This window comes from Centruroides vittatus, unplaced genomic scaffold (assembly GCF_030686945.1).
Source record: "Centruroides vittatus isolate TY-2023 unplaced genomic scaffold, ASM3068694v2 contig_487, whole genome shotgun sequence".
NCBI lineage: Eukaryota > Metazoa > Arthropoda > Arachnida > Scorpiones > Buthidae > Centruroides > Centruroides vittatus.
In genome coordinates, this window is record NW_027122275.1 from 679470 (window position 1) to 817628 (window position 138159).

General features: G+C 29.1%; 2 protein-coding genes and 2 long non-coding RNA genes across 5 annotated transcripts; 2 read left to right on the forward strand and 2 right to left on the reverse strand.

Annotated features, from left to right (window-relative positions):
- Positions 1–17527: 17527 nt before the first annotated feature.
- On the reverse strand, positions 17528–80230 carry LOC136978060 (serine/threonine-protein phosphatase 6 regulatory ankyrin repeat subunit B-like). The gene is given in 28 exon segments (XM_067273704.1): positions 17528–17622; positions 17625–18891; positions 18977–19084; positions 36213–36311; positions 44284–44481; positions 44565–44672; positions 44746–44868; positions 44972–45070; positions 52726–52824; positions 52943–53047; positions 53458–53559; positions 53653–53751; positions 54268–54468; positions 54535–54633; positions 54716–54832; positions 57212–57340; positions 58034–58162; positions 58237–58338; positions 58416–58520; positions 58606–58707; positions 58792–58890; positions 58964–59062; positions 66951–67154; positions 67229–67432; positions 67657–67773; positions 67848–67946; positions 76841–76942; positions 79927–80230. Coding segments are annotated over 28 exon segments (4680 nt in total). The 5' UTR covers positions 80197–80230.
- Positions 80231–87217: 6987 nt separating this feature from the next.
- On the reverse strand, positions 87218–87865 carry LOC136978048 (uncharacterized). The gene is made up of 3 exons (XR_010881159.1): positions 87691–87865; positions 87404–87511; positions 87218–87322 (listed from the first exon to the last, which is right to left on the reverse strand). It is a non-coding gene; the product is annotated as an uncharacterized lncRNA (long non-coding RNA).
- Positions 87866–92774: 4909 nt separating this feature from the next.
- LOC136978049 (uncharacterized) lies at positions 92775–93422 on the forward strand. 2 transcript variants are annotated; one of them, XR_010881160.1, is made up of 3 exons: positions 92775–92949; positions 93129–93236; positions 93318–93422. It is a non-coding gene; the product is annotated as an uncharacterized lncRNA (long non-coding RNA). The 2 variants fall into 2 exon arrangements; XR_010881161.1 differs by having other exon boundaries at positions 92775–92939; positions 93134–93236.
- Positions 93423–114084: 20662 nt separating this feature from the next.
- On the forward strand, positions 114085–117850 carry LOC136978050 (inhibitory POU protein-like). Its single transcript, XM_067273693.1, has 2 exons — positions 114085–114376; positions 115967–117850. Exons 1-2 carry the CDS (start codon positions 114245–114247, stop codon positions 116852–116854), a joined length of 1020 nt encoding a protein of 339 aa, XP_067129794.1. The 5' UTR covers positions 114085–114244; the 3' UTR covers positions 116855–117850.
- Positions 117851–138159: the final 20309 nt, after the last annotated feature.

Genomic DNA, 138159 nt, shown 5'->3' on the forward strand with positions numbered 1-138159 from the left:
TAAATTATACTAGGCTAAATTAATATTAAGGTTAGTAATATTATAAAAGTGCTCCCCTTTTACTTCTCTCGTCGTTTGTTAGTTCAGGATCCTTTGTTCTCGTATCTTGTGGTAGCAACACAAGGGGGAGGGGGGTCAGTCCGTAGAGTAGGAAAATATTCACCTCACCGATAGAAAGGTTCTTTGTAGAGAGATAAGTGCGATCCTAATTCGTAGCCTTCCCTCTGCTTCTCATAATCACCAAAGACGACAATATCCTCCAACGTCTGCACTCCGTAGCACCTTTCTCGCGCCTCTTCTTACCCACTTCCACGTGCTTCCTTCTTCGCCGTCGTGACTCAGAATGACGAAAATTGACCCCTTCACCTGGGTAGGTAACCCCATACTCGCCCAAAACACGCCATCAAGTCAGTGTTTTTCGGTTGAAAGAATTAGACATTTAGGGTTAGTAGACTTAACATTAATTCTAAAATTATGACAATAATAAAAATAATAATAATGATGATGATAAAAATATACATAATTACATGGGGGGGCTTCACCCACCACAAGTCATCTCGGACAGTTTGCCCACATTGAACAATTTGTCATCTGACTCGAAGTCAGATGTGTTGGCACAAATGGTTCAGTTGCAAAAGTTGTATGTGAACCAACAAGCCGAGATGTTGAAGATCATGAACTCTTTTTGGGAAACCATTGAAAAATTTCACTAAACTCATTTTTCGGTATGATCAACATAGAAAAATATGATGGAAAATCGGAGGAAGCATGTATTTGGATAATTTCATACGAACACGCATGTGAATCTCACAATTGGTTTACAAATGAACAAAAGATCTGTAAGCTTTGGAATTATTTGGAAGGAATTGCCGTGAAATGGTACAATTCTCAAGTATTAGATAGGGTCAGTGATAATTGGTAGAAATGGGAAAAACTCCTTTCTCAGTGGGTTTGGACAGAATAAGATCCAACTTTCCATATTAGCAGATATGTGGGAATATCGTAGTGGTTCACTATTAGAATATATTTTGAAAAACAACAAATGTATCCGACTTGCATATCCTGATAATGGGGAACAAAGCTTTATAACCATGATAATGCATAGACTACTGGCAGATATGCAAGCTATTCTTCTACAGCAAAATTTAAATGACAAAGAAGCTTTACATGTCGGATTGAGCAAATTGGTACTTACCAAAAAATCAGCACTAAAGAAAATCAAAAGAAGGGATAATAATATTCATGGTAACCAAAGTTTTATCTCTGTGAATGAAATTGATAATGGTGCCCCTTTCGGTAGTAACTATTTGGATGAGAATCTGGGAAACAGGGAAGATGCAAAAAAAGAGTAAGGGAGGGTTTACTGATCTCTCTGACAAAATTGGATCATTGTTTAGTCATGAATTTTAACGATCCCGAATTTTCTCAATGGAAGTGAATGACGTACATTGCTTGGTTTTTCTAGATCCGGGATTCACGGTCAACCTAATTAGTTCTAGACTGATAGATAAATGCAAACTAAAATCCCATCAGATACATACAGTCTTAAAATCATTTAATGGAGCACACTTACTGTATATAAAGAAGGTGTTTTGGCCACTATAAAGTTCAGAGATCAAACCCAACACAGAGAAATGATTATCGTTAAGGAAATGGACTATGATCTTTTTCTAGGGATTCACACATTGGGAATATTTAATATCTGCTGGAATTTTGATAAGCAGGAAGTTTTATTAGTTAAAACAGACAGAGTTATATTACAAAAAGAAGACGTTTTGTGGCATTTTCCAGGCATCGATCCATGTCAATTTCAATATAACAGACATAAAGGTGCTTAAATGTAAACCCTATTGGTTGTCTTGTGACAAATGTCAGTGGTTAAGAACCAAAATAAAAGACCTGTTAGCACAAGGCATAATAGAAGAAACAACATCTCCTTATGCTTCTCCTCGTGTTGTTCTTCCCAAAGGGAATGGCGATTATAGATTAGCTCACAACAATATGAAAATCAACAAAGTGACTGAATTGGATCCCTATCCCTTTCCTTTAATAGATGATATCATCAATGGATTTGGAGGATGTAAATATTTTATGAAATTAGAGTTAAAAGATGGATTTTGGCAAATTGAAATTAGTGAGAAGACTATAAAGTATATGGCTTTTGTCACTTCATTGGACATTATCAGTATACTCGTTTGCCTCAACGTTGGAAAAATTCTCCTGCATTATTCCAAAAGATTATGAATAAGGTACTGAGGGATATCTTAGAAAGTGAAAAAGTCCAGAATTGTATCGACGATATAAGCACAGGGGCTGACAATGAAATAAGTAATGGAGAGCTCACTTATCAAGTATTGGAGAGGTTATACAATGCAAACTTTGTTATAAACCTAAATAAATCAGAATTTAATGTAAATAAAATCAAATTCTTGAGTAGAGTTATAGGCGGTTTTAGCAAAACTATGGCAACAGAGTCAATTGAAAAAGTTTGTAATGCCAGTCCATCAAATTGACAAGCACAGGTGGCAGAAGACCAAGAATGGATGGTTGATTGTCCCAAAAGATATTCTAAACACCATTATGAAGTGGTATCACGATGATCCAGATGGGGTCATGATGAGTTTTGGAGGACCTATTACAAGTTAAGGGCATAGTTCTGGTGGCCTAACATGAGACAAAGTATCCAACATTATGTGCAGACCTGTCCGATATGTCAATCCATCAAGTTTAATACTGGCCCCGTCAAGACCAACTCTATTTGCCCCCACAATCAAAAATACCCTTCAATACAGTACACATTGATTTTGCAGAGCTTCAGAAATGCAGTGAAGGGGTAAGAATGACTAAATCATTTCTATTGGTCATAGACAAAGCTACACAGATAATGTATGCTAAAGCTATGAAGGAGGATGTTCATAGTGTCATCTGTAATTTGAATAATTTATCATTATTCAATAAGGTAACTACTATCATCAGTGATTGTGGATCTACCTTTAAATCGGACAGTTTCAAGCAATGGGCCAGAGACAGGAATATCACATTAAAAACCACATCACCTTATCATGCTGCTGGGAATGGAGTGTGTGAGAGAAAGATAAGGGATCTCAAGAAATTCCTTAATTGCTATTTGGATTTCAAAGGTGGGTGGAAAAGTTGCTTGGATGCTGCAGTTCACCACGGAAATCATAGCTACAACTCTTATTTAGGTTGCTCTCCATTATTCAAATGCAACATACAGTTGTTAAGCTGGCAGCTGACAGCAAATTTGGTGTTATAGATTTACACTTGTATGAAAATGAGAGTATGAAAGAACAACAATGGAAATATCAAAACTCCATCAAAAAATATTATGATAGGAAGCATGCAGGGTCTCTGGTAAACATTAAAGTTGGATCCTGGATTTTAGTTCAAAATGGTATGAGGGGAAACATCCAAACATTAAAGGACCTTATTGGGTCAATAAGGTAATATACTATGACAACATGCCTAAAAATGGGATGTATAGAATGGAAAGTGGAACAGCTCACCTCACCAATATAAAGTTGTATCATCACAGGGGTGATGACAAGGCTAAGGGGGGTGTAAGCAGAGTTTAAAATTTGCTACTCAGCACTCCTCCCCATTAACTCCACATCTGCGATTGTCAAGAATTCGGAGAACTTAGGGGTCATGAAGGGGAAGGAGTAGCTTGGTCTGGGGATAGAGGAAAGAAAGGTTCCCACCTTTTACCCTGGACATGTGTGGAACAGACGAAAAATTCATCTGCTTGTGTGGTCACTGTCTTTTTAGTTTAATCATTGTATTCATAACTTTTGGTGATATTACATAATATATACCCTGTTTCCCCAAAAATCAGACACTCTCTTATATTAATTTTTGCTCCCAAAGATGTGCTAGGTCTAATTTTCAGGGGATGTCTTATTTTTCATGTGGTATGGTGGCTTCCAGCCACCAGGGGAGCTCACCACAGCACACTCATACAGCACAGCAGGGACAGTGTACAGTATGGAGACAGGCGACAGGCCTTTTGATGCCTTGCCTGCACATTTACAAGTGACGGCCGCAAAAGGAAACATCAGGGTTGGTTGGTAGGTGATGGTCTTTATGTCCTGCGTGCAGCTGCTCTGCAACAGATGGTGAAGGTAGGGGATAACGGCTCTGGTGTTCTGTTTGGCGGGTATGCTTCCAAACGAAAACTTTGCTAGGTCTTACTTTCTGGGGAGGCCTCATATTTAGCAATTCAGCAAAACCTCTACTAGGTCTTATTTTCAGGAGATGTCTTATTTTCGGGGAAACACAGTAGCAATAAATATAATAATTAGTTTGCACATTTCTATGAAACTAAAACAAACATCAGTGCTTGGTGATAGATTTTAAAAAGTATGATAAAATTTTAAAATGTATTGAAATCATTTTTAATAATTTCTTTTTGAGATTACCTTTAAAAGAATTACCTGGAGAGAAAGAGGAGTCCATCTGAATGTGAGCATGATGCAAGTAACTTGGATCTTTCTTGTGGAAGCATACTTGATTCTATAACATTGACTGAATACAAACTAATATCACAAAAAATATAGGAAATAAAGATTTTCTACAGGAAAATGCAATAGTAATTTTCTTTTTTTTAATAAAAGTGTATTTATAAATATGGTAAAACTTGCATATTTTAACTCACAGACACGTTCCATAGTTATTCCAGCAGGTATGTTTATTGGAAAAACAAATGTTTTTGGTCACTTTCAGGGACCTTTCTTAGTTTATCATGCATTCTATAAATTGAATGCAATATTCAAAATTCCAAACAACAAAATAAAAATAAATATAAAATCTGTACAAAACTTTCAATATTACCACAGGAAATGGGCTATACAAATTATATGTTATAACATTCTCATATAAATTGTTTCCACAATCTCTATTTATTAATTGAGATTGTGGAAACAATTTACACAAATCTGTCTACAGTAGTAGTGTGTTACAGATCATTGATTGCCATGCTTGGGATAGGTTAATGCATTATTTGTTTTTTTTTTGATATTAATACAATCTCTCAAGTGTTGCTTTATAAATTTCACGGTTTCTATTATTTTAAGGTTATGTATATCAAAGAAGCTTAACATTATAGAAGCTTAGCATTCTCCCAACCAGTGGCATGCAATCTGTGGAAGCTGTGAAAGTGCTGCTTCTCTTGTATTTTTTAAAATATAAATACATGGTGTGTGATTATTTTCATAAACAAGTTCTTATATTGTTGTTTCATGTCAATGTATCTAATTTAAAATTAAAATAAATAAACTATTTATTTTTGTCATTTCAAGTATTTGTTTATAACTTTTATGGAAACACAGCTTCCCTATCATCAAATGTCACCACACGCCACTGCTCCCAACATGGGGACATCCCAGGCTCATTTGCAAATTGTGTCATAACAGTGTTATAATTTTTTTTTGAGATGTCATAAACATACTCTCATTCTGGTTATTAAGGATCTGTTAGTTGAGCCGATGTAATCAAGGTGTTAGTCGAACCTGGAATCCAATTGTGGCTATATGCAGTGGTAATATTCGAAATAGTTAACAAAGGGTTCGCTAGCAGAAAATTTTTCCCTGACAATCACCGACAAACGAAATGGAAGTTTTGGCTACAAATAAATACAATACCTTTTCTTGCGATATATCTAATAATCAGTGGTGTATTTGGAACATAAGGGGCTCTGGGTGAAGACCAGGTAACAATAGTATATTAGTGCTGTCGACCTTTTTTTTTTTAGGCAGAGAAATTTTTCACCCCAAATGGCACTGCTGATAATAGACAGATGTCATCATCTCTCAAAATACGATATCCTTTTTATTTCGCTGTCCATAGCCTGACGCGTCTTTTACAGCCATCTTGTATTATCTCGCACGTGTGGGATCTCTCTTATGACTGGATCTAGTTTCAAGAACTCTCTTGAATCAATCGCGATTAAACCTCGTTTCGGTCAAGATTGAAACGGTCGAGAGAGATCGCACCAAGACATAGTCCCCGACCTTGTTCACAATCTAGATTGAAACGCTCGGTGCGAACGGGGTATAAGGCTCTAGTTTAGTAGTATTAATATTTTAATATTAATACTACTAAACTAGAGCTGTATAATACGTATATTTTAATATATTTAAAAAAAAAAAAACAAAACCACTGAGAAATGTTCCGTGTGTTTAACAAGGTTTGGAAAACTGAAAATTTTAACAACAGGTTCGGCTGAACCTGTGCGAACCCGCTGAATATCACCGCTGGCTATATGTCCTATTTTATTTTAACATTTAGAATATAGTGTGCTTTTTTCAATCTTTTCTGTCCTTTTACCCTTTACTCCTGCTTTTGGACTACCTCTACTCCTGTTTGTTTCTGGGGTTGGGCTCCCTTTTCAGGAAGACCTGGTTTGACTAGTAGTAGAGTAGGGTCTGAGGAAAAAAATGGCTACTGTGGAAAGTTCATCACCAACTTAACTAGAAATATACAACACAATATAATGAACAGTACATGCACAGACACACAATATAACCCAAGACCAGAAATTCCTAATAACTAGAATACGAGTATGCTTATGACATCTCAAAAAAGAATTATAACACTGCTGTGGCCCAATTTGCAAATGAGCCTGAGATGTCCCTATGTTGGGAGAATGCTAAGCTTCTACACATTACCTTTGATATACGTAAGCTTAAAATAATAGAAACCATTAAAGTTTATAAAGCAACACTTGAGAGATTGCATTAATAACAAAGAACATGTTAACCTATCACAAGCATGGCAATCAATGATCTGTAACCTTCTACTGTAGACAGATTTGTGTAAATTGTTTCCACCGTCTTTATTTATTAATCGGTATGTTATAACATGTAATTCTTCTAGCCTATTTCCCATTGTAATATTGATAGTTCTGTACAGATTTTACATTTATTTTTATTTTGTTATGCTTGTCTCTACATTTAAATTTCTAACATCATCACATTATATATAGAACGTTCTATTTTGGAACTTTGATTAACGCATTCAATTCATAGAATGCATGATAAACTAATAAAGATGTCTGTGAGTTATATTATTTTTCAGCTTTTGGTGGTGTTTTGTTTGTCAGTAATCCTGTACTGAATATGAAAATATTAATTTTCATGTTCAGTACAGGATTACTGACTATTTTCTCACACTTCTTTTAATCTGGACAGAATTACAAGACAGCATTTAAAATTCCTGTGATCATCATATTTGTTTACTAAATGGCCACAGAAGGTATTCAGTGTAGTATGCACTGACTTTGATTATCTATAAGGCAGTTGCAGGCAATTCCTTTATTCTGTGCAGTCTTTAGCACATTTTACTTGCATTTAACCCTAGCCAAAATATCAGTGATATTGACCATAAATACCAATTCCACATTTAATATACTTAATTTGAGTTTCTAGCTGTTTGTAATACTTTAAAGACACAAGGAGAATTTAATTAGTGATACAGCATGTACTGTACTATAGAGTTATTTGTGATTTTGATTGGTCTGACAAAACTGTTTATGTCACAAAGATTTGGAATAAAGCAAGTTGGAAAATTGATGATTATCTGTAGCATTATTTATGAACAACATGAATTCCAGTGTTGAGAATATAATGTAGTTTCTGAAAGCATATAAAATTTAGTAAGAAAAATTTGACAGAATATAACTCACAAAATAAGACTACAATTATCTATTGGGTTGTTTGAAAAGTAATTTCGTTTTTTTGTGAAAAAAAAAACAATTTCCTTATAATATATAAATATTTTATTAAATTATATATTGACTGTTTTAGTCCAATACTTGTTTCCATCTTTCTGGTAGGAGAATGATTCCATATTCATAAAAGTTTTGATCTTTGCTTACAAAAAACTGATCCAAGTGACAGTGGCGTAGCGTGGGTGTCAGCTGCCCAGGGCAGAGGAAAACTTCGCCACCCTCTTAAAATTACACCCCCCTGCTTAAATAAAATACAGGAAATCCCTACAAGTCAGTACAGATGATGTTGTCAGTCGCTACTATGAGCAAGATGTCATTATTATACATTCATTTAAAGAAAGGGGATTCCCCCAGTTTCATCACAGAATAAGTAATGAAAACTTCTGTGCTCATTTCAATCGGTCCAAATTTAGGTGCGATAAAAATATGAAATGAAATGGTTCAAATTTTTACAAGATATTATTATTATTTATTGTGAAAAAATGCCGCCCCCTAAAAGTGCCGCCCCCACTACGCTACACCACTGCCAAGTGATTTTTGACATCCTTATTTGAAGTAAATGTTTTACTGTTGTGAGGTCTGGCATTATCATGTTGAAACACTACACCTTTTCTGTTGATCAATTCTGGTCTTTTCTGTTTGATGGTATCACTCAATTTGTCCAGTTGATGGCAGTACACTTTCAAATCAGTTGTGGAATTGTTTGGTAAAAGCTCAAAAAAAAAAAAAAAAAAAAAAAACAATTTCCTTAAAATCCCACCAAACAGAGAGCACCATTCTTTTTTTTTTTTATGAATATTGACTTTCGAAGTGCTTTGAGCCAGCTCGTCTCTTCTACTCCATGATTGCTTGCATTTGACATTGTTACAAACAATCCATTTTTTGTCGCCAGTTATGATTCACTTCAAAAATGGATCATTTTCTTGACACTAGAGAAGCAAATCACAGATGTCAATGCAACAGAGCAAATCTCTTTCTTTAAGAACATGTGGAAACTAAACATCAAGCTTTGAAATGAAACGAAGTCATTTCATGTGATCATAGACGGTTGAATTTGACAAATTTAATCTCTTAGCAATTTCTCGTGTTGTTATTTGGTGGTTTGCTTCAATCAATACCTTTATTTTGTCTTCATCAGCTTCAACTGGCCTTCCAGAACGTGGTGCATCTTCAATATCAAAATTGCTGGAATGAAATTCTATGAACCAGTTTTGGTACTGTCACTCTGTCAACACATCTTCTCCATATATATAACACAATTTTTTTCTTGCTTGAACAGCATTTTTACCTTTTTGGTAATAAAAAAACAAAATATGCCGAAAATTCTGTTTTCGATTTTCCATATTTGATGGAACACCAAAAAAAAAAACAATGGCACAGAATCAAACAAAATTTTTTACAAATAAGCCTTGAAATGTCAACTGTCAAAATATATAATGACAATATGGTTTAAAATGAAGTTGGCAGGTAAAAATACAATTAATCCCTTTGGTGGTAAAAAAACAAAATTACTTTCTAAATAACCCAATAATAAATTTCTTTGATAGATTTCTTTTAATAGATCAAAATAGCCACTCAGAATCGGTTTGATGCATGGCATAATGATGGTTGTTATAAGTGGCAGAATGAACAGTCAAAAATATTTAAAAGGAGAAAAAATAAAAATAATAATAATAAGCTGTAAAGTTACTTTAAAGTTGTTTATAAATAGTTCATAGTAAAGTACCAGTACTAAAAGTGGTCTCTATTAGCAAGTAATCTGAAAATAAACAGCAAAAATCAGTTCTCTCTCAGATGCAAGTTATCATTGAGGCAGTACTGTCTAGTTTCAAACTACCATTTTACAATTCTGATAAAATGATAGTTTTAAAATATCATCAATAGAATATTTTCTCAATATACAAAGATTAAGATGCTAACATATATGTGTGTTATGAAAAAGGACAGAATTAAATATAACAGGAGTAATAAGGATTTTGAACTTAACCTTTTGTCAGATGTGACCCCATCCTCAGGACAGTATTTTTTTTCTTATGTACACCACTGATTCCAATTGCATTTAATCATCCTGAAGGGTAGGTGTATTTCCAAATTGATGAGTACACTAAACAATACAGGAGTAAGGAAGACAGTTGCTTCTTTCAGAAGAAATACATATGGCACTTCCTCATTACGTATTGCACCTGCTTGTGTTACAATGGATGTGTGAAAAAGATGTAATTCTTTCATTTTTTCATGCTATTTTTACCTTTCTTATCTTACTTTTGTTAGTAAACATTAAGAATTTTAAAAATATTTATTTCTGAATAAAAGCAAACATTTATTTACTATTATAAATAATTGATAAATTATAAGTTACAACTGTTATGTTATGTTTGTGTTTTTATATTTTTTACTATAGAACTTAATCGGTTCATTTTTTTACTGGTTTGTACAACATTTACTTTTAGTTGCAAGTATGATATTTTTATAGGTTTATCCGACTACAAGATATCCCTCACATTCTTTAATACCATTTGGAAGAAGAGAAGCAGAATGTGAAAACTACTAAACAAAATGAAAGTGAATCTCAATGTGTGGTTCATATAGTGCACAAAGTAGTGATATATTATATTATATTTTTCCCCATTTTTCTTATTGCTTTGTATTGTTTTTTTATGTATGTGTTATGGACAAAGTGATTAATACGGGCATTATGAATAATGACCAACAAAACTGTGCATTGTAATAAATTTCAATAATTTATCAAATTGACTGGTCATTATGAATACTGCTATCACCTAGTCGGGCAAAGTGATAATAATAAGTTTAGGAGTGATCATACGACATACGCTAGCCAATCGGCACTCAGTTGCACGTGCGTATTGCGTTTAGTACCAAATTTGGCAGCAGTCGCAACTGTCTGTGCTCTCGACAGATCCCTCCTGGAGGGGAGCCGCTGGTAGGCCGCCGATTGTTTAACGTCACTAGTTATTTATTCACGGTAGTTCTTGAACACACGTATCAATATCTAGTAACGTTAAACAATTGACGGCCTGCTGGCGGCTCCCCTCTGGGAGAAATCCGTCGAGAGCACAAACAGTCACGACCACCGCCAAGATGGGGCACATACATAAAATTTTGCCGTTTAATTAATATAGTTAATTAAATGTAAAAGTAAATGTAAATGTAAATGTAAAATGTCCTGTAAAAGATTACGTGTTCTTTTTAAAATACTTTGAAATAATTCACAAAAATTAAATATTTCTAAATGAAATAAGTGGAGGTTTTTGAATCAAATTTTAAATTCGGTACTAAACTCGATACGCACACGCAACTGAGTGCCGATTAGCTAGCGTATGTTGGATGATCATTCCTCAACTTATTATCATCACTTTGCCCGACTGGGTGATAGCAGTATTCATAATGACCAGTCAATTTGATAAATTAATCAATATTTATTACACTGCCCGCCCTTTTTGGTCATTATTCATAATGACCAGGCATTATGAATAATGCCCAATTAATCACTTTGTCCATAACATATATATTATTTTTTCAAATAAACAATTATAACGTACGATAATATAGAAAAACTATGGTAAATATTATTTAATCTGAAAGAAAAAACTGCCTGTCCCCAGGACAAGTTGCACCTGCTCGTTTTAAAATTCAGATTGCACCTGACAAAAGATTAAAAGGAAAGATACATGGCTAGACTATGATCTTTAGATATGTTATTAGAAATGAAAAAATAGGTTGTAGGGAGTTTTCTATAGCTTAGGGAGTTCCCTGTACAGGTACAAAGGAAAACATTTCCAATAAAGTAAACAGGCTCTATAACCCCAATGAAAGAACCAAAAGTTTATTTCAATGTCCTTAAGTTCATTTCAAGTCTCACAACTATCACAATATATACCTTAATTCCCCTCCTCTTTCCTACACCTGCTGTTTGTGACATGCACAACCTGAGAACAAAGAGGGAAAAAATCACATTGCCACTCTTTGGGATCTACTTACCATGTCTTTTCTTCTCATTTGCCAAGCAAAATGTGCCTTTTCTGTCCTATAGGTCTGCACAAGGTTTCTAGATCCAGATTCCTTTAATGTCATCAAGCCCTAGGGGTTTAGATTCTAGAGCACAATTTTCCCAACTGCAACAAGCCTATTTGGATAGATAAAAGGTCAACAATGAACTAAACTACCTGGTCTTAAGAGCGCAAGGTATTGATAGGTGGGTTATGATGTTAGAAGTTTTCAGAAGACAGAGAAGAGGAAGACCAAAAAGAAGATAAAAGTGGACATTGGAGAAAAGTTAAAAGAGAAGTGGATGAATGATAGGACAACTGGGAGGAGGCTTATTAAAAAAAATGACTGCATGGACATGGAATAAGATGATGGAAAAAAAAAATATTTATTTTTGGTATTTTGTTTATTAATAAATATTATTGTGAATGAACTATAATAATTTTAAATTTGGTAAGAAAAATCAAACCATACATCACTATAAAATATTTTCAATTTATTTATCTATTAAATTGACTTCACATCATCATCAACACAAAATTTCATTTTGATACATTTCATATTTACAATCATTTAAAATTTTTTTCTTTCTTTCATAAGAGAATTGTATCTTATCAAAATAAAAGTAATTTTTCATTTTTCTCTGCATTTTTTTCAAAAAATGCTAAAATCTCTTGTCAATATTACATTGGAATTATTTACAAATATTTTCTTTTTAATTTTAAATATCAAATTATATAATTGAATTATGTACATTTATTGCTTTTTAAACACCCACATTATTATATTATTATAGAATTTTGTCACATGAAATATTGATGATGATATATATGAAATCAGTCCATGGTTGAAGTCACAAAAGATAGGAAAGATTTCATAACTTTCTGCTAGTCTATATATTGTATCTTGTTTCACAAGCTAAGTCTGTAGAAAGTAGACTACATTTACACAAATTCTAATATGTCGAATCCTAAATGATGTTCTAAGGAAGCCTCAGATAATGGCACAAAATATTTCCTTTCACATTTTATCTGCCATCAAAATTACTTTGGCTCTACGGAAGGATCTCTTCTTTAAAATAGTATTCACTTCTATTATCTTCAAGAATATCACATGATGCTATATTGAGATTTATCATGGCTATGCAGCTACTTGGTAAGATATTTTTATATTCTCTTTTAGCATTTTACTATCCAAGAATAAACTATTATTCTGAATATTATATAATGCTGAATTATATTTATTGTATTTCTAAATGTAATTATTTTTTTCATTTCAAACTTCATAGTCTCTCTACTTTCGGAATCTTTTCATTTCAGAATTTCTTTAGCTAAGAGTAATTTTTGTTTTGTTCTATGGTGGAAGTTCAGTTGAAAGTCTTATTCATTACCCCTTTCTTCTGGAATATCACAAGCTGCTACAGTTATTCCTTGCACTTCTAAATATTTATGTACTATAGCCTTCCAATCCACTACTTTGGAAATATGCTTAGCTGAATTGATCATTTCAGGTATGTTTACAGGAACTTCTGGCAAAAATTGCATTTGTCATTCAATGTTTAAAAAATTAATTAAATCAATATCTATTAAGAATTTATTATAAAAAGTAATTAAATTCACTCAATTTTGCTAAAATTACTAATTAGAAATAACAATTTTAATTAAAAGATAATTTTTTTTATCTAATTTGAAAATTTTGTTTATAACAGCATATTAAACCTCCAAAAATATAATTAAATTAATGTATAACCACTTTATTGGAGTTTAAAAAATTTTAAGATCTTAACAACTTTGAGCAAGTGATGGTTATATCCTCATGAACATGCGATCTTATTATGCAACATTCCTGAAGATAAGTAACACATGCTTAAAAGCACTGGAACACCAATATTAAAAACTCCAAGAAGCAATTTAATTTAATTTATTTTAATAATAATTATTTTAATAATTAATTTTAATTTGTTTAGAAATTAATTTGAAATTAGTTCAGTAAAATCTAAATTTTTGATCTAATTTGATTTTAATCTAAATTTTATTTTTTAAAAAACAATTACAAATTAAGTAAAAGTTTAAATAATATATTGACTTTCCAGTGAGCCCATTACAGTTGGTACTTGGAATGTTAAAACACTGTTTGAAGCAGGAAAGTTGAGGAATGTGACTGAAGAGATTAAGAGAATTGATATAGACATTCTTGTTATTAGCAAAACAAGATGGCCAGGATCAGGAGAATGCCAAACTGAATAGGAGAATGGTATTTATATTACTCAGGACCAGATGATGGTATCCACTAGAAGGGAGTAGATATAGTACTTCATAAAAGGATTGCTAAAGCATTTTGAACATTATACATTATTCAGAGAGACTGATTATGCTTCAGCTTAAAGGTCAGCTGATTAACATCAACATTGTGCAAGTTTACATATCTACAGCTGATAAGAATGACGATGAGATTAATCAGTTCTATGAACAACTAGAGGGTCTCCTTCATCTTATCAAGATGCATGAAATAAACATCATTATGGGAGATTTTAATACTAAGGTGGGAGAAGGTAGGGTTAAGGATGTGGTTGGAGACTATGGACTAGGCTTATGGAATGAGAGAAGTGATCGCTTGGTACAATTCTACCAGGAAAATGAATTAAAGGTTACTAATACTTGGTCTAAACTCCTCAAGAGAAGACTGTATATGTAGACATCACCACAGGATGAAGGCAGAATCGTAAAAAATCAAATAGACTATATCTTAATTAATCAACATGTCCAAAGTAGTGTGAAGAGCGTGAAAACCTAGCCCGGAGCTGATGCAGCTAGTGACCACAACCCTCTCTTTCTGCATGCCATATCAGAAATCCTGACATCAGTGAGCACCTGGCGCAGGTTAATAAGTCGTTAGTTAAGGCGCCAAGGTGTATCCTGGGGAAGTTACAACTAGAGTGGTTCCCCGTTGCCTTTACCCAGTGATCTCAAAAATGAAACTGAGGTTGAAAAGGATTAATAAGAAGCTGATATAAAAGTAACTAAATCTGGAAGGCTTAAAAGATCTGAAGATAGAAAAAGAGCTTAGGCTTAACATTAGAATGGCTGAAGAACTAGGAGAGCTGGAAGAAGTTGAGGAAATCTGCAGAAGACAGAGAACTCTAATGTCTATTAGAGCCAAGCTCTGAAATCTTGGAATATGAGAAAGATAAAAAATGGAAGGAATGGATGAGTGACAAAATCCCTCAATTTAATGAATCAATGTTGAATATATAAAAAACACAATAATTATTTTTTGAGTTTCGGCTCTACGGCTCTTGCGGTTTACATGGCTGATCCTGACATCAAGGCAGCCTTCAACCAAATGAGGCTCATCATCTCTTCATCTCACCTTGAGCGCCTGAGGTGGTCGGAGGCTATCTCCATTTACAAATCTAGCCACGCCACCACATGCATAAATTATAAAGAAGAACTCAATTTGTCTGTCACCTGGCAGGCCCTCATCGACACGGACCTTTAATTACCATCTACCCACATCGAACGCGCATGTCCAATCCAACAATTTTAAACGAGATGTGGGTGCGATTTCTGTTTAAATATTGATATTCTATTTTTGTTCTGCATTCCATTGCTTCTTGTCTGAAGAACTATTAAGGTTTGAAAACGTTTATGATATTTATTCATCTTTTCTCCAACACTGGTAACTGGTTCAGGTACGTGTTTATTTGAAGTAAGTAGTATTTGTAATTAATATTAACATCTTGCCAATATATGTCATGCAAGAACCACCATGGCCCTCTCTACATATGCAACAGATCCAGACATTGTAGTGGACTTTAACCGGGCCAAGCTCATTGCTTTGCCTCCCATGGAACATCTCAGATGGTTGGAGGCTATGCACATTTTTAAATCCAAGTTTACATCAACATGCATAAATTATAAAGAGGAAATGGTTTTGTCAATGGCCTGGCAAGAGTTGATTGACAACATGATTTAGCCATTTGTTGAGTCCTGGTAGGGAGACTCTTTGCGTAGGTGCAATATAGTTTTAATAATTTTTTCAAACTTATGTTCGAATGCTTGTTTGAATTTTATTCCAAAAGCTGTTACAAAGAACCATTGGGTAATCATTACAAAACCTGATAAAGAACTCAGAAGGAGTTTGAAAACATTTGTTTTCGTTGTCTTCTTTATCTGCACACTGTAATCAGTTTGGAGTACGTGATTAATTAATTTAAATGTTAGAAATGCAGGAAAATCGTTCGAAATTGTTTAACTGTTGATACTGGAATCAAATTTAACAAATTTCATTTGTAATCTAAATTTTCAAAATTTTAATTTCAAAATCCATTAGCATTGGGCTGTTAAACTAATTAACTTCATAAATTTCAGTATTAATTCCCTATTTCAGTAAAATGAAAAGTTACACTACCCTTCTTTTGAAATGACAGTTCATGCAGCTTCTGAGAATACTATTGGTCACCAATGTGAACATCTTAAGAGATAAAAATTGCTTCACAGAACTGAATTTTGTAACATGTCGTGTGTGTCTTATGGGCAAAATAACAGAACCACAGAATTTGAACAACTTATATGGGAATGTCTTAACTGGCTTTTACTGTATATCATTTTGAGGCCCCGATGAATGTCAGGAATGCCTATGCATTAAATTTAAAATATCCCTGCACGCTGTTCTCTGAACACACCTTTAGTTTTAAGTTCCTCATCCACAGGGTACTCACCCAGCATGAAAACAAACAATACTGGAAATCTGCCAATAGAAGCCCTTGTGACATGGCCATATATTAATACTTCAGCACGTACTTCCACTACAACACATAGCCTGCTGTAAATGTAAGTGTACATTATAGATGGACATTTCAATGATGATGAGGTCTACTTGTTGAGCTCATCATCATTTCCCACTCAGAGAATAAAAATACAAGGCTTTTGCCTTATATTTTTATTCTCTTAGTGGAAAGTGGGACATTTAGGCATCTTGGCAAGATGAACATGACAATGTGGGACATCAGGTCACTTTATCCTAATAACTTAAATTGGAGACAATACAGCTGCACTTTCTTACTGTTTCTTTTACATTATTATAATCATTTGCCTCTTTTTTTGAACAAATGAAAAATGTAGAATGTTTCTTCATTAATAAAATACAATCTTTATTCTTGTTAGTAAAAATAACATTAATTTATAGGGGTAGGTAACCGTTATGGGCTCCTAAGTTTTTTCTGAGCATGGAAAAAATTCCCAGTTTCCTTTTCTCAACAGTCCTGAGGACAACCATTATCACAGTTTGTACAATTTTGAAAATTCACTCAATTAACATTAGTATTTAACTTTTTGTTGAATATTGAAAACTAGATAACTGCTATATTTCCTATTAAATTGTATAATTATACACTAAAATCTGATTAATTTGAACCTTTTACTATTCCTCTTTAAATTCATATTCATATTTAAATTAATGTTAAAAAAACTGATAGATGCTCATGACTAAAATTGTTTAAATTATAATGATAATTTATTAAAAAATTATATATTTTATTATAAACTTAGAAGAAAATTATTAGATTTAGTTGAGGATGATAAAATTGAATATACAAACATACCCACAGGTACTACTTGCTGTCTTGATGCCTTTTTCCGAAACCAGAGTCGTGGTCCCTTTCCTCCAGGTAAATCTATACCTTTACTATACAATGATTGTTTTTTTCCTGAATAAAATAGAAAAATATAAATTTTAAATGTAGACTTATACATATATATTGATTTCAAAGACAGATTAATTACCTTTGCATTTTTCAACTAATTTTTTAAACATATAAGGGAACACTGCAATAATGTTCATTGGTGATGGTGATGGAAGCATTTTATTATATCTCTTATTAGTTTTGCTCTTCCAAATTTCCACTCCGTATCTGACTGAGCTTCAATTCTTTGATATGTGTTAGACATCATAGCTATAAGTAAGTTGATTAATACGACTACAGTGACCATCATGTATACTCCAAATACTATTTTTAAAATAACTTTAGCAAATCCTGGACTTAAATGCTGAGGTGGCATGTAGTCAGGTTCTACTAAACCAAATAATGCAAAAAACAACATTTCAAATGTGTTAATGGGTGATTGAAATTCTTGACCATATGTGGGCAATGTTATTCCTTCTTCGGGTGGAAAAACTGGTTGATAGACAGCACATAAATGAAGTGAAAAACCTGTTAAAAATATTGTCAAAATGGCCAAAAACCGAAGTAAATCTTTCATTAAATCTTGAATGATGACCGCCCATGGTCCAAACAAATGATGAAATGTGAGGAAATTTAGAAATTCTAAAAATCCAAGTAACAGCAAAAATGCCAAGAATTGATTTCTAATGTATATAATAATTTGTCTAGTTTTCTCGTCAGAAAATAAAAATCCAAATAAGTGTACAGCAATAGCACACATTCCTAATATTAACATGGCTGCTTTGATCCAACCAAGACCTTCACGATCTCTTGGATTTGTAAAATTTGCTACCAGGAGTCCAGCGAGCCATATTACTAATGCACATTCATGTGGATGGGGATAAAGAGTGGTGGATGTCCATATGGGAAACCAAGGATTAATTACTGTAAAGCAAACAATAAGTATGAAAAATATATGAGATACTAGATAGGACATAAATTTCATGATTGGAGTATCAGCATATTTATGATTAAGTGGAAAGGTAAATGCAAGCCATGTGAGTGGGCACACAAGAAAAAGTAAAAACAATAATAAAATCTTCCATGTGGCCCAAGTTAAATTACCCATCCACTGTTCGGACAGATAGCTTTGTACAGCAGGGTGTGCTACTACTTCTTTTAATTGAAGTTCGATCAGAACATCCAAAAATGGCATACTTCGAGAATCCAATGCACGCAAAACAGTTCCAACATTTTCGCTACTTGAAATAACAGAAAGCAAATCAAAAGCCATATTTTGACAAAACAATGCTGCCCTTTCTAAATCACGTGATCGTTCTTTTTCTCTAAAAGCAAGCAATTGGTAGCTTCGAGCCATTTTTACAGCTGTATCTACTGGTGCAGGTGATGCTATTATAAATTCCAAAATTGGCATATTTTCATACTGTTTTCCACAGGCCATTATATCTACTAGAAACTACATAAAAAGAAAAAAAAAGAATTTTAAAATATTTTAAAAATTATTAAGAAAAATACTACTAAATAAATGATTCTTTGATTACCTTTCTAGTTTCTATTAAAGCCATTGAGTCATGTTCTTTAGTTAATAAATATTTTAAAATATTATAATGACCTGTACTTGCGGCACATGCTAATGGTATTGCTCCATCCTTTAAAGATAAATAGAAATAAATATCACAAAACAAAAAATATTAAAAATAATAATTTCTTGCTGCAGCAAAGTTTCATTAAGAGAGAGATGTGAAGAAAGTGAATAGAAGAAATGATTGTGGTATTCAGAGAAGTAAAGCGCAATCTCAAAAGTAAGAAAGGAGACATTATTTATTGTAGATCATCTACATAGAAAGGTATTTTTCGAAAACAATCCTCATACCGGTACATATAAAATCCAAAATATCTTCCTAAGCCTTTTTCGAAAACGTTAGTTGGTTATTAATTTTCGTCTTGGGTACCGAAAACGTAAAGGCTTAGGAAGATATTTTGGATGAAGGTATTTTTCACTGCTTTAGACTAGCCCACCATCTTAATATTCTCTTATTCTTATTTATTTACCATCACTTGTACAATCATACAATTTTAGTTGTAAGTACATTTATCATGCTTAAATAAAAGGAAATTGTTGTATAATAATTTACTGTTACATCTGTATCTGGTAATGTAAAATAAATTCTTACTTAATCTGAAGTTTCTGTGTATCTACCACCCATAGAAACAAACAATTAAAACAATTTTAAAATCATTATTTTTCATCATTATTATTAATAAATTAGCAGATGAGCCTGGTGTCATTTGAGCAAAAAGTAACGATAGAGAAGATTAAGATTATTAGATTGTAGCCGATCTTACCCATTTTTAATGGGTGCAAGAATTAGGTCCCCCCTCTTCCAAGACTAATTACAGAATTTTTAGATGGGTCTAAAAATATGTTCAATTTCCCACATCTAAAATAGTACAGTAGAAGCTGAATTTTTCAGGTTAATCCTTAAAGGAGCCAGGAAAATCAACTGCTGCACTTCCTGTTTGTGTGGTTACCTGCTGGGGGACACAGCTCCAGGCAGCATCATACCACGCTGAAAACATAAATAAAGAGAAAACTGGATTACATCAGAGGAAGAAAATTGTGCTTGTACAGTAGAGTTAAGGGAGTTAATTAATTCTGAAAATTTACTTATTCAACTCAGAAGAGTTTTTCCAGCTGCAGAAACTCTTCCAAATTACATAAAAGAGTTACAGAGCATTACTATGTCAACAATTTGTGTTTAGATGCTGATGAAAACTGTGCAAGTTCTTCTTGAGAATTGTAACATTCCATATAAAAAACTGACAACATATCTTGATGGAAAAAGCATCCTTGCATTTTGTTCTAGAAGCAGGTGAAGAATTTAAACCCTAACACTGTAGATGTTAGAAGGTAGCTGGAATTCTGTAAAAGCACTGAGTTGCAACAGTTTTCAATGTAACCTGTTTCTGTTTGGGAGATTGCAAAATATAAAGCTGCTGTACAAGAACACAGTAGTTCTGAGGATGACTTCAGCTTTTGGCAGAAATGGTCTAAAGAAATGCCAATTTTGAGCACATTGGTTCGTACTGCTCTGACTGTTCCTGCAACTAGTGCTGACGTTTAAAGAAGCTTTTCATCAATAAAAAATATTGACCCTTCAAGAATGTCAATGACAGAGCATTACTATGGATGTGCACCTGAGAATGGCATTTAATCAGCTTGTGTGTACTAAGGAATGAAGAAAATGATGCTACAGATCATTTGTAACCTGGTGTGATGTATATAACAAAAATGAAAAAGTTAAACAATAAAATTTTGTTGATTTTCAGTTTACTAGTTTCCTAGTTTATAGGAGAAAAAAAGCAGATTTTCTTTTGATAAAAGTATAAAAAACCAACCTTAATTATGATATATACAAATGTCACTTTATTGTACAGAAATTTCAATTTATATTAGAGTTTAAAAAATGAAGCAAATAAATCAAACTTTAAATGACAATATCTTTCATTTTGATATAATATTAAAAATTGCAGAAAGTAATGCTATTATATGTAAACAAAATAAAACATTGCATATTCAGGTTACACTATTGTTAAAAGTATATAATTATTTTTGGTTGTCAGAATTCACTTTATAGCAATGTGTTTGTAACTTATTAGGATTATAATTATCACATCTTGTGTTTTAATAAAGTTCTCTGAAATGATATCATTATGTAGATGGGAAATAGAATAATTACCAGAAAGTTATTAGCTTTCAAGAAACAAATCAAGTAGGAGTGTCTAACAATATCAATTATGATGTAATAATGTAGTGTAATCAATAAAATAGTAGATTAAGCATACAGAGCATGAACAGGAGAGAACTTAAAGCAAAATGCTGTATACTTGGTAGTTTTGAAAAAATGCAATGAATATGTCTAGAGTACACACAGAATTTCTCACAGTTTCTAAAGATACTCACGGTAAGGTTGAGCATTGTTTGATGAGTTCATAATTTTAATTCAAAATCACGATGTAACCTGCTATCATATAACCTGCACCTGCTTTTAAATCAATTTTCAAATGCAGATAATTTACAAGTTATCTGCACAAAATTACAGTAAAATTTTACAGTACACATTCCAGTCCAGGCCCTCATAGAGGTCTGGATTCCAAGACTATATGGTTCTAGCTTCCCTTCCCTCTCATTGGCCCAGGTCATTCTTCATTATCTTGCCACTTCCATTATAATCCTGACTGAATAGGTATGGAAAAGGTACATCTTTACGTCCATATGGTGAAAAGAATTAAAATGCTTACTGTAATCACAGATACTGGCTGAATGAGGTAGTAAAAGAGTTAGCCTGTCATTATAGCAGACCTGAGTTCATATCAAGATCAAATTTTTATTTATAGTTTGATCTGGATAGGTTGTGGCCCATCCTTAACCATTCAGCCATCTCCATTGTAGGCATGACCCAAACCCATGAAGAGGAAGGGGAAAAAGACTCAGTATCCACACGGTAAAGTGTTTAATCAAAGATATAACAATTAAGAGCAATATTTTAAGACTTTTTAGAAAAGCATAAACATTCACGAAAAAGTGTTTATTTTTACATACACTAATATTCTAAATGACAAAAAATAAAATATATATGTATTCATATCAATGATGAACAATGGGTTAATTTTTAATAAAAATATGCTGCAGCAAAAATTATTTTGCTAATTTTGTTTTGTGCTATTAATATCTTAACAAATTTCTTCCATATAAATTAAAATATTTTTCTGAATTTCAATCTTTAAAGGATAAACAAGATACTGTTTTTAATGATAATTCTAATATTCTAAATAATTACTAATAAATTATTTTACAGGGAATAATATGAAGAAATATATTTATAAAAGACTTAGTTTATGTTAGTTATAAAGATTGTAAAAAATGTTGAGTGCATTCGTGTACACACACAGAGACAGAATAGGTTTGCTTTTAACAGTTCAATTAGTCATTAATGCTTATAGATTGTATTTTCATACTGAATCAAAATTAATGAAACTAGACTATCACTTAGTACCTACCTTATATGTATCATTCAATAAAGCAATTTTGGAAAATTTGTGGGTCAGATGGCATGTTGAATATGCCATTGACTTAATATTGATTTAATTAAAACATTCATTAAGAAAATCTCAGAAGAAAGTTAGAAAATATTCAGAGTAAAATACAGTTAAACCTTTTTAATTCAAATACTAGGGGAAATCAAAAAAGTAATGATAATTTGAATCTTGGAGATCTGTATAAACCACAAGGATTGTGACTCATCATTGGCCATGTGGAGGTTGCATTACAACCCCAAAGGAATACAGAAAATTGAAACTGAAACCAAACATAACAACACTCATAAATTTTTATGAGTGTACAAAAATGTGTGTACTGTAATAAAAATTGCAAGTGAATTGTATAAATGAAAGTGTGTGATATGGTTGTCTAAATTGTGAAAAATGCATAAAAAATATATATGTTACAGTTAAAACCCGTTTTTAGTGAAAACGCGTTTTAACTAGTTGAAACTAGTTTTTACTGGATGTCATTGTTATAACCCGTTTTGTCTAGTTAAAACTAGAATTTACTGCTGTACATGTTTTGATTTTAGATAAAACTAAAATCAAACATTAACTTTTTAACTTTTAACATTAGTTAAAACTAATTTTAGCTACATAAATATGTTTGGGGGAAATAAATAAAGTGATGATTGGGATTAAAACATTTGTATTATTTAATACGATATTTATTGAAAATATTGGTCACACATCTGTGTTATTAACATTAATTAACCCTTTGTCCCTGAAGGCACCGATCGATCGGTACCCTGGCTTTTTAAGCAAAACTTCGAGGGTACCGATTCATCGTTACTTTGGTAAATATCGATTTTTGTAAAATTTATTAACAACAGATATAATCTCGTTCGATATGAAGTGAATAAAGTATAATAATTCATTATATTAGTTGATAGCAGTATAAAATTTTGATTTCAAACAAATGTTTGATATAATGTGCGATAATTTCACAACGAATAAACATACATGCATAAGTGTTATATCGAATTGTACAAAACAATATTCTACGTCTTTCTGGCTCAGTGCCAGCAAACAACTATGTAACTAGACAATGTTAATTTTCACAAAATGTTACAAATTATCAAGTTTATGTGTCAGTTCTGATATATATTATTTTTTTCTTATAAATTTTTCTAATAAAATGCATTGAAAAATATCGTATTTAAAACTAAAGATATTAATAAATGTAAGTGATTTTTTTCATATAGATATAATGATAATTTGATTTTTGGTGAACTTTTAAAATAATATCGCCTGACTGATCTATATTGCCTTAGGAGGGATTGCAAAATAAACGTAAACAAGATGTCGGGGGAAAAGGGTTAAAGTGATATGAAATTCATCATACACTATAGGAACGTGTTAGCTGAATGACCTTGGTCAAAACAGTTTTTACTAAGCCATTTTGTTAAAACCCGTTTTGTCTAGTTAAAACTAGTTTTAACTCAAATTCATTTTTTACTAGCAGTAAATTCTAGTTTTAACAATGACATCCAGTAAAAACTAGTTTTCAACTAGTTAAAACGCGTTTTCACTAAAAACGGGTTTTTACTGTAACATATATATATCATTCATGAACTGTTTTTCAGGATTTTTATAGATGATACAGACAATCTCTGAATTACATCTGACTCTAATCAAAAAATTGGGTATAAATTGCTTATATAGTAATTCATACATATATTACATAGGCTACAGGTAGTAGCATTTAAATTATAGCAACCTCAGGCAGTACTAAAATAAAAGAATGAAAGTATCAATTATGGCTTCAAGATGAAAATATGTCACATTAGTATTGACACAGAAATTGGAAATCTCAGAGAAGTTAAAGTTCTTCCCAAAAAGCCATTGTTGCATTGAATATAACATTGGATGTAAACAACCACATTGGATTTGTTACTGTTCATGACAAAGATGAAAAAGAATGAACTTTGACAGAATATAAGTCAAATGAGAAAATTTTCAAAATTTTTCCATTTGGCTTGTATACTGTCAAAGAATTGGAAAAATGAAAGTTATGCAAAAAATGAGAATGATCAACTTAATGCAGCCATTTACACATGGTTCATATAGAAATGCAGTAAAACAACTACTTGTCAGTGGCTCAATAATCAAAGGAAAAACAGTGGCATTTAACAAAAGAGTGGGAGGCAGTAAACAATTTACAATTTGCTAGACGAATACAGTGTAAGACAGTGACAATGTGAGATGTAAAAGATTTTTTATTAATGGGTTGTGTCACAATAAAATCTGTACAAAAAAAATTTTACTAACACTGACAACAAAATCTTTACAAGGAACTAACACACAACCCGTGATGTCAACCCTTCAACTGACTATTGACAAGCATTCAAGCTTGCAATATAATAAAATTAAACAAGAAACATAGTTCTAATCTTAATTCTAATAAGTAACAATAGTTCTAATCTTAATTCTAATAAGTAAGAGGGTTTTTACCAATAGAGTGCAAAAGTTAGGGATAGAATGACAAGTGAAAGAGAACAAAGGGGTACCCAAGTTCTTTTCAAACAAAAAATGGGAGCATGTGTTCTGAAATTGTTTCTTCTATCAAAAAAACTGAATGGACATCTCTTAAAAAAACCTCCAAATATCCACAAATGTCCTACTTAGGGTTCAGTTTTCTCAGCTTCTCCAGTTGCAAAGTTCTCTCTCCTTACAATCATCACCTTCCTGCTACACTGAGTCAAACATCCTCACTCTTTAGCTCCCATCCAAATCTCCTTCAAGGTTCCTTCTCTCCTTTTTAAAGGCAACCACAAAACCAGTTAGACCAGTTCTTATTTGGACAAAAAGGGGCAGAATTGGAGCAGACCCCCCATCAGCAAAGAAGGAAGACAACTTCAAGATAGTAGAAGAAAATGAAAAAATAAATAAGGGGAAAGAAAAATTAATAACAACATCTATAAATTATGGCATAAAGCCACAACAATAACTGATAAAAGTCACTTAGCAAAATAAAAAAGTTGTGAAAGAGTTTGAAAAGAAGTTGGAAAAGGTGATAAAGGAAGAAGAAATAACTCCTGATCAAATATAAAACCAGTCTCTTTGTCAAAATGCTTGCTGCCAAGAATGAAAACAACAAAAAGAATGTCTACAGGAGTAATAAACTTCTTTTGGTAATTAAGACAGCCCATTTGACACAGTGAGATGAGTACACTACCAGAAGATCATGCTGAAAAGAAAACAAATAGACTAAAAAATTTTCCATGGTTCCATGATAAATTTGTACTAGCTGTGAAGGAAGAACTTAGATGAATAAATTTTCATTAAAAGCCATCATCCTAATTAATAAATGTTCTCAATCATCTCTCCACCTTGTCTCTAAAGTCAGGTGATATATGAGCTTCCTTTATTTCACCCAATGTGACAGTCGGATTCAACCTGTAGATCAGGGAATTTTGGAACTGATTAAGTGCCACTATCAACATGTGATTCCTACCTCCCTGTTCAATGAATGTGAAAATAATTCCATCAAGACTATTTTGAAGGCATGGAGAATGATCAATATGCATGATAATGTTTTTCAAACAATAGAAGCATGATATATTGTGGAGAGCACTACCATACTGAAGTGTTAGAATAAAGGTGTAATCTTTGATTGACAATGAGTTTGAGTCATCAATGAATGATAGTGATGAGCCAATTAATTCCAGATGACATAGTCATTGACATGTTCCACAAGCTTCCAGGAGAAGTTGATGAAGAGAACTTTACTAAATAGTTGAATGATGAAAATTATGGAGTAGATTATGCTTTAACAGATGAAGAAATCATCAAAAGTGTGCAGGAAGGAAAAGATGCAAGTGATGAGGAAGAAGATACCTCGGAAGAAGAGAGAATGAAGATTTCTCAAACTTCTGGTGCTGCCAATATCTTCCTCTAGTACATAATCAAATAACCAGACTGTACAGTATTGGCATAATGCTAGTAAAGCAATTATATAACAAAGAGTGACATTGATGAGCATCTTCATTAAAGCAGACAAAGATCCATATGTTTTTAAAGTCACTATACCGAGTAGAAAATTCAAGATTTCATCTGTGCTGTATTATATTTATATATTTATTTTACTATGTACTGTACTGATATGAAAAGATAATTTTATTGGTGTAAATGAAATAGTACAGTAAGCATTGATCAAGTTTTTTATCATTGTAATATGTTTGCCTCTAATTCATGTTTTTTAAATGTACAAAGTAAATTTGTAAATTTCTAGAAAGCTTAGAAATGAACAGAAAAGTATATCTCACATTCATAGATCTAGATAAGGAATTTGATACAGTGAATTGGGATCTGCTGTTTAAAACTATGAGGAAGGTAAACTTAGATTGGAGGGATAAAAGGATAATTTACCAGTTATACAAGAGTCAGCATACATATCAATGGGGTGAAGAAAGGAGCAAAGATAAAGAAGGGTGTAAGATAGGGTTGCCCACTTTCTCCTTACCTGTTTAATATGTACAGTACATACATTGAAGAGATTATACAAAAACTGAAGAGTAAGACAAAAGGTATAATGATAAATGGGAAAAAGATACACTGCATCAGATTTGCTGATGATATAGCAACAATGAGTAATTCAGAAAGAGAAGTGAATCATATGCTTAGTTTACTATACAAGAACGTACATTAATGGTGTTTAAAGATAAACATTAAGAAAACAAAAGTGATGGTAGTAGAAAAGAACACTGGGAAGACAAAAGCTAACATCAGGACTGACAAAAAAGGAAGTGAAACAAATAAGAAATTACCTATTTAGGGAGTGAAATCACAAAAAATAACAGATGTGTAAAGGAGATAAAAAAAAAAAAAATAGAAATCATGAAACAAGCTTTCCAAAGCAAAAGAAATCTGCTAACATCAAAACATTTAAGTATTGAAGCAAAGAAAACATTTACTAAGACATTTCTCTGGAACATTTTACTGTATGGAAGTGAGTGTTGGACACTAGGTAAACAGGAGACAACCTGTCTGAAGGTAGCAAAAATGTGGATATGGAGGAGATTAAACAAAACAAAGTGGACTGAATGGAAAACAAATGAAACAATTCTGAAGGAAGTGGCAGAACAAAGGAAATTAATACAGGAAATAGGGAAAAGGAAAATTAAATTTATAGATCATATTATTATGCACAATAATTTCCTAAAACTATCCTTGGAGGGTAAATTCTCAGAAAGAAAGGAAGAGGAAAACCAAGGAAAAAGTATCTGAAAGAGGTCAATACTTCTATGGGATTTCAAAATTATTATGAATTAAAAAGGACTGCAGTGGACAGAGAGCATTGTTTACAGCAACAAGGCAAAGCAAAAGCTTTGCCTTGTTGCTGCTTAATTTCTTCTAATAAAGAATTAAATTTATAATTGTTGTATCACTCATAATTTCATAATAACAAACACAGTACAGCTCCAAAACGTGACAAGAAACGTTACAAGCGTGACAAGGTCACAAAATTCATTGCCTTTAGATCTATAAACCCTCAACAATTCAGCACTTTCACTAATCTGGCACCTCTCTGTGCAAAGAATGGCTAGATCAGCAAGGATTTAGTGTACTTCTAAAATTAGCAATAAAAGAATGTGTAAATGTGTATTAAATATTAGATTTTAATATCAAATTAACTAGTTTGCTCATTTCAGCATTAAGTTAAACAATTAAAATAATTTAAATCAACTGAAATATTATATTCTGAACATTTGCAAACTTTCTTTTGAGTCTTCTGTAATGCATTTATTAATTAAATCAAATTCAATGCATGATCTGATCAACAAATTTTTTTGGAATTGCTTCATGAAATTAGGAAGAACTTGCCTCATAAGATGTGATCTACAAAATTTTTCATTAATCAATAATATATACGAAGATAATCCCAAAAGTAAAGTTTCCTAATTTTTTTAAATACAAAGAAACGTTTGTACAAAAATAAAGTTCATATCATTTTAAAGCTTGAACATTTATCTATTTTTCTACATAATCATCATTTCGGTCAATGTATTTTTGTATCAATACCAACTCGTACCACCTTATATAAGCAGCCTTGTTTAAAAGAATCTAACTAACGTTTTCGATCGTGTTTAACGACCTTCTTGGTATTGATAAGTCACGCAGTCAAAGATGAGCATTTTTGTATGCGCTGTGGCAATTTTTCTATGCCCATGTCATACAAGCTCACTGCTATGTCATGTTAAACTGATTGAAATTCATTGCCAATTGACGGAAGTGTGTGGCAAGTCGTGAATAGACGTCAAAAACATTTTCATGTGGTATAGAGAGTTTGCAGCCGATCGTACTGAAATTCACGACGAAGAAAGAAGCGGGAGACCGTCAATTTCCGACGAGACGGTTGCAAAGGTTGAGCAAACCATGCGTGAAGATTGGCGAATCACTCTAGATGATCTCTGCATTTTGGTTATTGGGCTTTTCCTAAGCACAATTCATAGGATTTTAATGGAAAAGTTGCAATATTGGAAGGTGTGCACAAGATGGGACCTGCGAAGTGGCTGCAAGCAGGTATGACATGGGCATACAAAAACTGCTACAGCGCCTACAAAAATGCATCGATCAAAATAGTGATTATGTAGAAAAATAGATAAATGTTCAAGCTTTAAAATGATATGAACTTTATTTTTATATAAACGTTTCTGTGTATTTAAAAAAATAGGAGACCTTACTTTTGGGATTACCCTCATGTATTAAAGAAAAAGTTTGTTAATATTTTGATTAAATTTTATTAGATTTATTTAATAATTTTGTTTTGACAAATTAAAAATTTTATACGTTTATCAATTGCTTTATATTTTTTCAATGATAAACATTTTCTTTTGGGCAGACAATGGTAAAAATTCTAATGCTTAGATAGGGTGACCGATGTCTCTGATTTCTAAGGACCATCTTCATTTTTGCCAGTTTTTAATATTTGATTGTAGAATTAATCTTTGAATAGAACAATTTTATTAACACATCAATATAATATCACCAATTTGTAGATCAATAAATAAAATATTTTAAAAAATAATCAGAGTTCAGTTTTAGATCCCATTTTCACTAATTCTGAAATGTGTCCCCTGTTGGATTGTAAATTATTTGGTTCACCTAGCTTAAAGTTTTTAACTGTAAATTTAAACAAATAATATTATTTAGTTTTATTATTAAGTTTCATTATTAAGAATTAGTTTTTAATTCTTAACACAAAATCAATCAAGTAATTGGTTTTGAAATTAGGGAAGTGTTACTTATATAATAAAGTAAAGGTGAGCTAAAGGTCTTTGTATAAAATACAGACCATCTGACAACAAATTTGTGATACCTGTTCCTGGATAATGCTAGATGTGCTATGAATGCAAAGAATGTATTTGTTTACACATTTAGTTAAATAGGTAGTATTTAACTAAATGTATTCACACTTTGTAATTTGAAGGGATCAGTGCCAAAATGTGACTTGTGCAATTTAAAATTGTTTCAAGAAAAATCAATATTTTTATATAAATTTATTCTTCTCTAACCATTAACTAATTTTTGGTTAGGCTAGTTGACTTGGAATAAAATAAAAGAATTAGACAATTCAATATGGTATCTGTGTTATAAATTTTGCCAATAAAATACTTTGTTTTTATTCAGATATATCTCATTTTGGAAATTTCCAATATGCACTATTTGATGGTTTTTCTTACTAACTTGATGATAATAGGAGAGAAACTAAGCAAAAAACTACCAGTAAAATAATTACTATTTTACAATTTTTCATTGTGCTTATGTTTGATACATTTTTACTATCTGCCACTTCTTTTCACTATTAATTTTTGACTATAGAGAAGTGAACACATAAGCACGACTATGTATGCAAGAAATACAAAGATTGTGTGAATCAGCAGTAAGACAGTAGTAAATAATGGAGTCTCCTAGGAAACACAAAGTTTCAATGATGATAACTTGCTGTCATTTTTCTGTGAATAAAGCATGATAGATATAATAGTAACATCATAAAAAGTAGCAGTATTATTGGTAGTATTGTATGAAGACAGTCATGATATCAATAATATCTTTCTGAATAAAAATAGGCTTTTCTTGTTTTTATTGTTCTGTAAGTTTATTTACAATAAACTGCAGTAGTATTAGTCTTATATATTAATTTCCTTTTCCCTCCTCTTTTTCGATGTCTTTTGGTGCATCTCTATAGAAGTCTGGTTCTGCATGATACCCAGGAAAAATCAGAAGTTTCCTAATGTCACTGGCTTTCAGTTTTGTGATAGGATTGTTCTGTGGCATGTGGCATGTGTGGCATGTGATAGGATTGTTCTGTGGCTGTGATCTGTAGTCTGGATCTTTATCTGTTTGTTGAATATTGAATGCATGCACAACTTTCACATATATGTTGCCTTACAGTCAATGTCTTAGTCTATGATCTTATTCACCCACATCTTAGAGATTTTGAAGCAGTGCCGATCGTAATTTCAAAAGACACAATCCCAAATACAGTAGACCCCCTATAACGCGGGTTCATATAACACGGATTCATATAACACGGCGAAAAAATTGCGATTTTGTTCGTATAACACGCTAAAAGAGACTCATATAACATGGTAAAATGTCATTGCCGACTCGTGTCAAGACAGGATTGGTCGAATCTGGACCAATAGTGGACGAGCAGCCGAACTACTTGCCGCCGTCCAGCACCAGGTGTATATATAGAGAGTTTAGGAGGGAAAGTATTGATAAATTTTTATACAGTTCTTGTGAAAAAAACATTTACAGTATTATTCAACGGCTATAAAAATTATTGGGTTGTTCAGAAAGTAATTTCGTTTTTTTATTACTAGAAGAATTAGATGTATTTTTACCAGCCAAGTTTATTTTAAACCACATTTTCATTATATAATTTGACAGCCGACATTTTAAGGTTTATTTCTAAAAAATTTTGTTTGATTCTGTACAATTGTTTTTTTGGTGACCTATCAAATTTGGAAAATCGAAAGCATCATTTTCAGCATATTTTGCTTTTTATAACTAAAAATCAAAATGCTGTTCAAACAAGAAAAAAATTGTGGTACATGTTTGGAGAAGATGTGTTGAGAGAAAGACAGTGCCAAAACTGGTTTATAAAATTGCGTTTTGGCAATTTTAATATCGAAGATACACCACATTCTGGATGGCCATTTGAAGCCAATGAAAACAAAATAAAGGTACCGATTGAAGCAATCTGCCGTATGACAACACGTGAAATCACCAAGAGATTAAATCTGTTAAATTGAACCGTTTATTATTATCTAAAACGAATTGGTTTCGTTTCAAAGCTCGATATATGGGTCTCACATGTTATTAAAGAGATGCTCTCTATGATTGAATTTTAAAGAAATTTGTTTTTGAGCTTTTACCAGACAATTTAACAATTGATTCGAAAGTGTACTGCCATCAAGTAAACAAATTGAGTAATATCATCAAACAGAAAAGGCCAGAATTGATCAACAAACAAAGTGTAGTGTTTTACCATGATACATGATAATACCAAATTTCACACAAGGTTGGTAACTCGTCAGAAACTGTTATAGCTTAGATGGGATGTGTTATCACACCAACCATATTTGCCGGATTGGGCACACTCAGATTATTACTTGTTCCGGTCTATACAAATTTTTTTTTAACTGTAAGACATTTACTTGAAATGACAATGTCAAAAATCACTTGGATCAGTTTTTTGTAAACAACGATCAAAATTTTTATGAATGTGAAATCATGCTACTACCAGAAACAATGACAACAGGTATTAGACCAAAATGGTCAATATATAATTCAATAAAATATTTATTTATTATAAGAATATTGCGTTTATTTTTCTATGGAAAAAACGAAATTACTTTCCGAACAACCCAATATATTTCTATTAATGATGTCTCCAAAGTTCAGCGAATTCTTCACAGAAAGAATAACTTATCAGGAAACACGTGCCCGCTGTTCCACAATGAAAACAATCTTAGGCAATGGCGTCTTCGAACGGTGCATACTCGGTAAGTAATCCTACAGTTTTTTGTTAATAGCATAGTTTATATGGATTATTCCCAAAAAATTATACGTGCTTTGGAAATGTTCGAGTCAAATTAGTCTAGAATCGATTAATTTTATGGAAGAAAACCTTTCAAACAGCCATAGCCCCTAAACTGCACATGTGCCGGGCTGTGATTGGCTCATGTATTTAAGTGACTCGTACAACACAGATTCATATAACATGGAATATATCTACCATGTTATAAGGTGGTCTACTGTACTGTAATCCCAAATGTAGAAATCCTGAAAATCACAATCTGAAAATATTAAAATCTTCAAAATATAATCCTAGGAAAAAAAAATAATAATAATAAATCTTTAAAAGATATTTATTTACACATTTTTAAATGAAATTTATTTGAGAAGCATATAAACACATAACAGAACACTTCACAGCCCCTTTTATGCAGTAAAATATTTAATAACAGTAATAGTCGATATGTATGAACTGTTCGTACACATATATTGACTATTATTACATTAATACGTAGTAGTTAAAATCAAATATATAGAATTACAAATTATAAAAATCAATGCTGAAAATTTTAAATAATGTGGAAGAAAATAAAAACATCAACATGTGAAAAAGCATATTACATGGAAGATTATAAACAATTGCATGGAAGTAATCCATAAGAGCTGGCCAACTTTCACAATCATTATCTAAAGATATATTTTGAAATCTTGCTTTGCAACAAATATCTGCTTTTTTTTTCTTTTAGGGCATGGCTCTTTTCAGAAAATATGCTCATATTCATTTTCTACATGGCATTGCACTTTTTAAAATTCTTCAATGATTCAATATACATGAACTGAGCATTCCTTACTAAACTTTCTCAACTTCTGTGCCATGCTTCTAGGTTATTTTGAGTAGGCAGAAATCCATTCTACATACACTCATATACAGACCACAAATTTCTCATTGGGAATTAGGGTTTTAGGCATTTCGGGATTTTGATTTTCGAAATTTTAGCCTTTCAAGGTTTTGATCTTTTGGGATTTCGACACTTGGGATTACAGCATTCGGGATTGTGTCTTTCAGGATTATGACCCAAACCCATTTTGAAGTCCTGTTTGTTTTTCAGTGCTTTATTGGTTGCTTTCTTGAAATCTTTCATTGCAAAAAATTTGTCATTTGAGGTGGAGCTGCTTGGAAGCATAACTGGGAAAGATAACACAAGCTTATGAACCATGTTTCAAAAGAACTGTGATGTACTCTTCAGGACTGATGATAGTCTTGATATTGCAAAGGTCCTTTTCAACCAGGGGTGGTGACATTTGATGATAGGGAAGCTGTGCTGCCCTGGATAGAATCATTGGAAGTGTTATATGATATTTTAGTGTGTAGCATCCACGAGCTAAACTGTGTGAGGTTGGTGCTCTGTAAAGTGCATGTGCAAATGCATATAATCTGGCTGCTTTACATGATTCAAATATTTTTGCCGGGAAAGCTATCCCATATTCAATAATACAGTGCTTCCAATGGGAATATGCATATACAAATTTATATTCGAATATACAATAGCAATGTTTTTTTTCACATGTAATATAGAAATTTGTTATAAGATACATAATGCGGTTATAATAAAATATTAATTTTAAGTAATTCAAAGTACATTAAAATATAAAAATGTACACAGTATTGTATTTATATTTTAGAAAATGCAAGGGAAGCAGTGAATAAAAGAATAACCACTGTTGAATAGTAGTGGATCAGCACTATTCTGAAATGCTTAGCTATCATCTTCAATGAGAAGATAAGAAGATAAAATGAATGGAACAACAAATTACTATAAACTTAATCTTCATAAGATGTACAGTGTTTTTGTTTTTGTCACTGGAGTACTTGCAATTAAATGCAATATTATTTTACATTTGCTGTACTATGTTGTAAAAATTATGCTTTTCCCTGCACTGAAACAATCATTGCAACTGTTTTTACACAGATGTATCATTCGATTTAGCTGAAACATAGAATATATTTGAAAGAGAGACTACACCTGCTCAGCATCATATTTTCTGCTTACAGAAAATTCTAGACTTTTAGGATTTGATTGATACAAAAGAAAACTGGGAAAGCACTCAATGTATTTGTTGAACTTATTAAGTGGTTTGTTTTATTTTTGTTTCATTACTCAAATTAAGATTTCAGTTGTTGATTAACTAGAACATGCCTAGTAGACACTAATAATTTCATAAACTTAAGCATGTGTCATTGTTACAAAGGTACAGAACATTCCGTATCCAATCTTGAAAACTGCATAATCAGATAAATCCAGTATCGCTTATGTCCATTGATATGTCACCTATTGGTAAGATGAAAGGTAGAGAAACCACATTTTTCTGTGAATGTCATAACTGTCAATATTATTTGCCAAAGTAAGTCAAATTTTGGAAGCATTTTTGGGTCTTCATACATGCACTAAGTGTCACCTACCTCATATCCATTTTGACAAAAAAATTTTTTGTCACGTTTTGACAATGACCCCTTTATTTACAAGTGACTACATAATAAAGGGAGTCCTTCATCTTTGTTTGGAGATTTTTGATTCATCCTGTACATTACCAATGGAAAAATTATTTAGGATAACATTTTAAATTTTAATTTAAAATTAAAACATTTTATTAAGTTTTAAGTCTGATTAGCACTTTATAAAACAACTTCAAAGATTTTAGTCAATTCAAGAACAGAACCTAATCATAATACAGGAAATCTTCATTATTTCGAAATTTAAGGGATGAAATAATTGCAATTCAAATTATCTGAGATTTACATATTTCTGTACAGTATGCCAAATGCCTTGTAACTGATGGAATTTATTAAGCAAACAGAATATGGTTACATATACAGAATGCTGTTTTTGTTAATTAATAATTATCACCTGCAGTTTATTCATATATTAATTATTAATATATAAATAAACTGTGTTTAGATCTGGTGAGAACCTCACAGGTTGTCAGATAGCTTTCATAAAAAGTAAAACAGAATTCCTTAAAATGTAGCTCAAATTATTTTTAAAGTGGTCCAGAAAGCAGTAAGTCAACCAAATCTAGTAATCTAGAGCCCTACAAATATATCAATCTGATATTTGTAGCCTAATCTTGAAATCCCAAAATCCAGTCATATTTTATGAGATATGAGAAAAAAGGGTATCTCATGGGTAAGGTGAAACCCAAAAATGTGTTACTGTAAAAGCAAAGCCATGTTGACCACATTAGAGTTGTTCTTGGTCTATTGTTCTCTTACAGTATGGAGGTACATTGATCTAAACGAACTAGTTAACACACACATATCACTGTTCGGACAGAATTTTCACTTTGAATTTCGAAGTAGCCATATTTTGAACTAACTAAATTCCTTATCATGTAAATCTCTATAACCCTGGCTGGGACAAATAGTATAGTTATGAACTAATGAGATTTCAAACTATCTGAGTTAAAATTAATGAGAATTTCCAGTAATTATTCAATATATTAAATATAAAATATAACAAAAATTAATTAAATATTTATAAAAAACACTGAATATTGTTGATATATGCAATGTTTATTTACATACACCCAGTGTGAGTAGTTGAACAAATATTTACATTATAAAACTATTTAACTTATTTATCTTACTTTTGTTTGACATGTTGGTTGTGCTCCGCTTTCTATTAAAAGATAAACTACATCCATAAATCCTTCGCGAGATGCGAAATGGACAGGGCAGTTTCCATTCTGGAAAAGAAATATAGAATTTTGTTCATGCAATACTTTGTAATTTGTTCAGTATACTGTTAAAATTAAAATATACATTTATTTTAAAATATATTCAATAGTTATTTCATTAAATTTTCTACTATATGTAGGATAACTCTTAATTATCTTAACTCTATATATAAAGTAAATGTCTATATATTATTAAGTATTATTTAGAAAGTTTTAAATATAACCATTTTATTAATTACTGGTAATTTTTGAAGATGGGCTCTTACAGATATGTTTAAGGATGTCTAAGCTCTTGAGAAGAGCCTGCTCGGGGAGAGTGTATCATGTATAAATCATACAGGTATTAGACATTTATGTCATCTAAAGATTAGCAAACTTCATATCAAAATATAACCATTCTTCATAGTAACACAAATAAAACTTATTGTAACATTATCACAATGATGAGCTGCAATTTTTAATCATATTGTTACTTTATTTAATTTAAAATATATGATCTGGATCTCAAATGATTAGTATCTTGCCCCTGTACATCATACTTTTCCTGACAATAATAGTGTCTTGCCAATCATCTATATAAATGTTCTAGAGAAAACTTTTGAATTAAAATCATGGGACTTCTGCTCTATACCAGAAGTTCATATATAGTTACTCAGGGCCTCTTGCCTTTAAGTTTTCCATGTCTGGTTTTGAGTTTCATTCATATTTATATAGCTATAGGCATAGACCATCTTACAATACCATATTTATATAGTATAGCACAAAGTTGACTATATAGTATACATCTTCAACAGGTTTAACATTGTTATAAAAATCACTCAAAGATTGTTTAAATTAAGAATTCAAAAACTGAATTGTTTTCTTTCAACTTCTTGTTAATTTACAAATCCAAATAATCTCTTGGTTATAGAAATCTTAAATATATCCCAAATTAGATTGAAAATGAGTAATTAGGACTTCTTTAACCAGGGAATTGGTTCAGAATTTTAAATTAGGAAGTCAGATTTAATACAGAGGATAGCCATAAAAGATCTTTATTATTATATAAATTCATAGCACAAAAATGAAACTGTCTATTGAAATGCAATTTATAGAAAAGAAATAACTCAAAAAGATTTGGAACAGATGTTTATAATGGTGCTCAATATATGGTACAAATAACTAGCAGAATTAAACAAGGTGACAAATACAAGAAAAAATGCAATGTGTATTGTGGTTAGTTGAAACAAAATTACTATAACTGTGCAAAGAAAGTGCCATAGGAAGTATGGAAAGATGTCACCAAGTGTTCTTTCAATTAATGTTTGAATGGAGAAATTTAATGACACTAGGAGAATTAGAAGGGTTGAGAAGTGTCAGCACTTGAAATAATCAAATGTTCTTACTATACCCATTACATTATAAAACTATTTAACTTATTTATCTTACTTTTGTTTGGCATGTTGGTTGTGCTCCGCTTTCTATTAAAAGATAAACTACATCCATAAACATTAACTTAAACATTAATACGTTAAAAGCTATACAATTATTAATTTTTCACAACTTTTTAATAACTCACAAATTTAATAATTATAAGCTATACAAAAGCTTATAAGTATTAAATTTATCATGAGATGGCACCTAACACCTACCTCTAATGCCAAATTGTCTATTAAATTATTAGTATTTTCTAGCCCGATAATATTCAGCTTTGTATAGCACTTGAAAGATTATGGTCTCCCATTGACAACAGATGAATCTGTGGAACAGGTTCAGGTTTGAGAAGCATTCTATGTAGGAATCCAAGGAATTCAGAAGTTTATCAAACTGATAAAATGCATTGAGTTATTCTTTCTTTTATCACAAACCACATTTTAATAGACCACTTTGTTTTGTGTTATAAATTTATAATAATAATAAAGGTCTTTCTTGGACATTCTATATTTGAAAGAATTTTTGAAACGTTGAAAATTCATCATTTAGTACAATATTGTCATTCAAATATGATGTTAAAAAAGACTTAAAATTTATAGTTTATATTTTTTTAAATTATAAGCAATATCATTTTCATTTGTCTTCATAAATAAACACTTTTATAATTTTAGCTTTTAAAAATAATTTAATTTTAAAATAACTTGCTAAACATTTCTTGGTTACTTCACAACCTTCAATTATATTTTACGTTATGTCAGTTTAATATATTTATGCTCACATGAATAGATTATCTTACAGCAGTCACAAAGTGCTTACACATGATATGATGTGCTTAGTTAATAATTTGTTTTATGTTTTGGTAGGGCTTCTGTATGGTGAACACCAATAGGTATACAATAGAAGAAAGACTGATTATTTGTATTCAGCTTTTACAATTGCTTAAATTTAAGAAATCATAAAAGAAAAAAAATTCTCAACTTTATCTGACAATGATTAAAAAGCTAAAACCTATCAGGGACTGTTTTAATACGGAAGAGGATATTCAGAACAACACAGGGAAATTAAAATTTGTGTAGAGAATGAAGGAGAATATATGGATAACTTCTAATATGTGTAAGGATGGCACCAATCCATAGTAATCATTATAAAGTAAATAAATGATTCATAATTATCGTTATGTTTTTAGCTTTCTTATCACAATATTTTTTTTTTTATAAATTAAAAAAAACAGTTCTAAACTAAAGTAATAGTTTTTACTTTTAAAATAGTTACCTGTTAATGTAGTTAATTTAATATGTTTTTTCGTTGTCAAAAATTTTTTCATGTTTTTTAGCATAGCAACCATTTTCAATAATGTAAGTATTATACAATACATATGCAGTGGTTTTTTAACCTAGGTTGTCATAGTAACAAATTTCTCTAGCATAAGGTAAATGTAGTAGAATTGGTATAATATTACTTATCACTTATAAATATTTATGATACATTTTATATGCATTAAATCTTATATTTCAAATCTAAAAATATTTTAATTAAACTTTGATGAAGCTTTTCATATACATAACAACAATTTATAGGAATAAATTTCCTTTAAAAAAGGAAAATCACTTTTACAGAGAAAAACTTTTAGAGGAAAAGCTTATTTTAATTTAAAATTTAAACCTTAAAATATTAAAATCTAATTATAAACTATATAAATTTGAATTTCATAATTTAAATAATTAAAAAAAAAAAACAAGTCAATAAGAAAAGTTTTATTCCTTTATAAATAAAAATTTTATCAAAACAGTTTCTCCTTTTAGACAAATTTCATTAAAAGAATGAAAAAAAAAGAAAAGAATTTTATAAATGTAAAAACCATATTAGTTTTGGTAGTTAAGTGATTATGTACTGCTAAAAAACATACAAGAAGCATTATGGTGATCTTGATCATTCTTTGACCCTTCTCTAAAGACTTCTTAACCATCATTAAGATGGTTAAGAAGCCTTTAGAGAAGGGTCGAATAGTTATAGGTGTGTATGAAAAGTATAAAAATTTAATTAGTGAATCTTAAATTACAGTAATTTAACTAATAAAAATACATTAAGGTGATCTTGAGCTTTCTTCAGGGACTTCTTAACCACCTGTAGCTATTTTAAACATAATTAAGAAGGCCTCTAAATAAAAGTCAATTTCCCTTTAGGTTTTTTTTAAAGTGTTCTTAGTATTGTGGTAATTATATGGTTGTGTAATGCAACTTTTATAATTATAAGGTTTTCTTTTTGTAAATTTTTTAAAAGATAAAGTTTATTATAATGGAATCTTCTTATGTACTTTTAAAAGAAAAAAGCTTAATAGTTTAATATATAATTGTAAAGATATTATTATTCAAGAAAAAATTAGATTTAAAAACTATTATTACAGATTATGCTTTAGTAATATAGTAATTTATTTAATTATTTTAATTATTTGAAAACGCCATACATAAAATTAATTTTTAGGAGGAGGGATTACATTAATTACTTTAGTTAATAAATTATATTTACACTAAATGGACTCGACTGAGTCGTTGATGGAGAATAGTCCATGAATTCTATCTGCTAGATCTTTACAAATAACATTATCAGTACAAAGAACATTATTAGAAAGTGTTGATAAATGCAAATATTCAAGATCCTCACTATTAAACATGTAGTGATTTAAGGTCGCATTTCCTTTCTTACAATATGGACACATATCTGGTGAACGTCAATACACAAGTGTTTCCATGTTAAACAAAACTTATTTAGGAGAATCTGCATGATTGTTTTTTTTAATAATAAACGGTAACTGCTTATAATAAATGTAAAAACACTGATTGTTGTCTAATATTTCTGGTACCATGGATGGTACTTAGCCTTAAGGACCCTGTCACTTTCTGTCAAGAAAAGATTGTCAAACTCTTATAAAATTGTATTTGTATAATATTTCAAAACACCTGGGGAAGAATCTATTAAAGAGAGTGAAATACCTATTCTATTAAATAGATCCTCCAGTTTAGTATACCAACAATATTTCAGTGATCTGGTCGATGAAAATTTCTTCAAGGTAAAATAAGCCTCACATTCTAAAGATGATGGGTCAGAGATTATGTTTCTCAGATAATTTAAGGTTAATTTAACAAAACGTTTCCGGGGAAAGTCAAGGCCCAATTCAGATTAATTGCATACGATGGGATCGACCTCTCAAGGCCAAAAAGATGACAAAAGAACATCAGTTCTATAGAGTCGATGTCTTCAAAACAAAAAGGCCCCCAAAAGGGCAGACCGTAAGACTAACTCAAAGTAAATAGAGAAGCAGCAAGTTTCTTACACAAAACCATGTGACTGTTCTTAACCCGTCTCAAAATATCTATTACAACATTTATTTTAGAAAATACTTTGCTTTTCACATAAGAAATGTAATTTTGGAATGAGCCAGTAGCTGAGAAATGAATCCCCAAATATATAACTTCATTAACAATACTGATTCCTCTTCCATTTAAGAAAAATTTATCAGCTTACTTCAACCTTCCACCATGTCTAAAAATTATTATTTTTGACTTGAATAAATTAATATGCAAACCCAAAGAAGAAGAAGAATTATATAACCTGTCCAATTTCCTTTGTAGATAGATCGGGGTATAATATAGTAATTTATATTGCTGCATAAAATGTAAAACAGTTAAAAATTAATAATATTCTTGCAACAAAAATTAAAAATTTATTATTCAAAAGAATCAATGAAAACATCCATTGTTTGATAAATAAATATTTAAAATATTTAATACAATTAAATGAGAAATTTTTAAAGAAATTTTATTATTATTTTATTATAAATAATAATATATAGTCAATAGTATTACATATTATCATATTAAAGCATATATTTTAAGACTTTTGCAGATCTTATTTAATTATTTTTTTAAAGAATCTGTCAGATTTATTCTAATTAAAATTCAAGTATAGTTAAATTTTATTTAGTAAAAAGTTTGTTTTAAATTAAAATAATTGCACTGATATCAATAATATCATTGATAATAATTAGAATACTTAATAAAGAATCATCCCACACTGGAGTAAGATGCAATTAATCTCTCATAAACCTTTAACCGGCGTGAAGTACAAATAACTGTCTGAGCAAACGTTTTCAAATCCCTCCTGGGTTTTCGAATTTTGCAATTTGAAATATCATTCCAAATGGCCGGTCTGCGTTCCGATTAATCATTACAAACGATTCGTAGCTTGAAGAAGGACCCAGGAGGGATCCAAAAACATTTACTCAGACAGTTATTTGTACTTCACACCGGTTAAAGGTTTATGAGAGATTAATTGCAATTAGAATACTTATTTGAGGATGTTAATATATGATTTTTTTTTTTTTAAATTTCTTCATTGGTTTATCCATTAAAGATGTACCAATGTTTCCTACAATTATTAATCATTCAATTTCATTTTACTGCTGTTCTTTAAATATTTCATTTCAATAAAATGCATTTTTAACTATATTTACTATACTTTTCTATTATATTTTTTTACTTTAAACTTACAATTTCTTCTTAATTCTTTTTTGTTAAAAAATAAAAATATGATTATGATTTAATGTCAAATTAGTCAGATTGAAATTGGGGATAATGTGGCCTTGAAAACAAGGAATGTTTCTTATTTTCAAGGCCAAGTTTTGGTCAACATATGACAAAATTGCATAGGAAAATGGACAAATATCGTTCATTAGTTTCTTTTATATTTGCAGAATAAACTAGAGGTTGAATTTTCTGTTGTTTGTTAATAATGGAATTTGGGGCCCCTTTGGTGATTAGGAAAGGGTGTCTTGTACCCCAATATACAGGCACCCCTGATATATATACACATTCATACACAGATTATTTGTTTACCAAATTAAACAAGAAATGTTCAAAATGCATTTTATAATTTCATTAAAAAGAACTTTTTAATGTTCTCTCTTACTAGAAATTAATAAATCTGGTAAAAAAAAAAAAAAAAAAAAAAAAAAAAAAAGAATTTGTGCTATAATGTACAGCAGTGTTTCCCAACCTGTAAGCTGTGACACACTTGTAAGAATGCCTCAGATGTGTTGCAGAATTATTAAATATTTTTTAGAATTTTGAATAAGCTCTTTTTTAAAATTTTATTTATCTTTCATCTTTTTACTGCCAGCCGATGGAAGAAGATATTCACTAAAATGCTAACTGTCTCTAAATTTGTGGCATCACCATACCCCTTCATAAAAGTTACATTCATCCATGCATATGTTGGCATACCAATTCTTTGGAGCTTCTATGAATGCAATGTTCATAGAAAGCAGCTAACCAGCTTAAAGACCAATACTGGCTCTACATGCATTGATTCAAATAGTATATTTGTAAAATTGTGAGGTTCTGTCTTGGTAAATTTAACTGCCATATTATCAAAAATTGTTTAAATCAATAGTAATTTATTTTAAATTTTAAACAGATAATAAAATGAACAAGTTTTTAAGTAGAAAAGAATTTTGGTCAATTTTATTTTAAAAATTATGGTGTGTCACAGGAATTTAATTAAATTCAAAGTGTGTTGCTAATCCAAAAAGGCTGGGAAACACTGATACAGTATGTAAATATAATCAAGTAGTTTTTTCATATTATCTAACTATAGGAGGATTCATTTTAAAAAATTAGAGATTAAATGGAATACTGCAATTATAAGCAATTAAAATGTATACATAATAAAATAAGTTTTTAAAATATATTAAATCTACCCTTTCTTAGTATGGAGTCATTTCTAAGCATGATTAGTGAAGTTCTATAATATCCATAAGCAATAATTGCTTAAAATTAAATTTTTTTGAAGTTGATTTTATACAGGTTATCTTGATTGATGCATTTGATCAGCAGTATTGTAATTATAATGAATTTTACTTGATCGTATTTATGCTCTTGTCATCTCTTAAGTTTGCATTTATGATTTTAAAGGTAAACGTTGATTGTTTTTAATGTAAGCAACAGGCTTACTGCCTGTGAAATCCTTAATTCTTTGCAGTATGCCAACCTACTTTCTAATTTCAGATTACTAAAGAAAATAACTTGGTAAAAGAACAACAAAATCCAATTTGAATCAGAATATTTCCATATCACATTTGATGATGATGTAAAGTGTGCATTCTTTTTGTACACAGAAATACTGTGGATTTTGATACAAAACAATAATAAGTTTCATAATGGAGTTCAAATATATGCAGCATAAACTATAGAAACATTAATGATAACAGAAAATAAATGTAGATAAAAACTATTTCTTATTTTAAAATACTGATAGTAACTTCTTTATTGACATGCAATTAAATTACAACAAATTTTTAAAAACTTCACATAAAATTGTAAATTTCTACTTGAAAGAGTTGGGTTTGATTATTAAACAAAATTAATTCTTCCTTTTTATAGTTCCTTTTACTCTAACCAGTATTATTCAGAAGGTGTGAGAAAAAATATAATTTGATCCTTATTTTTTTAAAATGTAATATATTAAGTTCAACATTAAAAGCATTATATAATTTTTAAAAAAACATTCTTACATTATCACTAGCATTGATATCTGCTCCTTGACCTAAAAGGAGCCCTACTAAATTTTTATGCCCATGTGCGGCTGCCAGATGGAGAGCGGTTCTACCTTCTTTATCTTTCGCTTGAATTTGTTCCGTGGCACGGCTGATAATTATTCCTACGACAGCCATGTGCCCTCCACGTGCTGCTAGATGAATGGGGTACAAACCCTATTGGAAAAACATATAGTTTTATATTATAGATTTTCAATTATGATCAACGAACTATTTTTTATATAATGTTTTTTACTTACCTCTATTTGTGTTTTAGCATCAATTTGTACTCCGGCACTATTGAGGAGTAATCTAACTACATCTTCGTGTCCGTGTTCAGCTGCGATATGAAGAGGAGTAAATCCGTACTAAACACAAAATCATTTCTGTAACGTTACTCTTTCAAATTTTTATTTTAAATCATATTTAAAATATTCTTACATCTTCTGTTTTATTTTCTGATCTTTGTTCTGTAAGAAGTGTGGCTGGAACTTGGGTTAACATCTCACGAACAAAATCAGACCTCCCTTTACCGGCGGCTATATGTAATGCCGTAATACCTAACTATAAATTAAATTGTAAGCCATATATCTTAAAATATACATCCTAAACTATAAGTATAAAACAATAATTGTTTATTGTTTAAAATATAAATTTTCGGCTATACCTTTTTGCTCACTATCCTCCACGAAACAGCATTATTTAGAGCTTGTAAGACAGTAACGTGACCATGAATAGCTGCAAGATGAATTGGAGTGTAGCCATCCTATAAAATTTAATTAAAATAATTTTTACTCAATTAAATGCTTTAAATCATAAATGTAACAAAGAGTAAATTATGAGTAATATATTTTGATTGTAACAGAAAAAAATACTCTATTTATATGATTGGGGGAATACTAAATACAGTAATTAGCAATAATGTTAAAATGCAGACTTATTTAATAATTTTTTTGAATTAACCATAACAGCATATTATATATTATTTATAGAACCTTCTAACTCCTATATTAAGGTGTTAAAAGGAGTTATAAATAGGATGATTATGACCCATGATCATCAGCATGATTATGAATAGTTGCAAGATAAATTGGAGTGTAGCAATCCTATAAATTAAATTATTTATATACATGATAATATTTGTGATTATTAATGTTATACTTTATAACTCCTTAATATAATTCATTTAAAAATTTTAAATATTAAAATATGTTAAAACTACAAAACTAAAAAAACTTTAAAATGTATGTGATATAATGTTATCAGTTTATAGTTCTAATAAACCAAAAGTCATGATAAAAATTTATAACTTTAGATATCAGCAATTACAAACATGTAATAATTTAAAATATATGCATATATATTTCATTGTGAAAAATAATTTCTAATTTCATATAAAACAAAAATTAATTAAATTTAAAAATTCATAAATTCAATTTATTGCAATAAACTAATCATGAAAAAACTGCATAATTTTTTTAAAATCAATAACCAAATAAAATATATTCAAAATGGTAAAAATTAGAATATTTTTATTTTGTATATATTTTTAGCTTTTCTTTAAAAAATTAATACAGTTTATTTTAATGTCTACACTTTGTAAGTCCACACTTGTGTACAATCTAGCACAACTTAAATACTGTTACTGCACTAGTTTATTATCTAAAATGCATAGTACTTGCCTACCGTATAGGTTAATGTTACCCTAGGTATACAAAATGGCGGCTCGTCTCTGACTCCAGCATACAGAAGCGAGGAAATAGTGGGGAGGCACGTTTTCTAAACCTTGCTAATAATTATGTATTTTGCAATTATTGCAATTTTTGAAACGATAAAGAACTGAAAATTTTTTTTTTTTTTTGGTAAACGTATGACACGAGCATAGATCTTGAGATGAATGGACAAATCTTCCTTACAGACTGAGGCATGTGCTATGAGAAATATTGCTTTTACTCGTAATTACATTTTTGTTATATTGCATGCCTTTATAAGATATTTATTATCATAATAATCGAGGTTTATAAATCTGTTCAAACTACTTCAGCGTAAACAGAGAGCAAACGACTTCACCTCACATTCGGGAAACTAATTTGAAAAAAATAAATGTTCTTCATCTATTTATTACAAAAATAGATATAAGTCGTAAAAATCACTTGATTCATTAGTAAAACAGTGAACAAAAATAATATACCAGCCATACATTAATTACGTACACAGTTTTTAAGTCATTTTCGATCCCCTTCTTCTCTGTTGTGTACAGTACAGTAGTGTACTGTTGGCAAACTCCCTTTAATTACGTTTACAATACTTCATGCATTCAAGAAATGGCTTAAAATTCTGAAATATTTTCTAACTAGTTATTTATTCACACGAAAAGTAAGTAGGCTCGTAAGGTCAAATTTATATGCTCCTAATACCATTTAAAAAAGTTCACATAGGCAATGCCTGGACCCACTCTCTTCCCCATCGTGTACAGTTACGTACTTTTTGCGACCATCTTTCTCCCTCAACTGTTCAGTACTGTACTATACATGTAATTAATGGGCGTCTCCTATGCCAAAATATAAAAGTAAACTGTTATTAAATGATTATTAATCTATTATTATACATAAATGTCTGTACTAGCAGGTAAGCCTGGCGTTGCCCAGGCAAAAAATAAGATCAGACATTAAGATTATTAGGTTACTTCGTACGTCTAACCTTTCTATTATATCGTATTATAGTATTTGATTTATATAACTACAAAGGTTGTTTTACGTAAGGGTTTATCATACCAAGTGACCAATCTAACAGATTTTAAAAATTCTTTAAATTGTGTACAGTAGAGGAATAATGAATTTTTAAAATGTGTTAGATTGGTAAACCCTTACGTAAGATAACGTTTGTAATTATATAAATCAAATAATATGATATAACAAATATTAAAACGAAAACTATATAAAAAGTTTGGTTATTTCAGCCTACCATCATCACGTTTATCGCGATACTCGGGTGGTACAAAATGGCACAATTTTATTGGTCAAGTAGACAGTTGTTAGCTCTAACGAACTGTTCCATTCACAACGAATATCAATTAGTAATCTGCTAACCAATCAAATTTGGCGAAAAACGGACCAAATATTTAAACTCGGCACCATCGAAAACCACTTAAAACATATTTTGTGCTCTCCGGTAACTCTGCATTATGTAATTTTCCTATTCGAATGCCACCGTACCTCTGGGAATGGAAAGGGATTGTTGCGGAAGGGGGTTAAAGTAATTCGACTAAAAGTAGTCGTTGACCATCCGCTGTCCTTCCGGAAGAGCGGATGGTCAACGACTACTAATTATTATTAGTCTACTATTAATATTTGAAAAGTGCTCCGTGTTGGATGGGTTGTGATGCCTCGCATGTGATCGAAGTTGCTCATAAAAGACTTTTTTAAATCGAAAATCTTGTAAAAATACGAGAATAATTGCTTTTGTGTGATCTCAAAGAAAACTGGTGTAACTAGGTTGAAAAAGTAAAGCTCAGCAAAAACATCTAACCTGTAAGTAAACAAAACTTTTGAACGTTGTGGGATAAGAATAGCAGAAGCAGATTTGAGAGTAAGACTCAACATGTGAATAAAGTGCACATTACACAGACTACAAATACAGGAGGTTTCGGATGAAGCAATGTCGCCATGATAATAAATAGGAAAAATAAATATCGGCACAGAAAAAGACTTCGAGATCAACTTTGTGCCTTAAAATCGTTGCAGGTACTGTACATTAATTTGGCTGAACGTTAGAACATCTTTAAGCAGTATCAGTGAAGAAGTTTTGGGCAATGGGTTTATGAGTTAAAAAGAGGAAATAAAATCAGGGGAGGGAGTGGTGTGTCTAAGTTTTGTGGTAGTTAAGTATGTCCTCGTAAATATCGCGTTTATAGAAAAATTATTAGAATTAGTTTGGTTTATTCGGTCAAGGCAACGTGAGCCATCTGTCAAGGAGGATGCATCCCGGGAAGACTTATGTAAAGCTGGCCCCGATTTAAGTGTTACTAACGCGAAGAAACCCAGAAAACTCCACGTGGCCAGTCTGTTGGCCATGCGCAAACCCACGTTGTTCGTTAATTCATCGAAACATACCGTTGTTCGATGATTTTATCCACTCGGTTACTGGAGGATACTTATTGGGCTGCAATTTGAAAAATTGTAGACCTATAAGTTCCCACTGTCATCCATCCATCTCTGTCCTTCTTTAATCTCGAGAATGGAGTTAGATAGATGAAAGTGGAGACCAGATATGGAAAGGGTAAGAGAAAGATGATACGAACTTCCGATTTGTACCACAAGTCACGTTATTTCAATTCAAAAGTTTTCCCCCCGAACGGAGTTGGATACATAATGGGCACGACTGTGTTGCTAATGGGGAAAAGTATGATGTATAGGGGCAAAACACTACTAATACACTTGAGAAACATTGTGACGAAAACTTGCAGCCCAGCATTGTGACGAAATCACAATAAATAATTGCTCGTTAGAATTAAGAAAGTTCCGTTCAGAAACGAAAACACCAGAGTCGTTAGATGTAGAAAATTAAACGCTTATAGATTTTTCAAAGGGAAAAACTTTCTATTCCACGCAGACAAGTGTTATATGCTACCTGTCGCAGTAATGATATAGCGCGTCTATTTTGAGCTATATTATTGTCGCAGTAATTAAGTGAATACAATATATATTTTTTAAAAAATTATATCTTTTTTGTAAGAATTATGTTTAGTTTATTATTTTCTTAAATTTTTGCCAATAGATAGCGCTACGTATAAAGCCAACAAATCGAATGTAGGCAGAATTTAATTGATAAATAAAAACCCAATCAATATTTTGGGGTGGAATGTACGACCGGCATTATGTAAGTTAGAAGTATGTGAACGTAACTGCCGAGTTTCGTAGCAATTGGTCGAACGACCTTGTTATGCACAGCAAGCAAACAAACAAACATTCTCATTTATATATAGAGATTAGCTTCAAATTAAGCATATCGTATCAAATAAGCAGCTTTTTTACACTGTGACATTCTTTTAACTTATATTCTCGCTATTTAAATTAATTACAAAATAAGCTGAAGTCATTCTAAATTTTTCCATTAGAAAAGTTTCCCAATAGAAACAGTATCACTTATTACATATTTTTTTGTTAAAATATTAATAATTTCCTATCGAAACGCGATTAATTCAATTTTACAAAGTCTTAGTTTTGCAGCTTCTCTGTGCAGAACATAATGTCAGCGGAGAAGCGAATATAATGGGTAAGTAACGTACTGCAGTGGTTCTCAATCTTTTTGAAGTCGGGAAACACTAAACTTTCGCATTGTTTTCCGCGGAACACTTACAATACATCAACTTTAAAGCAGAGGTGACAAACCTTTTTGAAATCAAGCGCACTCGGTCTAGTAGATGACGACATTGGTGTTTTCTAATTACATTCCCATACAAAAATTATTTTACATCGTTCTTTTGCAATAATTTTTAATTGTATATTTGTTTTTTCGCGGACCACGGATTGAGAACTACTGACGTATTGTATCCCGCAGTATCTATAAAATATAGTGAAAGTTTGTCGCATTTATCCTTTAATATTTTTATTTTTTAATTTAATATGAAAATTAAAACTGTTGGAATATTTTTGCATCGTTAAACTAGTTTTTTATGTAAATTAACATAAAGAATTTAAACTAAATATGCACATATATTTCTCTTTTGTATTGTTTGCACTGTGCCTCATTATATACATATTTACATCAATGATAAATTAAATTAAGTAATTTATTAACGAAATAAAATCTGCTGAAAATATTTTACGATTTTAGAAATTTATGAATTTTGTAAGCTTAATTGATGTTAAACAATATAGAAGATGCTTAATAATTTATAACTACGTGTGTTGATACCGTCAGAAAGTCTCTATTTTAATGGACAAAGTGCGATGACTCTTGTGTTAGTAGCTTATATCCTCACTAGATGGCAATGTTGTTCGTTTACATAGATCGCGTCAAGTCTTGGAGAAGTGATGAAATGAATTTTTTAGACTATACATAATACACAGAATCCTTTTGGTACATTTCACTCCTTGCGGAGCAACATCCAATGCAGCTAGTTACCATTATGATGGAACTTAAAGAGAGTGTTCGTCGCAAGAGGATGGATGTATCAGACAGTGTTTCTGGTGGATAGCAGGCTATCACATTATCAATTTTTGGGGATGGGTTAATCCCCATAAAAATTTGAACCTCGCATATCCAACATGGATTTGGCCAAGTTTATTTGCTGTGAACTTGATCAAATTCATGATGAATATGCAAAAATGGCCCTCTTAATGCTCGCACAGAGTTTAAGAAAATTCATCAAAGCTTCGATTTCATGATCCACTGCTACGATAAATACTCAACAATAGACTAAATATGTGCCTGTATCTGTTTCGTGTTTCAGCATTGTAACTCCTTTAGGCTTAGAAGAGGGAAAAAACATAAGAAATCTTACTTTTGACTTCATAAAAATTAAATAATTTAAAAGAAATGCTTTAATTAAATATAAGAATTTATTTTATATTCGATTATTATTGTTTTGTAATAAAATTTTATTTTTGATATTGATTTCAGTTATAAATTCCACTTATCAAAAGCTGCACTTAATCACGAAAGAAACTATTTAATGCCTCTGTTAATAAACCTATTTTTGATATAATAAGATTAAAATCACTTTGAGCAAAATATATTTACAGTAACAATAATATAGATTTGTTAACTATGTATGCCACTCGTAATTTACAACTAAACAATAGAGAAAGGCCTACTTTATATTATGTTTTATTGTATGTGATATGTTTAATAAACATTTAAACATAGATTATGTGAGCCTGGTCCTCTCTCACTACTCTATCAGAAATATGATGCCCTGCCTTTCTCCGAAAGTCATTAAAAAGTAGGAATTACAGTGAGACAAATAAAAACAAAGTTTTTACGGCTTATTAAGAGAAACGTTATTCTATATCATTTTCGTATCACGTTTTTATGTCAGAGACTAAATTTTGTGGCCCTTCTAAGTCTGGGACACGGCCACTATCTGGGCCTGATAATAGAGATATATTTACATTTTTAATGGCAGCTTGTAACAATGATTGTATAATAATAAACAGGGATTATATTTGCATAAAATATTTTCCTTAATTAATTATTCTTTCCTTATTTGCTCAACTTTAATAAAATGTCTTCTAGTTTATTTATTTTTATTACAATAAAATATATAATTAATTATTAAATATACTTAGTTAATACACTTAATTTTAAAAAAAAATCCTTATTTCTGTTATAAAGTTAAATTTAAAAATTAATATTCAAAAAATTCTAATTTATTTGGCATTATTTCTAATACTAAAACTTTCTCCCTCTAGAATTTAATATAGAAATTTCCAATGGGTTATCTTTTTAGAAGACAAAATGGAGTGCGACTTTTGGTTATAGGCTGACTTTAAATTGCAATTACTAAACTCGCACCAATAGAGTAACGATTGTTATACAAGCGCGATGTATGCGATGAGTTTATAGCAAGGTTTAATTTAATTTTCATTCTAGCAATTTTCTGCAGGTTATAAAATATGGTTTACCAATTACGTAAAATTAAGTTTAAACAAGTACTGCTCGGAGCAGTTAATTAAGGGATATGACAACATGAAATTAGAACTATAACATGATTGACAATTTTGTTTTATATAAAACTAATGTTTAGACAAATAATGATAAAGGAAAGCTTTTTATTAAACGTACTGTAAACTTTTTAACGTAAAAAATACATTCACTACATTAGGGCATTTGGTATAATTACCGAAACAATACAGGGCGATTCAAAAGTCTCCTACATAAACAAAGGGTTCACGTATCAGTCATAGAATATGACCTAAATTGGTAGCATAACTGAAAGTATGCTTTTAGGCCTAAATGCGTGTAGTTAACATGCATTTAGGCCTAACAATTCCTTACAATGCCTACTTCCGATATTATGGCGCGTACTGTACAATCAGTAGTAGCCTACATAGCTTCAGATAGTCTGTTTTGTACCGTAGTTTATCTATCAATAGCATGAAAAAAGCATTAGATTTTTTGCAGTTTAGTACTTCATGTATGTTCTAAAGTATTCAAATCATTCTCCTTAGTGTTTATATAAAGAAAGAGTGAGGGGAAAATCAAATTAATATTATCGATTTTTTTTTTATTATAAAATGGATCTGATGTTGCACTATTTCCCTGTTTTGATTAGCCTATATAAATCTTTCAACATTTCTAAATTTTATTATTATATTCCTGATTCAAAATCTTCTACTTCTCTATGATACTTTTGTTTATAAATAATCAAAATATTATCATAAATAAATAAAACATATGAAATAAGTAAAATCATACAGCATTTTCCTCCGATGCTGAAGCTCCTGCTTGTAGCAATACTAGGACAACATCACCATGACCACCTTCTGCAGCAAGATGTAAAGGAGTGCATCCACTCTGGAAAGATAATTCATAAATAAATAATAAAATAGATATATAAAGGTTTAATTCTTATTATATATAAAACATCTTCTTATTTTATATATTATGTATTAAAGAAATTGAAATATCTAACCTTGGTTTTCGCTGAAGTAATCAGAGTTTTATTAAACTTCATCAATTCTTTTATTACACCAACACTTCCTTTCATTGCAGCAATATGGGCACAATTGTAACCCTCCTAAAATATTTCAAATATAATTAAATATAAACAAATGTTTTTATTAAAAAATAAATTTATAGCACATATAATATTATGTACTTTATACCTAGAAAATGCATTAAAGATCCTTAAGAAAACATTTATTTTTCTTTGTTTATAATAATAATTATAATTATAAAGAATTTAAATATGATAAAATTACATTTTAAGAATCTTCTGAAGTTAATTTTATATTTATATAACTGAAAACTTTTAAGAAATTAATTTTTTAATATACATTAATATACTGATGTAAATCGATACGGAAAGGTAATTTATTATAATTTTTTCTGCTGCTACACGCAAATAAAAATTTTGGAAAATGCCCAAGAGTTAAATCTATAAAATATTTTATAATTTAATAAATATACATAAAAAAAAGTTTTTACCTTGTTAGCGAGTGAAACAAGTTCTGGTTTGTGCCGTAGAAAAAGTTTTACAATTTCAGAATGGTCGTTTTGTGCTGCTAGCAGTAATGGAGTTTGTCCATGCTAAAAACATATTTTTAAAAAAAAATTAATTAAAATTGAAGATTTTTATATATTAAACGTGAATTAAATTAAAAGAAAGAATGCGTTACTTACATTATCAAGAGCATTAGCATCTGATTTTAATTCTAATAAAATATTGCACACTTGTAGCTGTCCTTGTTCGGCAGCCAGGTGTAGAGGCGTTTCTTTATTCTGTTATTTCGAAATAAAACTTTTTATTATTTACTTCAATTATTATTATTTGAACTATATTCTATATTCAAATATTTTGAGTTTCTTGAAGCGAGCAATTTGTATAAAAAGAAGAAGAAGAAGAAGAAGAAAAGCGCACTTCTCCATGGAGGAAGGATTAGATGAGGAGGAAAAATTGGTGTAGATATGAATTTTCTAAGATATCAATTCAGCTCTTTCTATGAATACCTGAAACAATTTTAGTTACGAAATGTTAAGTAATCACAAAAAGAACTTTCTAACGCTATTGGACTACTTGAGATTCCCAGTCGTTTGTTTCATCAGCTTATCACATATGGGCCTTATATTTTTTATACTTATGGTACCTATAGACTGCGGCTTCATACTAATCTTTCGTGCCACTGTTTTTCATAATCTTCCTCTACGTTGTCCTAGTTCTTATTGCTAAAATTCCCACTACTTGTATCCCATTCATAAATTTAAACATTTGATTTACTAAAATATTGAGATACTTACTAAAGTCAAGGCGTCTAACATTGCTCCATGCTGAGTTACCATCTGACGAACAATATTTCCATACCCGTTCTTCGCAGCCATATGAAGAGGTGTCATTCCTTTTTTGGATCTGACATTTATAAAAGCTTTATACTTAAGTAATAATTCGATAACGTCGTTATGTCCCTTTTCGGCAGCTAAATGTAATGCAGCTTTACCATTCTATAACGTAAAAAAATTGATTTACGAATTAATTTTTAAAGAAATTTTAAAAGAAATAATGCTTGCCTCGTCAAAAACATCCACTCTTGCTCCATGCTTCAAAAGAAAGTCCACAATTGCTAAGGTACCAGCTTGGCAAGCAAATAATAATGGGGACCAACCATCCTATATAGATATAGTTAACGTATTACAGTTAATAATTTATATAAATTTATATTTTAAAAATTAGTTTATATGAGACATTTACTTTTGCTTGTTTGTTGCAAAGCGTTTGCATTTCGTTTGGACTCATTCCTGATACCAATTCTTCCATTATATTTACATTCCCTGATCGACTGCAATAATGAAGAGGCGTTTCGCTAGTCTGTAATTATATTAAAATTAATTTAAATTACGATCTAAAACTGCACTTATATTTAATTATCATTAATTTGGTTCTATTAACTATGCAATATATCTAAAATTTTATTATTTTTGTTAGAGAAATCGACTCGTGTTATTATTATTATTTTCGAAGCACGTTTCTTGTTAATTTATAAATTTATTGTTAACAATTACTGTTACTATTAGGGCCTGAGAGAGTTGAGATACCTCTACGAAAACCATAAAGATTAATGAATAAAAAATCAATAAAACAAATAAAAGTAGTGAAAAAGCTGGTTTTATGTTTTATAAATAATAATTTAAGTTTATAATATATATATATATTATATATATATATTTATTATATATATATATAATACAGAATTTTGGGGCCCCTTTGTGGCAAGGTCTAATCTAAAGGGATCTACTGGATCTAGCTCATGTTCTGCATGTTATCTTATTAATTCTGTAATTCTGTTATTTTTGAATATTTTATTACATGTGTTATTTATAATGTGTAACACACTATTTTAAATAATGTTCTACGGTATATTATATTAGCATTTTCCAACTTCTTGGTACAATGAGCCCTTAAGGAAGGAAAATATTTTTTGCTTGCTTAGGGGCACCTTTTGCATAAATTTATACAACTGACAGAGAAAGAACGAGACCACCAGATTCTAATGTTTTATTTTGTATTATTATTTTATTGAAAATTATATATATATATAATTGTTTACAACTGTTTACTAATAAATTTATAATATATAAATATTTTATTTTTATCATTGAATGAAATGTCAGTTTTACGAACGATGCGTGATAAGGTAAATGGCAACTACCGTGCTAAGGTGTATTGCCGACTCAAATAAATAACTGTTCGTTTAAACATAGTTATAAAATAAATAAATAACGCATTTGATTCGTTAACTTTTTAAAAATGGTAAACCTAATATCTTTGTTTGAATACTATTTAAAGGAAAAATTGTTACTTTACATGTTTTCAAACCGATAAAAATGCAAAGTAATAATAATAATAATAATAATAATAATCCCAGATAAAACAATTTACCACAACAGACCAGACAACACACTCATTGACAAACATAATAAAATCACATACATTATAGACATATTCATTCCAAACCCTCACAATGTACAAAACACGTGCACTGAAAAAGTCAGCAAGTACACAGAACTCGCCCAGGAAATAAGGCATCTGTGGAGGATGGATAGGGCGCTTATTGAACCTGTCGTTCTCTCCTCTACAGGTGTCATACCACGCACACTACAATTGAATAGAAACACATACATCACACTACAGAAGGCTACTATATTGAATACATGTCATATTGTGAGGAAATTCCTGAATACAGACACACACACTGGTACACTTTAATTTTTGTTTTAGTTACTATGCCTCGACTTTGGTCCGGCATAGTACACAGCCACCGGTGTTAACCGAGTATATCTCACTTAACCCAACATAATAATAATAATAATATATAAATTATAATTACATTGTTTTAATCTAATTAGTATTTATTTATTTAATATTTTCTTTATTATAATTATTATTTTATTTCATTTTCTCTGCTATTTATTGATTACATATTAATAAAAAAAAATATAATAAATTGTGGCAGATAGAAAAAATAAAATATTCATAAAATTCTCTTTGAGTGTCTAGCACCGTCTATAGAGAAGTCCACCCGGGAGGCACTCCTCCTTGACAGGTCGCTCTCGTGTTGCATTACTTTATCTCACAATAACAACAATTAGGCTACATAAAATTTCCCTTATTTAAAGAAAATATTTTGACTTTAAATCTGGGAAATTTATAAATTTCATTTTCTTCTAAATAAAAAAAATCCTTATAATAGGGAAATTTTAATTGTTAACAACAGAAATTCATAAATTTCGTTTCTGTTAGGAAAACAAAATTTATAATTACTACGTATTAAAAGTTAAAATTTCCCCTTATTAAAAAGTTTAAAATTACAAACTTTGTTTCTGTTTTAAGTGCTGTAAGTGTAAGATTAAATACATTTAAAATCGAAATAAAAATCAAATAACTCTTAGAAATCGGTCAAGAATCATTAAAATAAAAAAAGCAAATATAATTTTATTAATATATCTAATTTGCACATTTTAATAACAAGATTATAGACGTGGCAGGAAGCATTTTAGAAAGCTTTCACTCCCTTTTCATACACACAGAATTAGAACAGTTGCGTGCAGAATGCGAAAGACCTTTAATGAAAGTGTTCCAATGAAACAGTAGGAAAAAATCATATTTAGTTCTCATAAAAATTCAAACGGATAAAAGTCACGTAAACAAAATTTTATGCTACAAAAATATTTTAAAAAGTTTTCTCACATTATTAGTGACAAGTGTTACATTAGCGCCATATTCCAATAAAACTCTAGCAATATCGCGATCTTCTGATGGTGTATGATTCATTTCTTTAGTCAACGAAGCTGCATAATGAAGAGGTGTTTCTCCTGCCTTTAAATAAAATTAGAATATAAATATCGTGGTTAATTCATATGTGTATTTAAAGAGTGGCCCAAATATATCTACTAAGTTTAATTCTTTATCACAACTGAATGATGAAGTATACGAATCTTAGTTAAATCATCATTTAAAGCCCATTATAATGCGTTCAATATAACTAAAACGATCGTGGAAAGCATCATGGAAATGAATGATTAGCCTAAACAAAGGCGTACGTACGAGTAATGCCAGTGATACCATGGACTACTGACACTACTCGTGCGCACCCCTTTGGCCTGCATACTCTCCGGTTATGAATCGATGAGACTTCTTTTCATGAAGATAACTCGAGAGTAAGTGCATTAAATCAATACAATGACTTTGGAGGTACTGAATCATCTGCATATTCTCCAGAACTGTCCTCGAAGCTTCTTTTCATAAAGGGTACCGCATCCAACGCTCTGAACTCTTTATCTATTCTCGAGTGTAAATATTCTCTGTTTTGAGAAATGTTTTTAAAGTGTGACATCAAATTTTGGGAGAAGATTGGGGAAGATCGAGACTGAGGTTGAGGACAAACATATTGAACACAATACAATAAAAATGGCTCCATATGCTGATTTGAGTAAGATTTATATACCTCGTCGTTCAGTTTTAATTAAACTTGTCAGGTCACCCTGTATTTGATATTTATAGAGAATTTACCTCATTTTGTTGATTTACTAAGAGACATACTGTATCTTCGGGATTTTTCTTTTTCCAATATTCTAAAATTAATTTTACGATGCCGTAATGGCATCGACTGACAGCAATGTGTAAGGCACTTTCGCCATCCTGTAAGTTAAAAATTTATGCAAATATATATAATATTTGATATTTAAATATAATCAGCAACAAGTAACATTTACCTCAGATGTGATTCCGAGTTCGATTTCTTCTTCTTCGAGTAACAATTTTGCAGTTGGAATGAAACCGTAATGGGCAACTATGTGCAGAGGTGTCTTCAACCCCTAAAAATATCACCATATTTACTATCTTTCGAGCTTTTTTATATAATTTTAAAGTGTTTAAAAAGGATCTGTCTTACTACTTCTGTGAGAGCATTCACGTCAGATCCACATTTTATGAGTAATTCTGCACACTTCTGACCGTTTTCTGTTCTACAAGAGATATGCAATGGTGTTTCTCCATCCTACATATAAAAATTCATCAATATTTAAGTTATAAATTAACATTTTTATATTCACTAACGTTAATAAATTCGTGTGAAAACATACCTTTCCGCCCTTAAGATGCACTTGAGCACCAAAACCTAGCAGAATTTCTAACACCTCTGCCTGGTTATTCATAGCAGCTGCATGTAGAGCTGTCAAATTGTCCTTTAAAAAAAACACAAAAGTTGAATAAAATTAAGAAATATTTTTGTTTTTAAATTAAAGAAAAACATTATTAAGAATTCTCACATTTGTTTTTGAATCGACTTGCTCTCCTCTATGTATTAAATTCTTAATTACTTCTACATACCCGTGTGCTGCGGCCATATGAATGCCTTTGGCTCCAGTCTAAATTATACGAAAAATTAAATATACTTGATAGAATAATTTAAAAAATGTAGAAATCTTTTAACGTGTTTACTTTGTTTGGCATCTGTAAAGGTACTCCTTTCTTCAGGAAGACCATAGCTGTATCAGGATGCCCTGATTCTGAAGCCAGATGCATTAAAGTACTGCCATCCTATACAATTTCAAAATTATTATAATTTAAAAAAAAAAAAAAAAACATAAGATAACATTAAATTTATTAAAGATAATTACATTCTATCGCTTAATTATACTTAATTATAGCACAAACATCATATCTTACCGGCTTATCAAGCCTCAAATAATCCTTCTTTTTCATGTTTCTATCACTAAATAATGTTAAACATATAAACTTAAACACAATTAATTATACATAAATTAAATTTTATGCAAGTTATTTGAATATTAATTACATTTATGAACGTTTTTAAGGAGCGAAATTGTTCTAAACTTGAGCTTACAAGTAGAAGAACTTGAAGTTCTATGAGTGAAGAACTTGAGCAACGAGTAAAGAGTCGAGTGAATTTTAAAATACCACTAAATGGTTTATTATAATATATTCATAATGTTTTCCGGCAGGTGATAATTTTATAAATTTATAGATTTTTAACCGTTTCCTCCGGATGTTGCAGTGGTGGAGGGGGTTGGAACGTGGAATATTCATATGATATTGTTTATAGTTGTATAATGAATAAATACCGTCACGTATTTTAACGTTTTTATATCGTGACTGTAACCTAGTTAATACATTATATATATATTTAATGAAACAGGAAGAAAATATGCTTAAAATTCAAGTAATATTTATCAAAAACCACGGCTTTCATTTTATAAAAAAATAGAAAATATTTTACATGCAAATAAATAAATTATAAGTGAAAATTACACGTAAAAATTACTTTTATACTGAATAATTTATATATTTTGTGATATTTTAAAGTTATAATCTTGACGTAAAGAAGCTATAACTAAGCGCGCGTATAAAGGGTGGCCCAAAATAGTTAACCATCGTAACTACTAATTTGATGTCTTATTTTGTAGCTAAATACTGGTTCAATTGAATCTGTAATTACAACTTTATAAAGAAACGCACGGATAAATGACTTTTGTGCCACCCTGTAAGTTTAAATGAATTTGATTTGAAAATTTTATTATAAATCCTCCTTTTTATGAATTCAAATAGTTTTAGATGTAAAGATAACATTAAATTTTCTTTGTTCCTATCAAATACTACGAATGTTAAATTAAAAAGAAGGAACCGCCCTTCACTAAAATCAATTCATTGTAGGAATCCGTTTCTATGCAAAAATTTTAATATTAATCCAATTAATTTTTGTACAAATTCTTTTTTAAACTTTATTTTAAAAAATGATTTATTAAGATTTAAATTAATAGATACATTTAGATTAAAATTATGTTAAATCTTTCATTGATCTATGCAAATTTATTTCATCGAAGAATTAAGTATAAAATATTAATAAAATTCATTTTAAAACGATTATTTCAGACGTGATTTTTTTAAATTTTAAAACCGGCAATTATTTATTGTGGCATGGTCACAATGCCGGGCTGCAATTTTTAATCATATTTTCAATTAATTTCATTTAAAATATATTCTATCTACCTAAAGTTAGTAGTGTTTTGCCCCTGTACGTCATACTTTTCCTGTTAGCAACTGAGTCGTGCCGGTCATTTATTAACTGCTTTCAGGGGAAATTTTGAATTGAAATAACCCGACTTCCGGTTTATATCGGAAGTTCCTGTATAGTTAATCGGGGCTTCCTGCCCCTAATGTTTCCTTATCTGGTTTCATCTTTTATCTAACTCTGTACTTGAGATTAAGAAAAGACGGACAGACGGACGACAGTGGGATTTTACAGGTCTACAATTTTTTTCAAATTGCAGCACAATAAGAAAATTTGGTTGTTTTTACTTAATGTTAACAGATTTAAGAGGTTGATGTTTCTCTATCAGAAATAATAATTGAGCTAGGAAAATTATATTTATTCTACATTCATTCTGAGAACAAGAATGTTCTCAGAATAATGAAATATAGCGGAAATATAATAGCAATATCAATAAGAAAAACGTCTTTGACTGTAAGAGTAACAAAAATATTCTAGTCTACAACAGTAACAAAGCAATAGGAACCAAATAGAAACCTTTGAAAGTACTGTACAAATGCAACAGCATCTTTGGCAAAAACAGCGAGATTAGAGGTTGCCGTTGCTTTATTATACTATTTACTCAACTTCGAATTATCTACTAACCAATATAAAGACTGGTTAAGACTAATTATAATCTGAATTTTTAATGATATAACAAGTTTCTATAAGACTATAATTAATTAAGACAATGTAAACAAAAACTCCAGATCAAAATGTTAACGTAGAATCTACATTGTAATTGAAACTGCACGACTTTCGACTGTAGTTAAAATCTGGCTTTAATGGCTCAAAAATTTTTATTACAATTGATTTCTTTTTAGTTTACATTCCATTCGACGCGCTTGAAGAAATAAGATTTTTATGTAAAAATAATGTTAATTTATCGTTTGCTAAATATACAATATCAATATTTATTTAAATACAGAAAAAAAATTATTATTTATGTAAATCATAAAAATCAAGTTTAAATTTAAAGATTTATAACAAAAATCAAAGAATATAATGTATAAAAAAAATAAGAGCGGATTTCAATGGACTAAAATATTTATGTTCATTTTTATATTAAAAAAATGTAAAATGGAATTTAAGATAAAAAATTTATTAATATAAATATACTCTATACATTAATTCACTTCCATATGTAACTGAGAAATAATTTCTGATGCTATTAAACTGTTAACTCATCGTTATCCTCTTCAATTTATCCTTCTTATCTTTCTAAGAAAAATCTAATTCCAGAACAGAATAATTTATTTGTCTTCATTAATTGGATTGCAATTTTCTAATTGTAGACTTATAGATTCCCAGTATCGTCCGTCTGTCCGTCCGTTATTCGTCAATCTCGAGAACGGAGTTACACGGATGAAAATCGAGAACAGGAACGGAAAGTTTAGGGATCGGAGGTCTCCATTAAGTATATACGAATTTCCGGTCTAGACCGGAAAGCACGTGATTTCAATTCAAAAGTTTCACTAGAATGGACTTAGATACATAAAAATATACGCGAATAAAATCAATTTAAAAAAAATTTCATCACCTGATGAGGTTCTTATCATGCTTTTTTGACATCAAATACTAAATTTTAGTGCCTCTTTGTGTTTGGGACCCTGTCAAACGATTTCTTTGGCCTCACTTTATCTATGTCTAGTCCAGTACTTATAATTATTTTAATAAAAATATATATTTAATTTGTAAGCTAGCACAGTTTAAAATATATAAAATTAATTAATATAAATTAGATTTTATTTCGATATTAAGGCGAATATCTGATTTAATTCTTTCTTTATTAATTTTAATAATTATTTATATATTTCCCGTCTTAATAAATTAATACCTAAGTTAATATATTAATAATTAACAAGAAAATTACTGGCGAATAAAGTATTTAGAAGTATTTTCTTTGTCAAATTTTAAAGCGAAATTTCTATCGATTCGATAATTGCGTGAATGTCTGCAATTTTTGATCGATTTATATATTTATATATTAAATTTAACAACCTTTTCGCATTCATTATTTATATTAATAAAATTAATTTAATAAAGAAACTATTTATTATTATTTTTTTAATTTTATAATTATTAAATTCGTTAAAAACATGAAAAATTAGAGAAAAGTTAATGCGATTTTTAAACGAATTTAGAAAATTAATGTGTTTTTTTTTTTTAGGAAAACTTAGGGAAAGGCTATTAATTTTTAAAGAAATTTAAAGTGAAATCAATGTTATTTCTAAAAATAAATTTAGGGAAATTCAAGAAAAATCACCGTTTTATTTAATATAACATTAATTTTTCTATAATTAACATCAATTTTTTCTCAATTAAAAATTTAAAAAAATTAATTTTTCTCCTCTCAAAACTTAACGCGCATTATATACAAAAAAAAAAACGCAAATTAAACAAAAATTTTAAGTTAATATAGGAACCATATAAATAAATTATTTAAAATTGCTATATTTTTCTAAATTTATAAATAAAACTACACTAAAAACTTAATAATTTCTCTCTAAATTTGGTGCGCATTATACACGGATAACACCCAATTAAACGGATTAAATCTGAAAAACTAGTTTAAGATAGTTATTATATATATATGAATATTTTTCTAAATTTATAAGTAATTTTTCACATAAAAAAAATGTATTAAATAATCAAAATTAATTTCGAACTTACATTCGAATTTGTATTTCTCAATGGGTATCGTTGACTTGCTCTAGACAAAGGTTGAAGTTGACGAGGTTTAGGTATGTTAGACATGTTAAAAAATCACTATATATTAAATCAGTAAAGTAAAATATTGCAGTGAACATTGCAAAAATTAACGCTTATAACCAAATGTATCCATAGCATATCCTTTAGTAACTACCTAGCAATTTTATTATACAGGGGAGGAGGAGGCATTTACTTCTTTATTATTTATAATGCCCAATCGGTGTTGGGGCTTTTAGAATCGTGTTTATGTACGTGTACAACTAAAGTACTTTTCGATGTGTAGAAATTTAATGCACGCAATTTAACGAAACAATATAACTTTTTAAAAGTGTTCGTAAGAATGGGTTTATGATATTGCTCACTTAAGGAAAAAAATAATAATAAAATAAATAATTCCGTTTCTACAACACGATGAATGTTTATATTCAATTCTTTTTTTTCTTTTTATAAATTAATTTTTAAATTTATTGTAAAAATTTAAGGAAATTTTTCCGAAAGATAAAAGTAAAACTGCTTATTACGAATTTAGAAAATTGCTTTTAAAGATTTAAAATAAGGCTTTTATAAATTCATTTTGTAAGATTTTAAATGTTATATAATTGCAAAAAATACAATAAAAATTCATTTTTTCTAAGAAAAAGCTTAATTTTCTTAGATATAAATTTCAAAATTCTTTAAAATATTCACAAACAAGACTCGTAAACGTTAGCTTTTAAGGTTTATAACATCAGATAATTGCAAAAAAAAATAAAACTAAAAATAAAAATTTTACACTTAATTTTCTTAAAAGTTAAGATAAATTTGTTTATTAAATATTTAAAAAAAATGCTTTAAAAATTTAAAATAAGGCTTTCATATATTAATTTTTAATATATTTAATGTTATAGATGCGCTTTTAAACTCGGTGATGCCGGATAAACTTTCCTTTTTTACGAGAAGTATCGCCGATATAAGTCATTGTTATACATATTTATTGATAGTTTAACAGTTCTAATAATGATTGCCCAAATATTAATGATTTGTTCTGGTATAGAAACTCATTCCGGTCCATTACAAGATCATCTCAACCTGTTTAAGATAGTGTGGGATGAGAATAGAGGGACGTACAAAGTGGTAATTATACTATATTTCTTTATAATTTAATGGAATATGATTTTCAAAGGCTAAATGAGCAATTTATTTCTATTCAAACCAATATAAACGAGTTAAAAATAATAATAATTTTATTAAAGAGGAGCTTTAAAATGATTTAATAATGATTAAATTTAAGTAAGATCGCACGCAAATTTGAATTAGAGTTAATATTAACTTATATTTATTACGTAACGCAGAGAGATTCGATTTTCTGTTTGTTTATACGGATCTTTTGTCCTAGTTGAAAGCATATTTCTCTCAGGAATTAACTACAGAAGACGAGAAAATTGAAATCGTAATACAGTAGCTTCCAAGAAATGAGAAACTTTATTTGGTAAAAGAAAAAAAATGGCTAACTCTAAATATTTTCGATTAATCCTGCTGTCATAAAAATTTTTAAATTTACCATTTATTTAGTTTTTTAAATCTAAACGTAAATAGGCCCTACTACCAGTACGTTGAATACATATATTAAAGAGAGCGGTGGCTTTCTGTTATCTGTTTATTCAATAAATACATAAGGTATAAATGTGAAAAATATTAAGTCGAATAAATTCCTGACACTATTGATTATTGGTGGATAATGGAAAATAAAAAACTAGAGGCCCTAATTTTAATAAATATTAGAGCTATTCGCAGAGCGCGGAAGAAATCGAGAAATTGTTGTAGATCATCACAAGATAATAGAATAAATGCTAGGGGCAACAATTTATAATACAATGTGTAGCTGTATGCCAGATAATAAATCGGGAAGACAGTTCGATAGAAATGACTTTATTCGTCTTTATTTGGAAAATAATTATTATTTATTAAATAAACATTTTAATATAAAAGAATTAGACTTAGTATTATGTCAATTAAAACCTAAAATAGCGCCTGAAATTGATGGAATGCTTCTAGAATTTGTTAAATATTTATTCCAGAGAGCTGAGTTTATTCTGTTAGAATGGTTAAATATAGTTTTTCTGGCTTAATTTATACCCGAGTATTGGAATACAGTAATCTATAATATAATATATAAAAGTAAATAAGAAACATCCAGCTAACTATCGCACAATTAGTGAAAACGCGAAAAGTATTTTTCCTATTGCTAAAAAAAGTAGACTAAGTGGGACTTTCATTTTCCTTTAAATTAACTAACCCAAACAATTTGTTTTATGTAAAGGTAAAGACACACAACGGATGTTATTGATATTGTTTCAAGAACGGGTCGAAAAAACGCCGGGAATTTTTGAAGGTGGATCCGTCTCGAATATTTCGGACCTCGTCCCGCTCCATTGTGGGCCTGGCCAAACCCACGACGAGCCTTGAAAAATGGCCCTTTTAGTGCCCGTAGCACAGAAAGAGTAAAATATATAGGCTATAATTATATATTAATTTTTTCTAATCTTAATGTTACATTTAAATAAATAGAAATTTAATTTGAAAAAATATGAGTTCATATATTCTATATTTAATTAAATATAATAATTAATTCATTAATATTTAATTAACTATCGATTAAAGCTAAATCGTTGCATAAATATAAATACTTATTAATTTTACTCTTAATAATAGTGGTGTATCAGTGGATGAAGATCATTTGAAAAATTATTTGCAAATGGTTTAAATTTAAAACTTAAATTTTAAAAAATAAAAATACAGTTATTTTATTTTATTTTTTTAAATTTTTAATCAAAAAATCGTGCGTAAATTTAAAATGAATGTTTTTGGGTCATCTGAAATTTATGTCGCAGTAATCTCACGATTTCCTTCTTAGAATAAATATTTATATAGGCCCTATATATATTTTTAAAATTAATTTTATTAAAAAATTTTAAAAATTTCTATGTTAATAGACTTTTAAAAAATTATTGCACTTTTATAAATATTCAAATTCTTAGAAAATAATTATTACTAAATTATAGTTTTGAGATGCGATTTATTGCTGTATTGATTGATTAGTTAAGCGTGTTGGAGTTTCGGGTAGCCGATTACAATTATGCTCTGATGGTACTGACAAATTTGATGAGAGACGCCCCGACCTGTAGCCTAACCAGTAGGCTGATACCAGTATATAAATGCAATATGGATGTACTGTACAATTTCCCCATTTACCAGCGAGTTTAACTTTCAATAGAGTCGATCATCATGGACGTCGTATGGGGAACAATCGTGATATATTAAGGGGATTGAACTAGGTTCCAACCTAGTTCGTACGAACCTGCGAAGAATCCTTCACAGGTTTACATGAAGACTACACGGTCAAGCACAATTATCTGGTTAAAGGCGATAATATAGAAGAGGAGGAGAAATTACATCCCGACTTGAACTGCTCATGATAGGTTTAAGATATGGATCGAATTCAAACTTGGATCCTTCGTGGCAGTAGATTGGTGACTGTTTTGAATTTTGAATAGTAAGTGATGTACAGTACGTGTATATTTTGAATAAAAATGATGTAATAATTCCTATGTATGGTCGACATAAATTAAAATAACGTTTTAATATTAGCGATAGTAGCCTTTAAACTATATGCAAATATAGATTTACCTTCGTTCTTTGAAAAATGGAAGCTTTGAATTTATCAGTTAAAATTTCCACAAGATGGCTATGTCCTTTTTCGGCTGCGATATGTAGAGGGGTTCTTTCGTGATTGTCTATTATATCTGGTTTAGCGTTGTTGCTATGAAAAAATCTTAATAAAAGTTCATCTCCTTCGATCACTGCCAAGTGAAGAGGAGTGAGACCTTCATTCTAAAATTAATAAATAAAATTGATTTAATGTGTAATTAATAACACGATTATACTTTTTACGAATATAAATTTACATTTTGTGCATTAACATTACCACCGTGCTGCACGGCCCATTTCAAAATTTCCAAATCCTTCCTCCTTGTGGCCATGTGTATCACGGTATCACCCGTTCCGGGTCTTTTGGCAGTTACTTGTTCCTTTCCGTGAGAGACTAATAATTCTCTACAAACTCCGTGGCTTCCTGTCTCCACCGCCATAAAAAGTGGAATATTTCCATCCTAAAATTAAAAAATAAATTAATAAAATACGATTCTATTGAAATCTGGCAACAATTAATTGCCAAACTTTTTAAATTTAAATTCTTATTTTGACGTAATTCTCAAGTGAATCGTATAACCAATGAAATTATAAATCTGTATATTTCAAACCGTATTCGGATTTAATTGGTGCAATTTGAATTAAGTCGTATTATTCGTTAAAAATACTCTTTTTTAAAGCTTACCCTGTCGGTTGCTAATCGTATATCTTTATTAGTAGCCCTCAAAAGGTGATGAAGCGCTTGTGGGGCGGATCCCGTCGCTCGACTACACAAGATGTGAATTGGCAACTGACCTTTGGGCTAAAGAAAAACATTTTTTTATATTAATTATAGATTTAAAAAATCATTACTTTTGTCCTTTATAATTCTCTCACCCCTCCTGCCACAGTGGGGTCTGCCTTCTGACTCATCAGCATCTTTATCATGTCTTCTCTAGCGTGAGCCGCTGCGAGATGTAATGCTGTGATGCCGTCCTGTACAAAGTAGAATATGAAATTTTTATGAATTATCTAAACATAATTATCATTAGAGAAAAATAATATTTATAAGCTATTGAAATAAAATTTGTATAATTCAATATTGTAAAGTTATGTACAATATTTATATATAAAGAGTTAATTTTAATACGATACATAATGAGTAATGCCTATATTAATGACGTGCAGTAATAATAAAGAACGTGTGCCTTCTGTACAACATGTAATCAACTAGTCTAAGAAAATCCGCTTAATACATCCAAATGACGTAACAATACTCATATCTTCATACGATTGTATTGAAACACACTCGATACAATAATTCTAGTGTGTTGATACAATAACACAACAGTTGATATGTCAATAATATTGAATTTACGATTCAGCATTACTAGAATAAGCATAGTAATATATATATTAAAATAATTATGAATTCAAAGTACACAATTACAAATAATTTAACAATATTAAAATAGATTAAATTACTCTTTTACTTATGAATTGTTTGTTTACATACGGTAACGCGAGTCGCGGAGGGGGATGCTTCTCGAGAGGACTTTCTATGGGAAACTGGTCCCTATTTATGTGTTACAAACGTTAAGAATACCCAGAAAACTCCGCGTAACTCGAACCCACGACCAACTAGCAGTGTTCAGACACTAATAGTTGGTCGTGGGTTCGGGCCACGTGGAGTTTTATCCACTCGGCCATTCACTTATGAATAAACTCGTATTATAAGTCTAAAGGCATAAGTAGTTACCTATCACATTACAGAGCTCTGTAACTACTTAGGTTTGCATTGTACAATACATCGAACCTTCAACAACGGCCATTCTTCAGAAGTTTGATTGCATAAGGTGCATCCACATCGCATACTAATACTAGGCATATTAATCAATCTGTGTAAGATAAGTTATATAGGCTATTTTGTATATTATGTAAATCTGTATTAATAATTAAAATTTTTATGAGAAAGCAATCTCAACAGTGTTGGAAACTTTTCCGAGTTCATTGAGATTATTGCACACATTTCTAACTTCCTGTTTTGTTGATATTACTCTGTCATCTACGAGCAAGTTTTGAATTTAAAACAGCTTTATTTCTCGAATAGAAATATGAGGTTATGTAAACAATAAATCGAGTTAATTGTGGCTTGCTGTTACAGTTTTCTATTATGGTCAGTTAGGTGGGACTATATTTTTATGCAACCAGAATTTAATTTTAAATAACTGATGAAATGTGAGTAGAAACCGGTCTACTAAAAAATGTGAGGAACAAGAAAGAGCTGACCGATTAGAAAAGTCGACGCTAGTAATTTATTTGAAAATAATTTTAGTAATACTGTAATATGATAACGACAATACTAATTTTATTCCTACGGAACATGCTTCCAAAAGTAGAGTTGGAAACGATAAACGAGATATTAGAAGATATTGAGTCCGAAATTGTGACAGAAAACTAATATTTTTTGTTAAATCTAATATAATCTAATATATTTGTTGTTTAGCGTTGATGATATACTGTAGTCGATGCATGCATGGACTACAAAATTTCGTCAATGTTAAACTTGGACTAACCTAGGCTTGGATTAACATGTGCAGGTGGCTACAACAATGGAAGAATTTTTAGGAAATTAAATTATGTTAAGTGATAGACCTGCTTCATAAAACTTTTTTGCTTTTTTTTATTTTGTTAATGAATAGAGAAACTGATTTGGAAGTATTTTCCAAATTTTAATATAGGCCTAATGTGATGTCGATAGGCCTATTATGTAATATATGTGGATATTGTTAGACCAAAAATGAAAAATGGGAAGTATATTTTTGTGTGTATCCGAGGCCTTTAGAAGCTCAAGGTCCTAACTTCTCTACGCTAGCGATTCTCAACCTTCTTAGCTTCGCGACCCCCAAATAGTAAATATAAATAAAAGTAATATTTCGCGACCCCCCTCCAAAAGGAATAATGACCAATTAAGAAAACAATTTAGTTTTGCGTGTTTCTAACGTAGATCCACGTATGGAGAAAATTTTAAATGAAAAACAGATGCAACCATCACATTAATTTCTTTTCTTTGCATGTGTACTTATTGTAAGTAAAATGTTTATAAGTTTATAATAAATAATTTTTCTCATAAAATTATTTCATTATTGTTTCGCGATCCCCCTTTAATATCACCGCGACCCCCAGGTTGAGAAACGCTGGTCTACGCTTAAAACTGTCAATGGCTGGCGATGCAAAAAGGATAAAAAGTTGTCCTTTATTTTTGTCCTATTTATAAAGATTTTCCATTATTTAAAGAGTTTTATTTATTTATATAAGTTTCATTAGGCTCTTTATCAATATAAATTGAGGTTCTTCTCAATATAAATTATTTTAGGTGTGAAATCGAAAGAAGGAATTTAGAAATGTTATTTCATAAGTAAGACACATTCAAACTTCGACTTAACGTCACTAACTTATTTGTTCGCCTCTGAAACTGGCATTAGATCGAGCATGACGCTAAACTGAATTACAGTATTTCAAACAATGAATAAACCTATTGTACTGTATACAATAATTAGTAAAATCAGTAAAACAAATAAAAATAGAGTTTTCACTACTAATCCTTGTCCTTCAGGTCAAGTCAAATGACTCTATTCGCTTCCTCCTCTATCTGGCCACAGTTGCGAGCCAAGAGATAATAATATTTAGAACCATAAAAAAGAAAATTCGAGTAAATAGTTTTGATTTCTAATCCTACAGTTTGAGGTTTCTCCATATCTCAGAACCAAGTTCTGTTTACTCTTCTCTTTCTGGACTTACAAGTTATTAGGCTACAGATAGGGTCTCTCAAGAGACCCGGACCGAATGATAGGGCATAACTGTAGAAGACGAGAACTGGGAAAAATTTAAACCTTTCTCAACAAAATATATAAATCAACGTGCCTTTTGTAAATCGAATTAAAGCAGAACAGAAATTTTGTTTCTGTTTTACACTGACTCAGAATAGTGAATCTGTAGACTTAGCATTAACAGTTTGTTCGTTAAGTTATGGCAACGCAACACTTGGCGATCTGCCTAGGGAAGAACGCTTTCCGGGAGGTCTTTTTAAGGGAAACTGGTCCCTATTTAGGCGTTACAGACGTGAAGAAAATCCAGAAAACTCCACGTGGCCAACCCGTCCGAACTCCTAGTGTTTAGGGTATGAAAACCGCTCGGCCACTAATGGGCCCCTTAGCATTAACAGACACAATAAAATATCTGATTATCCCATTACAGGTTGTGCCAGCAGTGTTAAGATGAGGTAGATCGAGGAAATACAATTATCGGCATATAATGAAAATTCAAATGATTTTTAGCTAAAACTAGAGTCGGATTTAATTTGTTATGACCCTAAGCTGTAACATACAAGCCCTTCCCTTCCGCTAAATAATAAGATATTTAAAAGCACGAGGATCTAAAAAGATGTAGGCTACCTCATAATGTGAGGCTCTAAGATATAGCTTGTCAGATGATTTTATAATTAACAACTTTTAATGGTACTTAATTTCCAAAATAACTTTCTACGTCACTATTAAATAAAACATTTTTAAAAAGTGTAATTGTTTCTCGTATAGAAACATATTTTTTTATTACAACAAAAGTAGGAAATGTCGGCTGTCTGTAAATCTCTGCCTCCTGTTTAACAAAAACCTGTCAACTGTAAAAAAAACACATAAAACCCAGACACCTATAAAAACAGCATATAAAAGCGCGTAAAAACCAGACAACTATAAAGAAGACACAACAAATAAGCCCCAAAAACCAGATAATTACATTAAAAAAAAAAGACACGTAAAAAGGAAAATCATTTTGGCAGCTAAAAGTAACAATATAATAATTTGTGTAAAAGACGTTTATACGATAGTTTATATCGAGGGAATGTTACACGAAGCAGATTTTCCGCCTAGTTAATATTATTTTTCATATATACAATTTAAAAAATGCATCTATAAGATATTGATAAAGGTTAACATAAAAAATAATTTTTTTTTTAAATTCGATTAGTTCCATTTGCTGCCAAGCGGGGCAGCACGCTAGCATTTATGACGTAAACGCGAATGTGCTACCCCCGCTCGGTAGTAAATGAAATTAATCAAAAACTTTTAATATTTATTATTATTTATTATAATTACTTTTATTTAATCGAAATTAACTGGAACATATTTCACTATAAACTTTAATTTGCAAAAAATTTCAATAAATCCTGAAAACTTAAGAAGCATTTCATGATAAAAATGATTAAAGACATAGGAATTTAATTTCAGTTAAATCAACTTTTATAATCAAAAACATTTGTTAAATAAAATTAATCGTGAGTCTAACAGATTTAATCGTACAATTTGCGTGATTTTTTTCAATATTTTAATGAGTCGTGAGATATCAAAGCAAGGATAATTATAAAATATCGTCAATTATAAGTCGTATATGAGAAATAGAATTATTTTATTTAATTTATTTTTTAATAACGAAAATTATTTTTAAAGACTTTAAGACTATATAAATAATTTATTACAAACAATAATAAAAATTAGTAGTTAAAACATTCGACAGATGGCGCCACTAAAATATATTGAAAAGGAAAAAATTTAAGAATTAAATATTTTAATTATGAAATTTATTTGAATTATATAACACTTAAATAAATATTTAAAATATAAACTTGGAAAATGTAGATAATTCTTATTTATTTGCTAGTAATTTTTTACGTTTATAATGTCTAATTCGATCAGCAAAATACGTTTTATTATATAATTTTGTGTGTATTTAAAGGTGCATTCATTTTCTTCAGAATAGTTATATTTTTTTGATAATGGGAAGTATAAAATGATGTAAAATTGACGTAATAATATACACTACGGCAAATATGTATAGAAGAGTAGGCTCATTCACCATTTTGCATTACAGCGTTCGTTACCTGCTTAAATCCAACGTATAAGAACCAATAAGCATGCAATTATGAGGGTTCTTACGACATTAAAAACATTAACTATAGATATTTGAAGCTTTTATTTATTTATTTTTATAATTTCTGTGTTTCTACATACACTTTATTATGTCTATTTTTATTGAGAAATGTCATTATATTTTGCTTATTTTTCCAAAAAGAGATAAAAAGCTACGTAAGAACACAAGCTTAGAATGTTATTTGTAATATCTTTGTATTATAGCTAACAGGTAACTGTATAAGGAATAAAATAATTGAAAACAGATCGGTTTTAATATTTTTATATAACTACAAGTTTTACATCTGTCATATTTATAAAACAAACTGATGTTAATTGGAATCTGTACAACATATTGCTTAAAATGTAATAAATGTTATCCCATTAAAAAATAGAGCTATCATAAGAAAAAAAGTTGTAAATATAATATCACATTTTGTAAAAGCTAACAAGTGATGATATAGCCAGGACGGTTAGCACAGTTTAGTTTAAAGTCTTGTTTTTCTTAAAAGCAAATGCAACAACTTTTCTTTTTATACACAAACTGCTGACACTAAAACAAGAGTTCTTAACTGTATAAATACTTTCCCCGACAAATAACAAATGTGCAGGAATCGGGTTTAAACATATTAAGCATTACTTTATATGGTTTATTTCTTACGTCAATTATATAATATACAGTCGAGTACGTTCTAGTAACCATCCATTAGATTACTGCATCGTGCTTCCTTATCTGAAATAATAGGGATTGTTCATGGTATTCGAATCTCTCTATCCCTTCTTGCCTTAGGCACTCTAGATGACTTATAACATATTTGGAAACAATACTTTTACTGTTTTATTCTATTCTTATAATATCAATTTTATCATTTTATCGAATAATCAGTAAATACAGTTCATTTACCAATCACATTATATTTTTACTCCTTCTCAGAAATACAAGAGGAGGCCTAGTTGAAAAGATGCGAACACCCTGGCTCCAAAATTTCTAATGCTCTCTAATAGGACACACAGGATAAAAACAGATAAGTGCACTACTGCCTTAAAGTAAGGTCGTGTGATCTCTAAAATCTGGCTGCTAATCACTTCTTGCCGTGTTTCCTCATGATGAGGAATAATATGTGATCTGTGCTGTTTGTTCATGATATAGTTTTAATGTGTCTGTCCAATAAAACCTATTTATTGTGATTACGGCTTAAACTATTCACGGCGTGGATCGTAGCAATTACTCGTACAATACACAGCAACAGTATCGTATGACAATCGTCGTCACAATTTAGTACAAAATAGCTGATGCCCTTACCTGTGTAGATAGAACTGCCCTAATATACACTATTCTGGCACCTTATGAAGCACTATTATCGCGTGTCTTATGCCTTTAAATATTCAAAATGTATTGAAGAAAATTGAAATTTATCATATTTGATATTTTTGTTGTATCGAAACGAGATATTTGTTTAATTTCAATAAATTTCGAAAACGTTTGATTAGTTTTATTAACTACCAAGTGAAGCAGCACTCTCGCGTTTACGTGTTTGGCAGTAAAGACGAATGTGTTCCGCACAAGAACACGTGCTTGTTTTTAATATAAATCACGTGTATGAAGTCTTATCATCGTATAATGTTAAAAATTGGTTTTAAAAACTTAAAATCTTACATCTTAAATGTGTAATTGAAAGAGCAATCTATAAGAAATTAGAATATTTAAATACAATCAAACCTCGGTATAGAGTCCTCGCAAAGCACGAACGAATCTTCCTGATAAATACAGAGAACCTTTCAACATCTGTGAATTATGAAGTAAGTAATTTTGTAGTGTTATTGTCAAATAACGCAACTTTCAAACTCTCAAACTTAAACTCGTGTGTGTACATGTAATTCTCGTTGTTTGTGTTACTTCGCTTTAGCGTCATACTCGATATAGTGCCGATTTCAGAGACCGCTAAATCTTGGTTTGTCTGTATGTTTATCCTTTATAGGAATCGAAAAATACAATTTATATTACACATGTTCCTTTCGTCAATATAATATATTATTTTTACGTCAATATGATGTCATTCCCCGACTTTTCTCATAACAGATATGTAGAAATGACGTAAAATTGACGTAAAAGTACATATTATCATAGCAAAATAAAACAGCTCTCGTTTGAATTGAACAACTAATTCGTTAGATCATGGGCATATTGTCTCATTTCTCAAATTAATTTTTTAATTAATTTATTTATTTTCTAATTAAATAATTTTCTATTTGATATAACACAAAAAATTACTGTACAGGGTTGTTTACAGTTACGTATACAATCTTATGTACTGTACAAACAAGTATATAAACTGCTGTACATCCTTATGCATTCAAAGCTGGATATTATATAGTTTTGGATGCTTAATTGTGTACTTAATGAAGTACAGCGGTATATATAATCCTGTATGCGCAAGTGTACATATAATGTTGTGTTTATAATTAAGTACACACTCATGTACTATACTTATGTATACAGTTATAAACTAAATATACCATCTAAAACTATATCTAACTGTCTCATGCGTGTACTTATATATGTGTGTATGTGTGTTACACAGCTAAATATTATTAAGTATCCGGTTATACATCTAGGGTGCAGTCTCAAGTGTTCAGCGTGTCACGTGTCACAAACTCGTTTAATGACTGAACGAATTTGAACCACGTGACACTCAATACATTCGTGTTGTAACTGTTATTTCTGGCATAACTTGAGAGTTAGTCATTATCGAGAATTACTTATTAATGCTCCTGTACGGTACTGAGTTTGAATTTGTTCTTTATTGTTGTCACGAATAGTTTAAATTTTTATTTATGAATATTTTAATTATAAGTTGAAAGTATGTTGTTTGTAGTTAACGATGTAACAGTTGTTTTTACAGTACAACAGTGTTATTTTTTTTATTTTACGTTATTAAAAAGCTGTTGCACGCATCCCAGAGATACGAAAATAAAGCATAAATTATTATAAAATTTAATTGATGTTAACAATAAACATAATTTTTTGTTTTTTCAGTTTAAACAGTATTAAACACGAGTAACTTGTACGTAGTGGATGACTTTTGGGGTTATATTTTGTGCCTATATGATAATATCTTGTTAAATTTTGGTTATAATAATGTAAATTATTAACTTAACCATCAAATTTTCTTAAATTCTGATAAATAATTTATAATTCTTCACACGAAAGATACACAATTAAGTCCTCATATTGATCAATTGGGTGCAGAAAACAATTTTCTCTGTAAAATTCCAGATCAAAGAAAAAACCAGAAAAAGACTTAATTAATAACGAGTTACGAAACGGTTAATTTAACAAAATAATAATAATAAATTTACGAAACGCCCCAATGGGATTATATTCCAGCTGTCACGTTTTTCTTAGAAACTGGGTAACGTTTGTCACGAAACAAAGCATAGAGGAGAAAAAAATAATAATAATAAAATTGCGGCACGTATATTTATAACTAAAATGCTTCCTGGACACACCCAGTCTACTAAAGTATCATTAATCAGTGGTATTTTACAGAATATAATGCTAATTTCTGTATAGAAAGAGAGAAAAATGGATACGGTGGAACACGTGACTCGATCACGACAAAAGATCGATTTCAACGTTTTTCAAACAAATAAATCGTGACAGCTTTAGTGTACTAATGAAAACATTTTGATTGCGTGTTACTTAAAGGGATAAAGTCATCTTTGATAACGAAAAATATATCTTTGTCACGTGATTCCTCCACGTTCTCGTTCCTTAACTCGGTTTAAACTAGTTTATACAAAGTGTATTTTTTATCCTTTTTTTTAAAGTTAATAAGAAATTGCTTAATTTATTCGTAGAATACACATGTTTATCGATTTTATATACGTTTTATTTGTTTATATATGTTAAATTTTTGTACTTACTTTTGCTTTAATGTTGACTTTGATTCCTAATTTGATAAATTTATCCGCTTTGGCCACCTTTCCGTCTTTTATTGCGTACATAAGAGGAGTGTAGCCGTTCGTCTGCAAGATAATTTAAGAAATTTACGTTAAAATGATATATTTTAATACTAAAATTTATTTATTTTATCAATAATGTAGTTAAAGTAACGTGCCTTACTGTCCAGTGTATTGATGCCACGAGATGGATGCATCAGTAGTTCAGTTACATATAAAATTTATGCCAGATAAATGAGTTTATAATACAGTAATAGCTAAACTCTGTTTACATCTAGTTTATTGAAATTATAGCTTTATTTGTCAATATAAATTATATATATCTAGGTTATTGATGTGAAGTTTGCAGCCTTTTCTTCGCATCCACAGCCTAGTCACATATATAATTTTCACCAGATATCACAGAACAATAGAGCTCTAGTTTAAAAGTTTCACTCTGAATATACATAATATTAACTTTAATATCAATAATTTACGTATAAAAATGATAAATTTTTATAAGAATTATATATTTTTTAACTTTAAAGATGAAGGATAATATATTAGAAGCTCTTTTGAGTCTAAACCATGCAATTGTTTATATTAAAGAGGAGAGGAGTTAATCACGAATTAATTCATTTATGTTTAAAAGCGTAAGCTTAGCTATATAAATTACATCTTTAAAATTTAAAAACGTTTCTAACATTATGTTTTTCAGAGAAACACGTTTTATAAAGCTGTTTAAAGCTTTAACGATGTTTAAAGCTGCTTTATGCTTAAGATAAAGCAGCCTTAAATATTAAATGGGGCTGTCCATAAATTACGTCTACATTTTTCTTGAAACTTTTACTCCTCCTCCTCTTATTGTCCCAGTTTGTCCAAGTTTCCGTAACTCCAACAAAACTCGATCCCCCTTAAACCTTTATCACTTTCTGAATGATGGATGCCATAAGTAGAAACGAAACAGAATCAATTTTTAAATAAATATAATACAATGTATAAAATTTAGTGAAATAAAACGAACGTTTACTGAAGCTCAACCCCTTCCTTCCCCTTGTTCGACTCGTCCTAAACCCCTTCCACCCTTCCAGTGTGGGTCATCATTTATAAACAGCCCTTTCTATATAAAAAATAATCAAAATTATAAAAAATGTAATCATTAAGAGAAGAAAAATACGCATTTTTGTAGTTCTATCGCGTTTACAACTCGCAAAAATATAAAAATTATCGTTAATCTACGCACAGTAACTAGAATTAGCATTATTTTCTCTCTAATTATAGTAATTGTCTCATTATCTGAGATTTTATCTTATCGGGATCATTAAATCTGGCATAATTTCTGAGAATAAATTCAATTTTCGAAACTCGATAATGTTTTCTATAAAGGGAGGTCGGAGTTCTCTTCATAAGCTAATTTCTCAACGGAAATATTCGATCATAGAATCAATCTTATAACTACAAATTTTGACTTATGTTCTTCGATCATTTTCAGTTTTTATGTAAAATACCTACGTTAAATGGATATTTTTTCGCATTACTAATTGAAGTCTGACCTAAATATTCTTGATTTTCTAAATAGAGAATAAAATTTATGAAGAATTTCGTAATTTTTTAGAAGGATCTTTGGAAAATTTAATGTATAAAACGATTTGTATAGGATTTTCTATATAATATTTTAGATTAAAAAATTTGCCTTTGGAAAAAGAAGAAAAGACCCTTCAAATTATAATTTAGATAGGATTAAATGTAAAATATTTTTCCTAAAAAGTATTTCTAGTGATTAAATTTCATGAAATGTAATTAAAAAAGTATAAACTAATAAAAATTGTTTATAAGTAAGCTATTTTCTTTATTAATTGCTTCCTTTCCGCTGTTCGTTTCTGGATAATCGCAATAAATATATTTAAAATCATTATAATTCTGTAAATTCTACTAATTAAAAAGAAAAATGTTAAAATATTTTTTTTTTAAAATGATTTATAATTACTTAAACATCCTCTAACAATCTAGATCTTCTCAAAAAAGATGCGGATTGTTAGAGGCAGGTTACTTTTGGATATTAATAACTGATAGTTATCATAGGTTTTTTGTTATTTATTGTTAAAATTTTATTTATTTTACACTATTATAAATGCTAAATTAAAAATTTATTCCCTTCAAATTAAATTAAATAATATTTAAACAAAAAATATGTATATAAAACGCTAGAGAAGGATCAAAAATGAACTTAATTTTTAATTAACATTATTACGAGATTTATGAATTTAAAACGTATTAATTAATTAATTTAAGTATTTAATTTTCAGAATTAATATATTTAAACAAGAATTTACACTAAATTTTTATAGAAACTACGATGTATTTCTAATTTTTTATATAGAAAGAACTATGCCAATTGATAATCAATGTTAAAATATCCATTTCCTGCTCATCTATCAATTGTTAACTATTAAAATAAGAGTTTCGTAACCATATATTCATAATTTTGCTTTTTTTTTACTCAGATTTCTTCACTTTTCGGAGAGAAATATCCGAAGAGTACCGAATGTATTTATCTACGTTGTTAATTCTGTTTGTAAAGGTTAGAAAAATTATCGTGACATTTCTAAAAAAAAAAAAATACATTCTAAATATCGATTTTTCTATTCTTTTCTACGATATGTATTTACATAATCATTTTTTCTGACGATAAAATAACAATATTTAGTTTAACTAGTGCAATATATTAAGAATTTGCTATGCAGAGAAGCCACTTTTACAGGGTCACGAGTTTAAAAATAGTCGTGAAAATGACTAAAAAATTTAAAAATTACTTGCTACAACTATTTACGATTAGAAATTTTTGTGAGTTATGAAAATAATCACTAGTAATGTAAAAGTTTTTCAATCATTAACCCTTCTAATCCTATAACAAGCACATGGTGAAAATCTATCGTTATCAATAGTTGTAACACGAATTTTCATACGCTAAATAGCGCCTCTAGAAGCTGGAAATTCAAGTTTATCACGTTTAAAAAGCGATATATATTTCTCGTTCGAAGTTTTAGACAATGAAAGGATTGACAACTCACCTCATCAACCAATTCCGGATTGATGCCGTTCATATGTTTTAGGATAGAATCAACAGCTGGCCATTCACCTTTCCTGCAGCAGATGATCAGTTTTTGTTCTAACTCTTCTTGAGATTTAACTTCCTTCTTAGGAGAACCATCATAACTTCTTTTTGTGGGTGAACCAGTAGAAGTTTTGGTAGGAGAGCTCATCTGAGAAGGGAAGGGATCCTTAGCTGCATCTTCAACAGCATATCTGGTCAGAGGGCGTCTAGGAGACCTGGAAGCCATGACGGATCTTCGAACACTGTTCGATTAACCGAACTTCTTTGCGAAACCGAACAGATGTTCGGACACACCCGACATCGGTTCGAAACACGTGACTTATCTAAGGAGCGGCCATTTTGTAAGAGAGTAATACCTTTACGAAGTCTCACGCCGGTAGCGACCAATCCAGCTAGAGTATTTTACTTTGACATCTATTCTGTGAAAAACATTTATCGATTTTTATACAGATCTTAACTGCTGTTCAATGTTTGGGTGGAGATTAAATGTTATATACTGCACGCTATCGTTACTCGATCTCAAATTCGGTCGTGTTTGCCTTATATAACTACTAATTCTAATAAAAATGCTTATTATGCATTAACAAATAAAATATATAAAGATGTTTATATTAACTTAAATAAGTAGATTTGTATGCTACTGATAAAATCGTAATTATTGTAGACTAGCTAATACACCCATTTGAATCACCTACTTGGCTAACTCTGGCAATTACGTGTTAGAAAATTGCATTTTTTTATCTAGTTAAATACGTAAAAATATGTTCGTTTTGTGAATTTTTATGTGCACATTCTGTTCCATTCGCGCCTGAAAGAAAAAATGTTCAATTTACTGAAAACGAACGTATATTTATATATAACTACGAAAAGAACCAATTAAAATTGATAATGTTATGACGTAACAATGTTTGTAATTAATTATTTTATTTTAAATTGCGAAATAAGCAAGTTTTTAAAAGCATTATTGAAATGGACATTTTTACTGCTGGAAATATTTTTACGAGTATTGCTGGAAAGCATTATTTTCTGCAATAATTACAACAATTTTTAAATGCAAAAAAACAAGTATAAAGCTCGTCTCAGGGGTACTTTCTAGCAATGTTCTATAGTATTGCTGAAAAGCACTACTGGAAAGAGTTGTTCATTATTATACTTACAATAAATCGTATAAATAACGAGAGTAGCTATGTGTTAGCTAGAAAGCTTTACTATAACTATTATTTAATTTTTTTAAAATAATTAATTTATCGTTTGATAAGGTCATGTTTAAAAAGAGTGTTTTATGTAATCTTGTACCAAATTATCCTAAAACAATCGTGATAAGTGATACTAAAATATAAATAAATATTTACAAATATAATATAAATTTATAATAAAATAAAAATAGAGTTTTTATTTTAAAAAATAATGTTTTTTTAGTAAAATATATATGTATAATAAATTTTTACAAGGAAATTTCACTTCGAAATGAATCTAAACTTAGGGAAAGATATGGAACGATCTTCATTCAACTGCTTCACCTTTCTAGCAGCATGGACGATTCTGAATATTTTGATGATTCACACTTTATTTTGAGTATTATGAGTCAAAAATTATTATGTAAAATATCTACGTACTTAACACCTTACACTTGCCGAGAAAAAATATATTTATTTGCAACAAACACGCAAACGTTTTCAGCCTGATTCACAGGCCATCTTCAGGCTTGGAATACATTTGAAATTAAAATTCCATCCATGGAATACAAAAATTCAAATTCAAAATTAAATAAGGTACAATCAAAATAAAATATTGAATAACTAACATAAAGCAAAAAATAACAAAAAATATATAAAAATGTAACAAATGAATACGTAAGCATTAATAAATGCAAATTTCTAAGACATACAATAAAACCACTATATTGATTGGTTAGAGCCCTTATTAAACTTCTTAACCATAAACTTCCATGCAGAGGGAAGACTATCTGCGTCCCTCGCATTAAGACAGCCTTCTTGTAATCTACTTCTAAAAATCTGCAACTTTTCCGCTGTCAAGGCTAATGATAGAGAAAGGGGTCTAATGCAACAGTTTTGTCCCAAATGGCGCAAGCGCCAGGAGCTACGGTCAAATGGAATGAGGCGGCCATCATAAATCCTTTATCGTCTCCATCATTAGCCTTGACAGCGGAAAAGTTGCAGATTTTTAGAAGTAGATTACAAGAAGGCTGTCTTAATGCGAGGGACGCAGATAGTCTTCCCTCTGCATGGAAGTTTATGGTTAAGAAGTTTAATAAGGGCTCTAACCAATCAATATAGTGGTTTTATTGTATGTCTTAGAAATTTGCATTTATTAATGCTTACGTATTCATTTGTTACATTTTTATATATTTTTTGTTATTTTTGCTTTATGTTAGTTATTCAATATTTTATTTTGATTGTACCTTATTTAATTTTGAATTTGAATTTTTGTATTCCATGGATGGAATTTTAATTTCAAATGTATTCCAAGCCTGAAGATGGCCTGTGAATCAGGCTGAAAACGTTTGCGTGTTTGTTGCAAATAAATATATTTTTCTCGGCAAGTGTAAGGTGTTAAGTACGTATATCTATGATTCACACTTTATTTTGAGTATTATGAGTCAAAAATTATTATGTAAAATATCTTCTAGCAAGAACGATTCAGCAAATGTAGACTAAATATGACCTTAATGGCTCAATAGGACCATTAGGATCATTAGGATTCGAAATTTATTAACTCGACGTGAACTACTTTCATAAAAAGAAGATTCAGATAGTTATTTTCTTTCGATATTTACTAATTTTAAAACTCTGACTATGTTATCTGGTATATAATGTCGTTAATTGAGTGGCGACACCCCTTTGGTACTGGAACAATACACCGAAGTGTCGCGACACCCAATTTCGAAATCGTGGATCTTAAAGCCAATAAGACGAGATTCGTAAAAAGTATTCGTGACAAACATTTTAAAAAAGCAAAAATACCCTTGATCTTATCTGAATAATAATTCACACACACACACAAACTAATTTGCATATTAAAAAAATATAATTATAAGAGAACCGTTTTTTTAAGTAAGCAAAATGGGTTTAAAACTTAATGATAATTGATTATTTAATCATGATTAAGTTCACTGAACTATCAATTTTTTAAAAATCTTAATAAAATTGTTAACATTCGACACGAAAATCAATGACGATCGCTCTAGTAACACACGGGGCACGCAAGTTGTAAATAAATGGCCATTTTGTTTAGTTAGAGGAGGCGTGACTTTCTTTAAACAGTAAATCAAACATGAAGATGACGTAAGTGTTGAATTATGACAATAAATCGTCATTTAAATGCACGTCTAGCTTCAGAAAAATATATATCTGTATTCTCTTGGGTATGGTTACATATTAATACGAGATTTTATCAATAATGGATCGTTGCACGAATACTTTTTTTAAAGCGTGTTCGTTATCGCTATAACCGTCTGTCTGGTAATACGTAGAACGTACTTAGAAGCTTTAGACGTAATTTGTCTCCCATAATTTTCGATTCGATTTTAAAGATTTTTATAATGAAAATTTTAAAGTAGAACTATTCAATTTTACTCGGTTAACTTACTTAATTAGCATTTCGTGACTCGATATATCACGAAACGTTAAAAATTTTTGCGAAATGCTCGAAATTCGATAGAAATAGTTAATACATCATGTCCATTTTTGTTCGGAAAAAACATTTTGGACGAATTTAATGCGCTATTGGCATATATACAAAACCACCCACTTACGTCATAAAGTAGCCTTCATTGATCTGTAATTTAGAAAGTTTTATTTTTTGCTGGATATTTCGAAGTTCGTAACAATAGAACGATCATATATCTTTTCGTTGCTTAATTATCTGAGATATTAAACAAAATTATTAACCGAATCAATCGTTTATAGCGTATTGCAACGTGCGGATACTTCAGCAATAATTTTTCGAAATTTATGAAACATCTTTAATGATTAAAAAACCAGTTAATGCGTTCTTGAAAAAACAAAATCGTTGGCTTAATTTTCATATTAACGAATTATGTTATTGATTTTTTCAGAATTTTTTGACGTTTTTGTTTTTTTTTAGGAATGCGGATTAAGCTGATTACGATAACAAAAGCAGAGATCAATTATAGAATAAATGAATATTATTAGCGTATGTTTTTAATAAGATTTTAAAAAATAATTTATTAAAAATCATCGCCATGATACTGGTACTGTACAGTACATAGGAATATAGTAGCGATATAGAAAATTAATTAGGTATATGAAATGACTATGGCTAAAATAGATACTTTTTTAAAATTCTTGACGTTGTTTCCATACCAAATTCCAAAAAACTTGATAATGTCCTCCTCCAATGCAAAAACGGCAAACAGTTTCTGGCCTCAATGTTCTGACCTTTCTAAACATAAAAATGCTGGATGCTCCTGCTAATCTAATATCTATTGGAATAGTGTGTTTTCTCTTACTCATAGAGTTTATATACAGAATTGGTGCTCTTTAATTAAATCAAAAATTACTATTTTTGATAACCAGTAAATATTTAATAAGTGTAAAAACTACATTATCATTGACGGGAATAACCGTTAGATTTCACGTGAATATTTATCCTCTTCAATGACTGAATAAATTTCGTCCGGCATCTTGAAATGGTGAATAACGACACTTCTGATGTCGTAAAATAACGACGCAGATAAACGACGTGTTTCGTGAATGTATTCGAACGTCGTTATACCGGGGTCTTTTTTATCTAATACCTCACTAACTCCACATTTTGCTTTTAACTTGTTCTCAAACTACGACAGGTGGGGCTGAGAACAGCAGCTCAGTACACAAATCATGTACAATGCGGGTTAACTCACCCGAATTTTACCTTTAATTAGAATTAATTTATATAAGATTCAAAATTACTTAACTAACCAGTAATGAAAATACACAATACATTCTTTCTATTCAACAAAGGCATAATCATGCTTATCAAGCTGCCTTTGTTCATTCGTTCTGATTGTCCAAAAGTAAAACAGTCATTACTTCAGTTCCTGGTATTGATTGTTTGAACATAACTTTGAAAATTTCTATTTCAAAAGCATACCAGTTTTTCGGAACTCAACTGAGGCTGGCTTTAGTGGATTAATCAACGAATATACAGACATTATCTGTAAAGGTATAAAAGTTGAAAAGTTACGGGACGTGTGTCCCCTCCACTGCTTTGTCGAATTATTCCAGAAAAAAAACTCTACAAAATAAGATATGATCATGCATCTGTGGTAACCAAATAAAACATTTAATGCCATTAGTTATGTTGGTTAATTATATCATTACACAGACTTATAGATCTACTATTAAGCAGACAGGGAACATTTTCCCTATATGTTGTATGTGTGATATCTATTGTACGATAGATATGTATTGTATAATAGTGCAGAACGGTAGACTATAGCGAAGACTAATCGGAAACATAAATATTAAAGTGGCTTCAAGCTACGAAGAAATTTACAACGCAAATTTGTGAGTTTATAATACTTGCCAATATTAACGGCAAAATATTAAGGCAGTTTTGTCACTTTTATAATGCTTAAGTGTACATTACTTTTAGAGTGGTTATTGGGCTGCAATTTGAAAAAATTTTAGACCTATAAATTGTCACTGTTGCTGTCTGTACGTTTGTAGTCCGTCTGGCTGTCTTTCCTTAATCTCGAGATCGTAGTTAGATAGATAAATTCCGAGAGAGAGATGCAAACCGTAGGAGCAGGCGGTTCCCGATTAACTTTATAAGAACTTTACGTTTAGAACGGAAGTCAGGTTATTTCAATCCAAAACTTTCCTCTGAAAGTAGTTAATAGATGACCGACACGACTCTATTGCTAACGAAAAAGTATGATGTATAGAGGCAAGACACTACTTTGAGGTGGAGAGAATATATTTTAAATTAAATAAATTAAAAACATAATTAAAAATTGCAGCCCGGCATTAAGACGATGTCACAATAAATAATTGCTCAATAATTATGTGTTATGTATTGTATAATTTTAATTGTAAAATTGTCATGTGCAGTCACTAGTATTGTATAAATGATGCATTTATATTAAAAAACCAATTAAAAAGGACATTCTTTGTCTAAATGCATATTGAAGATAATTTAAATGTATGTTTAGTAACCGGACTGTTTTAAGTATGATCGTTTTTCGAAGGAACTGCCGCCTTATACAGATGACTATTCTCGGAAGATAGCAATTATCAAAGGTTCTGCTGTACAAATATATATTAAAACATTTGTTTATGTAATACTTTTCTCACTGTATTATAGAATTTTTATTTATTCGCTTATTCCAATCTTAAATGACTTGAAAAAAATTCATTAATTTACGAAGCTAATGTTTCATGTAATTACATATTTTCAATTTCTCATAATGCGTGTCATCATGACTTTGATTATTAATTCAGTAAACCTATATAAAACAAGTAAACCACGCAAAAATAGAAATATTGATTCTTTTCTTATTTATAAATAACGTAAAATTTTTATTAAAATTAAATAACTTTTGTCTAAATACATTCACTTTTAAAATCTTCCTATAGCTTCAGAAAAAGTAATTGAGAATGCAAATATATTTTTACCTAACAATTAATTGTTTGTACGATTTAATTTATAAATCAATTCACCTATTTACATTATGAACTTTGTATAAATTAATTGAATAATATTGTCAAATAAAATAGCTTCTAAACAATGTAAATATTACAAAAATTCTACCTTTATTTATCTTTTTACTTTGTTTATTATACAGTCAATTATTTTCATAACCAAAACAATAAAAAGTAAATTTATTAATGCAGTTTATAGTTAATCAGTGATTTTGACATTGCTTACAGTGAGTTTGTCATACATCGGTATGTCGTCGTCTATTACTCGAGCGTGTCCACAATCGGTGCGTCTTTATCCTTTAGTCACAATTGGTATGTCCATAATCGTTGTGTCATTATACGTTAGTCAATTCATAGGCATCACTCAAATTGGTGAAAATACATTTGGTGCGTCCAGTATCATAATGGCAGTCCAGTATATATAAGTGACAATCGGTGTCAGAAGCGTCATAAGTTGGATTTTTTAAAATGATGATTGCCGAAATACAGAATTTTATAAATTTTGAAATAATCACGAATACATTTTTAAAAAACGAATGAAAACGATAAACAACAAACACAAACAGAAAACAACAACGATGACGATGAATATGTACAGATGAAAACGATGATGATGATATTTACAATGAACTATGTACAGCAGATCGAGTCTGCAAATTCGAACTTCTCCACGGGGACGGAGTTCTGTCATGGAATTGCAACAATTAATTAATTTCGGAATAATTGGTAAAGATACATTACAATAAATAAGCTAAAGATACATACCAAAAGAAGAATCTGAACAGTTTCTTCAATCTAGGGAATTTTCCCCTCTTTGGTGCATGTTCCTTCGATTGACTGGCATGCACATCGGATGTCATATCCTCGGCTACTCTGTTGTATCAAAATGAAAAATTCAAATTAATCGAAAACTATTAAAATATTAATTTTGATAATAAGTAATAATCTTTGTTTTTCTGTAATATACTATTAAAAGTATTTCATTTCTATAATATAGAAACAACACAGAAAATGATATAAAAATACGTATTAAATAAACATAAAAATCTTACCTGTCGAGACAATGGCTAACCGCTTCCAGCTCGACTTTCTGACGATGATTCTCGCATTCGCTTTCATCCACTCGTTGCCAATGAGAATCGCCATAGCCGAAACAATCCTCGGAAAGATCGAGAACAATATCCGAATAGTTTGTTTCTTGGTAGCTTTCCAAGTCATCCGGATCATCATTATCAGGATCAAACTGCTCCTCACTCGACAGCTCTGGCTTTCTATAAACAATACAGAAAATGAGATAAAAATATTACCTCTTACCTATTAAATACGTATTAAATGAATATAAGAGTCTTACCTGTCGAGACAATCGCCATAGCCGAAACAATCCTCGGAAAGATCGAGAACAATTTCCCAATAATTAGTTTCTTGGTAATTTTCCAAGTCAAAACTGAAGAAATCATCCTCATAATCCAGCTTTCCATCCACAAATCTCTCCATATCGAAATCTGAAAAACACAACTCGTCAATTATTTGTGTCCTGTGTATCCGATCATCGCCATCTCTCATCGTCGATGATCGGTTTCATCGAAGGTTCCATCTTCGCCTCGCTGATGATCACGCGATATAAAATCAAATTAATCGAGCGTATATTTTCATAGATTTATATATTATTATTTATTATTAATTAATTAATCAACCTCGTCCATGTTGGCACCGAGATAAAATATATTCTATTCCAAATCAGTTTAAGATATGGAAATTTATCTCGAAATTAATTTCTTATTCTAGTTCTTTGCTCTTAATTAAGATTAAGTACCTTACGATTACCTAATGACAAATTTCGGGATCGGTAATTCTATTTTTATAAAGATGTAGTCTGTCAAAATATTACTCACTTTTATATTCAACGCAATTAAGCTCCATAAATAACCCCGAAAATGCCCAAAACGTCTTTCGCATTGGAAAATCGCCCACTTTCGCAACAAAGAAAGTGAAAAGTATTGTTGCCCACATTCTTGCGTTTCGGCGTGACGTCAAAGCCGATGTATAAAAATACAAGAGATTTTTAATATCCGATGCATATTTATTTATTTCTCTTTTAACGATCCTTATTACGAATGAGTCTTCTTCTTCCTCTTCTCTCTGGCCCTCATAGTCCTTGAAGGACCTTTGCCTCATCCAGGATTTTCACCCATTCTTAATACCCAGTACTCATTACGAATGAGTACTGTACATTAACTGCTGTGCTTTTTAAACATTTTTAAAAAATCTTTGAAAATCTTCAAATTCGATCGTGGTGTTCCTCAAAGCCTTTTGTACCCAAAGGACATAATTCGTCAAGTCTTGCACAATGCCGGCCAATCGAGAATTTCTTTGGATATTTAGCACAAACAGTATGAAGGAAAGGTTGGAGAGCGAGAAATATCACACAACTGAACAACAATGTAAATCACCCTCAGCAGAACAATTCAAAATACATCAGACCTTTTTGTCTGTTGAGATTCGTTGAATTTCGGCGAACGTTTTCAACCTATTAAATAGGCCACCTTCAAAGGCCATTTTGCTTGAAACATCTTTACCGTTAAATATCGTTCCAAAATAGAATACGAGAATAACAACGTTTAAATATTTGAATATAAAGCAAAAATGAAGAAAAATAATGAATAACAGTAAAATACAAAATAAATAACTAAAAAAATATACAAAATTATATATATATATATTAGAAAATGAGGTAATTAGGAGTTTCTAACAAACTTATTTTGTACAATGTATTTTCTTGCTGCTGCTGAACAAAACAAAAAGATAAATAAAGGTAGAATTTTTATAATATTTACATTGTCTCTTCATTGTTTAGAACCTACAGTGATACCTAGGTTATCGTCGATAATAGGTCCGAAAACAATCGGAGAAATCCGAAACCGACGAAAACCGAGGCAATTATTTTCATATGAATCAATGTAAATCCAATTAATTCGTTCTAGACGCTCCAAAATACATACCAAAAAACACATTTTATAGAGAATTAATATAGCGTTAAATACTAAAAGCAATAAGAAATTAACATAAAAGACTAATTAGCATAAAAATAAAAGCATTAAGATTAAAGATAAAATAATTAGCATTAAGATGAAAGCAACGGAATTGTTCAGCTAGTCACGCGGAGTAATGTCTTGTCTTGTAGAAGCTAGTTGGACACGAGCTTCTAGCCTATATCGCCCCGTGGTAAAGTGTGACGTAATTGTCATGTAATAGTAGTTGTATGTGTTTATGATGGCCATATCGAGGGGAATAATGCCCTCCGAGAAATCCGTTTAAGGGTAACTGGCCCCTATTCGGACGTGGAGAAAATTCAGAAAACTTCACGTGGCCAGCCCGCCCTGGCGAAGTGCGAACCCACGACCGAACTCCCAGTGTTCGGGGAACGGAACCTTTGATCAATGGTGGGCCGTCGCGGGGTGATGTTTATACAATGAGAAATAACGCCACACTGAGTCAGAAAACGCGTGGGTCGCCTTTGTTTTCGTAAAATTAGCAGCGAGGTCACTTGAGCACGCCGACGAAATCTGTGAGAAATTTTTCGCAAAGAAAATCGACGAAAACCGAAATCGACAATAACCGAAGTCAACGAAAACCAAGGTACTACTGTATTTTGTTTGACAATATTATTCAATTAATTTACACAACGCTTACAATGTAAACAGAAGAATTGCCTATTCGGTTTCTCTCTTCTATCGATATGTTTAATAATTTTTATATTAATCTGTTCTCATTCTGTTCGTTCAATATAATCCACCAAACTTTGTTGCAAGTTTCTTTTTTCATAAAAAAAACAATTGTTTGCTTTTGTCTGCTCTTGTTAAGACCAAGTCATTCTCTCTCAACCATTCTCGCGTTTATTTTATGTCTTTGTTGCTAATGCTTTGCTTTTCTTTGTCTTCTTTGTTTGGTCTTATATAACTGCTTTCTAAATTCCTCTCTCAAGTTATAGAATTAAGGTTTGCTACAACACTGCATTAGTTAAACAAAGTTCGGGCCTTTTTTGAGGAACTCCCTCACTTTATTCGGAACTTCCACTTGGTCCATTTCATTTTCTTGGCGTATCTTTTCTTAAAACTTGCACGTATTGTATCCGTTAGCGTGACTACTTTTCTATTTATTTCCTTTAACAGCTTAGGGTCTTCTCTATACGTCACATTCTCTAAGTTTTGAATATCTTGTAAAATTCCAAACTTCTTGTTTTTGTTTCTAACCGATTTATGTAGGTACGTCATGCGTATCCTTCACATCATTGAAGCGCATTATTTTGAAACGCTATTCTATATATCGACATGGGAAATACCTTGATATTCATGCGATCCTGTAAAAACTCCAATTTGCATGTTTTCTTTACGAACTTCACTGTTAACTTTCTACACTTCTTATAATGTTCCGCCATATTAATCAATAATATAAATCAGTCTTAGCAGAACAATTTAAAATATATCACTAAACACCTTTTTGATTGCTGAGATTGGTTTAATTTTCGCAAACGTTTTATCTTATAAAATAGACCATTTTCAGAGATGCGGACAGCTTCAGCAGCAGCAAGAAAATACATTGTACAAAATAAGTTTGTTAGAAACTCCTAATTACCTCATTTTCTAATATATATATATATAATTTTGTATATTTTTTTAGTTATTTATTTTGTATTTTACTGTTATTCATTATTTTTCTTCATTTTTGCTTTATATTCAAATATTTAAACGTTGTTATTCTCGTATTCTATTTTGGAACGATATTTAACGGTAAAGATGTTTCAAGCAAAATGGCCTTTGAAGGTGGCCTATTTAATAGGTTGAAAACGTTCGCCGAAATTCAACGAATCTCAACAGACAAAAAGGTCTGATGTATTTTGAATTGTTCTGCTGAGGGTGATTTACATTGTTGTTCAGTTGTGTGATATTTCTCGCTCTCCAACCTTTCCTTCATACTGTTTGTGCTAAATATCCAAAGAAATTCTCGATTGGCCGGCATTGTGCAAGACTTGACGAATTATGTCCTTTGGGTACAAAAGGCTTTGAGGAACACCACGATCGAATTTGAAGATTTTCAAAGATTTTTTAAAAATGTTTAAAAAGCACAGCAGTTAATGTACAGTACTCATTCGTAATGAGTACTGGGTATTAAGAATGGGTGAAAATCCTGGATGAGGCAAAGGTCCTTCAAGGACTATGAGGGCCAGAGAGAAGAGGAAGAAGAAGACTCATTCGTAATAAGGATCGTTAAAAGAGAAATAAATAAATATGCATCGGATATTAAAAATCTCTTGTATTTTTATACATCGGCTTTGACGTCACGCCGAAACGCAAGAATGTGGGCAACAATACTTTTCACTTTCTTTGTTGCGAAAGTGGGCGATTTTCCAATGCGAAAGACGTTTTGGGCATTTTCGGGGTTATTTATGGAGCTTAATTGCGTTGAATATAAAAGTGAGTAATATTTTGACAGACTACATCTTTATAAAAATAGAATTACCGATCCCGAAATTTGTCATTAGGTAATCGTAAGGTACTTAATCTTAATTAAGAGCAAAGAACTAGAATAAGAAATTAATTTCGAGATAAATTTCCATATCTTAAACTGATTTGGAATAGAATATATTTTATCTCGGTGCCAACATGGACGAGGTTGATTAATTAATTAATAATAAATAATAATATATAAATCTATGAAAATATACGCTCGATTAATTTGATTTTATATCGCGTGATCATCAGCGAGGCGAAGATGGAACCTTCGATGAAACCGATCATCGACGATGAGAGATGGCGATGATCGGATACACAGGACACAAATAATTGACGAGTTGTGTTTTTCAGATTTCGATATGGAGAGATTTGTGGATGGAAAGCTGGATTATGAGGATGATTTCTTCAGTTTTGACTTGGAAAATTACCAAGAAACTAATTATTGGGAAATTGTTCTCGATCTTTCCGAGGATTGTTTCGGCTATGGCGATTGTCTCGACAGGTAAGACTCTTATATTCATTTAATACGTATTTAATAGGTAAGAGGTAATATTTTTATCTCATTTTCTGTATTGTTTATAGAAAGCCAGAGCTGTCGAGTGAGGAGCAGTTTGATCCTGATAATGATGATCCGGATGACTTGGAAAGCTACCAAGAAACAAACTATTCGGATATTGTTCTCGATCTTTCCGAGGATTGTTTCGGCTATGGCGATTCTCATTGGCAACGAGTGGATGAAAGCGAATGCGAGAATCATCGTCAGAAAGTCGAGCTGGAAGCGGTTAGCCATTGTCTCGACAGGTAAGATTTTTATGTTTATTTAATACGTATTTTTATATCATTTTCTGTGTTGTTTCTATATTATAGAAATGAAATACTTTTAATAGTATATTACAGAAAAACAAAGATTATTACTTATTATCAAAATTAATATTTTAATAGTTTTCGATTAATTTGAATTTTTCATTTTGATACAACAGAGTAGCCGAGGATATGACATCCGATGTGCATGCCAGTCAATCGAAGGAACATGCACCAAAGAGGGGAAAATTCCCTAGATTGAAGAAACTGTTCAGATTCTTCTTTTGGTATGTATCTTTAGCTTATTTATTGTAATGTATCTTTACCAATTATTCCGAAATTAATTAATTGTTGCAATTCCATGACAGAACTCCGTCCCCGTGGAGAAGTTCGAATTTGCAGACTCGATCTGCTGTACATAGTTCATTGTAAATATCATCATCATCGTTTTCATCTGTACATATTCATCGTCATCGTTGTTGTTTTCTGTTTGTGTTTGTTGTTTATCGTTTTCATTCGTTTTTTAAAAATGTATTCGTGATTATTTCAAAATTTATAAAATTCTGTATTTCGGCAATCATCATTTTAAAAAATCCAACTTATGACGCTTCTGACACCGATTGTCACTTATATATACTGGACTGCCATTATGATACTGGACGCACCAAATGTATTTTCACCAATTTGAGTGATGCCTATGAATTGACTAACGTATAATGACACAACGATTATGGACATACCAATTGTGACTAAAGGATAAAGACGCACCGATTGTGGACACGCTCGAGTAATAGACGACGACATACCGATGTATGACAAACTCACTGTAAGCAATGTCAAAATCACTGATTAACTATAAACTGCATTAATAAATTTACTTTTTATTGTTTTGGTTATGAAAATAATTGACTGTATAATAAACAAAGTAAAAAGATAAATAAAGGTAGAATTTTTGTAATATTTACATTGTTTAGAAGCTATTTTATTTGACAATATTATTCAATTAATTTGCACAACGCTTAGAATGTAAACTGATGAATTGCCTTTTCGGTTTATTGGTCATTTTTAAAACTAAAACATTAATTTGAAACAACAAAATATTAATTATTTGTATTTATTATATATGTACTAGCTGACCCGGCCACGCGTTGTTGTGGCTCAAAATGTATCTATTATAAATGTATCACACTTCCCCCGTGGGGAGAATTTCAAAAAATCCCTTCTTAGTGTACATTCTCTTGACGTACCCTATTAAAACGCAATCAAAAACGCATCTAAAATAGTATAATAAAAGCCGAGTTCTTCACAGTAAGTCTTAATCCCGTCATTTTTCCCGCTGGGGAATATCGAAAAATCTCTTTTTAGTGTATATTCTGTTGACGTAACCTATTAAAACGCAATTAAAAACGCAAAAAACCGCATGTAAAATAGTATAATAGAAGCCGAGTTCTTCACGGTAAGCCTTAATCCCGTCCATCTCCCCCCACTGGGGGGGATTTCGACATGTATATTATATAAAAACACGTGCGTATTCGAATGCAACGTTGTGTCAAAATTTCAAAGGAATCGGTAGGAACAAACGAACGTTATATTTTATTTATATAGATAGATAGAAAATGATCTGCTTCAGTCCATTCTCACAGAAAGCAGAATGCCTCACAGAAAAGCAAACTTAGGTCGTCGGAAGTTAGCGCCATCTGTTGGACATAAAAGCCTTAATCCATATATAAATATATTTTTGAAAGGGGGAAATGGTGTAGGGGTATGAAAAATAGATAGTAGCCGATTCTCAGACCTACTGAATATGCATATAAAATTTGGTAAAAATCGGTAAAGCCGTTTCGGAGGAGTACGGTAACTAACATTGTGACACGAGAATTTTATATATAAGATTATCAAATAAGTTTATGTATAACAATTTCAGATATTTTATGAACCGGAAAGTGATTAAATTTAATTATCGATACATCAAAAACAATTATTTCGCTAAGAGTTATCGGCAAAAACTTATTTTGCTATCCCGACTGTTATACATAACATCGAGCCATCGAAGATTTTTACATTTTTTGGTGTTGTGGATCGAGAAATGCAAAAAATTTGGATTTTTTCTATATATATGGATGTTAGTCTGTTTGAAGGGTGGCACGATTTTGTTCACCCTGTTTGAAGTTTAATAACTCCTGCGCCTTTAGTCGAAAATTTTTGAAATTTTTCAGAGAGTTTTATGTATTAGGAGATTAGAGCTATTAAATTTTGGAGGTTAAAGGTCAGAGGTGGAGCGATAGATAGGATCGTGTGTCATATCTCGAATGAGGTCAAATTTCATGAAGATTTTACTCGTTATTACCAGTTGCAATTTTTATGCAACTCATCTCTACCCTCAAAATTAAGCCTTTTTTTTATTATTTAGAAAAGCAGTTATAAATTGTATCGCAGAATTTTTTGCTATACAGGCTTTATTTATTCATTAATAGTCAATATAATTATTTATTCAAACAATTTATTGTTTATGGAATGTGTTGCATAGAATGGATAGGCGTATGTCTGCTAATCCAATTCTTTCTTCTAACATGTTCTTATTAAAAGTTTTCCATATCCTCCTTCCGGAACAATGGTTTTCCTTCCACTTATACCTGCAGTGTTGTTTCCTGCGGTGGCGTATATAAACAATATTCAGGACCAGTTTTTTGAGTTTCAAAATCAACCAGCGAAATTACGAGATGATGTTCTCACCATAAATTTTAGCATATAATAAAGTATACAGTTTATTTTGTCACTTACAAGTAAAAAGACAAGTATAAATTATTTATCATTATGCCTATAACGTTACGCAGTCGTTTATATTTATATATAGTTTATCTATAAATATATTCGGCTGTGATAAGTTTCCTCTATTATTTTACTTAGAGAAACGTTAATTTTACTCTGCAAATCGTTTCTAAAAGCAGTAAAGAATACATTAGATCCCAGAAATTTAATATACAGTTTTGTGTGATAAAATGCATTCATGAAAACTGGGGAAGAAGCTTTGTTGAAAGCACAAAGAAAAAGTGTAAGGAATTTATGTAAAATTTATTAAATAATTTTTGAGCAAAGAAATGTTTGAAAATTACATTCAATCGTCAGGAATGTGTTAAATTTGTGCCTTGTAAAAATATTCGCTTACAAATCGAATAGAAAGATATGTAAATCTATAGTTAAAAGGTAACTTGTTTGTAACTAAGAAAAAGGTTGCAGATTTGTTTTGTGTAAGAACTACGTTAAATAAGTTCTAGTTTGAATATTCGATACTCTTTAACTCTGTCAGATAAAAATATAAATTTTAATCGTAATCACTAAAAACACGCACCGATTCCCTGTCTTGAACATTACAAGGAGTTTTGGGCATGGCATAAGTTATCCTAAGGGCAAAAAAAGGCAATTGCCTAGAGCCCCACTAACAAACTTTTATAGACTCATTACTGTACTAAGAATATCTAAATTTAAATTTGGCGGGGCTCTATGAATCTATAACACGCCACTGTCAAAAGTTTTCTCGTCTAATCGCAGGTAAGTAGTGGTTAAAAGTTCAAAAGTTCAGCTAGGCATAGCCAACTTTTTACATCAAAAAATGTTTCGCAATAGATCACAGAATTTCACACATTCTTCTTAATTAAACATTTTCAATATTTCATTTTTTAGTTCATAAACACGAACCAATACTCAATCTCTCCATAGCTATCACACTTACGTAATGAGTCGACTTTGGAATTTAGTTCCCAAATTTTTGGAAATACCAGTGACTTCTTAATAAAACTAACCATTTTTACATCATCATCATCCATGTATTTTGAGTATTTTTTTCCTAAAACAAGTACTGATCAATAATTTTATCTTCTAGACATAACCGAAACCTCTTAGATACTTTGATCCAGTGCCATAACTAGGGCGGTGCCAGCGGTGCCCAGGTACAGGGCTCAGACCCGGGGGGGGGCGTAGAAATGGCCTGGACCGAGTTTTGGGGCATAGTTACAGAAGCTCTCACCGGGCGCATTAAAGGCTAGTTACGGAGCTGCTTTGATCTTCTAAATAAAGTGAAAGTTTTGTGTGATTGAGAGAAAATTTTCTAATTAATTAATTAGAGAAAACTGATATTTTAAGTACTTGATATAAGGAGAGAAATCGAGAGAACAGCGCCAAACTATCTACGAAAAATAAGAAATTAATTGAAAATTTTATAGTATATCAAGGATCTTCATGTATAGTATCACATGTTGAAATTCTTTTATAGATTTTTCTGTTCTTGCGGTTTTAATACAATAAATGATTAAATTTTTTCATACTTTTTGAGAATAACTACAGTAAATCACGTGATAATATCATTCTACATAATTAAATACCGATCTGTCTGTCACGCGCTTCGAAAACTGAACTGAAGATTCTCGCTAAAGTTTCGTAGAAAAGTAAATGATAAATGAAAATTAATCGAAGGTAAAAAGAAAAAAAAATTATTAATTAATACGAATCGCTTCTGTTTAGAACGTAAAATAAATAAATAAATAAATAAATAAATAATGATGCACGAAAAACGGAAAATAATGAAGCGTGACGTATTTAGAACGAATAACGTAATTTCCGGTTCTCGAGAAAGATTCAAAAATCGCGTGACTGAGAAAATAAATCGCATTTCGTAATACTTAATTAATTTTATAATTTTATATCGATTTTCCTAATTCGCTGTCTTTTAGTCTTCTAGCATTTTTTGGTATAGAAATTTTATGAATTTTGTTTTAAATTTTAACAAATCAGACGATAGTTATTTAGTGCACTCGCTGTTATTTTAAAATGATTGAATTTTTTTTTTAATATATTAAAAATATTAAATATTTCAAGAAATAAATATCGAATTTATTAATTTTTACATTTTTATATAAATAATCTATGAAAATTCTTAAGTTTAATAAAAAAAAAAATTTCTTTCCGTGAGTGTGTTATTCTAGCTCCATCTGTTATCATATTTTAAATAAAAATATTATTTAAATATTTAATTAAATTTTGCTACTTTTATTTTCTAAACTTATTAAATACGTTTAATTTTAAAATTAGTTTTTGAAATGGATTATATTATTAAAATATAAATTAAATTAATTTGTCAAAAAAAAAAAAAAAAAGCTGTAATGAGAACCTAATCAGACTTGTAGTGCCATCTCTCTTTCTAAAACAGTACAGTTTAATAAATATTATAAATAATTTTTAGTAAAAAAATTTTAAAAAGTTTATTTTGTTTTACGTTATATTTAAAATTATAAATTTTAAAATAAATAATTATAGTAAGTAAAAACGGTTCAAGTATAATTCAAATTTTAGCCATCAGATGGTAGCACATTGATTCGCATCTTTTATAGATAGTTATCATCAGAAAAAGAAGCTTAAAATATAAAATTATTACATAAAAGTTAAAAATTATACACATTTTAGATATTTTCCTGTTAAAAATGTTAAGTTATACTTTTATTTGTATGAAAAAAAAATACAATGTAAGGATAAACATTAATTACTTTACTTATCACAAGATGGTAGCACAATAGAAAGAGACGATATTTCTTTTTAAAAAAGTAATTTTTAAATACCTTTAAAATTTATTTAATAAGATTAATAGATTCTATTTTTACATTAAATTTATTTATATTATAATAAAATTATTCTACTTATATAAATCAGTACTGTTCATGTATATAGTGATTTTAGATATGATAGCATTGGAAATGATGGAGGGTCACGCACGTGTAAATTTATTCGTGACTCTTGTTCAGATCCCGTGACAGTTCAGTAGTAAGGTGGACTTTGCGTGACAAAACGTGACGAACCCCGTGACAATTGCAGGCCGGTGTCGTGGCAACTGATCAGTTATAATAACTAAACTAAGTCAAAAAGAGTCAACCTAAAAAAAGAAATTAAAAAACTAGAAAATTATAACTAAAAATCTTTAAACAAAGTACATTTGCCAAAAGCGTTTTTTTCCCCTCTCCCAGTTCGTGTTTTGTTTACAGATTGCTAACGTTTGTATAAATATTTTAGTTACTTTTCATACAAATACTTATTAGTATTAAGTAAATATGTTATTGATAAATATTTTAATATTTGTTTAAAATTTATATTCGACTTCACTCTTATCGAGTTTTATACACCGTAAAATGCACGAAATGAACTAAACATAATCAAGTTGTTACTTTATAAAATAACTTTCCGATTGTTATTGTTGAAAATAAATGGTGTAGGTGCCATCTTGTCGATTGAGATAAACTCGATACATTTTATTAAATAATAAAATTAAAATGTATATAAATGCGATTAACGTGTTGCTTTACCATTTTTCTGTACTTATACACCGAATTTTTTAAGAAAATAGTTAGAAAGATTGAAAATTTCTGAACGCCTCTAACGTTTATTCAGCTTGAAATCCTCCATCATCAACTTATAATGAAGTTAACGATGTAAACCGCGATTTTGAAAATTCTTGAAGTATGAAAATTCTTTTGAATTATGATGATACTAAAGAATTATGAAAATTCTTTAGTATCATCATAATTCAAATATAAATTTACATGTGCAGAATTGTTTTCATCTCTAAGATAAGATTATTCGATTTTAGAAAAAAAAGCACATACTTTTATTATTTTTGGTAGCGTTTAATTATTTAACATAACTTTCTTATGCTGGTTTATTTTATGTTACGTAAAGATATCAAGGAGAAGAGGAATTAAATCGTAACCGTTTGTCAGTTACGTGATATAGATGCTAGAATTGGACCATTGCGTAAATGCATTTTTACATCTGCGGTATAAGCGTATTCCGAAGGTGAACTGCTTATATAGGATTATATATGATGAAATTTGTCGATAGGAAGACGAAAGTTGTTTATTGGCAGATGAGATAAACAGGAGGAAAAGAGAATTCGTTAATGGCATGAGAAACGACTCGAACAGTTTTATAAATTGTTGTACGAAAGAAAGCTTTTAAGCGTGAAATTTAGGAAAATAATTATGCTTAGAGGATTAATTAAGGTGATAGAGTATTTTCGTAGACTACACGCTAATCATTAAAACAATTTCTGTAATTAAAATAATAGTATTAATTCGGTAAATTGCATATGATGAGGTGTGATTATTTACATTTTTCATAAGGATAAACGAGAGATTTGTATTAAAAATAATTTATTTTGTTTAATTTCACCGTTTTAAAAAGTCAAATTTTAATTTAAAAATGCTCTAAATACCAGTAAAATTTTTATAAATTAAAAAAACTGTAGTCTATTTATACGCTGCGTAAGACCATTAATTAAGGATTATTTTTTGTAAATGATAATAAATCTGAAGCATTTAAAATTAAAGAAAAATTATAGAACGTTTCTTTAACATATACAGAATATAAATTTACTTCGCAGAAGAACACATAATATTTTCTAATATTATGAAAAATCATAAAAGTGTATGAGAGAACGTGACGAATCTCGGTTAATGCATAGACTTTGATTATTTTCCACTTAGTATTTCATTATTGGAATCATCCAGCGTATAACGAGAGTTAAGTGGCTTTAAGAGATTCATTTGCATTCAAACAATGTGATATTCAATCAATACTAATCACTTAGATCTTTATATTTATTATACTCTTCCATCAAATTAGGAAAGAATCGGGTTTAATTCTATCGATAAATATGAATATCTCCTGTAGACGAATAGCACCTGGACTTTTGTGAAAGGTCCAGGTGTGTTTTTGGAACCAATTAACCTCCCGATTTCCCTCCATCGACCTTTCTGACAATGTGTCACATGCATGCACTTTTAGAATAATGAAACAGTTCTTTACCCTCGTAGGCCAATTCATTAACTCTTCTGCTCCAGATTATCATCATCGCTTCTCTGTATGAAAGCTAAATTTCCTTATTAAAATCACTTTTCTCCTCGATAAACTTATAATATTTAGTTAATACGAAGATTATAAAATGCCATTTTAATAATTATTTACATCCAAACAAAGCCAAATTACGTTAAATACATTTAACCAATTTAATTACTTTTTATTCAATAAAAATTAATTCTAATGCTTACTTTTAAGAAAATCGTATGCTTGTAGGTTTATTTATTTATCATTATTATGAAAATTTATTTATATATTATATTAAATAAGAGAAGTCAAACAGAAAAAATTTTCAACAAGTTAACGATATATCCATTTAAGTAAGTATAAAAGAAAATTGCAACTTAATTAACTTATCAAACATTTATTTCATTCAATTAATCGAAAACAAAAGTAGAAAGAAATTTAAAAAATAAAATAAAAATAAATTAGAAAATTAAACTTCATTTACATTAAACAAGAGAAAAGAGAAAGAAAAGGAACGAGAGAATATAAAGAATTAACATTTAAAAAAAGAAAAAATTAAAATAAATTTTTTAAAAATGCATAAACACAAGATTAACTTTTAATGATTCCTCGTTAACACGTTAATTCGTTATTATTTATTTTATTATTTAATATAGTTTAAATAATAATTAATGAAACTTGTTAAGAAAAATATATTTTTATGTCGAAGGGGAGAAAAAATATATATAAAAAAATAATAATAAAAAATAAGTAAGTAAAATAAAATAAAAATTAAAAAAAAGTAAGAGGGGGAGAAAGTAAGTCACAGCACGTGCTTTACTGCTATTGGATAGTTGTACGTAGCGTGCAGTAGAAATTTCATCCAATGAGATGAGGAAGGCCCGGCTCATGCATTGTTAAAGATGGTTTGAGAAATGAACAGATGCTTAGGAGTAAGTTGCGGGTTTCAAACTCTCGACCTACACAGCGATCTTTGACACAAACAATGAAAAAGGAAAAATCCCTATGGATTGACACATAAATATATATAGATAGATAGATATATAGATATAAATTTTTAAAAAAAATCACCATTAAAAAATGAATTAATTGATGTTTAAATATAATTAATAGTACTTACCTTTCTTTAGAATTTTTTCCTTTTATTTATTTATTTATTTTTTTTTTCTTGTTTCCTTCTTTCTGCCATTTTGAATTATTTATGTCGGGAGATTTTATTAAAAATCTTCCTTATAAATTTAATTTTTTGCGTCGAGTTTTCTTAATTTAATTTTAGTATTCGATCAGTAATAACGTGGTTGAAAGTCTGGTGTGGTATCTATTTTTCTGTTTTTTATTTCTGTTTTTTGGTGGTGATTGATGATGTCGTGTGGTTCTTCAGTTCGTTCTACTGATTTGGTAGGAGATTGTAGGAGTTTTAAGTTAAAATATATAAAATTTTTTGGAATTAATCAGTTTCTATATTCGTTTTAAGGTACTTTTATACAGGAAATATGAGTCTATAAGCATAATTTTAGGTCCAAACTCGTGTGATTGAGATTTGTTACTAGTATAGGCCTATTAATAGAGTCCTTTTTATAAAAAAAAAAAAGGTCACGTCAGTTCATCTTACTGCTTTAGTATGATGTTTTAATGGTTTTAATAGTAAAATATATAAGATTCTTGTAATTTTGTGGGTTTTTATAACAGTTTTCCACAAAAAAGTTAGTCTTTAAGTTTAATTTTGGATCAAAACTCGTGTTATAGAGTTATCTAATTAGTATATTAATAGATTTTTTTCTGAGAAAGCAATTGTTTCTTACAAAAAAGGGTCAAATATTAAACTTTACGTGAAGAAAGAATATTATATTGAAGGCTTAATAGCAATAACCTATATTGAGTAGAACTATTAACTTTGATGCATTTTTCTTTTTTACTATATTCATATAAAGAATTCATTTAATGTATTTTTTAATCACTTGAGACATTACCATAAACTGAAATTATTGACTTATGAGGCTCGTAATGACGTATATTTACGTATTAAGTTCAGATTAAAAGACGTAATTTTTACGAATTAAAAACTTCTTATATAATTTAGTAAAAATTTATATGTTGAAAATTGACATTGGAAAGAGATACGCAAATTTCATAACTTTTGAAGAAGTTATCTTCATTCAGCATCGAGATATTTCTTCAAGCGGAATAAACGCTTTTATAGTAGAGAAACTCTCTGAGAAGTATCATAACCTTATAGAGAATGCCAAAGAGATCACCGAAATAGAAGAAATCTTGATCTATTTGCCATAAGTTATACTTCAAAAGATTCTGAATAGCTAAAGTAATCCTTAAATCGGATAAACAGATTTAGATGATGAAGTAATCATCCATACGCATGGGAACATATCGAGTTTTTCTTTATAAAAACGGGCTTTCTATTCGGAATTATATTCAAAAGAGATATATAGAGAAAGAAAAGATTTATGTCAAAAGTTTCTTTACTTTTTTTTTAACAATTACCTTTCTAATTTTCTTCTAAGATGGGTAAGACTCGATTGCTTCGAGATAGACGATTCCATACTATAAAGTCTTTCTATATTCAGAAAAATTGTCAAAAAATAAAACATAATGTAGAATATCAAGAAGAACATTCAAATTTTCTTATGTAAATATTATATCTATGTAATTATTTTACATAAATTCTTTTACAATTATCCTTCCTAATTTTCTTTTGTAATTTAAAAAATAGCTGAGATTCATCGATTTAAGATAAGTTATTTTATATTAAGAGCTTATTTTGTAGATTTAAAAAATTGCTTTAAAAAAATAAAATATATATCAAGAAGATTTCAATTTTCTCATATAAACACAAACTGATATAATTATCATATATATAAACTTAGATTTTTATTATTAACTCCCAAATCGCATTACGCTAATCATTATTCTATCGTATAAACTCACGGATAAGAAAATTATGTTAAGTTTTTAGTTTGAAAGACATCCTACAGATAAAGAATAAAAGAATTTTCTCAATTTTTCTCTCCATCTTTCTTTAAACTAACTTTTTTGCCATTTAAATTAAAGAACTTGATTATATCTTGGAACCTTTTCAACTTCGTCTTAACAAGAAAAATAGTAAAAAAAAAGAAGAAATAAAAATTAAAAAAGGGTAGGAACGGCAATAAAAAATCAGAATTGATTGATCCTTTTTTAAATAAGTAAAGAAGATCTAATAAACAAATTAAACTTTAAAAAAAACTAAATTTAGAACTACTTTTTTTATTCATTTTATTAATTTCTAGAGATTAAAGTGGATTTTTAAAGGTTTTTTTTAATATTAAAGTATAAAAAAAGTGCATAATTCGTGTCTTTTATAGTGTAGAATAATACGTTTCGTTATTGTATAGGGTGTGTGATAAATTATAATTTATGTAATTATGAGAAATATGTAGACGTAACGATAATTAAGGTTGTTTTACTACGATATACTTTTCTATTAATATTTTAAATAGTATTATAACCAATAAACAATGCTATTCGTGTAAACGTATACGATATACGACGTATGACGTGCATAGTAAATACAAATCTACCACGTGACTGGTTTTCAACCAAAATATTACTCAATAATACAGAGAATGAATATTTAATTATTCCTCTAATGACGTGTCGTTATATTATTGGACGGGATTCTTGTTGTGCGATTTACTATTGTTCTCTGCTTTTTGTATATTTTGATTTATTGGACAAATAAATTTAAGTGCTTTTAAGAAAAAAAATCATAGAAATATGTTTTCATTTGTATTAAAAGACGGGTTGCAAAATATCTATTTAATTGCTTTATTTAATGTTAAATTTTACGTTTAAATCTGTGATTTCTGTGAATGAAACTCTACATTCTGAAGATTTTTAAAGAAATTTTAAAGCTTTACACGTATGCTTTTAAATGGAGAAAAGTGCTTTTAAATATATTTATGTATTAAAATAAGTGTATACGAGTAGCAATTAGTAGCAAGTAGATATTTATTGAAAAGATAATAATAGTTTCAGTTGCAATAATTTAAATGAATTCGCTCAGAGTAAAAAGTAATCAGTTGCAACAATTAAAGTGTGATTCGCTCACAGAGTTTGAAAGGAATTATTTGTCAGTCAAAGATAGATCTACATTATCAATGTTAGATGTATTTATGATTATTGTTTCAAATCGATAACATTTTAATGTTATCAATTTAAAACAATGAAAAAATAACATTTTGATTCTATTCTAATTACAAGAATTAATTATAAATATAAACAGAAAACCAAGTACAAAAGTTAGTTTAAAGTAAATAAGAAAAACTCATCATCCAAGAAAATAGTTGAAGGAAGCACATCGAGTACATTAAATGCTGAAAAAACGGAATACATTTAGCTAGAATTATAAAAATTTGAATAAAGAACAAGAAAAATAATAGAATCATTTGCACAAATATTGTGTTAAATGAGAAGTTTTTATGATATTTGCACAGATTTACTTACAAAGATTCGGTTGTAAGATTCCCTCAAAGCTTTGCTTTACTGAAAACATAAAAATAAATAAATAAATATAAATTTCTAACACCCCAATCGCTGTATAAATTTCAAAACTCGTGGACAAGTTGGAAAACTTTGCACTCTTACAATATAGTTTTTACAAATTAACAATTCATACTAATCGTTTTAACACCATATTAAATCCAATCAGTAAATAAACGAAGAAAATTGATTAAAATATAAGAAAAACGAAGCGATTTAGTTAAGAGCGAGAAAGTATGAAAATATGTATATTAAAAGGTAATATAAGCGAGAATTGACAAACTTAGCAATCAGCCAGAGGGCAAATTTTCCTAACTTGACGATTACCGTTTTGCATTTAGATGACCCATTAACCCAATCTAAAGGGAAGAGGTGTGGCCACTAATGAAATGGACTTGGTTGTAATCGGTCCCAGAGATGGCCATTAGTACGTCGAAATGAACGCGCAGTATTAATAAAATGACGGCTACCTGGATTGGCTGCCATTCCCTAGGGTCTAGTCTCCACGCTCGCTCTCTTACGTCACGCGTCCGTGCGTGACACAGGGCGTCACAGTTATTTACCTAGTGTGTTTTCGAGAAGTCACCACCCGTTTGAACCCCCCTCAGACTCGTGTTATCCCTACTGTTAAAGGGCGTCGAAAATGCAGGAGACCTTACGTCTATTAATTGTATTAAGTTGTCCGACTGAGTACATTTAATCAAGCTAAATTGGATTGCGGTTCGTCTCTAACGACTGGTGCCAGGATGACTCTCTGTGTGACTCTCTCTCTCTCGCTCTCTCCCTCTTTCACTCTCTTACTATCAACCCCCCGGCACACCTGGCAGGTGGTCGAGACGATATGAGCGATGAGAGAACGATGGTGAAAAGTTGGATGCGTGATGACGACCGGGTCACACCCACTAGGATGAGATGCGATCTCGTGTAATGTCGGATATATACATATACTATTCTCTTCTCGGGGTTCGAATTTATTACGTAAATTATAAGTTTTCTTTAATTATTATATAGGAGTGACCGTCCATTCTGTAATTGGAAAGTTTTACGAAAAACTTTCTAACTTGCACACATGTTAAACTCGTAAAGTGAGAGTTTAATGCGTTTCGAAGTAATTCTACAGCTCTGTACAGCATGTAATTTCTCTACTTTACGAAAATAACTTTTCCAGTTTATGATTTACAATATGCTTTCAATTTATCTTTCTATTCTCATAAGAAAATCCTCATCTTATAAGTACAGTTCTATTATTTTTTCTACATATTCTGTATGTCAAACATACAATGTTAAGTTATGGGGTCTTGTTAAATTTATAACTTATACAAGGCTCTATAACATAAAAAAATCCCACGATAATCCAATATTAAGAAGGAAATCAGACATATTTAATAATAAGTAACTGTGAAGTGTATACTGTATTATAGATGCGCTGTATTAATATATAATAATTTAAGCGCGTAGATTTACGCACTTAAACTTTAGTTAATTCAGTAAGGATTTTTTTGAATTTGTAAGAATTTTGTTTGATTTTTGCAAGGATGTATCTTAAATATGTAATAAATCTCCATCCTCATCCTCCGACCTAATTAAAGTTAATTTTTCTGTTTAATTCTTATCTTGTATTATTCAGGATCAATCTCCAACGTTAAGGTTAAGATATCAAGCAGAAATCAGGCGATAATCCTTAGAAAATTTAGAGATCTCATCTCAACTATCCCCAAATTAGCACTTCGGCACGGTTGTCATTAATTCACCCCACTCTATACATCAGTCGTAGACATCATCCCACATTATCGAGTCAGTAAATTCCAATATTTTTGGTCGTGTGTCACCCCAGGTCGGACACGTGACCGTCGACCGCACACCACGCGCCACCTTATCAAACACCATCTGAGTACACGTGTTGTGGGCTCAATGTCGAAGAGATGAAGATGTTATTGTATAAAGGCCAGATGGGTATCGCTGGGATTCTCTTGACAACCAGCTGCGTTAGATTCGCAAAGTCAAGTGAATTAAGACAAGTCGTCCGTCAAGTTAATCGCATCACGTCCAATTATTGTGACAGCTAGACATTGGTTGATGGTGCAGCATTTCTGTTATTATATTCCCAAATGACTGGATGGTCACCGACTGTACTGTACTAACCAAAGAAGAAGAAAGAAAGAAAAAAAATTTTATATTCAACACTTTTATTGAATTTCAGTCGAAGATTGGATGGACTGCTGAGTAAGTTTTAATGCTGCACATTAGATGGATTGAAAATCAAATCAAATTTGTTATGCGAATTTTGGCTTTACAGATTACTTTTCCATCTACCTTCTACCTTAATTCATTCCGGTTTAAAGCTGGAAGATAATCAAAGCCATCCTATACAATGATAATTACTGTATAGGAGCATCATTTACTAATAAATCCTATCTTTTCTTTATTAAAATTAATTGAATAATAATAATAATAATAACAATATTTTCACCAATTTAATTCATTTACTGTTTAGAATCGTTTGCAGACAACTCTAATTAATTCACGGGGTGGCCCGAAACTGTTTTAGTTTGATGTTCAATAAATAATTTACAGTATTCTAATAGAGTTATGGGCCACCCTCTATAGCGTTAGTCTTTTTCAGGTGAGATATAATTTTCTACACTTTAAGATCTTATTAACAGTACAAAATGACTATTAATTTAGTATTAAATTATGCATTAAATAAAGATTTGTAATAATATTGATCATGTAATATTATCGAGGATTTCAAATAATCTTTATTAATCTATGTAAATTTTTATTTTAATAAAATTATAAATTTATTTACTAAATATACATTTATATAAATTTCTACATTTAAATTGCATAATAATTTAATTTCATGAACATCTTTTCTTTTATTTCAGTTTTTTTTTCATTAATTTAATATAAATTTGTAAATTTTAACATTTTTGTCACGTTTTCTTAATTTTAGACATCTCTAGTTTAATTTAAACCTATTTAAGTTCTTATATATTTTAAATCTATTTATATAAGATGCTATTTTATCCATTTGTTAAGTTCATTATGTTATATTAATAACTTAATAATTATTTCAATAATTATTGATAAATTTATCCAAAATTTTTTAAAATAATTAGTTAAAATATATATTTTATAACAATGTAAGAATATGTAAAAAATTATATAAATTAATTTTTTGTATAAAAATTTGCATCATTTCCTTTTCTGCTCTTCAGCATCTTCATCATCAATTCTTGCAGCTTCTCGCATCATCTGCTTCTTCCGAATAATTTTCCCCATTATATAGACTTCTATACTATCTCTCCGCGCTCTTTTTATACAGATTTTTATCCATCGTTCGTATAATTAACATCTCATTAATAGCTTTATACGAATTATCTACGAAAGGTCAACTCCTTCATTCTTACTTAAGATGAGATTCACCATTACTCATAAAATTGTAACAGGTTAAAAAAAAGAGCAAGAAAGAGAAAGAGCGAACAAATTTAATCTAAAAAATAAAATTAAAAAATAATAAAATTTAAATAATTCATAAAGCTTTCATATTTGAAATGAAGTTTTGTCAGTGACAAACTTTACACAATTTTGACCTTTCTTCTCTTAAAAAAACAGAAGAAGAAGAGGGGAAAAAATAGTAGAAGTATATATAACAGCGCAGCCGTAATACATTCAGTCATCGAATTGGTCCATTTTTTTTCCCTCCACCTTATCTTCCACTCCATTAGCTGCATTTCTGCTTTCGTTGCTAGAACTCTAGGGACAACCAGGTGAGCTGTGGGTACAGGTGATGGAATACCTGGCAGGTGAAATCAGTCGGATAGTCTCTTCCCGTTGCCAATTGCAATCTCATTCTAACTTTCTGGGGTGTCCAGGGGGAAAGCATTAAGTATTCATAAGATTGGGATTGTTTCTTGGGTAGTAGTGGTCTCTTTGGTGGAAGATTACACTGGTATGGAAAACCTTTATTTGTTCCTTTTCAAAACTAAACAGGAAACAAAAAAGATAAATATAAAAAAGTCTAGTATATATAATATAATAGAAACAGAAAAAATTTTTTTCAAAAGATGAATAAAACTTATGTTCTGGTTTGGCAAATATGTCAATTTTGTGAGTCAGTCTGTGAGTCAGTCATTGAAAGGTTAGAATCACTTTTATTAACCGTCTGATGAGGAGGCAAGTCGTAAGAGTAGATGAATGATTAAAGAAGCCAAAGATTTGTGTTTATAGGGAATTTATGAGTCAGTCAATAAGTCACTCACTAAACATAGAAGAGAGAAATTATTAGTTTTATTCAGATCCATTTATCTGAGTAACATTTAAGTAGAAACATAAAAGTATTAAAGAAAAGCGTAAATACATATTAAATTAACCGTATAATTATTATGGAAGCTTTAATATCTACATAAAACTAAAAATAATAGTTATTTAACCTCATAGAAAAACCACAATTCGAGTTAATTATGTGTTTGTGTAAGTTTTCATAGAATAAACGAAGACAAAATAATAAAAATAGTCTTAATTTTAAATAGATTTTCTTCGTTTTTGACTGAGTTAAAATACGAAAAAATATATATAACAAAATATATTTTATTGAGATTTTAACTGTCTATCTGGAGATAATGTCAAGCGTAGTTGCAAGAGTTAAGAAATGATGTGAAAGAATACGTGATATGGTACCATTCTTCAGTCCAAAGATGCAAGTCGCAGTCTCAAGAGGCTTTCTATTACGTTTATAAATGACTGGAAAAAAGGACAGGCGTATCATTTACCAATCGCAAATGACGTTGGATGTGCATCAAAAATTGTAAATCGGAAGCCATGATGGATGCTGAATAAGGAATGGTTTAACATTGCTTCGTCCTTGAAAGACAATAAGTCTTTTTCTATGTCATTTTCGCAAAAATTTTCCAAAAGTATATTTTTCAAATATGATACTGTTATATTTAATTTTTAATCTTCTCTATTTTGAGAAAGGAAAGAATGGAAGACAGTAAAATAAAAAAGAAAAAAATAAAAGAGAGAATCGCTTCTCCGTCCGAGTTTAGAATTATTTAAATGCGTTTTTTTTTAAATACAATAGTTTATAATGCGATTTAAATATATTTATGAACTATTTTAAATTTGGTTATATTGGATTATAAATATAAAAACTTATTTAAATTTAATAATTTATTAACGGTTATAATTTTAAAACATTACCATATCGTTGTATTGAATATAGTTAAGCTCCACATAAAATCGTGTAAGAATATTGTAAAATAATTGCAATGTAAATCTTAATCATCTTACTCGTTAAATTTTATTTTATTTTATTTTTTTCGGAAAACTTAAAACTTCTCCATCATTTATTATTTTCGCTTTCATCCTCGCATCAGCATCATTCCACCTATCAGTGATTTATAAACTGTTTCTAGTCCCCTCTTTCAATTAATTTTAACTGTAAGTCTATGTAAAATAATGTAAAAGGAAGTAAAATTTCGAATATCATTATTATATCAGGATAAAGATTGGTTAAAGTATTAAATTCTACCTCAGTTCATCAAAAATATTCTCTGTTCTTTAATCACATCCAAGGGCACAATCGGATCTGCTTCCTCCCTCCACGCGGTACTTCTTAATCCGTTTTCACCTCATAAAACTAATTCTGATGTCAAAACAGATCATAACTGATCGGACGAATAAGAAGAAGAAAAAATCACTCATAGATATAGCCCTATATATATAATATAAATTAAACCATTTACTACTTACAACATACAATTTAATCTGTCAGATATAAGTAAAAAATCATTGTTGGAACAAATTAAATTGATGTAGTTAGATATTAAAACCCCCAAACGATAATTATTTACAGCTAAATAACGCATGAGCGATTTTAGCAGCGGACTAAAATACTAGATCTAAAGTCTCTTATTATATACATTTATTATTAAGTACAAAGATCCATTATGGGTTTGTTGTGACCTATAATCGAATACGCATGCTCGATATAGCCAAACAAAATCGCTGAAGCAAGACCAAACGTCAATGTTATGGGTTACATACACCGCAGGTGGTGTTTTACCCCCAACAGTGGGCTTAGTAGCAGATGGAACTCTCATCCCATTGAAGAGCGAGAGACTTTATATTGAGAGTAATGATCGTAATTAACTTCCACGCAAAGTCGGAATTGGGGAGGGCGTGAGGTGAGGTTGTATCAAGCCACCCCCTTCCATGCTTTAACGTTAACTTTGCGTGTACAGAGTTTTGCCATTTACCAGTTCAGTTGATGAACTTGGTCTCTAGTGGTCCGATGAACAAAACCATTAGATGGAATGACGATAGAATTATATCTGGCAGCCCAAATATTTTAACTATTTAATGAATATTTTAAAAACGAAACGGAGGAGGAAATTACATTAATTGTAATTTGTTTCGACGCTTTTATCGCCGATCTTGACCCATTTTCTATTGTTTTTTTAATGAGTTTAAACATCATTTTGATATCTTTTTTATTAACAAAAAATAAATTAAATGTATATAAACAATATTAAAAGGTAATTTTTTAATTGTCTCGATTTAAAATTAATTTATAAGCTATTTTTAATTATATAAATTGCAATTTTATGTATAAATATTATTAAATTCTATCTCTAATAAATTATTTAAAATATGCTTTAAATTTGTCGCGTTAAATAAATAAATAGCCTTTTAACCTCCGAGTAGATATTTTATAGTAAAATAATAAATAGAGGTATTTAAAATGTAAAAAAGTTTGAAAAAATATTCGGTAAAAGATGTAGGCGATCTTTAATCATACAATCTGAAGCTTCACTGCATAACACGCAAGCGAAAGGATAAGATAAATTTACAGGCGTTTAAAACGATAAAACTGGAAAAACTAATTTTACTAACTACAGTTTCGTTTTATACTAACTAGAAACAATTTTTAGCCATGGAAACGCGACATTCTATGTCAAGAACCCAAACATAAATGTCAAAACAAATTCTTATGAAGATAAGATTTACAACTATTCTATACTATTTCGTGTTGAACAGGCGGCCTCATTTCACGCATAATAATCACAGAACCCGATTGTTTAAAAATAAAACTAAGAAAATTATCATCTGTTAAATATCTCTCTCTTTTTTTTTTCTTTCAAAAATCTAGTTTATAAAAGCATTAAGTTTTAACTAATAAATTTAGTCCCATATATCTTGTGTAGACAACTATTTATAATGATTGTTCCTTCAGATAAACTCTCACGTACCACGATCTGCATTGCACCGCCTTGCTTGGTATCCAATGACTTTACTGTAAACAAATATGGTAAAGCAGACTGACAAATTACGTATTCTTCACGTGATACCGTAGCCACCAATCAGAGTAACTCTATTCATCGATTAAAATACAGACCTACCTACCCATTTGTGTTTTGTTCGATTTGTTTGTATTTATTTCTTAGAATTTTTTACATTTAAAATAAATTTCACTTTATACTATGTTTAAATCTTACGATATTCTTTCTTTCTAATATTAATTTTTAAAATTTATTTCATTAAATAATTATTTTTCAAATAAATTTATTTCATGTTACTTCCACTTTTCTCTTATGTCATTTGAAGTAGTGATATCTTAATGTGATATTTATAACTTTTTTATAGGTATTTTAATATACGTTTTCTTGCGTTATTTATTTATAAAATATTCGAAGTAACAAGAAAAAATTTTGCTTAGAAAGAACTAAAAATAACTCCAATTATTCGAAAATAATTTAATTTTGTTCAAATAAAAGAAGTTCAAATTTGATCAAATTTTTCTCAACGTACCAAAATCGAATCATGGAAAAAAGATGTTTAAGATTCTAAGAATTACATCAAAACCAATGTAAAACGATAAAGATAAGCATGAAATTATCAAAATTTGTCGCGTTAAAAATTTAGTTTTCGTGTTAAAATAACAATAAAGTTTACTACAAATTTTATTATTAAATTTTAAACTTCTGTTTAGAAATTTAAAAAAATAAAATAAATAAATAATATAAAAGTATAGTTAGATCATTCTTAAAAGTATCCAATTATAAAAATTTGATTTCATGACGTTTGAACATTAACATTTTGAACCTTACGTAAGACACGTAATAAATATTACAATTGGTTAATGCATTACTCACGACACTAATAAAATATTACCAAAGTAAACAATGTATTTACCATATATTCTCATACGAATCAATAATTTATGTAGATAACAATTTATCAGGAAACATGATTATTATAAAAATCTTTTTAAGAATAAATTTAATTAATATTCTTGATATACTCAGCCATGTTTTTAAACCATTTAAAACTTAACAGATTTTTATAAAATTATATAATAATTTGCATAATTAGGTAAATAAATTAGTAAATATTAAATTATTATAAAGATTTTATAGGTAAAATACTAAATATTAATAAAAATAAGGTGTTTATGAGATTGGGAACGGAATGGCTCCTGCTGTCCGTCTTCACTGCAGTATTAATAATCGAGCAGGAAAGACAGTTTATCAGGGGCAGATCTGTGTTTTTCAATCTGGGTCGCGTATCTGGCATCGGTTTCAAACTAACAACAAAACACCATTAACAACTTTCCGCCATCATGGTAGGCTACACGCATGCTCCGACATAAATCGCCGGCATCACGTGACGAGCCGTTATCATCCCCCAAAGAGAATCCTCCCCTCTGCCTGTGTGGTGTGTCGACGGTGCGCAGATCAACGTACAGGTGCACACACATGGTCGACGGTGTTACAGTCGGAAATAGCATGTTGGTAGTGTTGGCTTAGTGCATTTTTATTAGGCTTAACGGTTTAACCCCGTCTCTGATATCGAGACTGGGGAAAGTCGAGTATTGCATGGTTTCGTCATGAATAGTAAACAACACATGTCTCTACATCCTTCGATTAACACTGGAACTGGAACATGTTTCCCCGGTCGCTACTCACCAAATTACAGAACAACAGATCCTATGAGAAGACACTGCATGGGTAACCCAACGGTAGGTATCACTTTCGTATCGTTTTAAACCAAAAATTACAACCCTGTTTAATCACAAACATATTAAACACTTACCTAACTTTATAACCTATATAAAAATGATAAAAAGTTCGAGTTGTTTGTAAAAATTATAGACGAAAATAACTTATTTTTATCTCTCGACACACTTAAACTTGCTATTACAATAATAATATAGTTAACTTAAAGAAATTATCACTTGACTCTTTATAAATCTACATTGTAGGCATGCGAAAGCTAAAGTTATGAATAATTTGTCTGCGGAATGTTTGAATAACTTATAAAGGTGCACAAGGTGTTAATTTAATCAAAACTCATCTTCTCAATAACATAATTTTTTCCTCTTTCTTCTCTCTCCTTTCTTCATAAATTCATGTTTTTAAAAATTATATATATTTTTTTAAATATTACGAAAAACAAAATAAAAAAAAGGATTTGTACATTTTCTTATCGAATTTTAAAAAATTTTTAATAATTAAATAATTCATAAATAATTTATCAGATCTTTCATTTGTAAACAATTTTTATTATTATTAATTATTAATTTTATTTTATTTTTATATTAAATATTAAGAAAAATATTATTGACTTATATTTTTATTTATATTAAAATAGTCTCTTTTAAATATTAAAAAATTTATAGAAATAAATTTTTAATATTAAATGCATTATTTTTATTTTATTTTGATTTTTTCCCCTATTTTATTTATTATTACTTTAAATTTTATTACCTGAATATAAATGCATATATAGCAAATAAAAAAATATATACATATATTTTTTATTTAATATATAAATATAATATAATTTAAAAAAATTAAATTTCTTTTTAAAAGAGAAACTTTTTAAATTATATTTTTATATGTCATTTAATTTCATGATGATGATAATGCTGATGATAGTGAAGATTTAATTAAAATTTTTATATTAATTTATTCAGAAAAATGTGTAAAAATTATTCATTTAAACAATTTTAAAAACACGATTAAACTGATGATTATAATTATTTTTAATTTAATTAGAAATTTATAAAAGTTTAAGTTCTTTTTTCCAAACTAACGTTAAAAGTATGCGAAGTGGCTTTTGTGAAGCATCTATAATTTAGTTTCTTAACTAAAATAAACTTGTTTATATATAATAAATATAGTTTTAATCCGATAAAAACTTTATAAAATTTAAGAAATGATTATGGTTTTAATCTTAGACTAAGTAAAACAAGTATAAAAGATAGTACTAAGTATAGGGCGAAGCGAGATGAAGTATAGAAGTGGAATAAAAGTAGAAGAAGAAAAAAAAATCACTAAGCTCTAAAATTCAATTTAGTTGTCGGATTTATGTTACTAAACAGCTTTATTGATTCTATTTCGACTGGTTAAATGTATTTTTTGCCAATAATGTGAATACTTTTCTCTACAATCTGTAGAAAAACACACATCTCATACAAGTCAGCTGGCATTTTTAAATTATTTAACGGGTCTAAAATATTAATTCTGATGTCGTAACAATGTTTAAGGTAGTGGTTATCTATGAGGGTTATGTATATTTTGTAATGGGGTTTAATTTTTGTTTTCAGAGCAATCTATTTGCTGGACTGGATGATGGATTAATGGGTCGTGCCGATGGACTGACTGCAGTTGACATAACCAAACATTCACCTCCAAGTGGGCCAAGTTTGCATCTTAAACATGATATGATGTATCCGCATCATCCCGGAGTAGGTACGGGCCATGGAAATCCTAACGCTCGTCCACATCATACACAAATGGGCCATCCTGGAATGGATACAATGGACTTGTTGGATCCTATCTGTCCGTCGTCACTACCACCTCTGGCAATACCTTCCGAATCGAATTCGGTGAGTTCTCATTCTCATGGTCAACTTCACGCTCCTATCTATTCTCATAGTATGAATAGTATGATGGGGTCACATCACTCATTAACTACGCATCATCCAGTTACCATGCACGATGCCGATACGGATCCACGCGAACTCGAAGCGTTTGCTGAGAGGTTTAAGCAACGAAGGATCAAATTAGGGGTGACACAAGCGGATGTGGGTAAAGCCCTAGCTAATCTGAAGCTTCCAGGAGTCGGTTCGTTATCACAGAGCACTATCTGTAGGTTCGAATCTCTTACTCTCTCCCATAACAACATGGTAGCATTAAAGCCTATATTACAAGCGTGGCTGGAAGCTGCGGAATCGCAGGCCAGAAACAAGAGAAGAGATCCGGATGCACCATGCGTATTGCCTACAGGAGAAAAAAAACGAAAGAGGACATCCATTGCTGGACCCGAAAAAAGGTCACTCGAAGCTTATTTTGCTGTACAACCGCGGCCGTCGGGAGAGAAGATCGCCGCCATTGCTGAGAAACTTGACTTAAAGAAGAATGTGGTGAGAGTTTGGTTTTGTAATCAGAGACAGAAGCAGAAACGGATGAAGTATTCTGCACAACAGCATTAACAGTGACTGTGCACGGTTGTGTATGTATATATACAGCATGGGGACTATCATAACCATTCACACCCATCCCGAATGAATTGAAGATAAATTAAGAAGAGCAAAAAACAATTGTAGTTTTTAGAAAAAAAAAATCCACAGTTTATGGGTTAAGAAGAAAAAAATCAATTAATAATGTTAATAACGCGGATTTTTTGAAATTTTCAAAGCTTCCTTCCTTTTTTATTTTAACACTTTTACATTTTCTGCATGCCAAAAAATATTTGATTTTCGTTTCTTTTTATCTTTCTTTTAAATTTATCTTTATAAGGGAATCGTCCATCACAGTAATCACAAGAATATAGAAGATCGGAGTTGCCTAGTAAGTGTTGTCCTTTAATATCTTCTTGTTTCAGTCATCGGAAATTATAGATCGATACAAAAAGAAACCGAACAAAATCTTCATATCTCATTAAGAAATTCCCCATCTTTGATAATCTTTCTAACTAATTTTAAGTTTATTTTATTAACTTTTTAGTTTCTTTTTGTGGATAGAATGTATCAAAACCCATTATACAACCAATTTAATCTTTTAGAGAGCATCAGGAACAATCTAGGGATTTTAGGAACAAATTTAGGTTCCTGTCACTTACAGAAACGAATAAAAAATACCCTTACATTTAAATAAACGGCAGGGATATCCCGTAATTTCCATTCAACTTTTAGCCTCTCTTAACTATTAATTTTTGATACGCCTTATAATATAACAGTAAGAAGAAAAGAACACACCAAATTGTCGTTAGTCATCTTAACTTTGGCACCATAATTCAAGTGATAACAAACGATAAAATCTATTGGACAAAAAGATAAACAGAACTTATCCCTATCTTTAAGGGATTCACATCACTTCAAAAAGTGTGATGATGAAAAGCTTTTAGAGGCCTTTTTTTCCTTATAAATCTTCCCAATAATGGTGTAAACTTCCAATATAAATTCTTATAAGAAAACATAGAAACTTAATATGCTATTTTCATCTCTTAAAAGAGGTCTCTTCAGCGTACGAACTTTTAAAAATTTAACTTTTAGGATTAAAGAGCGGATTTTAAACAGAAGAAAAACATTCAAATTTTTTCGATTAAATCTGAAATTATCGTCTCTCTTACTTCATAAAAACTTATAAAATTAAAAATATACAATAAAATCTTAAAAATTTGTCCAAAAGATTTGAGTTTGTTTTATTAGTTTTCCTTTAAAACGAAAAAAAGCGCAACAGCCACGAAGCTTCTTCGCACTGCTCATGCCAAATTATACATGTATATATTATATATATATCTATATATAGACAGAATTTATGCATATATATATAATGTATACGTGTATATATATACATATATATATATATATACAAATGCATAACCAAGATAAATATTCCTCATCGGAGAAGTACGCTTGTTTGTAATTTTCAATCCTGTACAGAATCAGCGTCAATATTCGAAAACAAGAAAAAAAAAATGGACAAAAAAAAATATATATATATAATACCTATAGTTGATAACTTTGTTTTCTCTATTGCATTATTGTTGCTCAAAAACCATCATCTAAACTTTTCATCTGTCAAACAAACTGGAACAATTCTGTCAATAAAACACGGTTTTCCACATATTTTTTTTGTCTGCAGTGTGTCCGTCTCAGTTTTTATTAAATCAACATAACCGTAGTTTAATATAGGAATGAATTCATGATACATTAAAATGTTTATAACAGTTTTTTTTCCCTTCGATAAAAACTTATAAAATAATAGTATTTTATGAATATCGTAATTTGTTATCCGTTAGTAAACATCAGTTAAAGATACGAATCTATATCATGTTTTCCGCACAATTTTCTTTATTTTTATAAACGAAATGTGTATGAAAAACTGATATTTATACAAAAAATTGATATTTTAATATCAAATTTAATTTTTAGTTATTCTTAACGTCATCTAAATATATTTATTTAAGTTTAAAAGCATCTTTCAAGAAGATACTCTTGAGCTTCCTATCTCCGTCTTTATATAAATGCGCTTTTATGTAAATGTAAAGTTCTTGAGCTTTTTAAAATTATAAGTAATAAATTTTAAGTATTTTATATATATTTTTTTGTTTTTAAGTATAGAGTTTTTCATAATAATTTCGCATTTATATGTTAACAAGAACGTATTCTAATAATTTATTTTGAGTTTTAAGAGGCAGAACAACCTTTTATCAGCTCGAGATTTTTACGTCTTTGTTTATAAAAATAAGTTTTAGAGGAAAAAATTTAAATTTTTAAATTATAATTAGGAAATTTAAAGTTATTTTTACCTTTTCTTTTATATTTTAAACTAAATTATCATATTTATCTTTCGCTTTACTTTTGCTATATTTTTTGCGAATTTCTTATGTATGAAATTTCGTAATTTCTTAAATAATTAACAAACTATTAATTTTTCTTAATTTTAATTAAAAAACATAATTATAAAAATTTCAATTTAATGATAATTAATTCATTTAAAATAATAAAAAAATTTTGTGCTAAAGCTTTATTTAATTATGTCTAACATTCAGATATTTCTTGATTTAAAAATTTCAATTTATTAAAAACCTTTTTATATTTATTTTTTATATAAAAAAATCTTTATTTTTTCTATTAACGAATAAACCAGATATAATTTTTGTTTTGGTAAAACTTTTTTCTTGTTTTTCTTTTGAAATTCTCTATGCAAAAAAATGAATTTTAATTAATTTATCAAATTTATATTTCCATAAAAAGTAATGTAATTTAATTTCCTAATTCTTCTTTTTAAAATCGTTTATAAATTTAAATAATTCTCTTAGATTTTCTTCCAGTTCAAAAAGCGTTTTTATCCATTTTATCTATCAAACAAGAGGCGAAAGAAGTGTTAAGAACAAAATTTCTAACTACTATAATTATAGCACACTAAGTTATAATTACAACTTGTACTCGAACACAATTCAGTTTAAATAATTTATAACCGTTAACTAATTATTCAAAAAAGAAAAAAAAAACAAGCTAATGATTGGAAAAAACGAGAGACGAAGTCAACACGTTGTGATGATAACAAATGCATACAAGGAGCAACTTTAAAATGAAGGTTTACCAGTTTTAACCACTTATACACATAAAAAATTAAATTTTATGTATAGAAAATAGATTGTATTTATGAATTAAGTTCATAATTTTGTTGTAAACTCGAATATCTGACAGTAGGATAACTCGCATCACCGTTTGACCTACGGTTTTCTAGGCCACTATATTGGATAAAGAGTACTTAAATGATGCAATTATACAGCTGAAAATTGTAAATTCGCACCTCTAGAACAGTTAATTAAAAAGTTAAAAGTTCAAAACATAATAGTATAATGTTTATAAAGAAAGTTTTACACGGTTAATTCTACTATATTAATGATTTTAAGGTCATTTATATAAGGCAATTTACGTACATTTACATAATTGCTTCTTTAATGTAAAAGTTTTCTTATTGAAGGAACAGTATCAAGACATGCCACGCGTGATATCATAAATGTCACGAGTGTTTCTCAGAAGTACAGTTCTACTGCAATGTATATGAATAGCCCCAACAACTCTCATTTAGGTGATGTATCATCTTGTAGATATACAGATTTACAATACGTCTACCCATTTTTCTGTTATTTTTATTCTAATCTTTCGATTTTTATATTAATTTTAAATATTTATATTATAGAAACTTTTTAAATAAATATTTTTTTTAGTCTTTCTTTAATTTATTATGTTTAAAAATGTTTCAATTTTTTTCAATTTATTATACAAAATTAATTATTATTTATTTATTTTTAGTTAATTTTTTTTTATATTAAATATTTTTTCAGTTTGAAATTTTATACTTTTATTTCGACTTTTTAATTGTTAGTTGAATAGAAAATAGGTGGCACTCGTTGTAATTTTTGCGATCGAGTTTAAAATAATTTAAATGAATCATTTTCATTGAAATCGATTAATCGTTTTTATTGTTGATGAAATTGAATTATTTTTAACTGTAACGATTTAAAATAATGGCGCCAAATCACTCGCATGCCTTAAACAAATCAGTTACAACAATTTAAATATTCAAATTCAAAATAATTGCCATTTTCATTGAGATTGATTGATTTTTAGTTTAAATTTATCACGTGTTATCATATGTTAAGAATTAGTTACATGTAATTTGAATATATATTTAATTTTATTCATTTCTAGTTTTGTGTGCTGCAAATAAGAGCATAAGTTACTTTTACACTTAAACTTTAATTTTAACTCAAAATTATCAGTTTAAACGTAATTAATTAACTTATTTTTGCTTAAATAATCACCTGCTACTGTTAGTTAATGCATAAATGTAATTCTATTAAATATATTTTAAGTTTGTGTGCAAAAATGAGTTACAAAGTAATGTTATACTTACAATTGAACATTAATTTTATCACAGAATTATCACTTTTAATACATTTTAGACTCAATCTCTTAACAATCAGTTAATGTGTAACTGAACATACGTTTAATTTATTAAACATCTTTAGTTTCGTCTGCTACAAATGAGCTCATTTTATCAGTTACATTGACAATCGGGTTAATTAACTTATTTATTTTAGCTTAAATTATAGTCTGTTATAAAGTCTTGACAACCAGTTAAGGTTTAACTGAACACATTTATTCAAATATATTCAGTTTTATGTATTAAAAAATGAACACGAATTATCATATTTATAATAATTAATTAGGTTTACAATTGATCATTTAATTTTCATTTAAAATTATCAATTTTAATGCAATTAATCATACTTAAATTATCATTTGTCTTCGTAAACAGTTAGTGTATAACTGAACACATATACTTAATATTATGTAGTAGAAATGATCGCATGTTTAATAACATTTATCTCAGAATTGTCATTTTTATCAAAATTAAACGAATTTTGTTCGATATAATAATTTCTAATTGCTGAAAACAATCAGTAAAGTTAACAAAAACGCGATTTCCTTTAATATTAACATTAGCACTTAAATTTTTGCCTGCATATTTAAAAATACAAGCAAGACGTAAAGCAGAACGCCTGCATTATTTTCCAATTTCGTATCATTACAGAGAACTCGAAACGTTAATAACAAACTACAGATGTATACATCAATGTTTATATTAATGCTAGCTTAACATTAATCTGTTCAGTGATACTAATCCTCTTTATAGTATCCTTATATTCACAGTACCCGTCTGTAACAACTCATCCCGCTAGAGGCAAAGTCTCTTCACACACACACACAAGAGACAGTGATTACAAGAGAACTAACAAAAGCTATACAAAAAGGCAAAAACAGTTAGGGGGTCGTGCACTTTACTCTCTTGGGAAACGAAAACGCCAGGTGGAAGACAAGCCACGTTCTCTGGAGGGAAAACAAACATTGATAGAAAGACTGTGTTATTCAACACTCCCCGAGGGAATGTCTGCCCATTCCCCTGTTTTTCTAAATTAAAAATCGATTTTCATTCAAGGTTTTCGATCCACTCCATTAAAAGCAACGTGTGTGACGATAGGATTACGTTGGCTGAACACAAGCCAATTGTCAGGCCGCAGCTACCGATGAAGAGAATCTGGCAACAGGTCACTCAACACCAGAAACGATTGGGAATGACACTTTGGCTTTCGGAAACAGGATTTCGAACGTCTGGTGTCGAACAGTCTGATTCGGCCTCTTCAACAATTTGGGATCTCCCTCTATACGATGTAGAAGAGCTTACTCTGTTCTTTTTCAATGTTTCCAGGTGAATTTAACACAACTGCGGCCTTTCCAGGCCTTAAACAATCTCTTAATCCCTTCTTAAACAACTGGAAAAAATCTTTAAAAGTGGGTAACCTTTGGAATACTTATAAGCCAACCTGGAATAAAAATACTATCGATACAGGCCCGAAGAGGATGGTATACTATATGTTCAGCATAAGTAAACAGGGGTGAAAGTCTATATTATATGATATTTCGATTCAAGGATCGTTCGAATATAAAAAATACTCAAGTTCAGGGGTGAAATGTTTATTTTTGCACTATAAAATAAGTGTTTATATCTCGCCAACCTCCCTTTTGACACGAAGATACCTTTATCTCTTCTGCATGATTTAGGCTGTTTTTGGACATTGTACGGAGAATCCAAGGGCTTTTTAAGGGGCTACAAAACGTGTGTCCTAACACAATAAGGCTCCTTTTTTGTTATAATTAAATAAAAATTATATAGAGAGCTTTCCTTTCTAACAAATTACGCTATACAAAATGGAAAAATTACATTATAAGCACGTTCAAAGCTTCATGTTAGAAAGTGAAAATACGAGGTTTTAATGTACGGCAATATTTAATAAAACTAAAGTTTAAAGCTATTTTTCTCAATTATTCTAAAAATATGATTAATATTTTTGCTTTCATTTTTTATAAATAAAATTTCTATTATAAAAAGTAATTATTAAAATTAATTTTAAACTGATAATCCAGAGAGATTTATAACTTTTCGTTAAATTTCATCTCGAAACGTCTCAAAACTAACAAAAGATACTTTTTTTCATTATCCACTATTAAGTTACAGATTTTAATATTCTTTTTCTAAGACTAATTTGAATATTTTAAAATTATATAACACAAAATATATATAAAGATGTTACTTATAATTTTATATTTTTAATTAAAAATTTACCAAAAACATTAAAATCATTTATAAAAAGTTCGATTTTACCTTTTAAAAAGGAGGAAAAGTGAAAGAATTAAATCACGAAAAATAAAATTAATAACTTGAAATAGCTTAGAAAACAAGCAGAAAGTTAGCAATATTTTAATTATTTCTTCTACAAATGTTGTTCCTGATAGATTAAATTTAGTTTATTTTCTGTGATTTTTATTATTTATTATAATTTTATCATTAAAAAGATAATTTAAAGTTAAAATATAATAAAATTATACTTAGAAAAAGCTTATCATCATTTAAAAATTATGATAATAAAACGCATCATCCTTGGAGAAGTAATCTCCGATAAGAAGGAGCAAAATCGTAATTATCCTTTAGAATTTAGAAAGAATAATTTTTTAAAATTTAAAAACAAAAGTAAAGATAATAATTATTATTATTTACAATTATTTAAAGGAAAAGATTGGGCTACGGAGCCACACACACATATTGTAAAATACATTAAACAAAATAGGAACATAACCGACATCTTCTGGGCAGTCCTATACACTCGTAGCCATAGTAACGGGGCGGAGACTGTGCTAGGGAATGCCATGTGAGCTACGACGTGGGCGGTACTGAGAAGAAATTACGCTTCTAACAGTAATTCAGCAACGTTTGTGACCTTCTACCTGTACATGGTCGACTGGCAGACTCGAGCCAATGTAATGTGCCATTAAAGGAGATTAGTATCGGGTATATGTTGAAGTACCTCGCTGTAATGGTTTGTGTTATATGTACGTGTCTAGAAAACTACAAGCAACCTCTTTCTACTAACTTTTTAAACTATGTTTTGGCAATTATGTCTACTTTTCTAGTAACTTTAGTTAAGAAATTTCATCTAATAAATTATCTGCTATGTTACTTTACAAAATTACCGTTTCAAATATTGTAAAAAAAATATATAGGAGATGACGTAAATTTTATTTGTTTATTGTTAAATAAGATGGATAAATAAATCCTCTTATCCATTTTCATACGGAACGTCTTATTTTTCTTTATTTTTCTTTTCTTTAAAGAGTTATCTGGAGAAAAAAATTGTATATAGACTTTTTATTTATTGTTAAAAAAAATTGCACGTGTAATTATTTTGATACTTTTGTTTTATTTTAATGCGTAAATTATAAAATCGCATTTATCGAAAAGTAATTTCACTAACAAATAGTGGATTATAATAAATATACTTTAATCGTCGGCTTCTCCTAGCGACTTCTGAGGCATGCGGGAAAGCCGACATATCATAAACGTAACCGATGTTTATTATTTGAAAAATTTGTGTTTTTTCGTAGAATTATTGTAAAAATTCACTTGACGAACATAATTTGATTCTTTCGAATTATATCGTAATCAGTTTTTGTAAAAATATATTGAAACAAACGTCTCTTTCTCGCTTTTTTCCGTGCTGTTTAAATGTACTAAATTGATACGCGAGTTGTCTTTATTCAAGATAAACGTAGAATTAATACAATATATTTAATTAAAATATAAAAAATTTCTTATGAAACAATAGAAAAAATAAATATGATAACCAGAAACGGAAATAAAATTGCAGAAAATATTATTTCAACAGTAAATTTCGCTTAATTACTTTTGTCACTGTCAATCATAGATTATTAATCCCTATTAAAACTCATTAAAATGACAAAGAGATTCATATATTATTTAAATTAAAATTTGGATAAACTAATTTAATTTTAAACAGTATTTTTACTCAATTCGTAAGTGAATTATAACTATTTAACGTTCAAAACACAACCTTTACTTTTGATGTAATTTCCGGTATTTTTATGAAGTATAAAAATTGATTTTTTGAAAATATTTTACGCTTAATTTTGCACAAAGTTTTCTAAAGAAACGTCTCATAAATTCAAATTTTTAAATATTTTTAAAACAATTTTTAAAGCTTCCTCTCCTATTTGAAATCTTGATACAAGTAAGCATATTTCGCTTAATAAATTATTTTAAAAAATAAGTAACTACTTATTTAATACAATTACATTGTATAACTATAAAATATCTTTAAAATAAATATAATAATAAATTTAAACAAAGGAAAACACTGATAAATGACTTAAATTATTATTTAATGCTTTAAAAACTATAAAGTTCACTTAAATAAAATCAATAATTTATTTAATTATCATTAATATTTTATTAAATTTATTTAGTCTATTTTTTAAATTTCTTTTTCTTTATATTTTATATATATATATTAAATCATAATAACTATCTTTGTATATTGAGTTACAAGCATTATATTAAGAAGAATTTGTTATAATATTCTTGATTGTCGTTTATCCTTGGAGAGATTATTAATAAAAGCTAATTATATAAAGGAAATTAATAAAAATCATCAAAACTTAGCAAAATATATATAAATATATGAGGGCAAAGATTAAGATGACAAGAAAATTCTTTTGTGTATCAGAAAATAGATTTGAGGAAAATATTAAATTTAATCTAGGTTCATGCAAGGAAATTTTCATTCCTATCTAATATGGAGACCATCTCAATTTTGTCTGTCAAACCTTCTAACAAGATATGAGGTCACCTTAACATTAATATATCTTCAACATCTTGTAAACGTCTCCAGAAAATTATTCCTCAAGGAATAAGCTAAATTGTATACAGTCTAGTTATAAACATTAAAGTGATAAGGAAGAGGAAAAAAAGTATTGTCATCTTTTCAAATATTGAAGACCTTTTGAGAATATTTGACGTCTTTTGTTCTTTAACTCGTTCAATATTTTACGACTTTTGCCAATAAAATAGTTTGAATTCATTTAGAAACATCTCAGCAGGGATTTAACCATTAGATCACTATACAAGAACATTTATAATAAAATTAATTATCTTAAATATTCTTATAATATTATATTAATTTGTTAACAAAACTATAATTATTTGTTATTTAAAACAATAATTACTTTTTCAAAATACAGTTTAATTACAATTATTTATATGTTAATTATTATTTTTCTTTTTTTACTTTTTATGTTTGAGGAACATTAATTATTTATGTTTATGAAGCTTCATTTGTTCTTCTTTTATATAAAAAAAATTTAGTTGGCTGTAGAAAAAAAAATTATATTAAAAAAATAATATTATTAATGGAAGTATTTTGCATGCTATTTTTTAAGAAATAATGTTTTTATATGTCTAAAAATCCCAATAAATATTCCATAAACGAAATTTATCATTTCTAAAATGCGGTTAATGTGGTTTTGCTCCCAGTTTATCAAATAAATCACTCCAAAAAAGATTTCTTTTTGTAAAATATCCTTACAAACGTATATAAAAGCCCTGTAGTTATTTAATTCAAAAGGTCCTTTTGTGATCTGTTTAAAAATCTATTATGAGAACTGAACAGTTGGAACCAATGATGAAAAGAATGACTTCATATGAAAAGATTTTTTCCACGTTTTCCCCCCTCAAAAAAAATTCTGAATTCTTTCTGTTAAAAATAGAAGGATTATTGTTAGATAAGAATTCAGGGATAATATTATATGAGTCATTTTTATGTGTAAAAAGAAAGAAAAGATGATGGAAATGACCAGGTGAGTGCAACTTGCTCACCAAAAGCCGAGCTGCCATGCCAAATATCGATTTTTATTGCTCCACCCCATTCTCAGTGTACCACCTGCCTGTTTGGCATTGTCTATTATACCAATTATTGTAGTATTATTATTATAGACATTCGCTATAACCTTTTAAAAGTTCTTCATGATAGATTTTTGAATGTAAATCGATCGAGTACAGAAGTTAATCATGCACGAAATCTATATGATACTATCGACATGATTGTGGGCGTTAATGAAACATCATAATATTTATATATTTAATATTATTATGTAAATATTTCATTAATTTAGATGAAATCAATATCCTTATAAAATTTTAAATTCGATTTTCAGCATTCTTTCTCAAAGATAAATCTATGAAATTCAAGAGAAAAAAAAAAATGAAAAAGATATTGTTAGATGCATTTACTTTATGAAAAAAATAAGTCTAGTATCTAAAAAATTGAAGAGATTTTAATTAAAATTGATACTGAGGATAGATTTTTCTGTTTTTTAATCTTATTTCGTATCATTACTTCAATCCTTTTTAAAGTTATTAACTTAAACGCACCCATTATGTGATGATGTAAATGGGATGAGAAGAAAAATCATGATGATTAACTCCGTACAATTTATACAAAAAAAAAACTAATAAAATAATTCTAAATTGTAAATTTTATGGATATTATCTCTTGAAATATAAGTTCATAGTTCTAATTTAGCTAACTATATTCTTATGGAATAGTGATCAAGGACACTTCTGACTGCATCTATCTGCAATGCGGACGCTTATTCCCCAGGGGAGTATGCATGTCTTCGCTGGATGACGTTTGACGTGATCACCATGACAACCTAGCACGTGATTGTGTCCTCTGACATCTTTCGTTTGACAGGTGGACCCTATATAGATCCAGACTATCAGTCATGCTATCCGGCTAACATTCTTTGTCATAGTAACGAACGGAATGTAAGGAGAAAAAAGTTTTAGACGTGTTTCTGATTTTGTACTTTCAAAAACTTTATATTAATAAAATCTTTATACTTTTCATATTATTTTTGCAGAATAAAATCATTCATAAGGAGATCATTTATTTTTTTTATATCCTGAAATAAGATAGCTTTGCGTAATTGGAAAGTTTTTTTTTTCCTTCTTAAGTGAAGAGACTAAACATGTTTTTTTAATGTAAATCTACCAAAGTAATACGAAACTGATGAAAGTTTCTGATAAAAATAACAGCGAGAGAATTTTGTAAATTTATGTTGAAAGCGAAAGTAAAAAGAAGAAGAAAGAAGGGGAAAAAATAAGAGTGAAAGGTTTTCACTTTCGAAAAATGGAAAAAATAAGATTAAAAATTTTTGTAAATTTCTAAATTGTAAAAGAGTGATTTTTTTCGAAATTTACAATAGGAAACAAAGGCGAAAGTACGTTAAAATTTTCATTTTTTATTGAAATTTACATTTTTTTCACATTCATTCATAAATAAAATGGAAATAGACAAATTTCGATTATCACGTTCGATTTCAATTTCGCAACAATGAATTTAAAAAAGTGAAAGTAAAAATGTGTATTAAAAAATAAAAATAAACAATAACAATCCATTTCATTTGAAACATACAACTTTCACTTTTTAAATAGGGGGAAAAAATAATAATAATAAAAAACTTACACTTTTTAAAAACTTTCTCTTTCTTTTTATTTTTAAAAACTGGAGTGGTGTATATAAACAGAAACGATTTATTAATATAAAATTCGCAAAAATGAGTAGATCAATATATAAATGTATTACTCAATAAGAGAATTAAAGGCGTAGAAAGGTGTTGAATATTTTATTATTTAGTAAAGAATAAAAGTTTAAAAAGATAAAAAAAAATCTAAAATGAAATAAAAATAAATTCTAAAACTCGATATTTCGATCACTTCCGATAATTAAAAGAAGCTTTCAAAAAATTTCTACTTATTTTTGCATGTTAGTAAAAGAAAAGTCAAAGGGTATACGTATAGAGCTGGCTTGTAGATAGGAGTTTTTCAAACACAAACAAAGAGTCGAGGGCTGAAAATATAGCTCTTCTTGTATTTATAATGTATGTAGCATCATCATATATTTAAGGCTTTTATAAATGATTACGCATTCTTAAATAATAAAAGAACGGGTTACGCATTAACTGCTGGCATTATTGATGAATTATTCACTGCCGAAAAGCGCGTTCCATCACCTGTAGTTACCTATCCGGCCAAGGACTCACTGGTAGACGGAGAATGAAGCTGTCTACAACGGGAAACACCCTGCTCTCCCATCGGCTGGGGATGAACAGATGACGCTTGCTTTCCTCTGCAGACGGACGAGAAAACTTGGCCTTCTACTTGGCCTAGGCCTGACCTCCTTCTGACGTCATTGCCCCATCAGGTAAGGCTTTACTTTTTTTTTTCTATCTCTGTGTCTTTCAATGTACTGTACATATGTATATATGTATGTATATATTTTTTACTCTTTGTTCTCGTTGAGTGATGATACGAAGTCGTCTCTTACTTTTTGTGATTTTGTGAGTGGGCTAGTGCGTGTTTGCACCTGTTACTAGTTTGTTTTGTGTGATATAATGGTTTCTGTACCCATTCGTGGTCACTCGGGCAATGTGGCGCCCTCCTTCAAACGCTGGTGATTTATTTTGTGGTGCGAAGGAGGCGCGAAACTTGCGAAGTTCGCTGTTAAATTCTATTGTTTTTTAAGTTTTTTTGCGTAGGCCTGTGTATTTTTTCCAGACTACACACTATAAACTGTTTATATTTTTGTTATTTTAACTATTTTTAGCGGTTAATACGTTTTTAATTTTATTAAACCACGTTTTCTAACTTTCTACGAATGTTACTAATTTGTAAACACACGTGTAACTTTTCTATTAAGTTGTTTATCACAAATATAATTAGGACTTATCTAATTTTATTTAGTAATACATATATTTTTATTTAATTTTTTTTATATAAAAAAAAACTTAAAACTTAAACAATCCTTAAGAAAGTCATCATTTTGGTTTGAGATTTATTTCTTACTGAATTTGTACGCTGTTTATTCTAGTAATTTAATGCTATTCGTGAATAAATATACCTCAAATTTAGTTTATAACCTATAGATCTATGAAATTTATCCATTATTAATTAAATAATTTCTTCAAGTAGACTAAATTCTTTAATGGTAACTTGATCAAATAGAAAATTGTTCTCACGTTACTCGTTTCTAGCTTTAAGATGAAAGCCTTTAATAGAATGAATATATTTAAAATATCGAGTACAAATTTGAAAATTTGAATTAAATTTCTTAGAGAAAAATATAGTGTTTAGATAAAATCATTTTATCACGTTAACATGTCATAGGCCTGCTATACTATAAAAGCAAGCATTTTATATGGGTAGAGTTCTTAAAAAGCTGAACTTGTAGAGATTTTTTATGTGGAAATTTTAGTAATAAGATGATTTTTTGCAATTTAAATGTATTTATTATTACTTAAGACAGTCGAAAACATATTACAGATTAGAATTTTGTAAGCAGATCTTCGGTAATTTTATCCTATTTACAGATATATATCTTTATTTTGTTACTTCTCTCAAACATCTGTAATTTAAAATAAATTCTTGGATTAAAAGCTAAGAGAAAGAGTTTAAAAATAGATTTTTAAAGATAATTTTACGCAAATAAGGAAAATAACTCTTAATTTTTATAACTGATAAAGAACATTAGAGAATGGTAACTCGTAGAGATTTTTATATGGATATTTAAGCACTAGAACAATATTTTGAGAAAACAATTTAAATTTTATTTATCATCATTTACGACAGCCGAAAACTGATTAAATGTTTTCAAAAATTTGCTTACAAATTCCAGTTTTATCCTATTTGCAAATATAGAATGTCTTCTCTGCATCACTCCTCTCAAGCATCATTTATTGATAAAATGCATATTTTTGAATGAAAATATTATTTAAAAAACGTTTTAAAGTAGATTTCTAGCATAATTTTCCAGACTTAGGCAGAATTATTAGTTTTTGTAATTGGTTTACCAAAAATTGACAAAGAAAATTAGAAAATAATTATCAGAATATAGCGATGTATATAACTCATTATCGAAATAGACTTCTCCTTTTTTCGTTAATAATTTATAACGAATTTAACTTATTATATCCGGACGATATCGATAATCTCTTAAGCGATAACAAGAAGAAGAAAGAAAAAATAACCTACATATTACACTGCATTAAAATAAATAGATCTCAAGCAAATTGGATTTGTCTCACTTAACTTTATTATAAATTTTATTATCTTAATCGGATAATTGTTCGAACGATTAAAATTCTAAATTTCGGACAAGAATTTTAACAGAATTAAGTAAAAATATTTAATGTTAAGTAAACGGGATGCTGGAGAGGAGAGAAATAACTTCGAAAAATGAAGATATATTTCGGTTATCTTTGGTCTATTTTAAGAATTTATCTTCGGATTTATGGTCAGATTTTAGTTCTAAATTTAGTTTTAAATAAGATCTAAAACTCTACGTCTAAAATTTAAGACTTTAAAAGTAGATTTAAAACCGGGTTTAAGTCTTTATCCATAACATTCGGTGCCTGTTTAATGCCTTTAAGGAAAATTAAAGAAATAATGATTTTTTTTATTTGAGTCTTACAAAAATTAATTCTTTAAAGAAATTCATACCCTATTATAGTATATGAAACGTAACAAATATAATTTTAATAAAGTTAATGTTTAAATATAATTTAAATTCTTTTTAAAAAGTGATTTTCCTTGTTTCAGCCAATGCATTGTCTAATGTAAAAAGTGCTTCATATAAAGTAATTATTCTTGTCAATTTATATAGTTAAATCGTAATTAACATAAAAATAAATCATTTAAATTATACAGTTTAGTTTTAAGTTACATTTTTCGAAGAGAAAAGTAAGAAAGAGTAAGCGTATTTACTAAGCATATGATGATGTTACAGGATAATTATACCTTTATTTCAATGCAATTACGGTTGATATTTTATTTAAAAACCTTCTACAAATCATCATAATATTATAAAATTTATATATTTTAATTAATTCATGTTTAAATATAATTTAAATAGATTGAATGGATAACTTTTCTCCTCTCGTTAATGATTCCATATTTTCATTTTAAAATGAACTAAATTAATAATTTTATAATGTATAACACGTAAATAAATCATTTTTATTATATATTTAAGAAAACTAAACACGTTTTCTTACTATAAATGAGGAAAAAACTAGAATATATTGACGACAAACGTAATGAAGAGCATTACTCTTAATAAGAAATATATAACAATTTAAAAGCTACGAAACGATTTTATAAAGTAAAATTCGTAATGATTGAAGTTAAAAAATGAATTTAATTCATTATAAATTATTAAAATCATCATAATAAAACTGCATGTCGCATGGTAGCCATTTTGAAAGGCGGTATACAGTGAGAGGGAGAGTAGAAGAGAGTGAATGAGAAGGAAGGCGTGGGTTATTACTCCTCCCATTATTTCAAACAGGTTAAACATATTCAATATATTCCGAGTCTAGTATCGCTCCATTATCTCAATGACTTTTGCTGTATAACGATAATCAAGCGTAATTGTGTTAAAAATACATCTAAAGCCTACTTTAGTAAAAAGCTCGCCCTATTCGTTCGGGAATTATTCTTCAGTTTTAATTTAATCTGTTTGATATTCACTCTCTGTATGTTGGGGATTATGTAACCCCTTTGGTGGTCTTTTACTGAAAGAGTTACAATGACACAAAGATAACGAAAGTTGATACCCAATTTCTGATGTTTAGAAATTAGATAACAGTGAGATAGAAACGAAAAACGTATAAAAAACAAAATGGATAGTGATGTCTGAGTGCAAGAGTCATAATTAAATTATTCTTTTATTACAAAATATAATAATTTAAATCGATTTAAATATAATTAAATGTGTTTTACTTTTATTATTTTATATAAAGTTGATCTTTTATCATCACAAAATTAGAATGAATTTCTCGTCTTGTGTATTCTGTTAAACGACATCTGAATAATACATATAGAAAAATATTAGTGAGAGAAAGTAGAAATTTGCATTTAAAATAATTCTTTTTTTTTAACGTAATAAATACATTTAGTAAGGTATTTTTGTGTAAATACGCATTTTAAAGTAAATTAACAAATGAGAATTTCTAAATTCTAATCATATTTATTCTTACTGACATCATTATTTAATTCATTTATTTAAAAAATGTTAATGACGAAAATCGGAAAATTGTTAAGAAATTCTGATTCAAATCTCAATTTTTGTACGAAAAATACTGTAAAATATGTTACAGAATGAGAATTTTTTAAAATCATATTTAGCCTTTTTCATAGCGTAATTTGATTGATATATATAAAAAAATATTATTGTTAAAAGTAAACATTGTCAATTTATGTTATCAGAATTGATACTTTTACATTTTACATAGATTTATAAAGGTATTTTTATGTAAATAAATACTTTAAAATATGTCATCAAATGAGAATTTTCTATTATATTTATCGTCATCCACATCACTTAGTTGACTTATATTTAAAATGTCAATGATAGAAACTAGAAAATTGTTTAAAAATTCTTACAAAGCGTCAATTTTTATGTAATATATACTTTAAAGAATAGTGTAAAATAAGAATTTCTTGGCTTATTTATCCTGCTCCATAGTATCGTTAAGATGATTTATATAAAAGATTATTAAAGATAAAAATGAAAATCGTTAAATTATATCATTAAAAACTAAATTTTTATATTATACATAACTTTATAAAGGTATTTTTATGTGAATAATCACTATAAAACACATTATAAAATGAGATTTTCTTATCATATTCACTCTCATCCATAGCATCTTTTAGTTAATTTGCATACAAACTGATTAATGATAAAAATAGGAAAATTATTACATTTTCTAATTAAAAAGTCAATTTTTATATAAACTAATATTTTAAAATAAAGTAAAAACATTCTGAAATGTGAATATACTTTTAAATTTTCACTATTCAAAAACATATTTTCATGTTCTTTTATTATAAAAAATATCACAACACATTTTGTTGTCTGTATAATAAAATAAATAAATGAAAGAGAAGACATTTTTATGATTAAATTCTTTAAATTTAATATCATTTTTATATACTTATATTCCATTCTGAATAAGGCATTATTTATTTTTATATTTTAATAAAAATTCGAGTTATAAAGGTTAAAATTCTTCATACAAGAAAGAAAAAGAGAGAAAGAGAAATAAAATAAATTAAACTTTATTTTTTTTTATGTTTTCTTATGATTAAACACCTTTTTATTCATTTTATTTATTTAAATAAATGTAATTTATTTTAGTAAAAAAAAAAAATTGCATTTATTAATGTTCTGGTTTTAATAAACTTTAACCTTATAAAATGTCACAGGACTGAATTAAAAAATGTAAAAAAAGAATTGCTCAAACATATAAAAGATGCATTTTTTTACAAATTTAACTTTCTTTAAATTAGTTTTATTATTTTTTTAATATTTTTTCTCAACATGTAACTACTCATGAATTTTTTTTAACAGTATATTTATAAAGAAACATTGTAAATAAATCTAAATTAAATTTTTAATTACAGAGAAAGAAAGAAAAAGAAGATGAAGGAGGAGAAAAATTACATAAAGAAAAAAAAATACAAATCATTTTTTTTTAATTATAAAATATCTTTATTAAAATCGTATTAATTTTAGAAGAATTTATGAAAATAAATGAATAAAAAAAATACATATATATATATATGTGTGTATATATATATGTATGTATATATAGACAAACATATCAAATTTAACTTCTTCATTCCGGATTTAAGTTATTTAAATATTATTTATCTATTTTTTTTTAAGTAAGAAAAAACAATAATATGACAACAGTTAGTTACATCGCTTATTCTCTCGAGGCTCTTTCTTTGTCAATATAATTATTATGATCAAAATTGTCACAAGTATAAATTTACAAAAATTTTTTTTTTTTCCTTTCCCCTTTATCTTTGCCTCTAACATTCAAGGAAATGTCAACTTTAATTTATTTCTTACCAGTGAACTTCTTTAAGAAAAATACAACAATATAATCTAAAGATATAAAGTAAAATAATCCAACAATCAGTCCAATATTTTATCATTTTTCTTATTTGACACACAAAAAAGTTTATTTTTATTTTTATTTTTATTTTTCAAAAATTACTTTCATTATAAAATGTTTAGAATTGTTATAAATTATTTTCTGATTATTATTATTATTAAATGAAGAAAAAGAATTTTAACAAAAATAGGTGGACAGTAAATGATAATGTTTTCTTTTTAATTTTTATGTGTACAGTAATAAGTAAATTATAAAACACCATAAATATAACACAAACACCATAGTTATAATATTATATAATATATAACTACTAGATCCCCCTGTAACAAGGTAACCTTACTACAATAAAGTGATTGATAATAATAATATAATATAATATATATAAACTCTATTAAATCTATTGTCCAATTTTTACCCTATTAAATCTACCTTTGGTTCACCCCGTATAATATTTTTCTTCCATAAATTGATATTCATGGAAGAAAATATAAAAATATAATTGATAAAAACTTTTCATATAATAATTAAATATATTATTATTTATTATTAATTAATTAAATTATTGTCTAATTAATTTAATTAAAATAAAGTTTTATTTCATTTATCTTTTCCAGGTTAAAATTTTAATATCTAAAAAAGACAATTTTGGAATTATTTTTTGAATTGATTTTATTATTAAATATTAATAATATAATTTAATATTGTATACTTTTTGAATTTATAAATGAATTTCTTTAAATGAATATTTTTCTTATTTAATTTATATTTATTATTTTAAAAATTCTCTATAAAATTGTATTTTTATTTTAAAAAAATACTTTAAAAGAAGCTTTATTAAAATTATGAAACAAAAATTTATTATCTTTTTTAATATTTCTTATAAATAAATTATAAGAAAAATACATGTATATATTATATATATATATATTTTTTAAATTTTATTTTATTATAAATTTAATTTAAATTTTTTTAAAAAATCAATTTTAAAATGTAAAATATATCTCAAATATTAAATAAAAATTGCTGATAATTTAATAAATTTATTCTTAAACCAATTCATGTATAAAAAAACTAATAAAATTTAAGATGTTAAAGTAGAATTTAGATTAAAAAAATTAACTTTACTTTAATCCTCATAAAATAAAAAAAAATAAAATATTATATATTTTATACAATTTAAACTATTTTTAAAATTAATATATAAATATATTTTAAGAAACTTAAATAAATCATTTATTTACTATACATATTTGTATTATAATTGGAATTAAGATAAATAGGAGCTTATAGAGTTTGAATTAAAGATAAAACACTCTTCTATAAGATACAATGAATTCATAAATGAATTTTTTTATACTTAAATAACCCAAAAACAATAAAAAAAATTTACATTTAAAATTGTTGTATTTATGAAGATTGAAATTAAATGTTGTAAAAGGTAATCATTGTTTTATACAATTTATTAATTTATAAATAAATTTTTTAAGATATATAACAAATAATTTATTTATTTGATATTTATATTAAAGCTGAAGTTAAGCATATAAGAGCTTATGAAATTTGATTCGAAGATAATCACATTTTTATAATCTAAAGTAATTTCATTATCTTCTTCATCCTAATCTGAGTAATATTCACTTAACTAAGAAATAATATATTTAAAATAAATGCTAATAAATTATTTAAGTGTTAATGATTAATTTATTTATATTAAAAGTAAGAGTTAAAGATTATTGAGTTTATATATTAAAAATAATTATAATTCCTCAACTCAAATAAATATTTTATACTAAAATGAACAAGAAATAATAAAATATTATTTTAAATTTATACTTATCATAATTGGAAGTAAATTATATATAAGATAATCTAAACTAGTTTAATTCAACATCATTTGAATACCTGATTCTGATTTCTTATAACATAAATAAGAAAAATTATAGTTTCTATATTTTAAAATATATTTATCTATTAATAAATAAATAAATTGTAAGATAAATAATTAAATAAATAATTTATTTATTATAAATATTTGCATTAAAATTGAAGTTAAGCATTACTGGAGCTTATTGCAGATGATCAGAATTTCCTTTCAATAAATTAATAAACTAAAAAAACAAAATTATTTCTTTAAGTTTATTTTTAACAAACTTTCATTTTTACAGTAAGATTCTAGAATAAACTTTAGCAAAAATTATATTTAAATTTTGAAATTAAATGTATAGATATAAATATTAAATATTAATAAATAAATGCATAAATATGTTTTCTAACCCATTTTAAAAGTATATTTTTTTTTAGAATTCAGGTATGAAAATAAAAATGTCTAGACTTGTGTAAGAAAGATGTTGATGCAACAGCAAAGCTTATGGAATAGTGATTACCTTTGATGAGTCTTAACTCCCTATTTTAATATTAATAAGATGAAAACGGAGAAATGACTAATTGAACTTTATGCATTGAGACTATTATTAGCACTTGACATGCAATGTAATAAACCTTTACAATATTTATGGTATTTAGATATTAAACTTGATGCTTCTTACTAATCTCTATAAAGTCCAATAATGCTTCTAATTATAATAAATAGTAATTTTCAATGTCTATTTAATAAACTTTTCTTTCTCTCTTTCATCATACAATTATTTATCCAAAATGAGGAAGAGGAAGAGGAGGAGGAGTAAGAAGAGGAGAAGGAAAAGGAAAAGTAAATAAACCTATTTATATCAATAAAATTAAAATTTCTTCATATTTATATCTTAATAAATATATTTAAAAACTTGTAATTAATATATATGTATATTTTTAATGATATCTATTTTATATTTTAAATAAGATGC

Coding starts and splice junctions, on each gene's coding strand:
- LOC136978050 (XM_067273693.1), top strand. CDS start 114,245: ATGAATAGTAAACAACACATGTCTCTACATCCTTCGATTAACACTGGA. Junction 114,377..115,966: donor ACTGCATGGGTAACCCAACG/GTAGGTATCACT, acceptor TTTTGTTTTCAG/AGCAATCTATTTGCTGGACT.